General features: G+C 43.3%; 4 protein-coding genes, 1 long non-coding RNA gene and 1 other non-coding gene across 17 annotated transcripts in view; 4 read left to right on the forward strand and 2 right to left on the reverse strand.

The window, feature by feature from the left end:
- Positions 1-14,745: 14,745 nt before the first annotated feature.
- Positions 14,746-37,674, forward strand: ZHX1 (zinc fingers and homeoboxes 1). Of its 2 annotated transcripts, none has more exons than XM_061438679.1 (4): positions 14,746-14,854; positions 21,635-21,751; positions 30,695-33,546; positions 36,069-37,674. In XM_061438679.1, exon 3 carries the CDS (start codon positions 30,922-30,924, stop codon positions 33,541-33,543), a length of 2,622 nt encoding a protein of 873 aa, XP_061294663.1. In that variant the 5' UTR covers positions 14,746-14,854; positions 21,635-21,751; positions 30,695-30,921; the 3' UTR covers positions 33,544-33,546; positions 36,069-37,674. The 2 variants fall into 2 exon arrangements, with proteins under 2 accessions (XP_061294663.1, XP_061294662.1); XM_061438678.1 differs by having other exon boundaries at positions 14,768-14,941.
- An 8,447-nt stretch (positions 37,675-46,121) lies between these two features.
- Positions 46,122-78,423, forward strand: C14H8orf76 (chromosome 14 C8orf76 homolog). 5 transcript variants are annotated; one of them, XR_009740801.1, is made up of 7 exons: positions 46,122-46,949; positions 49,444-49,650; positions 49,995-50,090; positions 50,801-50,944; positions 54,990-55,438; positions 55,763-56,087; positions 57,371-57,448. XR_009740801.1 is itself a non-coding variant. In XM_061438681.1 (7 exons), the coding sequence occupies exons 1-7, from the start codon at positions 46,833-46,835 to the stop codon at positions 77,568-77,570; spliced, it is 1,254 nt and encodes a 417-aa protein (XP_061294665.1). In that variant the 5' UTR covers positions 46,124-46,832; the 3' UTR covers positions 77,571-78,423. The 5 variants fall into 5 exon arrangements, 4 of the variants coding, with proteins under 4 accessions (XP_061294668.1, XP_061294665.1, XP_061294664.1 ...); XM_061438681.1 differs by lacking the exon at positions 55,763-56,087 and adding an exon at positions 77,463-78,423 and having other exon boundaries at positions 46,124-46,949; positions 57,371-57,503; XM_061438680.1 differs by lacking the exon at positions 55,763-56,087 and adding an exon at positions 61,294-61,890 and having other exon boundaries at positions 46,128-46,949; positions 57,371-57,503.
- Positions 68,410-90,310, reverse strand: FAM83A (family with sequence similarity 83 member A). The gene is made up of 4 exons (XM_061438685.1): positions 89,186-90,310; positions 79,662-79,829; positions 78,737-78,861; positions 68,410-71,301 (listed from the first exon to the last, which is right to left on the reverse strand). Exons 1-4 carry the CDS (start codon positions 89,663-89,665, stop codon positions 70,767-70,769), a joined length of 1,308 nt encoding a protein of 435 aa, XP_061294669.1. The 5' UTR covers positions 89,666-90,310; the 3' UTR covers positions 68,410-70,766.
- A 10,508-nt stretch (positions 90,311-100,818) lies between these two features.
- LOC133260391 (uncharacterized) lies at positions 100,819-110,559 on the forward strand. Its single transcript, XR_009740802.1, has 2 exons — positions 100,819-103,299; positions 110,451-110,559. It is a non-coding gene; the product is annotated as an uncharacterized LOC133260391 (long non-coding RNA).
- TRNAM-CAU (transfer RNA methionine (anticodon CAU)) lies at positions 102,103-102,175 on the forward strand. Its single transcript has one exon. It is a non-coding gene; the product is annotated as a tRNA-Met (tRNA).
- Positions 110,560-110,800: 241 nt separating the features above from the next.
- TBC1D31 (TBC1 domain family member 31) overlaps positions 110,801-143,034 on the reverse strand; it is a 66,880-nt gene continuing 34,646 nt past the window's right edge. For 2 of the 7 annotated variants that reach the window (XM_061438687.1, XM_061438691.1), the window contains exons 8-22: positions 142,931-143,034; positions 137,969-138,048; positions 137,744-137,890; positions 137,272-137,405; positions 133,070-133,203; positions 132,573-132,752; positions 131,343-131,575; positions 130,941-131,093; positions 129,611-129,746; positions 125,628-125,720; positions 122,931-123,071; positions 121,688-121,882; positions 120,599-120,725; positions 113,126-113,221; positions 110,801-111,155 (exon numbers count right to left, since the gene is read on the reverse strand). The exon at positions 142,931-143,034 is cut by the window's right edge and continues 73 nt beyond it. In XM_061438687.1, the coding sequence (XP_061294671.1) occupies positions 111,022-111,155; positions 113,126-113,221; positions 120,599-120,725; positions 121,688-121,882; positions 122,931-123,071; positions 125,628-125,720; positions 129,611-129,746; positions 130,941-131,093; positions 131,343-131,575; positions 132,573-132,752; positions 133,070-133,203; positions 137,272-137,405; positions 137,744-137,890; positions 137,969-138,048; positions 142,931-143,034 (2,087 nt within the window). In that variant the 3' untranslated portion in view covers positions 110,801-111,021. Of the gene's footprint in view, positions 111,156-113,125; positions 113,222-120,598; positions 120,726-121,687; positions 121,883-122,930; positions 123,075-125,627; positions 125,721-129,610; positions 129,747-130,940; positions 131,094-131,342; positions 131,576-132,572; positions 132,753-133,069; positions 133,204-137,271; positions 137,406-137,743; positions 137,891-137,968; positions 138,049-142,930 lie in introns of those variants that run through there. The other 5 variants (XM_061438686.1, XM_061438690.1, XM_061438688.1 and 2 more) reach the window with 4 other exon arrangements.

The raw sequence follows: 143,034 nt of genomic DNA on the forward strand, positions 1-143,034 counted from the left end.
TCTATGTTACAATTATTACATAATTACGTAATTTAATATAATACTATTGTAAAACTTAACAAGAAAAAGACAATCCAGTAATGGCTGTTTATGATGACTTAACAGTTTTGAGGAGTACTGGTCAGATATTCTGGAAGATCCCCCTCTTTGGGAATTAGTCTGTTTTTCTCATGATTAGGTGGGGATTATGGGGGAGGAAGATCACAGAGGTAAAGTGATCATACGAAGGTTACTCTCGGTGTGAGTTATGACTTGATTGACCTTGACCACTTGGCAGAAGTAGTGTTTCTCTCCATTATGAAATTACTCTGGGTACTCTGTTCTGGAAGGTCACTGTGTAGCTCAGTCTTAGGAATGAGAAGTTATGTTCCATCCCCCCCCCACCCATTTTTTTTTAAACTTTCTATCAGCGATCCCTGTTAAGTGTGCACTGTGGAATCAACTGAGATTGTTTGTCTCATTATCTTCTCTTCAGTACCAACCCCCTGCCATGTAACACACAGAATACATTTTTACTCAAAATAATGCAATTGAGAGATTGCATAATTCTATAATATCTATAGAATCTTACTAAGATTCTATAATAAAAGGGCCTTTACTAGGACTTGAGCATACAGTAACTATTTACTGATGAATATTGTATGAGGGGTAAAAACTCCATTTTTAATTGACCTATAGTTGATTTGTAATGTTATGTTAATTTCATGTATACAGCAAGGTGATTCAGTTATATATGTTTATATATGTCTGTGCATCAGTGTTTTACTTTTTATCTGCTGCCTGGAAAATATATATGTATTTTTTTAAACATATATTTCTAGGGACTTCTCTGGTGGTCCAGTGGTTAAGATTCCTAGTGGTTAAGACTTCCAGTGCAGAGGGCATGGGTTCAGTCCCTGGTGGAGGAACTAACATCCCACATGCCACATGGCACAGCCAAAAAATATATTTATCAAATATATATATAAGCAGAGAAGGGCAGAAGTGCTTTCAGCCCTTCCCTTCCAAAGGCCTTTCCCAGAAACTGTGTACACTTCCTTTTTTTTATCTCATTGGCTAGAACTTAAGTCACATGGCCACATTTTGTTGCAATGAAATAGAGGAAATAGCTGGAATTCCAGAAACTATCTTGGGGTTGTGAGGTGACCTTAATGATGGGAAGATTCAGGGACAATAGTGTTTTTAATGCTTAGGGTCTTCTTTAGGACTTGTTGCTTGTTGCTTATAGGAAGTAAAAGCTGAAAAAGTAAGGAACCACTGAGTCCTTGAACACACAGGTGGCGTGGCCAAATGGACTTAAAAGCTTTTCTTAGATGGTCTAGAGAAATGGCCAGCTAGAGACAGAAAAGTCAAAAGAAAGACCTAGGAGGCATTTTTGTGAAGACTAAGACCTTGCTTAGTAATACCGTGCGTATTAAATAAGGTAATTCCACTGTGGCTTCCCCAGTGGCGCTGGTGGTAAGGAACCTGCCAGCCAATGCAGGAGGCATTAAGGGATGCGGGTTCAATCCCTAGGTTGGGGAGATCCTCTGGAGGAGGAATGCAGCAAGAGCTCCTGACTGGTTCGTTTTCTACTCCTCGCCCTCTGCCATCCATTCTCCACTTCAGTATTCTTTGAAGGAACTCAGGTCTGATAGCATCATTTTCTCATAATCACTGTTGCCCGTTACAGATCCTTTTTACGGCTCCCGCATCTCTCTCAGCTTTCTCTCCCCACTCTTCTAAGGTTCATGACACTCTAGCCACACTTAAGACTTTTTTCAGTTCTTTTTTTCTACCTCTGGGCTTTTTCATGTTACTGTTCCTTGTCTAGAATGCCCTTCCTCTCCGCAGTGCATATCGAACTCCTACTTCTATCCTTTATTTTCATCATAAAAGTAACCAATTAAGAGAAGTTACCCCCTCCCAATCTAAATCCAGTTTCTTATATTCATCTCATTTAGTCCCTAATAGTCTTACATGACACTGATCATAATTTTTTACTATGTATTCTCTAATGTTTATTTAATATTTACCTCACCACAAGATCATAGGCTTTTTAAAGTTAGGAGCTAAGTTTGTTTCATTTTTATGATTATAGATCTAGCACTTACATAATAGGTTCATGCTGCTGCTAAGTTGCTTTAGTTGTGTCCAAATCTGTGTGACCCCATGGACTGCAGCCTACCAGGCTTCTCCGTCCGTGGGATTCTCCGGGCAAGAACACTGGAGTGGGTTGCCATTTCCTTCTCCATAATAGGTTCATAGTTGACACTAAATAAATATCACTTGACTTAATGATTACATAGTGGATGAAGAGAGCAGAACAGAGTAAGGAGCAGGACAGGAAGATAGGAAGTTACTAGAAATAGAGACCTCTGGGAGTTATGTGAGTGAAAGCCTGTACTTCAGAAAAGTAGAGTGGAATCTAGCTAATAGCATCTAATTAAAAAAAAAAAAAGTCATAATTTTAGGAGCTGCTTCTGTTAGGTTTATCCCATTTCAAGGTTATAAAAAGTTTTTCACTGCAGTTTTGCTAATAGTTGTCCACATATTGGGCATCCTCATGAAATTGAAACCCATCCAGTTAATGATTGTACAGTCTTAGCTTTGCACAGTCAGAAAAAGAAATTGAGGCTTAGATTACTAATTTACTCAGCTTCACAGATAAGTGGCAGAAGCAGGACTCCACTAGGTCTGTGTGATTGAAATCCATGTTCTTAATCACCTCCCCTGAACACACACTGTAGGTGCTCTACTTGTAGGCTCTTGGCATTCAGCGTTCTGCTTTGTGCCATTGTTGGCAGTCTGCACATACCTGTAGCCCCACCTGAGGATGTTCTCATGATCCATGCTGGATGAGGACTGAAAACAATACGACATTAACACCCTGGGAATAGTTGCCAACCAGACAAAGGCAGGGGCTTCCCTGGTGGTTCAGATGGTAAAGAGTCTGCCGGCAATGCAGGAGACCTGGGTTCAATTCCTGGATCTGGAAGATCCCCTGGAGAAGGAAACGGCAACTCACTCCAGTATTCTTGCCTGGAGAATTCCATGGACAGAGGAGCCTGACAGGCTGCAGTCCATGTGGTCGCAAAGAGTGGACTGAGTGACTAACATTTGCAGACAAAGGTAGGCAGGAGTCAGTGAATAAAACCCCAGCACCCTCACGTATGGGACAACTCTGAGGTGTGTTCTACCCTTTTAGTTCTCCATGAGGGTTGAGCCGTAGGTCTCAGTGCAGTAACGTGCTTGAAACTGACAATGAACTCCCTTTCTTTCTCTGTTTCACTTTGCTCCCCTGCCTTTACTTCTTGGCATTACCTCCCAAATAATCACTTCCTCACATTCTTTATTCCACCTCTGCTTTAGGAAGAACACAACCTAAGACACTTGCTCCCTTTACAAAATAAAAGTAGAAAAATGCAAAATGCCCCAACAATAGCTATGAAATTTTTTTAGTTTTCCCAACAATTAGCAAACTCACAAGCCAACATTAATTTCCTCAATATTTTTGTGAAAGCCTAACCATTTCCTTTTCAGTTTTTTTCTCATTTTAAGGATTGTCTTAATTATCTTGTAGCAATGTTAAATTATGTTTTTACTCTGTTTTTAAGAGAAAAAATCTGGAAGCTTCGTGTTTAGGCTATGTAATTTTAGTATGCAAAGGTTGGAATTGAAATCACTATATTTGAGCAGTCAGCCCTGCCAACATCTGAGCTCTGGCTGGGAGTCAGAGAATAGCACTTAACATGCAGTGAGAGGGCTCTTGGAATACTACTACCTTCAGAGCACAGGCCAAATCAAAATGATTTAAACATCCAAAAGATACGGGACTAAAACATTTAATGGATCAAAGAGTGCCAAACACGGGTACCCTGGACATGTAGACATTGTGAGCTGTAAGCATTGGTTTCAAGGCCTATTGTGAAACTTCAGCTGGCTTAAAGATAGACTTGAGGAGAAGGGGAGGGGGTGTGCTCATTGCAATAGATAATGTATTCATGAAATAATTTGGAAACTGATTACGTGTGATGAATCCTAATTATAGCTATTTACTGTGGTGAATATTTAGGAAAATCAAGGTCTCAAAAAAAGACTCTAGCTCCTGCTTTAATTATTTAGGAAGAAAAATAAGTTACTCCAATCTTATATACTGTAATTATTTCTTACATTCAGTTTACGTATTTTATATTTAGGACCACAGCATATGTCTCTCTTCCGTTTCTTCCTTAAATTTTTCTTAAGAGTCCTTGCCCACCCCACCAAGGAGAAAATGTAAATTACCACCATCACTCAGATGAATTCCCTAGTTTCTTCTGAACCTTCACCTCACAGCTGTTGCATGAAATACAGTCACTAGAGTATTAGCTAAATGAAAATGTCTATCTAAAATGACAGTTTTCTAATATTCTTATAACAAATAACTTTGCAGAATAAACAGATAATTAAACACATTTTTTTTTCCATCTGCAAATAGCTCATCTGGAATTACACCAGATGCTAATAGTGGTTAGGAAAGCAGAAACATGAATGAATTCTTACCTCTATTTTTTTTTAAGTTTCTGTAAAATGATTATATTTCTTTGGCAGCAAAAATATTTATAAAAATGTAAAAGTTGCTTTTAAGCTATAATTCTTATTCTAGTTGTGAAAGTTAATATCTAATGAAAGGCAAAAAAGATCAGAAAACAAAACCTGTGTATCTTAAACTGAAAAATCACATATTTTATATATTGTTATATTGTCCCACTACTGTCTTTGGGCAAATATTTCTCAAAAAAGTTGTTAAAAGTCTGCAAATCCCATCTGTGCAATCAGAAAGAAAGCTCTTAACCTATTTAACCTTTGGGTACATGCATTATATAAGCCTAGCAGTTTATCACTTTGCTGGCTGCAAACTGTATACCTCATCCAGTTATGAAACAGGAGGCAAAGAAATATGTAAGCAGGAAGTAAGTTACAAAATATCTGAGCTAGCTACAAAATGACTGAAAAATTGACAATGTAAAGTCCAAGCTAATTGATCACATTTTCAATTTATATCATTCATCTTTTTTTTTTATATCATTCATTTTTAAGATGAGATAGTGATAGTTAATGGCACTCCACTCCAGTACTTTTGCCTGGAAAATCCTGTGGACGGAGGAGCCTTGGTGGGCTGCAGTCCATGGGGTCGATAGAGTCAGACACGACTGAGTGACTTCACTTTCACTTTTCACTTTCACGCATTGGAGAAGGAAATGGCAACCCACTCCAATGTTCTTGCCTGGAGAATCCCAGGGACAGGGAAGCCTGGTGGGCTGCCGTCCATTGGGTCGCACAGAGTCGGACACGACTGAAGCGACTTAGCAGCAGCAGTGATAGTTATAAACTACATTACAAATGACAAGACACAACTTGGAGATGTTATTAAGATTTTTAACATTGTAGTTATCTTTGGCTGCACTGGGTCTTTGTTGCTGCGTGTGGGCTTGCTCTAGTGCAGCGAGCAGAGGCTACTCCCTAGTTGCGATTCACAGGCTTCTCACTGCGGTGGCTTCTCTACTTACAGGGCACAGGTTCTAGGACATGAGGGCTTCAGTAGTTGTGGCACGTGGGCTCAGTGGTTGTGGTGCAAGGGCTTAGTTGCTCTGTGGCATGTGGGATCTTCCAGGATCAGGAATCGAACCCACCCCCCCTGCATTGGCAGGCGGATTCTTAACCACTTGACCACCAGGGAAGTCCTTATTAGGATATTTTAATCATAGTCATGAGGGCAGGGACTGTGTGTCTTGTCCAGTTAATATTTGCTGAATTTATATATTTATGTGTCCTAAAACCTATAAGGCACTAGGATAGATTAAAAACAAATAAACAAGAATGAGATATGTCCTGCTCCCTACAGGATGGGCAAAGTGGTGAAGTTACATGTTAACACACCTCAGTTACCTTATACATCAGTAAAGAATATGTGTTTGCCTTCATCATTCATTGTATAGGACAGACTATAGGCTTCACTGCAGTGGAGAAGCAGAGCCTATGGAGTGGAGTCAAACGTGAGCTTCAGTCCTCTTGAACATGTTCTCCAAACGTGATGCCTTTTGTTCCAGTAACATGGCAGGGAGTTTGCTGCTCACCAAAGTGTCCTTGTGCTCCCCTTTTCTTGTGCTAGGGCTGATAAAAGAACCATAAGCAGAAGGGCCATGTGTCGCTTCTAAACCAAATCTTTTAATAACTGGTGGGTATCTCTCTTCCTTCTGCCTCAGCACCTTAGAAGATGTATATTCCAAGTGATAAATGAGCCAAAGAGAGGAAGCAGCCTGGATCCCTGAGTCACCATTTGGTGGGAGTTGCCCCAGAGAGTCACTAAGAACTACCAGAAACCTTGAAGAATAATCAATGCCGTTACATATTAAATTTTTAAGTATTTATGTTTTTTTAGTTATTTGGCTGCGCCGGGTCTTGGATGTTCCATGCAGAATCTTTAGTTGTGGCATGTGGGATCTAGTTCCCCAACCAGAGATTGAACCCTAGCCCCCTGCTTGAACTCTTGGTCTCGATCCTTCAACTCTGAGCATTGGGAGCTCAGCGTCTTAGCCACTGGACCACCAGAGATGTCCCAGTCATTATATGTTAACAGAGGTATTTGGATTTGTTACAGCAGCAAAACTTAGTCTGTTCTGACAAATAGAGGTAAAAGATTCAGTTGATGGGTTCTTAAGCCCATGATGGAAGAATCAGTTTGAAGGCAAGACTATGAGATACACTTTTTAAAAGTAGCCCCAAATTGGGACTTCCCTGGCCATCTAGGGGTTAAGACTCCTCACTTCCAATTTGAGGAGCACAGTTCAATTACTGGTCAGGGAACTAGGATCTTGCATGCCTCATGGCGTGGCCAAAAGAAAGCCAAAATGGATGTGTCTTTCTGAAGTCTTTCACTTCACAGTGGGAAAGACCTGACCAACCTCCAGACCTAGCCTAGCCAGTCCTTGCTACCCAGGATTTATTTATTTATTTTTGGCTGTGCTGGGTCTTCATTACTGCACGTGGGGTTTCTCTAGTTACAGCAAGAGGCAGTGTGTTGCAGTGCACAGGTTCTCATTGCAGTGGAGTTTCATGTTTCAGAGCTCAGGTTCTGGAGCACGGGCTTTACTAGCTGCAGCTGGCAGGCTCTGTTGTGGCAAGTGGAATCTTCCTGGATCAGGGATCAAACCTGTGTTCACTGCATTGGCAGGCAGATTGCTAACCACTGGAATATCAGATAAGTCTTACCCAATATTTAAGCCAGAATAAACTTTTGTCTCTGCAACTTGTAGGATTTGATCAAAATGATCTTGAGCTTCAGTCTCCTTGTCTATAAAATGGGTCATATCGTACTGTACTCATAAGATTGTTCTGAAAGTAAATTGTATTGCGAAGCACTTAGCTCGGGGCCTGGCAGGTAGAGGTGCTTCACAAGATTTATTTCCCTCCCCTGTCCTTTATCTGAGGCCAGTACTTCTCCACACTGACTGCATTTTAAAATCATTTGGGAAGCTTTAAGGAAAAAACCAACCTGTATCCCACCCTAAACCAAATAATCAGAATCTGTAGAGGTGAGGCTGGGGCACAGACATTTTTAGAAAGCACCAGGTGAGGGATTTCTCTGGTGGTCCGTGGGCAAAGACAGCAGTCCCAAGGCGGGAGGCCTGAGTTCAATCCCTGCTCAGGGGACTAGATCTCACATGCCGAAACTGAAGATCCTGCATGCCACAGCTAAGACCCAGCGCAGCCAAATAAATGTTTAAAAAAGAAACACCAGGTGATTGTGGTGTTGAGCCAGAGTTGAGAATGATTGCCTTAGGCAATGTGTAAACCAACTATTTGGTTACACATAATTTAAAATAAAGCCTTAATAATTAAAAAAAAAAAAAACCTTCAAACAATACCAGAATGACCACTTCACAGACTTGGAGCTTTAAAAAGGCTTATTTATAAATGACAGACACAAAGAGTCAGTAAGTAGTTGCTAGATGCTCTCAGGGTCTGAAGGGCATTCTGATAAGCCCAGTGATGTTGCAATGGAAAGAATGGGCTCAGATACCATTTCTGTTGTTTATAGTGATGACTTTTTCTGTTGTTACGGGCTGAACTGTGTGTCTCTCTGAATTCATATGTTGAGGTCCTAACCCCAGTACCTCTGAATTTGTATCTGGAGTCTTTGAAGAGGGAATTAAAGTGAAGTTTTTAGAGTGGGCCCTAATCCTATATGATTGATATCCATATTAGAGAGGGTGCTTTTTTTTTTTTTTTTTTTTGGCTACATGGCACGGCATTCCAGATCTTAACTCCCTGACTAGGGATCAAATCTGTGCCCTGCTCAGTGGAAGCACAGAGTCTTAACCAGTGCCAGGGAAGTCCTATAAGAGGAATCTGAACACAGATATGTACAGATGGAAGATGACAGGAATTCACTGGGACAAGACACCCGTGATCTTGATCTTGAACTTACAGCCTCTGGAACGTGAGTAAAAGAAATCTCTTGTTTAAGCCACCCAGTCTGTCCTCCTTTATTGCAGCAGCCCTACCAAACTAGTGTACCTGTGTTACAGCTAAAGTGTGTTGTCGGTTTTTGGTGAGTGGGTGGGAGAAATAGCCACACTGTCTCTGTTTTAATAAGAGATGTTCAGAGAGAAGATGGGTTTTTGTAAGCCCTTGAACTTGAGTACTTCGACTATTTGATGTTATATTTATGTTAGTTGCGCCAGTCACATCTGACTCTTTGAGACCCCATGGACTGTAGCTTGTCAGGCTCCTCTGTCCATGGAATTCTCCAGGCAAGAAAACTGGAGTGGGTTGCCATTTCCTTCTCCAGGGGATCTTCCCAACCCAGGGATCAAACCCCTGTCTCCTGTGTCTCCTGCTTTGCAGGTGGATTCTTTACTTAGTCTGAGCCACCAGGGAGGCTAGGTAATGTAAAACAATAGAGCAGGCTGTCTGTGTCCAGGAAGTGCAGATCACTGTGTCTTCCGGCTCAGCCGCCTTCTGAAGGGGCTGCTCTTGCCCACAGCCTCTGTTAAACACAGACAGTTGCCTTTTCTCCCCCTACACTGCCCACCCCCTTTTTTTAATTAAATTTGTTTAATTAGAGGCTAATTACTTTACATTATTGTATTGGGTTTGCCATACATCAACATGAATCCGCCACGGGCTGCCCACCCTTTCTGCCATAGCAGACTGGGCTAAGCGGACCTTCAAGAAAAGATTTGCTGGGCCAGTCAGATTCTCTCTTGAGATTTTGGAATTGGGACACTGAGAACCAAACCATTTAGCTCTAATGAACAGAGCTGAACAGTCACATTGGACTCCTTGGCTCAGGCCACTTGGCTGGACCATGGTCTAGAGGAGTTTTAAAAAGTGAGTCAAGGGAGGAGAGGAAAAAGTAGACCCGCAGGGACTAACAGTAGGTTTGACTTCTTCACTGGAGCCAGCTTGAATGGGTTTCTGTACCACAACCAGAAGGGTTAAACTGGAACATCAAGAAATAAAAAGAGTGCGGACCTTGAGGCCAAAGTTCTGCCCTGAGAGGCCACCAAAAAATCAGTCTAACCTCTCTTCCATGAAGACCCAGAAGACTTCCAGGCAGGAAAACCCTAGAGGACAGCCTCAGCAGCAGCATAGCTAATATTTTCTAAGAAATTAAGCCAGGGGACTTTGCTGGTGTTCCAGTGGCTAAGACTCTACGCTCCCAATGCAGGGGACTATATCCCACACTCAGCAACTAAAGATCCCATGTGCTGCAAATAAGACCTAGTGTAACCAAGTAAATAAAAATAAATGTTTTTTAAAAGAGAAAAGATAAGCCAGGCCCTTTGCATGAACTATCAAGCTTTTGAGATAAGGCACAACAACAGATGAGTGAAAAGAAAGGTTAAGAAACCTGCCTTAATCATACAGTTATTGTGGTAAATTGATTACAAATATGCCACAATTGTTTGCCCTTCTTGTATCCTCCTCCTTTGCATTGTGACTTTATAGCTGCTCCCAACAAGAGGTGGAATCTGAGCTGGCCCTGCAACTTGTTTTGGCATTAATGTGGCATAAATGACATTGTCAGTTTGGAGGCTAGGCTTTAGAGGTCTTGAGTGGTGCTTCTTGATTTCTTAGAACTCTGAGCATGTGAAGGAGTCCAGGCTACTGTAATGAAAGCTGAGACACATGTGGTCCAGTAACCGCTGTGATCAACAGCCAACCACTGTGGTGTGACTGAGGCCATCTTAGGTGTTCCTCTGACACTCAGCCAACTGTCAGGTGTATGAATGAGCCCATTGTGGACTAGGCAGCACCCAGTCAACCTACCTGCTGACTACAGATGCATGAGTGAGTCCAGCCAAGATCAGCCAAACCACCCAGCCAACCCACAGAGTTATGAACTAATTACTTAGGCTTTTAAGCCTCTATGTTTCAGTGGATTTGTTATGCAGCAACAACCCTCCGCTGGTGCAGAGGGTCTGGGACTTGAACAGAAGAGCATCTGACTTCCACCCCAGTGAATTCTCTCATATCCTGAGCACACTGTAGCCTGCCCAATGCAATACCTTCCTGCTGAGAAGCCCCGTATGTAGCATCTTCATTAGATTGTGGGATTGGTCTGGGTTCAAAACCCACTTTCCTTTGCAGGTTACTGGGCATTATGTTAACTGCAAACAATACCAACTGCCTCACAGAGACACCAGGAAGGTAAAATGAAATAGTACATCTAAAGTGTCCACAGTTGGACTTCCCTGGTGGTCCAGTGGTTGAGAATCTGCCTGGCAGTGCAGGGCACACGGATTCAATCCCTGGTCCGGTAAGATTCTGCATGCCACAGGGCAGTTAAGCCTGTGTACCACAACTACTGAGTCTAGAGCCCTCAAGCCACCGTTACTGAGCCCACCACGTGCTGCAACTACTGAAGCCCATGAGCCTAGAGCCCAAGCTCTACAACAAGAAGCCCTTGCATCCCAAGTACAGAGTAGCCCCCACTCGCTACAACTAGAGAATGCCTATGGATAGCTACAAAGACCTAGTACAACCAAAATTAAATACATAAATAGAAAAGAGGAATAATAAAACAGTGTCTAGAGTCTAGCAGGCCCTAAAGTTTCCTGGAAGATGGAAGTTTACAATGGGTCCAAAATTTCTTGATAACTCAAATGGAGTTTTTGATGTTCAACCAACTGACATTTTTAGGAATGGTTATCTCTTCTTAGAGATACTGACTTTTTATATACTTGTAACTCTTAGTTCTCGGAGAAGGCAATGGCACCCCACTGCAGTACACTTGCCTGGAAAATCCCATGGATGGAGGAGCCTGGTGGGCTGCAGTCCATGGGGTCACTAAGAGTCCGACACGACTGAGCGACTTCACTTTCACTTTTCACTTTCATGCATTGGAGAAGGAAATGGCAACCCACTCCAGTATTCTTGCCTGGAGAATCCCAGGGACGGGAGAGCCTGGTGAGCTGCCATCTGTAGGGTCACACAGAGTCAGACACGACTGAAGCAACTTAGCAGCAGCAGCATTGGTTTCTGGGTGTTCCCCTAGGGTCATTTGTGTCCTAAGATTTTAGGTCAAAAAAGATAGACTAGCACATTTTTCAGAAGTAGTGTTGACATGAACACTAACTTTTTGGTGGAAATAGAGTACACACCAATGAATGAACCAACCCAGATGACACTATGATTTTTCTAAGTGTATCAACATTTTACTCTTTGAAAAAATACTGGGAAATCAGTTTTTCCTGTTTTTCATTTTGTTTTTTTGTTTTGCATTTATAATCTTTGTATATGGACTTACACCAGATACAGAAATAGGGGAGCAGAATAGTGGAGAGGGCATTTACAAATATACTAACTTGTTTTTACTGTTGTTATCAATAACATTATTATTTTCACAAAGCATTCTCTAATAGGAATAGGAGATGACCCTAAATGGACTTTGAAAGTTTGTTCAGTCTGAACTACCTTCAAGTAGAAATGTTTTTGTTCACCTTCCGAAGTAGCCCTTAGAGGGAATAGTGGGAGTATTTTACGAAGGCTGAACTAAATTCTCAGGTTCACCTAGCTCTAGTTAAAAGTTTGAAGTGTCTTGGTTTGATGTCTTTTTGGCTGATCTGTTTCATGGTATCATTTTTTAGAAGACTTTCTCGCCAAAAGTAGAAAAAGGAAAAATAGTAACAGAAGGAAACTACTTCAAAAAGTAGTGTTGGAAGCCTGTTCCTCTTCAGATGACACCAGTGCTTAGAACTTTTGACTCAAAGCTCTTCATTTCCTACAAATACTTTTTTTCCACTGTTCCAAAGGTGGAAGAAGCTCTGAATGGCAAAAATTCTGTGCTTTTTTAAAACCTGCTGGATAACTTCTCAACTCTAAGAGTACTGAAGTTTTGTCATACCAGACTGTATAACAAATCACAAAACATATGCATAAAGAAATCTAGACTCTTCTAATTGTGCCAATCCATGGGTAAAAAACTTACTTCTGGAGCCACACAGCTGTTGAAATCAGTCATATTTACAATTTTTACAAATGAGTTTATTTTAATAAAAACAAGTTACTCTGTGAACATGATCTCTAAACAGATTTATGTGGGTTGGCACAATCTGCTATGCTAAACATATATTCATATTGCTTAGGTCTGCAACCAGTTTTTTCTTTTTTGAGTGATGATAACAGTCTTGCTTTGTACAAGGGTACCAAATAATTGGCAGCAATTCAGCTAAGGACACTGTTCTCAGCATTGAGCTATTGAAATTGTTTTCCTGGACAGAACTGCCCTCTGGGCATGGCCCTAAATTGGGAGAACTCTGGGCTGCTGGCACTGGGCAGTGAACCAGGCAGACAGCTTATAGAGAGAAGAAAGCGACTATAAATTGATGCTAAAGAAGAGGGGGAGGGGGAGGAGGAGTGGGAGAAAAGAGAGAAGGCAGAAAAAGGGAGGAAGAGAGAGAGGGAAAGAGGGAGAGAAAGGTAAAATTTATATTCATAAATTCATACCCTTGAAGGGGTCTCTTGATGTATTTCTCCTTGATCTTTCTGACTGCTCACCGTGCTTGATGTTTTTATCCTCAGAGTTTTTTGCTTAGTTACTAAACTGTAATCTCCTTGAAGACAGAAACGTTGCCTGACTCAGCTTTTCAGCTTCCACAGTGCCTGGCATACACTGGTACTCAAAAACCTAGTTGTTAAATGCTCAACAAAAGATGAATTTCCCTATCTGAAGCATTTCATTTCCTCAGATAAATCCTAAGCGTGTCTCGGGGGGTCACAGTACTGCCCCCTAGGGGACGTATTGAAATTTTGTGGGGGCATGTTTTGTATTGTAGCTCTCATGCTGGTGCCAGGTTTTCCCACAGTGAAAAACATTTTCTGATTTTTATTGAAACTAGTATAATATTTAAAAATACATTCCTTTTGCTTATTTCATCTTTATATTATTAGACCATTACAGTGGTTTCTTGTACATAGTTTACTTGTCAATAAATTGAATTCCAGAAGAGTAATGTTAAATTTTTGTTTTGTTGCATACAGGGTGTGGACTATGGCTGATTGAATGCCTACTTTTACAAGATTAAGCTTTGCTTGCTTCTGCTTCCACAAGTTCTGGGGTTCTAAGACGAACCATATAAGTAAAAGGAAGCGGGTGTACATTGATTTCAACCATCAAGCTTTCGCTTTAAGCAGCTGCATGTTTTGGGATTAATGTGGCTCAGCGGAGCGCTGCTGTCAAAGCACAGAGGGTCTAGGACTGGGGTGGCGGCGGGGAATGAACACTAAGCCACCAGAGAGTTCTCACACGTCCTGGTCCGTGAATCTGAGCCGACTAGCTTGAGGGTGAGCCGTTTCTCTTTGCTTTGGTCTGTACTTTTCTCCATTTTAAAAATGATGTGGGGGGCGGAGGGAAGGAGGGAGGTGTGGAGGGGCCATTTTCCCCAAAGCCTGGGTCCCTCGCTGCGGGGCTGGTTCCCATTGAAGCTGTCGGGATTTGACGACCACAGCTTGAAAAGAAAGCCCTTCAGAAGAGTGACTCGTGAGAAGGCAAAGGAGGGCTTTCGAGAGCAGAGGGTGGCTTGGTCTTGAACGGCGGTTCCAAGTGAGGTTGAACCGAACTTTCGGTGTCCGACGTTGGAGGGGCGGCTTTTGGCCGAATATGAGGCAAGTGGAGGCGGGGCGGCAATTGACAGGAGGTGGGGCTTCGGGCTAGAAATCAAGAAGGGTCTCAGGAAGGCGGGGCTTCTATTGACAGTGGGTGGGGCTCCCGCCGAATGGGGTGGGGCTTGGGGTAATACTGCCACCAAATGGAGCTCATGATGACAAGGGGCGTTTCTCGCGATCCAGCGGTGACACTAGGAAGGCGGAGCGCCCAGAGGCGGGGCCACAACTGGCAGAAGGCGAGGCGCCTTCTGGATTGACCTGAATGAAGACCAGGCTTCTGCCAATAGCAGGCGGAGCTATCACCGGCAAGGGAGCGGGGCCGCTTCAAGACCTGGAGAAGGCGGGGCTTCTGTTGACAGAGGGTGGAGCTTCCGTAGACGGGGGCGGGGCTTCTGTTGACAGAGGGGCGGGGCGGCTCCCTACCTCCCGCCGTGCGCCAATCCCGGGGGCAGAGACCTGGGTCGAACCCCAGGGGAGCAGCAGGGTCCCAGGGTAGAGAGCCAGGCGCGGAGCGGGGTGGGGGCGCGCGGAAGGCGCGCGCGCGGGAGGGCCCCGCCTCGGCCGGCTCTTCCCCTCCCCCCTCCCGCCTCCGGTCGGCTGCTGGGGCGCGCGCCTCGCCTCGCACCCCCACCCCCGACTCTCTGCGCTCCGCCGGGTCCGCCGCGCTGCCGAAGCCGTGAGCCGGCCCACCGAGCGGTTCCGGGTATAGGGTTCACAGGTCAGAGTTGACTCCCTGAAAAGTGCAGCCGGTTTGAAATGCAAGATGGCGGCGGCGGGGCTCTGAGAGGCGCGGCGGCCCCTGCAGGTAGCGGCCCGAGCGGGCTCCGCGACGAGCGGCCCAGGGAGTCCGGGGCTACGGGTGGGAACCAACAGAGCAGAGCTCGCGGCCGGCGAGGCGGGCCGGGAAGGCGAGCGGCACGCGGGCAGGACGGAGGAGGGCGGCCCCGGGGCAGAGCCCCCAGGGGGCTGAGCGCGCTCATCGCGACTGGTGGCAGGACGGACCGGCGCGGGGCGTCCGAGGGGCAAGGACCGGGCCTGCCTGGGCCGGGATCGCCGTCGGGGGACAGACCCCGAGCTTCCTCTGCGCTCTTGGGGTCTCTGCGGCTGTGGAAGGAGCTGGGGGTGGGCTTTGTAAGGGAAAATCTCAGCCCGCTTCCCTACGAGAGGACTGAGCAACTTGGGATTGTTGATGGGAGTGAGAACGGGGTCTCCTTAGAAGGGGGGCAGGCGCCGCAGGGATGGACTACCCCAGCAGTGTTGAGGATCCTAGGGGAGGGAGATCGGGAGTCCTGACCTGCTGGGGCATGTGGCTTCGTGGGGACTCAGTCTCCCTGAGAGGAGAGATTCTCTTGCTGGAGCTGAGCGCACTGGCATTGGGGTTGGAGCCCCCAAAAACCCTTTGGGGAGAGGCTGTACCCCACTTCAGGGAAGGCTGGGCACCCATTTCAGAGCAAGACTCAGAGTTGAGTCCTTAGCTCTATTATGTTTTGAAGAAGCCCTGGGACTTGAGAAGTTGATGAAAGAGAATGGAAATGTTATCCGTCCCTTTCAGGAGGGAGACTGGGAAGCTGACCAGGGACTACTGCGAGCCTTAGGGCCTGAAGGGAACAAGCTCCTGACCTTTGCGGGGAATGAGAGTCTAGGAAGGAGCTCTGAGAGGAAGGGGGTCAAACGGCAGGAAAGAAGAGCCCTGGGGGATGCCCTTTCCCTGTGTATTTACACCAAAGTTCTAGAGAAAGGGACTTAAAATTCTTTGTTCCAATACATCCCTCCCCGCCTCTCTGTGGGTAACAGTAAGGGAAAAGCAGAACCCCGAGAAGAAAAAGGCTCCGTTGCATATCCTTAGCTTAGGTTAGGGAAGGATCAAACTCTCTGGCAGGGCTTCAGTGAGAGATTCGGGATAGGAGGATTAAGAAGCGGGAAAGGGGATGGATAGAGGAGGGATGTGGGGAAGAGATTGGGCAGAGCGGGAATGCCACAGCGCTTTTCTGTCATCTCACCCCAGCTGTAAAGAAAAACAAGAAAAGGGGCTCATCTTTGCTGGGAGAAAACATGTCTGGAACACTACTGATAGAGAATTTGTATGTAACGTGTTTAAGTTGGGATTCCACGTAACTTGAAGAAGCAGTTCTTTTGGAGAGTGAGAGTTTATCTGAAAAGGGAAAATCACAGAATTGAGAAATAGAGTGGTTCCCAGTGAGGGAGGGAGAAGCAGCTTTATCCCAGGAACAGTGACTATTTGTTGGGTTGGAGTGTTTGTGTGTGCCTGACCTACAGGCACGCACCTTAAGATTCGTTAGTATTGGTCACTGTTTCTCAGTCTTTGTCTGAAAGCTTTAACTTATATTATATGGTGCTGTGTGAACTATCCTTGCTTCTGAAAAATTATCCTGAAAAAGTCGTTTGTTTTTATGCCAGTTGGTGAGGGTGACGGAATTTGGTTTTAACAGGGATATTGACCCTAGCACGTTCTTAGATTAAAAAAAAAAATGTCTTGAGTAGCAGTTCTGACTCTTGATTTTAAGCAAAAGAAATAAGTGCTGCCAGAAACAGTAATGTAGTGCTGCTGTAACAGGATGTAAAAGAAAAAAGGGCTTTCATGAGTATTTTTTTCTCTTAGTTTTTCCCCCCTTCCTCTAAGCATTTTAGGGCTAAGCAGACTGATTTTGTGCAAAGTAAGTTGTAAAAAACCTTGGGTCCTTTCATTATAGAATTGATAGTGTTTCATTTATCAGTAACTCTCTTTGTAGAGGAATCTCTTCAGATGGTTTCTTTAGTGATCAGGATTAAAATTAAAAAAAAATTTAAGACTTGGGTAACTGATGACAGCAATGATTCATAAAGATTTCTTGAACCATTCTAGTATTTTTAAAAGAGCTTTAACATCTTCAGTAGAAATGTTTTTAAAAACACCTTTCAAGTATAAACTAGTTTAGAGCTGCACATTTAGAACATTATTATTCATGTGTGCTGTTCTTTGGTTTCCCCAAGGTGCACGTAGGTCTAGTTTTATATTCAGTTCTGAACAGATTAGACTGGGTGAACCAGAAAGGCATTGCTGCCAGATGGTTTCAAAATATGGTAAGGCTGAAAACATAAATGTTCCTGTGCTGGTGAGCTCTCCTTAGTAGACGTCACTCCAATCAAGTGAGTTGATTATTTCACTGGACTGGAGGACAGTTCATGAATGATGTCCAACTATTTCACCTTTAATGATACTTCTAAGTTCTTTTTTTCAATAAATGTGAATTAAGTTTTACAATTCTTTATGTTGTTTTGTTGTTATTGTTTTTTGGGGGGTTTACAATTCTTTTGTTAGTAGGTGAGGTGGCTCACTTTGAAGGTTTTTTTCCCTATTATATTTTACATTGAGAAAGGTGATATTATGACATACTATACATTTTCTTTCTTGTAATGTTAAATTGGCACAAAAATGTGATATTTGGGACCTAGTTTGCTTTCAGTTATTGCTTTATACTTAAACGGAAGTACTCCTAAAATTACTAAAATGATTCCAAGTGTGGCTTAGGAAATAACCTTTTTATGTACATTACAGCATTGTGGATTTGGATTCAAAAGACTTCTTATTTGAATATTAACAGTGTAGAAATTTCAGTGCCTAAGCTAGTTTTTAATCTAATCGTATTCAATGAATTCAGGGAGATGTCCAGAAATATCTATTGCACTGTTTGTAGTAATAGTCAGTATGGCACATTCATTTGTATGTTTAAATTTTTTCTGACTTAAAATCTCTTAAATCATTCTGTGTAATTTCAAAAGTAACTTGAATTACATTTATTTGAAGGGAAAAAACTATGGTACTAGCCTTTAATCCTTAATATTATTGTATCCTGTTGCTCAAATATAGTCATAGTGGTAAGTAACAAGATTTGTATGACTGAAGCTGCTGATTTAGATTACCAATCAGGATATATACATTTGCATTTATGTTTTGTAGATTTGTATTTTATACAGTTAATTTATTTTTAAAGCAAATACTTAGGTAAGTTTTTATGAGGTTGCCAGGTTTTGGTCTTAAAGGGTACTTGATCTTTGCAGTTTATATAATCAGTATCCTGTAATGTATTTAAAAGTTATAAACATGGTCTTATGTATGTTTGGTCTAAACAAATAAGTGATATACTTTGGAAAAAGAAGTATGTGTGAGCAAATTAAGAATGACATTTATTCAAGGGAATCAAAATTGAATAAATCATTTTTTATGCAGGATTTTTGTTTTCAGCTTTGAAATTTAGATTTAAAAATCATATTATCAAAGCTTATCTAAAAATTAAAACATTAAAGTAGACATATCATATACATATTTATCATTTAAAATAAAATAACTTTGTCATTAAATTTTAGTGATTTAATATTTCTCTTAGTATTTCTGGCTCCCTTTTTCCTCTTCCTAAAGGTCTTTTTTTTTGTTGTGAAGAATGAAAGGACATAGGAGTATTCTGATATTTCTAAGCACTTCACTAATAATTATGTTTTTCTCCTTTACTAAGTTTATTCCCTTTACCTTCAAATGTTGTAAAAAAAAAAAAAAAGTTTGTTAAAAATTGGCTGGACTTGTACTATACTTGGCGGGGGGTTGGTGAAAAAAGAACAGTTTCTCTTTATTACTATGATAAGATTATATCAAAAGCTGTTCGTTCTGTGAAACACCCCTTAAATGTGTCATATATTAATGATTCATCTTAAGGCTTAGATCAGAGAAAATATGTGTATGTTGGGGTTGGAGGCATAAATTATGATTGATCAATGTCTACCTGTTAAAGCCAGCTTATTCTAACACTGCTTAATATGCCCAAAGCTATGAAATGGAAAATAAAATTGTTTTGTGGACTTTGAAAGAGTTTATACTGTTTCAGCATTTAGCAAATTATGTGTATGTGTGATGAGAACTCTTAGGATTCAGTCTTTTGACAACTTTCATATACATACAACAGTGTTAATTATATCTATCATGTTGTACAGTATATCCTTAGTACTTACTTAATGGCTCAGCAGGTAAAGAATACGCCTGTAAGGCAAGAGCACAGAAGACAGGGGTTCGATCCCTGAGTCAGGAAGATCCCCTGGAGAAGGAAATGGCAACCCACTCCAGTATTCTTTGCTGGAGAATTCATGGACAGAGGAGCCTGACAGGCTACAGTCCGTGGAGTAGAAAAGAGTAAGACACGACTGAGTACATGGCACATTTTAAAACTGCAAGATTGTAGATTTTGACCACCTTCATCCAATTCCCCTCCCTGAGTTCCCTACCCTGCCTCAACAACCACAAATCTGATCTTTTTTCCTATGGGTTTGTTTGTTTTTTGAAGTATAACTGACCCAGAACACTATGCCAATCTTAAAATTTAGCAAAATTTAAACAAAGACTTTTTTTGTTGTATAACTTAAAAGTTATTACCCTAAATAAGAGTCAGAAAAAGTCTAATTTGTAGGTATACCATGTGCCAGCAAATTTTCTAAGCACTTTACATGTATTATTCCTTTCAGTGCCTACAGCACCCCTATTAAGTAGATAATATCATTAGTCCCATTTTACAGATAAGGGGGCTATGCCACAGAGAGGCTAAGTGGCTTATCCAAGATCACACAGCTGGTAAGTGACAGAACTGGGATTTGAACCCATGCACTCAGATTCCAAACCCCAAATCCTTCATCTTTATGTCCTGTCCATCCTCTCCTGCCAAAATAACCAATCTGTTTTATTACATAATGTATATGGTCAAGATGACTTCTTCAATTTTTGAAGTTTAATCCCAAATTTTAAAAAGATACTTTGAATTAGAGAGGTGTCCTAAAGTAATCCCAGTATCAGAAGCTGAAATAACATCAGGTAAGTATGCTTTTCATCCAGAAATACTGAGGAACTTGTTTGATTCTCTGCTTGCAGTGTGCATGTCTTGGCAGCTCTTCTCAATAGACTCTCGTTCAGTAAAACATCTTGCAATGACTGTGTGATTTAAGAATGGATTCAAATAAGTTATCAATTTCCTATAATATTATTAATAATTCATTTTGGACAATAACCTCCCTACTTTTGGCAGCTGTTTCCTATCCTTTCTTCTAGTTCACATCCTGTAGATGGCTGGCTAAGGAGTGTCCGAACAAGGAGACACCAGGAAATGAAATTGTTGATCCTAGGCTACCAACAGAACAGGATTGCTCCACTGGGCCCACCAAGAAAATGCTCTTTTGCTTTTCATGAAAACAGTGTAACTGTTCAGTCTAAGCTTCAACTTAAGGACTGGTGTGTTTACATAATTTCTTATCTTAAAAGGGCTCTTCATAAAGTTGTGAATCAAAAAGCAGGAATCAAAAAGAAAAGGTACTGAGGGAAATCATCCTACCTAATATTCATTCACTGTGGTTTACAGAACTTTGGGGCTTGAAGAACAATAACAAAAATCTTTCAACTCTTCAAAAGCATGATTTACTGTTGTTTAATATGACAAACAGTGATAGTTTTTATTTAATTCTCCTGATTGGTTTACCTACTCTGAGTAATATACCACAGCATTTTTAGACACAAATCTGAATTTTCAAAGAATGATTTTTAGTTTGTACCATCTAATGTTTCACAATGTGCTGATTGAAAAATCATTTAGCAGTAACTTTCTTGCAAAAACAAACACCAGTCATTGTATCGGATATACCATATGTTTAGGAGTGGGGTACCACTAGTTTATTTAAGTAGTATTGGCTTGTTCCCAGCATTAATGATCCATTCCACTTAATACGTAGTAAATTAGGATACAAATGTAAGCCTAGTGAGGCTTATACATAAACATATAAACACACAACTTCTCCTACCTCTTAGTTTAACTAAGTTGTCTTTCATAACTTGTGTGGTACTAATTTTTTACAATTCTCAATTTCTTCATCTCAGCTTTCATATTATATCCTGCATATAGTCACATTTTGAAATTTTTTTTCACATTTTGAAAATCTATATTGAAATTGTGACTTGGTTATTTTATAAACCAGTCCATTCTAAAGGAGATCAGTCCTGGGTGTTCTTTGGAAGGAATGATGCTAAAGCTGAAACTCCAGTACTTTGGCCACCTCATGCGAATAGTTGACTCATTGGAAAAGACTCTGATGCTAGGAGGGATTGGGGGCAGGAGGAGAAGGGGACGACAGAGGATGAGATGGCTGGATGGCATCACCGACTCGATGGACGTGAGTTTGAGTGAACTCCGGTAGTTGGTGATGGACAGGGAGGCCTGGCGTGCTGCAATTCATGGGGTCGCAAAGAGTCAGACAGAGCGACTGGACTGGACTGAACTGAAATATATTTTTAAGTTTTCAGTTTCGCATATTTTACTGAGTTTGGCATTTTGATGATTCTTTTAAAATTTCTATGAGGAAATTAATTTTTTAAAATTATATTTACTTTTAAAAAACCAAGGCATAGGCTTAAAGTTTCCTAGTAAGACTGAATCATATCTAGAATAGTAAAGCGATATTACTTTTTTTGTAGGTGATGGCAGATAGGTACTTTGGACCTGTTAGTAATGATGGCCTGAGCTAAACACCTCCTAATCTGAAGGGACACCCTTCCGTGTCAAAGAACAGAATGGGGAGGAGACTGTGGCAGGTATGTGTTGCATCCTTCTGTTGTGGTAAAACTTGGAGACAGAATGTGCTCAGTTAATATAGTGATACTATATTTGGCTAAAGTCTTAAAAGATTTCTTTTAAAAAGCAGCAGATATATTCTTAACTCTTTTTTAAGAAATGTACTTTCAAACTTTAAAAATGTAGGAGTATTGGCTGATTTAATTTGAAAGGAAACAGCATCACACTTCTTAATAAATCTTTGTGGTATATTTAGAAGTGATTTTTCAATTAACATTTGCTGAAATCCATTGTGTATCAGGCACTGGACCTGTGGTAATTACAGTGGTAAACCAGACAAATGAAGGTCAGGAGGGTAGAGACCTTTTGTATGGGGAAATTTATCTAGAAATTTTACTGTTCTTTTTCCATATCCAGGAAAATGCTTCAGGACTTCAAGAACAGTTCCTGAAAACACATTTTCAGTATACAGATCTCTAATAATAGTTAATTACAATGATGAAATTTAAGATATTAATAAATACTTTGATTTAGGTTAAGCATACCACTATTTAAGTATATTTGTACATAATTACTTTTACATTTTACTTACTTGATATAAATTGGCTTTTTGAGAAGCATTAGATTTCATACTGTGCTATTGAAATACTTATACTTTAGTCCAGTTGTTATTGCAGATGATTCCAGAAAGTACTAGGAAAGATTCCATAACTATTAATGTGGTGGTTCACTTTCATTTTTGTGTTTTTTTACGAGTTGATATTGCCAGTATGAATTACTATTATCCTTCAAATTGAATTATTGTATCCTGAGTAAAATAGGTAGCAGTTACTTTATTTTACAAATGGGAAAGATAATGGACAGATGAATGACTTTTCAGCCTTTCAGTGATAAAGTCACTTGGAATCAAGAATAGCATTCTTGTGTTAGACTTCTGTGAAAGATTTAATACACTACCTTGAGAAAAGTAGGGGGAAATTACTTTCAGCCTAAAATAACTTTTGGATCATATCCACAAACTTTAATAATAAAGATAAGATATTTCATTATACGACAGGTTTGTGTTTCACCGTCAAATTATGTTACATACTTACCTACATGCCAGCAGAAGGTACACCACCAGGATGTCAGTGGCCTAAAGATCTTTCAAAAAAACATTTTACTCCTCAAATCTGGGGTCAGAGCTTGCCTGGAGAAATCTGTCCAACTTAGAGGCTTTTAATCTTTAGCAGCATTAAAGTCAGCTTTCTCAGGTAGAAGAAACAGGTAGAGAGGATAGAGTTTCTAAGCCTCTAAGCTTCAATTAGCATTAGCAAAGGGATCTTCTGAAATTAGATTATCTTTGGCCACAGTTTCTTAGATGTTGTTACTTGGATCACATTTACTCCTGTCTGTATTCACCTCGATACTTGAATTTGTATTATCTTGAGACTATTTTGGCAATTTTATTGAAACTTGTCTCTCAGGTAATGATTCCAGCTTACAGTAATTTTTACAAACTCTTGTGGGTACAAATTTGGGTTGTCAGATTTCTCACTTAATTTTTTTTGAGAACTTGACTATTGTTTCTAAATATTTTAACATTAACGCTTTGAAAAATGCCTCTACTGTGTAAAGACCAAAAACAAATTGTAATTAAGAAAAGTATCCTCTTGGATACCTTTTAAAAATAAAGTGGTAGATATCCTTGTTTTCATTTGGATTCATTATTCTTTGTTCCTACTATTATTTCAGGCATTCTGTGATTTTGGTAGATTTGTAACTTTTAGTTTGAATACAAACACGTAAAAGTAAGTATTTTCAGCTGGTTAAACAGAACTCTGACTCACAGAGGGAGAAGTGAAACTAAATTGAATACAGAGTCCTGAGAGTTCTCAGTGTGTGTATGAACACAGATTTCAAAGGATTCTCAGGTTGTGTATTTTAGCAGCCTTAAAAACGGTTTATTTAGTTGGTAGTAGGTCAAAACTAACATGATACTTAAAAATTATAGTTATCTTCTAAAATCTTCTAAATATTCTTATTTGACCCAGAATTGGCATAAAAAACAAAGTCTGTTTTTCTAAACATAAAATCTTACCAAAATAACATGCTTTTGTGGCTAACTAGGCCAATAAACTGTTAATCATTTAATTTAAAGTACAAGACAGCCAAAAAATAGAGGCCTAGAAATTCAGTGTAGCTATGGCCCTGTATAATTATAAAATGTTTTATGACTTTTTTTTTTGTGCTAAGCATACAGTTCGAAACAATCCATTAACTTTTTAGAGTGTATTACATTGAGAACCTATTTTTAAGTCTCTTTTAAAATATAGAACATCATTATAATGTAGTTTTCTCTTATAGAGAAGTAATGGTTCTAAGTTCAGATTTGCACTTGTCTATCTTTATAAGAAGTATGCCATTTTCTCCTGAATTCCACCACAGAACTAATTATTTGAAATGAATTTATCACCCTTGTTTTGTTTCTAGATAGTCTACAAATTTAGATGTACACTATTCATACATAAAACTGATTTGTTACAATAGAAGTACAGATAAATTGGTAAATATTCATTAAACATCCATTGCTATATTTTAATAAACAGTGTTTTATATGAGAATGTTTTTGAGCATGTTTTAATATTTTAATGACTAAAGTAATTTTGTTTGTAAGGATTTTACCAGTGAAAACAAGCTCAGTTGTTTTGTGTAGCTCCTCAGTAAATGAGTGCTTAATGAAGGAAAATGTATGCTATAATACAAAATATAGATATATTTTAAAGCTTTTTTCCCCCAACAAATATTAATAGGCACTGTGTTTGGCCCTGGGGATATAGTGAAGAGCTAAAGAGACGTTCTTACCGATCACGTAAGAAGAACTACTTTTAGAACTGCCCCAAAGTTTTATACTGTGATGAAATAAATTTTGTTTCCATTAAATGCTTTTCTGCAGGGAAAATTTGATGTAATTCATGAATTAAGAATCATGAATTGATTAAGGAGCATCTGACCTTCAGGAGAAGAGCCAGTACACAGAACCATGGAAATTGGCTTGGCCTAAATCTATTCTCTGGAGACTAGGGGTGCTCTTGCGGACTCTTAGAACCAGTCTGAGTTCTCTACTGTGGGACAGCAGCCCTCCAAAATGTCTGGAATACATCTGAATGCTATACATACTCAGAGATTCCTCCTCCCTCTGAAAAAATGTTTAGGTAGCACGTGTTTTGGCTTTAAGTAAATTTTGTTTCCAGCTTGAGACAAATGACCACAAAAATAGTTTAGCCTATTTGCAATTTTAAGGCCTTGAAACTATTGTTTTGTTTTGTTTTTAGAATATTTACTCATTTATTTGGCTGCTCCCAGTCTAGCAGGATCTTTAGTTGTGGCGTGCGGGATCTATTTCCCTGACCAGGGATGGAACCCGGGCCCCCTGTGTTGGGAACATGGAGTCTTAGCCCCTGGAGCACCAGGGAAGTCCCTGCTTGTTGTATTTTGTAATCAAGCAATGTCATACCACTATTAAAGAAAACGTAACTACCACACACACCATGAAAATTTCATCCATAATCTCATGTGAAATTTTCATTTTTTAGTGTTTTCATCTAGTCTTTGTCCACCATGCATACATATTCTCCCATAGTTATTTTATGGTCAGTATGCAGAGTTTGTTCTGATTATTAAAAATTTAACAGTAAATGGATACTTTGCCATATGCTTTACTTTTTTGAATATCATTTTTAATGGCAGTATAATTGATTGATTATTTTTTAACATCTTTCTCTACTGAAAGGTTAACTGAAAATGGTGTTAAAACATAATTATATTTACAGTGCTATATGCATATAGTGCATAGTTTTTTTCTTTTATGGGCAGATTTCACTTTAATTATGTTTTAACTGCAGAGCCACCTAGCTCTTCAGTTGTGCAACTGGACTCTAACCCTCTTTTACAGGTAAATAGTGCAAGGTTTCCCAAATTGATTTTAAGCTGTTTTGAGTTGACCTTCAAAGAGAGGATGAGATGCCTATCAGCTAATAGTGATTTCTGTATGGCAGTTTTCCTGTCTCAGCCCCATTACACCGTAATGAGATGTATTGAAACCGCATCATGGCAGTTCTTACTCTGTATTTTTACCCCTTTTGCTTTTATATTCAATTTGTGTGCCTTGTCATCTGATTAAGCTGCATGAGAGACAGAAAGAAAGAGAATAATAGTATATAAAAGGTATTTATTCATTCCCCAAATAATTTTCAGGGACTGGAACATAGCATTAATTAGGCACCTACTGTATACTAGTGTGTGGGAAGCGTTTTTATTTGATCAGTATCTGAGGTGGGATACCTCTGTTTATTTTCTCCAGGGCAGCCTTCTCTGCTTCTTTTCTAGAAGTCTCCTGTAATGTGCTTATATAGTTCTCAGGACCTCTTCTCATTGCATTGATCATAGTCATTCTAATTGCTTAAGCCTGTTTTCCTTGTTAACAGCTAGAACCTGGCAGACCAGAGACTATCTGTCCTGTTGACTGCTGTAATCCGAGTGCCCAACACAGTGCCTGACACATAGTTGACCTTCAATACATAGTTGGTCAGTGGATTTGTTGAACTGAAGAATCTTGGTATTATAGATGAGAAAGCTGAGGTTGATACTGGGCAACTTTTCCAGTCACCTAACTACTGAGTACAGAGGAGACTCTAAAACCTGTGGTTTTAGCCTTTACCACAAAGCCTCTGTGAATTTATTCCCTTGGGTGGGTTTCTTCTTCCATGAAGAATGGGAAGATTGTACTGAGGTCCCTGCTTCCCCTCAAATTATGACTATAAAATAAGGACCACGAGGCTGCCTTTATTTGTGCTTTATTTTTAGGTTGTATACATAATAATAGAATTGAGCCATTGAACCAAATCTTGAGGCACTTTTGGAAGTTCTCAATCTCCCTTTAGAAATATGTTAAATAATGTACTGATTATGGTTTTGTTAGCAAAAGATGGGCAGTTTTAGGAGTAAAGAGGAGTAAAGAGGAAAGAGTATTTCCCAGGTCTATGTAGTTGCATATAGAAGTAACCCAGGTTGAGACAACTTAGGATACCCAAGATAATCGGATTTTTAGTCTTTTGCATTACTGAGGATTTTTAAAAAGCTTTTCTTTTAAGTAACTTATTTATAGTTTTAAAATTATACATTTAATGTAAAATTTTTAATTTAAATTAATTTAATTTATAATTTTAAATTTTCCAATTCCTCAAAAACCAATGCTTTCAAAGGGAAAAAGCACAGCTGTATGTATATATCATTAGGTTATAATATATGCATATTTTATTATTTTCATGACTTTAGCAAAAATACTCTGAAAATTGTATATCTGTTTCAGTTCTTACAAACTGACCATTCTGAGCTAGGGAGCTATAAGGAAAAGAAATAAAAGTAACAACTTGGTAGCATATTCCTATATTTATACTAGATAGGATGAAAAGTAAGTTTAACCCAGGAGCTACAGAACCAGAATAATAAAAGTATCTTAGCTCCTCCAGTTTCTCTTCTGTATCTCTTATTAGTAGGGGCTACTCTATTCTATCCCAGGGTGCTCCACGCCTGTCTTTTACAGTGAAACAGCCTAAAAGGACACATTAAATTCACTTTAGGTATCACATTTCATGGCTTAGCACTGCCAAGCTGAGGATTTATGATGAAACTACTTATGTTTTTAAGTCAAAGTCTTCAAACACATCTCAGAACCCATCAGAGGTGAAAGCAGGGATTGTGGGGTCCATGGGATGGGGTCAGGAGTTAGTTAAGCTTCTCCACTTCTCCAATCAGATAGCTATATTCTTTAATCAGTTTTATACTTGGGCTCCTCATAGAATTTTGTCTGAAGAAAGGGCTTTCTTATAACAAAAAGTTTGAAAACCACCACTTCAAGAAATACAGTCTCAAGAAAAACTCCTCTATTAAGACTTTCAGCTCTTAATATACCCCATCTAAATATCATCTAAGGTTCTAGGAGAATAGCTTACTCCCCTGCCTTTCAGTAGTTCTCCTTCACTGTCAGAAATGTGGGTGGTGCTCATTTGTTACTCTTCCACTTACTTATTTGAGGAAATCCTTGTTTCTAATGAGAAAAAAAATGATCAAAAATAGTAGTGTTCCCTATTAAATTGAATAGGAAAGATAGAATTATCTTAGTTTATAGCACTTACTTAAGAAATCATTTTAAATCTCAGTGATGGATTTATGTTCCCTTAGAAATCAAAGATTTTTTTATAGAAAAAACGACACTTTTAAAAATTAATTCTTTTTTGGAGTATAAGGCTTCTCTGGTGGCTCAGTGGTGAAGAATCCACCTGCAGTGCAGGAGACAGGAGTTCAGTCCCTGGGTTGGGAAGATCCCCTGGAGGAGGATATGGCAATCCACTGCAATATTCTTGCCTGGGAAATGCCATGGACAGAGGAGCCTGGCGGGCTACAGTCCATAGGGTTGTAGGAGAGTCGGATACCACTTAGCAACTAAACAACAATAGTTTCTTCACACTTTTGTGTTAGTTTCTACTGTACAGCAAAGTGTATCAGCCATACATATACGTGTATCCCTCTGTTTTGGATTTCTTTCCCATTTAGGTCACCACAGAGTACTGAGTGGAGTTCCCTGTGCTGTATAGTACCCTCTCATTAGCTACATATTTTATACATAACATCAATAGTGTATATGTGTCAATCCCAGTCTCCCCATCCATCCCACTCCTGCCAACAATGACAGTTTTGAGAGTGGGTTTTGGACTGTTGATATTACTATTATTACTAAACTGATGCTCTTTATTTTGTAATATGGGAAATCAGAGAATACGAGACAGTTAGTCCAACTTTTCGTCTGTTGCTTGGATACATCAAATGGAAATGTAGTATGATTTGAATAATCCTAGTAAGAAGGATCTTAGCACCTTCAAAGGTACAGGATATTCTCTCTTTGGACAGCTCTGTTTCCTTAAAATGTTTCTCCTTTTACTGAGTCATGGAGACCTAGTTTTGCTTTATAATCATTGACATAAACTTTTTCTCCTCAGTTCAGCTAGGACAAGGACTATGTTAGTAAATGAAAATAGTTCCTTTGTGGTAGAAAATAACTGATACCATTTATTGTAGTCATTTTCATTTGTTTTAGACTTTAGAAGCACACCAACTTTAACCGATTTAGCATCAAAATTTTATTTTAACTATTTTGGGTACAAAAGTATTAAAATGTATTCATATGAAAATATTTCACTTTTTCTTGATGATTCAAGGTTTTCCTTGTGAATTTTAGCTTTGTTCACTATAGTGATGCCTTTAGGGCATTTTGAGTTTTATAGGACTCTTTCTGTTCATTCTAGTTCAGGTTGGAGGTAGCATTTTTGGGGGGGTGGGGAGGGGGACAGGCCACTCGGCTTGCAGGATCTTAGTTCCCCAACCAGGGGTTGAACCTAAGCCATGACAGTGAAAGTACTGAATCCTAACCACTAGACCACTAGGGAACCCTATTTCAGGTTAATCAACTTTTAGTGAGTCCTTACTTCCAGGCTTCTTTTTTTTTTTTTTCCAAGTCAAAGATTTTTTATTTATTTATGGCTGCACTGAGTCTTTGTTTTTGCATGCAGGCTTTCTCCAGTTGCAGTGTATGGGCTTTTCATTGCAGTAGCTTCTCCTGCTGTGGAGCATGGGCTCTAGGCGCAAAGGCTTCAGTAGCTGTGGGTCCCGGGCTCTAGAGCACAGGTTCAGTAGTTGTGGTTCTCAGGCTTAGTTGTCCTGTGGTATGTGGGATCTTCCAGGACCAGGGATTGAACCTGTGTCCCCTGCATTGGTAGGCAGGTTCTTTACCACTGAACCACCAGGGAAACCCCCTTTCAGGCTTCTGTATACCAAAGATACAGAAATAAATGAGAAGTCAGTCAAGACAACTCAGCTGAGAGAGCTAGATTGAAGGTATAAAAGGAAACTGACTCCATCCAGAGTTTCAAGAGCTTTGTTATGTCTCAGTAAAGCTATTCCTTTAAAAAAGAAGAAAAAAAATAAAGAGACTGGAGGTTTCACGACAGAAATGCAACATTCCTCTGGTACAATATAGTAAGTGATGGACTAGAAAATAAGCCGGAAAGGAGGTTGGCCCAAGCTAAGGGTGATCTCTAGGACAGATCTGAGAGATCATCACACCCAGTGTGTGCACAAAGAAGCGTCCATACACAAGGATTGGCCTGCGTGGGAGTCCCTGGAACAGCGATCATTTGTGCTCTGTGCCTAAGACATAAGGAAATAGGAGTCAGGAGAGAGATGGTAGAAAATTCAGGTTGCAGTCAGGACGTGGAGGGAGCTACATGGGGCCTTAGAAGTTTGAACTTCATTCTTTCAGCATTAGGGACCCATTAGAAGCTTTGAGTCAGGAAACTGATATGATTAGACATGTTTTACAAATTCTGATAGCATTGTGGAGAATGATGAAGATAATATTTCTGAAACCTTGGTCATTAATATTCTACCTTTGCTGCTTTTGCCATACTTGGGCATGCTTTTAGAATGGTAAGACAGACCAGGAAGAACAGGGCATAACTGATGGATTGAATTTCTTATACACTTAGTGGTCATAGTTTTGAGTATCTGTGGCTACTTTTTATAATTTTAAAGTTCCTCCCCTGTTAACAGATTATCATTTCACATTGAGAGTGCCTGCCAAAGGAGACACTTTCTTCCTCTTCCCTTCTGATATATAGCCGGCTGGCTGAAAAATCCAAATACACACAAGCCTGCAGGCTGACCCATCAGGTATAGTACCTGACCATCAGTGAGCTGGCTTGGAGACATCTGTTTTGATCCTCAGAGAAATTTTTTTCTGGTTCTAGTTTTATTCTGCATCTTTACAGCTGAGCTCTCCAACTTCACGTAAGTGAAATAGAGCTGTAATTTGTTGAAAAGATCATAACCACTCATTTTAAAACATTTTTTAATTTATCTTAATATAGGTGATTGGAGTTGTGCTTCAAAAATTTCAGCAGTTCTGCAGTATTTTATTTGCCAACCATAAGCTCTTTACTTGATTGCACCATGAAAAAGCTGCTAATGAGACTTGCTGAGCACAAAGACAGACTTGAAGAACCAAAAGCCATTGTTTTCAAATGAAGGATACTGAACAGTTTTAAGCCCCAATGCTTTTTAATCACCACTGAGATTTTCCCCCCATAACATCAGAATGGCAAGCAGGCGAAAGTCTACAACACCCTGCATGGTCCTTGCCAGTGAACAGGATCCAGACCTCGAGTTGGTATCAGATTTGGACGAAGGTCCGCCTGTACTTACACCCATAGAAAACACCAGAACAGAGAGTGTCTCAAGTGATGAAGAAGTTCATGAGTCCGTGGATTCTGACAATCAGCAAAATAAAAAAGTTGAAGGTGGCTATGAATGTAAATACTGTACTTTCCAAACTCCAGATCTAAATATGTTTACTTTTCATGTGGATTCAGAACATCCCAATGTAGTGCTAAATTCATCCTATGTTTGTGTTGAATGCAATTTTCTTACCAAAAGGTATGATGCACTTTCTGAGCATAATCTGAAATATCACCCAGGAGAAGAGAATTTTAAGTTGACTATGGTAAAACGAAATAACCAGACAATCTTTGAACAAACAATAAATGATCTGACTTTTGATGGTAGTTTTGTTAAGGAGGAGAATTCAGAGCAAGCTGAATCTACAGAAGTTTCTTCTTCAGGAATATCTATCAGTAAAACTCCTATCATGAAAATGATGAAAAATAAAGTGGAGAACAAACGGATTACAGTTCATCGTAATTCAGCTGAGGACATTCCAGAAGAGAAAGAGAATGAAATCAAACCAGACCGTGAAGAAACTGTGGAAAATCCAAGCTCTTCGGCTTCTGAATCGAATACAAGTACTTCTGTTGTAAACAGAATCCACCCACATGCTGCCAGCACGGTTGTGGCCCCGGCAGCAGTTCTTCCTGGGTTAGCACAGGTGATCACGGCAGTATCAGCTCAGCAGAATTCCAGTTTGATTCCCAAAGTCCTAATCCCTGTTAATAGCATTCCTACCTACAATGCTGCATTGGATAACAACCCCCTTTTGCTTAACACCTACAACAAATTCCCTTATCCAACAATGTCAGAGATAACTGTTCTTTCTGCTCAAGCAAAATATACAGAGGAACAGATCAAGATATGGTTTTCAGCCCAACGTCTAAAACACGGTGTTAGCTGGACTCCCGAGGAAGTAGAGGAGGCAAGAAGGAAACAGTTCAACGGAACAGTACACACTGTACCTCAGACCATAACTGTCATTCCCACCCACATCTCCGCGGGGAGTAATGGTTTACCATCCATCTTACAGACATGCCAAATAGTTGGCCAGCCGGGTCTGGTCCTCACACAAGTAGGTGGCACGAACACCTTGCCAGTAACGGCACCTATAGCCTTGACAGTGGCAGGGGTTCCAAATCAAACAAATGTACAGAAAAGTCAGGTCCCCACTACTCAGCCGACCACAGAAACCAAGCCAGCAACAGCAGCAGTCCCATCCGCTCAGCTGGTCAAACACGAAGCCACGTTGGCAAACCCTGATTCGTTTGGCATTCGGGCTAAAAAGACTAAAGAGCAGCTGGCAGAATTAAAAGTCAGCTACCTGAAGAATCAGTTTCCCCATGATGCTGAAATTATCAGACTGATGAAAATCACAGGACTGACCAAAGGAGAGATTAAAAAATGGTTTAGTGACACAAGGTACAACCAGAGAAATTCAAAGAGTAATCAGTGCTTACATCTCAACAATGACTCCTCTGCCACTATCATCATAGACTCGAGCGATGAAACCACAGAATCCCCAGCTGTTGTGACTTCACAGCAGAAACAGTCCTGGAATCCTTTTCCCGACTTTACTCCCCAGAAGTTTAAAGAGAAGACAGCGGAGCAGCTTCGTGCCCTGCAGGCAAGTTTTCTCAACAGCTCTGTACTTACAGAAGAAGAACTAAATAGGTTAAGAGCGCAAACCAAACTCACCAGAAGGGAAATTGATGCTTGGTTTACAGAGAAGAAGAAATCAAAAGCTTTAAAGGAAGAGAAAGTGGAAGTAGAGGAAAGCAATGCAGGTAGTTCCAAAGAAGAAGCTGGAGAAACTTCTCCTGGAGATGAAACTAGTGCACCTAAGTCAGGGAGTACTGGCAAGATATGTAAAAAAACACCCGAGCAGCTGCACATGCTTAAAAGTGCATTTGTCCGAACACAGTGGCCGTCACCAGAAGAGTATGACAAGTTGGCTGAAGAAAGCGGGCTTGCTAGAACAGACATAGTTAGTTGGTTTGGGGACACCCGTTATGCTTGGAAAAATGGAAACTTAAAATGGTACTACTACTATCAAAGCGCCAATTCAAGTAGCATGAATGGTCTGTCTTCTCTTAGGAAAAGGGGGAGAGGGAGACCAAAAGGCAGGGGGAGAGGAAGACCTCGCGGGCGGCCCAGAGGAGGCAAGAGAATGAACAACTGGGACAGGGGGCCGTCCCTCATCAAATTTAAAACTGGAACTGCAATACTTAAGGATTATTACCTGAAGCACAAATTTCTTAATGAGCAAGACCTCGATGAACTTGTTAACAGATCACATATGGGTTACGAGCAGGTCAGAGAATGGTTTGCCGAAAGACAGAGAAGATCGGAGTTAGGTATAGAATTATTTGAGGAAAACGAGGAGGAAGATGAAGTTATTGATGATCAGGAAGAGGAGGAAGAAGAAACAGATGACAGTGACACTTGGGAACCCCCACGACATGTGAAGCGGAAGCTTTCTAAATCAGATGACTGAAATGTAAGTTTTTAATCTGAATGTATATTCACCGACCACATACGTTTAGAACAGCCACCTTATATCTGTCATCTTCACCTTTGACAGTGTTTTTTCTAAAATATTTTCTCTGATGCCCAATAAGAGGGCTAGGTGCCATGAGTGTAGCCCAAGAGATACATGATTATCATGTGTAGCCTGATTTTATGTTGATTTTTATATAGAGTTTAATGTTCCCTGAATTATTTATTTTTTATGTGAAATGGTTTTTTTTGCTTTGTTTTAAGGGAAAGTTACCCATTCTCCAAGAAGAAAGACTGGTGGCGGGTTGGAGATTAACACATACTAAAGATAACTAAAATGTATATTTTTCTTGCAAGCTTCCTTCACTTTTTGCTTATTTAAGAAAAGAATTAAAAAATGAAAACTAAAAAGAGGGGGGAAAGTATACTGAAGGAAGGACTTACCACAGGGGTGATAATTGCTTAGTTTTAGGGAACTAGGTGAAAATGGGTATCTTTTTTAATGTTTTATTGCCCCCAAACTATCAGATTTTTAACTAGAGTTTAAAATGCTTTATGCGTTAAAATTACTCAATATTTTTCTATTAAAAGCCAAAGATCTGTTTTAAGCAATATATAATTTCATATTCACTTAGGTGGCATCTGTCTTTGAAAACCGTGATATAAATTATTTCTGTTGTAGAGATCAGTGGTAAATAACAGATTTGATATTAACTCATTTGCATAAAATGTCTTTTCGTTACTTAATATAAAACAAACTTGCCACGAGCAAAAACACATCAGTAAGTTAAAAATATCTCTCTGTAGGCATAAAAGTGCAAGAAAATGTGCTTTATATTTGAAAGGTTTGGCACATTCCTTGAATCTTAATTCTATTACAGATTGGATTAATTAAAATTTCACTGTAGTTGCAAATCCGATACCTGATTTGGAATTAGAATTCCAATTCTGAATACTTTCAGAATTCAGTAGCATAGTTTGTTTCTTTTCTGCTCTCTGGTTTGGCATGTTCTAGGATAAGTCTATACTTCTTAAAAAATAGTGCAGTTGTCATGAAGTGTTTTGGTCTGTCCATCAGTAGTCCAAAAGCATCTTGTTGACAAAAATCATTGCAGTATTTTCAAATAGCAGGGGAGGGAAAAAAGACCCTCCTCATATGAACATATGTACTTATTTCCATAGCTTTTTGCATCTCTACCCCATCCTCTACTTTTATGCTCTATTCTGCACAGAATTTCCTTAATTTCCGCACACCTTCCTTCATGGTTTTATTTATTTTAACAGTTATTTATAGAGAGCTTAATAAGTACTAGGCACTATTCTTATTGCTTAGCAGTCTTTTTCCAGATTTTCTTTCATTAATAGTTTTTTTTTTTTTCAGACAGAAAAATGTACATATTTTAGAATGAATCTCATTCCAGGTTTTAGAGCATAAATGTATCCTCATGAGTCACAAGAAGTTAAGCAGTCTTGTATGGCTATATCCTGAAACACCGACATCCATTTCCTTACGTCAGAAACCTTCAGGACAGGCTTGCTTCTAACACAGATGCAGAAAATATTTTTAACAGGCTTTTTTTATTGCTAAACATAAGAATGTGCACTCAGCCAAGATTACATCAACAGATTTGTTGCTGCAGTGAATTGTTGTTGTTGTGTTGTAGTAACCTCTGCGGTGATTTTGGAAGGAGTTAGAATCTTATTCTAAAAATAATGTGAACTTTTTTCTATAGCATAGTTTGACCTTACTTTTAAGTTTGTGGATGGTTCTTAAGCTATATATGTATATGTTAATGAACACTATGATCAGAAGATTCACACAAAGCCATGGTTTTCAAAAAAGTTGCATAATGTACATTTACCTGACTTTAGTGGTACATACATTGGGATGCCCTGCTTTTAAAATATGCAGAAGTCTAAAACTATAAAACCCATTAATCAGCAAGTTATTGGCTTAACAAAATAATTTTTCATCTTATGAAATGATACACCATAAATTTCATTTAAATACTTCTTCGTTTAAGTATGGTTTATTTACAAATAAAGGTAACCAAAACCTTTCCAAAATAGTTACAGGAAAAAGTGGTAAATATATACCTCTTTTTTCACAAGTTAGCCCTGTATATAAATAAAAAAGGATATAAGAGTCTTTAGATTTCATAGTCTGTTTATTATAAATATAGTACTTATTTTACTAACCTTATAGTAAATAGGATTTACTATATTTTATATCACATATATTATAATCCTATGAATATCTTTTTTATAAATTATTACATGTAGGTGAAAAATGTCTATAAGCAAATCTGGTATATGCAAAACATATACACTGGAGTTGCACAGAAAATCTACTGCATTATATGTTAATAAGATACATGTGGCAAGTGATCTCAGGATTACTAAGCGAATACAGAGGATGCATTTTAATGGCTAATTTATATCATTTTTGTTCCTAAAAGTGGAAAATGTTAAAATATGGTTATCTTAAAAAGTTTAGTTTTTTATTATGTTTTTCTTTTATAGCTGCCTAATACGTTGGAGGAGAATCAATTCTTCAACTCCAGATGTCTGATTTACTGTGAATGGCCCAATCTTTGATGACATTGAAAACGTTTGGGGGCATATACAATCTCAAAAAATAGGATCCAATACCCAAAAGAAATGGAATTCAGTGTTGTGCCAAAGTTAAACTACTGCAAATGGCAGAAGTCCTACAATGTACATAGAACACTAATTAAAAAAACAACTTGTAAAAATTCAGATTTTAATACAGTACATTTTTATTCTGATATGATGGAGACATTCTGATTCTTAGACTTTCTGAGGGAGTTTAATGACCACTAGAGCTTGTCCTCATATTTTTTTCAGCTTAATACTGTATGTCTCGTAAGATGGGCCTTATTGCCTGTATTCTTTGATATGTGATTAAGCCTATAGCTTTCAGTGACCAAACATTTTACAGAGTAAAAATTGTTAGGAGCAGGAAAAAGAAAAATCTGATTTATTTCTATGTCTCATTTATCAGGCCCTGCACTAAGATTAAGAGTTGTGCATGGGTTTATATAATTTCAATGTATGTAAAAAACTATTGACACATGTTGGAGCAAAGAGGTTTTGTGGTATCATTGGCGCTTAATGATTGGACCTTTCATTGAACACATTCATGGATACCACTATTACTACTTGTAATACTCCATTACTGTTTTTCATTAGAAACTGAATTAGCTTTTTTTTTTAAACTGAACATAATCAGTACTGAAGAAGGGAAAGAAACTGGCATAGGAATTTCAAGAGGGTTAAACTCTGAAATAAACGTTGTACCAAAAATGTGAAAAGGAATCATGTAGTAAATATTAACTTACTCTTTTCTTACAACCATAGAGAAATCAGAAATGTTTGTACAGGTGTCAGATCAGAGCTTTCAAAAATTATCTTTCGGTGAAATTCTACTTTGTGTAACAGTTTCAGTGAATAAAGAAAAAGAATTCTGAACTGATCAGAATGAGTTAAAACTTAGCTCTTCACTTATGAATTATGGGAGTGTCAACTGTTAACTCTTGCCATTTCAGGAGACTGAAAGTTCCTCCTAACTCATAAACTTTGTAAAGACCGGTGCTGTTCATTCGTGTTGAGAAGGATCCTTTTCTTTGTGACTATAGGACCATTTTTCAAAATGTGCTTTCTTCATAGAAGAAATGTTCAGTTTCATTAGCTTTGGATTTTAAGATGTTTTTCTGAATGACCAGATGTAGTGGGCTTGGCCAGTTTATTTTATCTAATTTAATGAATAATAAATATTAAGCTCTTGTTTTTACCTTAATGTTTTGTCAGCTAATGAAAATGTTATGAAAAAGCCTTGACTATGCATGCTGCTTTCATTTTTATAAACTTTTCATTTTTAACTATAGCTTTATTAGTAATTCCAAAATGCTGCAATTTAGCTGATTTCTTCACTCAGACAGCTGGCTTTGTGGGTGGCTTTTTCATACTACTGTTAACTTTTTAAAGAGAAGCAATGTAAAGACTGTAACAATTTAATGCACTAAACTGTTCTTTCTTTTACACGTTTAAAAACTTCTTAAAGCACTCTGTATTATAAAGATTAAATTGCTCCCTTTTTTAAACCATTGCCAATGTGGTCTGAGTTTTGTTTGACAATAATTTTAATGTTTTCAAAATTTGAAATGTCAAGTATTGGAAATGAAACCTTTGAATATATTTATATTATGTCTCCCTTGCAATATGTTAATTTTGTATAGCTGTAAATAACTATTAGTAATTTTCCCCATCTCTTTTATAGACTTGGCACTTTGCTCTGATGTTTGCTAGCTTTTAAATATATTTATTTGACAGAGCAAAGAACTTTTCTCTCCTGGTTGACTGTGTCCTTGAATACAAAATAAAAAATTAGCAGTGATTAGTAGTTTTCAGTGATTTTTTTCATTTTTTAATGTGGTAAAATATAGTAAAATTTGCCATTATATCCATTTTTAAGTGTACAGTTCAGTGGCATCAATTATCTACACAATGTTGGACAACCATTGCTACTATTTCCAGAACTTTTCATCATCCCAAACAGAACTCTGTAACTGTTAAGGAATAACTTTCCATTGCCCCTCTTCCCATAACCCCTGATAACCTTTAATCTACTTTCTAGATTATTTATGAATTTGCCTATTCTTGATATTTCAAATAAGTGAAGTCATACAATCCTTGTCCTTTTGTGTCTGAATTATTTCATTTAGCATAATGTTTTCTAAGTTCATTTGTATTGTAGCATATATTGGAATTTTGTTCCTTTTTAATGGCTGAATATGCACGCAAGTGTGTGTGTGTGTGTGTGTGTGTATTCAACTTGGGTTGTTTCCATTTTTGGCTAGAAAATTGCTGCAGTGAAATCAGCGTACAACTCAGAAGACAAGTCCCTCTTTTTAGTTCTTTTGGGTACTTACCTAGGAGTGGAATTGCTGAATCATATAATAATTCATGTTTAACCTTTTGAGAAGCCATCAGAGTATTTTGTACAGTTGTTTGTGGCCATTTTACATCCCAGCAGCAGTGTACAGGGCTCTGATTTCTCAGTATCCTCACCAACACCTTTTATTTTCAGTGTTTATCGTTAGCACCATCTCAGTAGGTGTGAAGTGATACCTCACTGTGGTTTTGATATGCATCTCTCTAATGACTAATGATACTGAGCATCTTTTATGTGGTCATTGATCATTTGTATATCTTCTTTGGAAAAATGTCTATTTGAGTCCTTGGCTAAGTTTTTAATTGGGCTGCCTGTTGTTGAATTTTAGGAGCTTTTCATATATTCTGGATGTTATACTCTTATCAGATACACAATTCGTAAATACAGCCACTTTTCATTCACAGATTCTGTATGTGCAAATTTGACTACTCATTAAAATGTAATCGTAACCCCCGAATCTATTCATGGCAATTTTGTGCTCATTCATGTGCTTGTACATAGTAGCAAAAAATTTGATTTGTCCCATGTGTATGTTCTGAGCTGAGGTCAAAAAAGGGACTGCTTTGCCTCTTATTTTAGCTGTCAGACTGTAAAGAACCATCCTTTTTGTAATCTGTTTAGTGCCACTTTTAAAATATTTTGTGTTTCTTGTTTGGTAACTTCACCGTTTAAAATGACCCCCAAGTGTATTGCCAAAGTGTTTTCCAGCATTACCGAATGCAAGAAAAGTTGTGACATGCCTTGTGGAGAAAAATGTGTGTTAGATAAGCCTCATCCAGACACAAGGAATATGCTGTTGAACTTTAATAACCTATATATATATATATATATATATATATATATATATATATATATTAAATAAGGTGTCTTTAAGCACAAACAGGTTTCTCAGGTGGCACAAGTGGTAAAGGATCCGCTTGCCAATGCAAGAGACAGAAGAGGAGCGAGGTCAATCCCTGGGTTGGGAAGATCCCCTAGAGTAGGAAATGGCAGCCTACTCCAGTATTCTTGCCTGGAAAATTCCCCGGGCAGAGGAGCCTAGCGGCCTACAGTCCATGGGGCCACAGAGAGATGACACAACTGAGCGCACACGCATACACACACAAGCAAAAACACATAAAACAAGGCATATGTATTGATTGATTGATGAAACTTATGACCAGAAGATCCCAGGATCTTAACCCTAGAAGCAATGTTCAGTATCTGTGGTGACTTTATAAAACACAACTACTGTGAGTAATGAGAATTGACTGTATTCCCTTCTGTGGGTTGTCTTTTCACTTTATTTATGATGCACACAAAAAGATGCACACACAATTTTAATTTTGGTGAAGTCCAATTTATTTTTCTTTTTTTTTTTTTTTGCTCATTCCGAGCAATGTTTTGTAGTTTTTATTTTATAAAAGAGTAAAATACCTATAAATAAATGCAACCAAGTCTTACTTTCACCTCCTTGGTTGCTTTTATTTATAGGTATTTTATTCTTTCAAGATGTTACTGGACTTGCTTTCTTAATTTCTTTTTTAGATTGTTCATTGCTGCTGTATAGAAGCACACAAAATTTTTGTTCGTTGATCTTTTAATCTGCAGCTTTGCTAAATTTGTTTACTAGCCCTAGTAACTTTTCATGTGGATTCTTTAGAATTTTCTATATGTAGCATCATGTTATCCATAAATAGATGTAGCTCTACTCCTTTCCAGTTTGAATGCCTATTACTCTTTTTCTTGTCTAATGGTTCTGGTTAGAACTTCTAGTACTGGGTTGAATAGCAGTGGTGACAGAGGCTTGTCTTGTTGATCATAAGAGAAAGCTTTCAGTCTCACATCAAATATGATGTTTCTGTGGGCTTTTATTAAATGCCCTTTATCGTGTTAAGGAGGTTCTATTCCAAGTTTTCTAAGCAGTTTTATCATGAAAGAGTTTTGGCTTTTGCCAAATGCCTTCTCTGCATCAGTTGAAATGATCTTATTTTTACCCTTCATTCCATTAACGTGATGTATTACATTGTTTAATTTTCTTTTGTTGAGCCACTCTTACATTTCTAGGATAAATCCCACTTGGTTATGGTGTGTCATACTTTTAATATTCTGTTGTCTCCCATTTGCTAGTATTTTGTTGTGGGTTATTACATTTATATTCATAAAATATATTGGTCTTGATGTATCTCTTGTGATTTCTTTATGTCATATGATAAAAGTATGCTTAGTTCTGGAAGATACTGCCAAACTATCCTCCAAAGTGGTTATACCATTTTACATTCCTACCAGCAGTGAATGAGACTTCCAGTTGCTCCATATTCTCACAAGCATTTGCTATTGTCAGTATTCTAGATTTGGGCCATTCTAATAGGTGTGTAGTGGGATCTCACTGTTGTTTTAATTTACATTTCCTTGACTACATACTAGTGTTGAACATCTTTTCATATGCTTTTTTGCCATCTGTATATCTTTTCTGGAGAAGTTTCTGTTAAGGTCTTTTACCTATTTTTAAAATTTATTTATTTTTAATTAGAGGTTAATTGCTTTACAGTATTGCATTGGTTTCTACCAAACATCAAGTTGAATCAGCCAAGATTTACCCATGTCCGTTCCCACTTGAACATCCCTCCCACCTCCCTCCCCAGTCCACCTCTGTAGGTTGTTACCAAGGGCCTTTGACCTATTTTTAAAATCAGGTTGTTTGTTTTCTTACTGAGTTTTAAGGGTTATTTCTATATGTTAGATAACACTCCTTTATCAGATTTGCCTTTTGTAAATATTTTCAGCTGAGCCATGGCTTGTCTTCTCTTATCATCCTTTTGAAACTGTCTCTTGCAGAGCAGAAGTTTTTAAATTTGATGAAGTCTAGTTTACCCATTATTTCTTTCATGGATAGTGCCTTTGGTGTTTTATCTAAAAAGTCATTGTCATAATAAAGATCATCTCAGTTTTCCCGAGGTTATTTTCTAGGAGTTTTATAAAATGCATTTTACATTTTGCATTTATGGTCCACTTTGAGTTACTTTTTGTGAAGGGCATAAGGTCTGTATCTAGTTTCTTTTTTTTTTAACATGTGGATGTCCAGTTAATCCAGCACCATGAAAAGATGATCTTTAGATACAAAGTACCTTAATGGAATTAAGCTCTCTTTCGTTCAGACTTCCTTTGCACTTTATATTTCTCTTAAGGGGTTCATTACTTTCAATCTTATATTCAGTCTTTTGTTCATTAATTGCATTTTTTTACACAGTAGGTACACAGCTGCTTTGACTGAAATAATGTTATTTAGTCACTAAGTCGTGTACAACTCTTTGCGACCCCATGGACTGTAGCCCACCAGGCTCTTCTGTCCATGGGATTTCCCAGGCAAGAATACTGGAGTGGATTGCCGTTTCCTTCAAGGTATCTTCCTGACCCAGGGATTGAACTTGTATCTCCTGCATTGCCAGGCTTATATGAATGTTACTCCTTCTCTCTGATTTCTCCTTCTGATGTCACCACCACAGTTGTTGCCTCCCCTCAAAGGCCTCCTTCATTCCTTTCCTGCTCCAGTCAGTACTAACTGCTTCCCCTGTGTCCACCCAACAGGTCTTGGTTGACTCTGTATGTACATCTGTTTCATTAGCTTACAGCACTTTGAAGGCAGAAAACATTAAAAAAACTTTTTTTAAAGCTAACATTTGCTGAACACTATGTCAAGCACTAGAGTGAGAGAGTTACATGATGTATCTGAATCCCCATGGATGATGCATGAAGTTGTTCAGCAGCTAAGTCCTGTCTGACTCTTTGTAACCCCATGGACTGCCGCACACCAGGCTTCCCTGTCCTTTACTATCTCCTGGAGTTTGCTCAAACTCATGTTCATCGAGTCGGTGATGCCATCCCACCATCTCATCTTCTGATGCATGAAGGTGACACTATTATTACCCCCACAGTGCAGATGAGGAAAGTGAGCCTCACACAGGTTCAAATTCACACACCTAGTAAGTGTTAGAGATGCCAAACTGTCTCCAGAGCTCTCACCCTTAACCACTGCCTCTAGTGCCTAACCAGTGTCCTCACAAAATTGTTGTTCAGTAAATGTTCATCAAATTGAACTGAAAGTTGTGAGTCCGGGAGCCAGGAGAGAAAAAAGCAATGCCGGCTAGTTGTGCACATAGCTAGTGTTGGCAGGCAGTGTTTGTCTTTGGGACAACAGCCTGTGACACTGGAATGAAATGATCTCAGCAAGAGACAGTACACTTCACAAGCCCTGAGAAAATTTCAGTTGGCTCAAGAGTTGCTGACCTGAATAAAAGGGCATGAAATTGAGTTTTGTAGAGGAAAAGAGGAAAGAGGCCAAAATTCAGCTACAGAGTCAGACCATATGACAACCATGGGGGTGATGGGAAAATAATGTGACATCATGGGCACCAGACACAGCAAACAGAAGAAATACAGCCAAGAAGCTAGTAAGATACAGTACTTGAAATCTGGGGTCATTAGATCACTTGTTCATTCAGTAAATGTGTAAGGAGCACACGATTTGCTACCTGCTTCACTCTCCTGTCTCAGGCCACACACCAAGCTCTCTTGCGAGCCCACTTGGCCTCAGGACTGTGGCTCACTTTCCGCTCCTCATTCTTGCCTTGCAGTTTTTCAGATGCTCTTGCTCCAGATGTCCTCTTGGCCAACTCCTTCTCTTCATTCCTGGCTCAGCTCTTCAGAGGCACCTTCTTTGACTACCTGGCTACCTGAAGGAGTCCCTTATACATCATCCCCCAAATTTTCTTTGTAGCACTTACCATGGTCTAAAGCTACCTGTTTCATTTACTTACTTGTTCATTATCTATCTACTCACTAGAACTGAAGTTCCATGACAGCAAGAATTTCACCTGTCTTATCACTGTATCCTCCATTCAAAACAGTCCTTGCTTATAGTAGGTACTCAATAAATTTTAGTTGAATCAGTGACTGTACCTCCTATAAAAATTTTCAGAGACTTTCCTGACTGTCTAGTGGGTAAGACTCTGTGCTTCCACTATAGGGGGCATGGGTTCTATCCCTGGTTGGGGAACTAAGATCCTGAATGCCACTCGGCATGGCCGAAGAAAGAAAAAAGAAGACTAACTTTGGCAAAGGCTGTTACGAATATTATTTCCTGGGTGCTAGATAAGTGCAAACTAAAGTCACATTGTCCCCTTTCCTGCCATCAGAGTGTCTGTCATAGGCACTCCCTAACACCTGGCACTTCCTAGGTGTATGAGGTGTGTCTAACAGTTACAGAGCACTCTTTTACTGGTTTGCTTTCCTCTCTCTTTTTTAAAAAGATGTATTTTGAGATTTGTTTTTGACTGCACTGGGTCTTCGCTGCTACACTGGGCCTTTCCCTAGTTGTGGTGAGCCGAGGCTACTTTTTGTTGCAGGGCACGGGCTTCTCAATGTGGTGGCTTCTCTTCTTGTGGAGCACAAGCTCTAGAGCATGGGCTTCAGTAGTTGTGACGCACAGGCTTAGTTGCTCTGTGGCATGTGGGATCTTCCCAGACCAGGAATCGAACCTGTGTCCCCTGTATTGGCAGGCAAATTCTTAACCATTCGACCACCAGGAAAGCCTTACTCTGCTCTTTTAAAATATTATTCCAGGGTCTATCAATTGAGGTGGTGGTTTACAACTTGGGGTACCAGACCCTGGGTCCTCAATGATGATAGCAATCTTTGAGCTGTTTTCAATATTGTCAATGACTTAACATCAATCACGTTTAGTCTTTCCTCAAGCTTCCCAGGGTCCTTGGCAGTTACTTCTTTGCTTTCATAGAATCCTAACACGCAGTGAGGCAATGCTAATAGGCTCAGGCAGGGCAGAGCTTGAATTAGCTGTTACAGAGGACTTGGATTCAAATTTTTTTAAAGGAAAATGAAGCAATCGTTGGTTAGCATATGCAGTTTTACTGCATATGCAAATCCTGCACTACTTTGGAGGAAAATAACTAAGACGGTTCTTAGTGGTAAAAAGGCTGGAAACCCCTTAGCTCAGGGAGCCTGAGTTCAAAAGGCAAAGAACTCTCTTTTACCCATAAACTCCCCTTCCATGACTTCCTGATCATTTCAGCAAAATATCTACCTCAGTTAGTTGTAGGGCCAGGAAGAGGCTAGACTGGAGGCATCTCAGAACAGGGGAGAGTAGGAGTTCCAAAAACCAAGCACCTCTAAAAAAGGGAAAGGTGAAAAAAAAAAAAAAACTCCCTGCCTCCTTTGCTCTTTGCACCTGGGACAGGAATTTTAAATAAACATACATTACTCAGTTGCTATCAGACAGGCACCTTACATGCACTATTTTAATCAACGCCCACTTCACAGATCAGGTTACACAGCCAGCAAATAACTGAACCAGGATCATGAATCCAGACAAATCTGGTGCTTGAGGGCCTTTGACAATATGCTGTACTGTCTTTGTTAGGACAGAGCATTTTAGAATTAGGGCAACTAGCTCTTCCTTCTTTAGACTCCATTGCTTCTGGGTGATAATATTATGGATACCTTTTTCCCTTCCTTTTCTATAATTTCTAAAATTTTCCTAACTAGGACTTTTCCATAAGGGTCCTTACATGAATGAATTCATCAGTGGTTAATGTCTGTAGGCTATTCTGGTGGAGATACAGGAGCTGGTTCTAGATTTGGGGAATCATCAACAGAGAGATGGATTTTGAAAAACTGGGGAGTGGATTCGGTTCTCCTAGAGTTAATGTGTGGAGAAGAAATTTGGGTTGAGAAAAGAACCCTGGAAGAGAAAACCTCCATGTCTATGACCTGCTATATAATATGGTGCCATAATACCATGCTGTGAAATACTGGCCCCATATTTTGTCAACAATTTGTACGTTTTTGTCTCAAGGAACATCTTGAAAGAGTAAGAATTCTAGTAAATGTTGTGTTTAGAGTTCTGGGATCTAGTGTTTTTCTGGGAAGAATTAATGCTCCCTGATTGAGTCCCCAGAATAAATCTCCATGTCCCCTGTTTTACAAGCCCTTCAATTACTGTATTACTGTTCAGTCGCTCAGTCATATCTGACTCTTTGCGATCCTCATGGACTGCAACACACAGGCGTCTCTGTCCGTCACCATCTCCTGAAGCTTGCTCAAACTCAGGTCCATTTGAGTAGATGACACCATCTAACCATCTCATCCTCTGTCGTCCCCTTCTCCTCCTGCATTCAATTTTACCCAGCATCAGGGTCTTTTCTAATGAGTCAGCTCTTCACATCAGGTGACCAAAGTATTGGAGTTTCAGCTTCAGCATCAGTCCTTCCAGTGAATATTTAGGATTGATTTTTAGGATTGACTGGTTTGATCTCCTTGCAGTCCAAGGGACTCTCAAGAGTCTTCTCCAATTCAAAAGCATCAGTTCTTTGATGCTCAGCCTTCTTTATGGTCCAACTCTCACATTCATACACGACTACTGGAAACATCATAGCTTTGACTATACAGACCTTTCTTGGCAATGTCTCTGCTTTTTAATACACTGTCTAGGTTTGTCATAGCTTTTCTGAATTACTATACCCCAATCTTTATAATTGGTGTGGCTCTTCCATGAAGACACACAGACATTATTGACTCAATTCTTTATCTCCCAGCTTTTAGCCACATAATTGGAGAAGGCAATGGCACCCCACTCCAGTACTCTTGCCTGGAAAATCCCATGGATGGAGGAGCCTGGTAGGCTGCAGTCCATGGGGTCGGTGAGAGTCGGACACGACTGAGCGACTTCACTTTCACTTTCATGCATTGGAGAAGGAAATGGCAACCCACTCCAGTGTTCTTGCCTGGAGAATCCCAGGGATGGGGGAGCCTGATGGGAGGCCGTCTATGGGGTCGCACAGAGTTGGACACTACTGAAACGACTTAGCAGCAGCAGCAGCCACATAATAGTTGATCCTGAGCAAATTACTTAACCTTTCTAAGGCCCCAATTTTTCATTTGAAAAATGAGATTCATTGTGTCTTTGAAAAGTTGTTAGAAAAGTTACAGTAAAATGAAAAAAAAAAAGTCTTAGAACAGTGCCAGGAATACTGTCAACAGTGAAAAACTGGTTTTGAACAGCTACCCTGAGGCCAGTGCTTTTTGATGAGTGCACGTAAGGATCGCTCTGTCCATCTCCAGAAACGAAGAAGTCAAGTTCTGTCCTCGCCTTGTGAATTAATTAAAATCTCAGCTCAACAACTTGAAACTTACCATGGGGCAAGTCCCGGTCTGGCCTCTGCCCTAAGACTACAAGTCCCAGCATGCCGCGCGCCGGATCTTGCCGGCCCCTTCCGCTCTAGGTACCGCCTCCTCGATGCGCCGGTGTGGGGCGCGCAATGGAAACGGGATGCTGGCTGCTCGGCGGCGAGTTTGAGGACTCGGTGTTCGAGGAGAGGCGGGAGCGGCGGCCTGGACCACCCGAGTCGTACCGCGCCAAACGCTGCGAGCCTCAGGTGAGAGAGCGGGGCCTGTCGGCCTCACCGCAGCCTCCGGGCCTGGTAGTCCCGGCCCGACAGCGCTTCAGACGTCCTACGCCCGCGTAGCCTGTCCCCCGAACCCAGACCCTCTGGCCGCCCTAAGCTCACTTGGGCCTCCCTGCCATCCCTCCACCTACGAGCCGCACCTGCTGAGTCCGACATCCTCTGCCCCGGAGGGAATCCCCGCGCAGTCGGCCATCACGTCACACCTGGCGTTCGGCCGGTCTCACCGTGCCTCGCTGGCCTCACGCCCCTACTCAGTAATCTGTATTAGCTACCATGGACCTTCGCTGCTTCTGCAGCCGTATAGTCAGGGCCCGCAGAAATTCAGCCACCGCCCACTTTTCAGACCTCAGTGTTGTCTGCTCTCCGAACCGGGCCTGTTCTTGTTCACTGAGTTTCCCTTGCCCACGTTAACCCCGCTCAGGTGGTCAAAATCGTTCAATTATCTCCATTTCTCAAGGTCCACCTTAAATGCCGCCTCCTCCATAAAGTCTTTTCTCACTCCCGCTTCGAACCACATTATTTTTGTCTATTAACGAAGTTGTCAGTATCTCGTAAAGCTCTTAGACCCAGAATGCTGAATGATCACAGGATGGTGCGTGCCTCACCTTATGTCCTCCACACTGCCTACCAGTTTTTGTTCATAGTAGGAACTCTGAATACTTTGCGTAAGTAGAGTATTACCTTGGATTTTTTCTAGTCTGTAAATCTCATCTCACCAAAAATAGTTCCTTTTTATCAAATAGTATTCCAGGCACTGGGCATATATTGTCTCATTTTTCCTTAAAACCCCTGTACGTACAGATGTCAGGCACTCTGAAATACCTGGATTGGATTGTATTTTTGTTTTATTTCATTTACATTTTCTCCTTGCCACGTGCAGTCTTTCAGAGTGACCTACTTGATCTGTAGACTAAAACTGGGAAATGGACTTTTGAAGTCCTGTGGTACCACATTAAAAAGCCACAGTTGTGAGATAGGACACTTGGATTCCAGCATTGACTTTAAGAGTCAGTAAATTGACTTTCAGAGTGTCAGTTCCTTACTCATCATTTGAGAAAAAAATAAAATAATGTTTGTTGGCTCACAGGGTTATTGTGAGAGTGGAATGAGATAATACTTTGCCAGGTGTGATGTGCTTTTACTTATAAAGTAAAATCCCGCAAATCACTTGTCCTTAGAATTTATTTATTTGGCAAATGGTAACTCTCATAAATTCAGAGAGTTACCATTCAGGCCTCATTCAAGAAATGAATTCAGGCTTCATTCAAGTCCTCTTGGTTTTCCCAAGTGTAAAACTAGGAGTGTGAGATAGATTTGTTTTCCCTTACTGCTTGGTGTGGAACCACGTATTTGTCTTATCAGCACTTCACGTCTTAGTTTTCACCCTTGTTCACAGCTTTTCCCTCCTTTTCTTATCAGAATGGAGTATTTGAAGCCTTTCTCTTCTGAGTTCTTGCATTTGAAAGCCAATTTTGCCTGATCATTTCCCCGTAGAATTTCGACTATTGGATGGAGGTTTGCAGTAATGCAGCTGTTGTTCAAGAAGTTGGGAACTGGGGAGTAGTAAAGTGCAAAACAAAATTATGAGTTCAGTATATAGACTGTTATTAGGTTACACACTGCTTCAGGGAGGACAGAAAAGCAGTGGTTGCTAGCTTTCTCCACTGTGGGGGATCAGGCTAAGGAGGGAACTATATTACTAAGATAACAGGATGGCCGTGATACCCAGGCATCTCTCTTAGAAATAGAACCGAGAAAGTTTGACACCATGGTGGAACTATCACAAATGCAGTTACTTTTGAATTAATAACAACATTTAACTGGGGACAGACTTCATTTGACTACATTGTGTTTTACTGTGAGTAAAAGAGAGGATGAGATACTTCTTTGGAGCTGGAAAACTGGCACACGGTATGCTTTTCATCATCCCTGTTTTCTCATCTTAACATTCGTAATGCAATAATAAAAAAAAAAATCTGTTTCACTTTTCTTTTTATCCGTAGGGTTTAAAGCAGTAGAAAAGTGAATAAAATATTCCAGATGGACTTTTCCTGAAACTTTTCTCCTACAATACATTGGCATTTGATTGCATGGAAGCCTCCTTTCAGCCTTAATTTCTTTTCTTGTCTTTGCTTAGATTCTACTTTTTGCTTTTACACTTTCCTAATAGCACTGTAATAGCAGTTCTTTCCTATGTTATCTCTGTAAAGAGTTGTTCCATCCACCCTAAGAAATTCTCTGCGGGAAAACATATCTCAGTCTAAAGAACCACTGTAAACTGTGCTAGTTAAATGTAAGTTCGCAGGCCCTAAACCCCAAATTGGAAATGCTATGGAAACTAAATACTTTAACACTTGTTTAGTTGAGGTATCATATTATTGGTATATTTATTACTGGTGATAATTTTCATAAAAACTGAGTCACCATTAAAATTGTCATTCTTGGGACTTCTCTGGTGATCCAGTGGTTAAGAATCTGCCTTGCAATGCAAAGGACGCGAGTTCGAGCCCTGGTCTGGAAACTAAGATCCCACATGCTGCAGGGCAACCAAGCCTGCCGGCTGCAACTGCTGAGCCTGCCTGCTGCGATGAAGACCCAGCACAGCAAAAACAAAACAAAACAGTTGTCATTCTTCTTTGTCAGATGTTTTCCTGAGTCTTATCCTGGAGAAGTATGTCTTTTCTGAGGTTTAATCAGTTATATGTGGGAAATTGCTCTTGAGTCTGGGATGGAAAGGACTTCCCAGGTGGTGTTAATGGTAAAGAACCCAACTCCCAATACAGGAGACACGAGATGTGGGTTCAATCCTTAGGTTGGGACGATCCCCTGGAGGAGGGCATGGCAACCCACTCCCATATTCTTGCCTGGAGAATCCCATGGACAGAGGAGCCTGGAGGACTGTAGTCCATGGGGTTGCACAAAGTTGGACACGACTGAAGTGACTTAGCACTCCTGCACATGGGGTGGAAAAGCATAACCTCCTTCTCTATAATATGCTGTTTTCACAATTTCTAGTGGTTTTATGAAGAAACAGGGAGCAGCGATGATGTTGAAGCTCTGACTGTCCAGAAATTCAAAGGGGACCTGGCCTACAGACGGCAAGAGTATCAGGTAGAATTTAACATATAGAAGATTGTGCTGCTTGAAATGTTCTCTTGTTCTGTCCACTGCAGCATATTTAAATAACAGTGTACTATAATAAGTGTTGCTCTTGAAGATGAATTTGATCCTTTGTGAGATGTGTTTGTACTCTTAGAATCCTAAGCTTCTGGCCTTCTCCACACGGCTCTGTATGCTTTGTTTCCTGTCACTCCAGTATAGCGAGCTTGTTTGGATCCTTGTAGATTACTTATCTCCTCAGTATGCAGAAGCCTCTAGCTTGGATACCTCGTGGGGCCACAGGAGTAAGGCACCCCAAAATGTGTTTTAAAAAAGAAGTGGGGGAAAGAACTAACAACTAGCTATCAGCTTGCTTTTTATATTGACTTCATGTCATCTTCACAAGGATCCTGTTGTTGTTTTGCTCATGTGAAAAGATTCTACAGCAAGTTAGTGGCAGAACCGGGAGTCACATCCTGGTCTTTTGGGCTCCAGAATGTTTTAATTATATTCTCCAGACATTTCTTCTCTACCTCTTAGAAAACTAGTACCGACTGAAATGCTCAAGTCTTCCTTTAGTTCATTGCAGGGTCAGTTATAACATTATCTACTGCCTAGGAAACATATCACCCCCATGACTGAATTCTTTTTTCATATTGTGTTTTCTGCCTTTCTCTTCATCCCCTCCCTTCATTTGCCTTTATTTAACAATTATTTGCCAGAAAGCACTGCAGGAGTATTCCAGTATCTCAGAAAAACTGCCAACTACAAATTTTGCCATGAAAAGGGATGTCCAGGAAGGCCAGGCTCGATGCCTTGTTCACCTGGGAAGGCACAAGGAAGCCCTGGAGATTGCCACAAACTTGGTGAGTGGTTTCTGTGCCCGTTTCCATTTGCTTTCCTAGGATGACTGAATAGTTTATTAAAAAAAAAAAAAAAAGACAAAACAAAAAACAACTTCTTGCTGGCAGCAAAATCTGTGGGTTTGGATAAGCAGAAGGAAATTGTCAGTGGTAGAAGAACTTTATTATGATGAACAGTTTGGAGCTCTAGACATAATCATTTCCTTGTAATATTTTTTCCTATGTTATGCTCAAAATTTTTCATTGCCTGAAAACCTCACTTGCAAAGGTTTTACTCTTATTAGGAGTAAATAAATACTCAGTAAATTACCAGTGATCTTTTTTCTTCTTTAGGTGTTTCGTTGTTGTTTAGATTTTTATTTTCCGAAGTTTCTACAATGAATATATATTACTTTTATAAACAGGAAAAAAGACTGCCAAAAATTGAATAAATATCATACTAAGCCAGGCTTAATCCTTTTTATTCTTGATGGAGTCTGCAGAATTTTTTTAAGCAATAAAAAAGAGCACTGCTAGATTCTGCTTGTTTTTGTTTTCAGATTAAAGCACCTGTAGGTTTTTTGTGTGGAGAAGGCAATGGCACCCCACTCCAGTACTCTTGCCTGGAAAATCCCAGGGTTTTTTGTGTAAATTTTATATGGGAGTGAGTTTGAGTCCACCAATCCTAGTTTATAGATGACCAGTTTTCTTCCTTAGAGGGATGTAATGAAGCACCAAGGCACTGATCTTGAATCCTTCAAATCTTCTTGGCCAGAGGTCAGCCTAAAGTATGCATGCAATTGAATTGTCCTCCTCTATCTCATTAACTAAGAGAAATCCTTAAATTTACTTGCCTGGGCTTCATTGCATAGGACCTCAGCCTCTTGCCGTGAGAGGAAACCTTGGTGGTAATGTTCTTCAGAACATGGAAAACAGCTGTGTTTTGTTCTTTCCTTTTCTCCCCTCTACTAATTATGGGTTAATTCTTAAAACCGGAAGATAAGATTACCCTGTTAAGGAAGCACATGGCATGAACACAGTGAACTTGGTGGGTTTTAATAGTGTTCAGCCTCCCTGGTATGCAAATTAGCAGCAACTTGGGTTCTTTTGGTTGATTTTTCTAGATATCCGTCACCTGTCCTTCATTACGGCTCGGCTCTACCATTACCTATCTCTCCCTCGCATCTCCTGATGTCACTGTTGTGCTTTGTCTTCCCCTGAGTACCCCTGAAGGCAGCTAGAGTAATGTCAAGGCTGGACTGTCTCTGGTTCCTTCTAGTTTAGTGACTGTTTCTGTGGCTCAGAAAAATGTGTTGCCAATCAGCAGATGCCATCCGGAGTGTGAGATCCAGGCAGAAGGAGGGACCAGTCAGAAGCCCTTCAGCTCCTCTGTCAGGCCTTGGAGGACTGCTCCTTGGGCTCCTGGGCGCCCTGACAGGCAGGAGGATTAGGGAGGAAATGGCACCAGAGGGTCGTGGGTCTCACCCCTTGCTTTGGGGTGAGATCTCTTCACATGATCTCAGTGAACCCTGCCTATTTGCCTGGTTTTCTCATTTCCTGATACCCTGTGTTTTGTTTTCATTTTAAAAGTTTCTCCCTTCTTATAGACCTTCTTTTTTTTATTTGCTCTGTCTTGTTTCTGGGGTTTGTTCCAGCGGTTACTGTCCCCTCATACTCTGTAGGGAATAGGTCAGCATTGAACAAAACAGACAGCAAGTCCTAGAGCTCCCAGCATGACATGAACATTTTATGCTCACAACTTCTCCTGAAGTTTATTCGTCTCTCTTCTTAATGATTTTTGAATAAAATTTGTAACAGAACTTATTTCTTAATTTAAATATCTTATAGTCGCTGGTAGGCTCATGTGATAAACTGTGGTAAGGAAACTGCTTTTTGACAGTTAATGACTTTTTTCCCCCCATTTGTCACTTCACAAACATTTCAGTCCTACCATGTGCCCGGTTCTGGGTTCGATGCCAAGGAGAGAGAACCCTGTCCATACCCTGTGTTTACATCACTCACCTAGTAACTAATGGGAGACTCCTAAGCCCACTAACACACATCAACTCTTCTGAAGTTCCTTTATTCTGTGACTTCTAGCAGGATCTGCTGTAGCTCTGCTGCTTGCTAGCTGTGTGACGGCAGGCAGCTTACCTAACTTCTCTGTTGTGACTTGGTTGCCTCGTCTCTAAAATGGGAATAGCGATAGTCTATTTTAAAGGATTGTCATGGGGATTACATGAGTAAAGCAGGTGGAGTAGTGTCTGGCATACGGTGAGCATTCTGTAAATGTTAGCAATCATCACTGTCATTGCATTACAGGACTTGGAATATTCTGGGAAAAAGCACACAACTCATTTAAATGGAATTTAATTTCCAAAGACTTCTTTATTAGTTGTGCTCAGTCATGCCTACTCTTTGTGACCCTGTGGATTGTAGCCCACCAGGCTCCTCTGTTCATGGGATTTTCCAGGCAAAAAGACTGGAGTGGGTTGCCATTTCCTTCTCTTCACTAGTTAGGCCATCCAAAATCGGTGCATCAGAATCATGGTTTGTATGCTGCAGACCCCAACACACACTTGCTTTCTCAATGTGAACATGTTTTTATTTGTATTTATTTATTTAAAAGTCTTTATTGAATTTGTTACAGTATTACTTCTGTTTTCTGTTTTGGTTTTTTTGGCCACAAGGGATGTATGATCTTAGCTCCCTGACCAGGGATTGAACCTCTACCTCCTGCATTGGAAGGTGAAGTCTTATCCACTAGAGCACCAGAGAAGTCCCTGGAAATGTTTTTAAACAGTATAGAGCACTATGGACTGATTGTAGAGGAAAGATTGCATTTCCTGTAGACAGTCTATACATGTTGCTTTTCTTACTATAAGAAACATGAAGATGTATTTCTCAACAGTTATTAGACATCTGCTATGGCTGAGGTGCTGTGCTCTGTACTGGGAATTCAGCATTGAACAAAAACTCTTTTGGAACTTAATAGTCTGTGGGGAAAGAATACTGAGATAGTAATAGGAAGATACAGTATGACCTAATAGGTTACATGGGGCTTGATTTCCTTTCTTTTCAATCAACATATGGATATTTAGAGTCCTCCCCAAGGTTTCACTCACCTACGTGCCAGTATCTTCTGGCTGCATGCTGGGTAGTTTTATTCTTATTTCTCACTCAGTTCTGTGCAGGAGCTTGATCCAGATACTAGTAGGCCAGATTTTCCTTAGACTTAAAATCAACTGAATCTCTGCAGACTTTGACGTAGAAAAAGAAGCCCTCACCCACAGGGCTTTTGCCATATGGCAAGTTAGGCAAGAGGCGGTGCCTCTGGTTAAGTAGACTTGAAAAGGATTTTCTGATCAGAAGGAAACCAAGCAACCCCCTCTAGCCAAGAATAACTGGTCTTGGTAATGGTTACCAGAGAAGGCATTTGGATTCAATTACGATGCATCAAGAAACACTGAGAGCTTCAGGGCCATCCTGTTTAAGATGTCTAAGCCAAGTAGAATTTGGAAATAGAGTCCATTTGAATCCTCAAGGAAATTGCCATTTAGATTTTTAGAAAGCCTGGAATATTAAAATGGAACCATTAGCCCAGAGTATAAAAAAGTTGGCTTGGTTCTTTCAGATGTCTGGCTGAAGACAGTTAAGATTTTTTTTTTTTTGACATTTAAGATTATAATGCACAATTGAAAAAAAACTGACACAGAGGTTTTTGGTACTGAGCTTTGCCAAGCCACTATCATCTGGATTATGTTACTGCTGTGACATTAGGGTGTTTGGGAATGATTGGTAATATTTTGTTGGGTAGTGTATATTGAGGAGCCTGACGGGATCGGGGGTCACAGAGGGTCGGAGGCGACTGAACACACACACATATTTCTCTAGGTTTATGGTTTCAAAATGAGATCTATTGAGAAACATTTAGTTTGCTCTACTTGTGTGGCTAATGAAAGATACTTGTGATTTAGGACATGCACAACTTAGATTTTTAGGCACCTTCATTTTTATATGGGAAACATCCTGTAGTTTAAACATTTTAACCTTTGTTTTTTCTCTTTAGGAAAATAAAGCAACTAACACAGACCATTTAACCACTGTACTCTACCTCCAGTTTACTATTTGTTCCAGTTTGCAGAACTTGGAGAAAACCATTTTCTGCCTACAGAAACTGATTTCTTTGCATCCCTTTAATCCTTGGAACTGGGGCAGATTGGGAGAGGCTTACCTGAACCTGGGGCCGGTGCTGTCAGCATCGCTTGCGTCATCTCAGAAAGAGAACAGTTTCACCTCAAGTGACACGGCTATCAAATCCTCCTTTCCCCACTCAGGAAAAGACTGTCTTTTGTGTTTCCCTGAAACTTTGCCTGAGGGCTCTGTGGAAGTAAGCAGTGGTAACAAGCAAAGGAATGAGAAAGCTCTTAAAAATATTCAAAACCATATGACAGAAGAGAGAGCAGCAGTGTTGCTAGAAACTCAGATGAAAGCCTGTGCCTCTTTTATACGAACCAGGTAAGCTCAGAGTGGATGGAACACACATGGTGCTAAGGTCGAAATAAAGGTTTTATTTTTTCTGATTTTAAGCTTGTGAAAATTCTAGGCTAGACACCTGATATATGTTTTTGAGATTCTTCCCATGGTCTTGACGGGATCCTTTGAATGTGCCCTTTTAGTATGTAAAATTTAAAAACAACTGTGCTTGCTCAGGAATACAGCTCATATCATCAGTCAAGATATTACGGTTGGCAGATGTTAAAATTGAGGGGGGCAGAATTAAATATATAAAACATTGACGAAGGAGGAAATGATATTTTAAACAAGAGATTTTTCACTCAGGTTCCACAGAAAGCTACCAAAGAAGAAAATCAGACAACCCTGAAGAATCTGCCTTGTGGGTGAGGGTGGATGGTGGTGCCTCCCCTGAGACAGGACAGCAGCGGGAGAGCAGAACCAATCGAGTCCAGCTGGAGCCTTCCGTGAGGAAGTGGGAGGTAGAGCTAGAGGAGCTCCAGGAAGGATCAGCGATTATATGGAGTGAGAAAAGGCTTTGAAGGCAAGAGCTCATGTGTGGCCTCTTGAGAAAGCAGTTTCAGTCACGGTGGTGACAGGCAGATGGCAGAGGATAGAGGGGTAAATGGACATGAAATGGAGGGAGCCAAGGGTAAGCAGTATTGTCCAGTAATTTCAAGAGCACGAGAAAGAAAGCAAGGACCCAAAGGGGTCATGTGTGTGAATGTCTCCGAGGCCAGTAGATGCTGTGAACAGTCAGAGTGAAGGCCAGTCAGGTCGCGTGTTCTTCTCTAAAACTCCAGCAGCTTCCCGTTGCACTGACATAAATTCCGTGCTTCCTTCCATGCTCCGCGAGGACTTAACATGAGTTGGCCCTGCCCTTCTCTTTCACTCTGGTTTGTTTTCTTCCTGGCTGTGTTTCGATCACAGAGATCCTCCTGATTTTCAAACACTTGAAGCTAGTTCTTGTAGCCGGGCCCCCTTCCCTTGGCTAAGCCCCTTCTCCCAAATGTTCCTGTGGCTGCTTCCTCACCATCTGAACCTTAGCGTGAATGGTGGCTCAGAAAATCCTTCCGTCACAGCCCTGTCTGAGGTAGACGCTTCCTCCATCCTGTGTCAAGTGTTTGTTTCATGGCCTTCATCACTGCCTGAGACTAGCTTATTACCTGTGATCATCCTCCTTCCGCTCCTTGAGGCAGAAACCTGTCTGTTTTGCTCACCAGTATCCCTCAGTACCTGGAGTAGTATGTGCATTTCTGAAGGCAGGAAATGAGTGAACAGGAGAGCGCTGCTTCTGGGTATAGCAGTGAGGCCAGAGGGAAATTGGAACAATCTGCACACTCAGTGTTCTAGAAAACAGTGAAGAGAAAGAGCTGTGAGAGGAGAGCAGGAAGAAGAAGAGAGGGGACCAGGGTACGGCCATGATGGGGAGGTCAGGGGTGAGCTGATTGTAAAGTGGTTATCAGAGGGTCACTGAAGGTTTGGTCCTGCTTCAAGTAATTGAAGCATGCTGGAGAACCTCCTTAGTCCTTGAGATCGGGTTGCTGTGGCTTCAGGAAGACCTAAGGGTCACAGAGCACCAACTTCAAAGGAACTCCTCCTGGCACTTCTGGGGAGGAGCCTCTGATGGGGAGCCTTGTTCTCTTCACTTGAAATCGTTTGTGCTTTCAGTCGCCTGACTTCTACAGGAAGCCCTTTCGAGGTCTTGCTCTCTGAAGGTTCCTTTGGAAACTTGGTCTATGAATTTTAGAAAAGATGGTTCTCCAGTGTAATGATGTGCAATTCGTTGAGAGTAAAGAGCTTTAGGGATTCAGATGAAGGTGAGGACCTTCTCCTTAGCCTAGAGGACTCGCTTCCAGCCCATTGCCAGTGCTGTGTATGAACGGGTCTTTGTCCTTCTCGGGTGCCTCCAGACTGGGACCTGCTGTTTTTCAGGCTTTTGCTTCAGCTTGCCCAATCTCAGCAAACATCGTTTGCTTTGGAGAGGAACTTAAAGACTCAGCAGGAAATTGAAGATAAAATGAAAAGGTTCAGCTTCAAAGAAGACACTTTGCTGTTGATAGCAGAGGTGAGTGTGTCCCCCAGGGTTTATGTGAAATGAAGCATCACAGATATTTTTCCTGGCTCCGAGACCATTAAGAAAAAACCAAAAAAACACAGGGCTAAATTGCATCTTCTAGAGGACTTCTGTCTCCCTTCTTCCCGTACCTTTTGATCACTTAACTGCCGAAAGTGGCCTCTTCCTCCTCTCTGTCCTGCAGCAAGTTCATTTACTTGTCGGTGCTTGTTAGCACCTGCCTACTTGAACATCAGAAAGGCCCCATAATTGTTTCGTGAGTGCTGAATGAATGAATGTTGACATCTGGGCAGCTCTTTTGTCTGTCTTTCCCCCCATTTGTCCTCATAACAGCCTGTGGGAGGGACAGAGCTGGGGTGAGGCTCACAAAGGCTGTGACTTGCCTAAGGTCAGATTTTAAGTGGCAGAAGTAAATGGGAACCCCTCCAGCTTCAAGTCCATTTTCTTTCTGCTCCACCCTGTTATTACTTTGACAGTTGCTTAGAAACTCAAATGTCAATTTTGTTTAACTGGTATTAGCTTTTTAAAAAATATGCTAATTGATAAGGCTTTCTGTGATGGTCCAGTGGTTAAGACTCCAGGCTTCCACACTGCAGGGGACCTGGATTTGATCCCTGCTGGGGAAACTTAAGATCCTGTATGTCTTGCTTTGTGGTCAAAAATGTAAAAAAAAAAAAAAAAGGTCTTGAAATTTCTTAACATGGCGTTTGGAGATTATCTATAAGTTTATGTTATTCATGCTAATTCCTTTTAATATGTAATTGAAACTTGACAGCTCAAGCACTTTTCCCAGGAGAATAGCTCTTTATACATATACCTTCTAACATCGTTCTTTCAAGAACTGCTGATGGTCTATCTATCCTGTCTTCTTCCTGCAGACTAAGCTGTCACCTGGACCCCTTTTCCCTCTTCTGGGGTCATCACTCCCGTCTGTTCTCTTTGAGCCTTTTTTCTGCCTTCCCCTTCCGTGGGCTCATTCCCTTGAACCCTCAGACATACAGATAGACCATCTCTCCCGAGTTCACAGCTGCTTTCCCTTCCTCTCTGCTTCCCATCTTTCATAGCATTCAGCGCCATTGACCACTCACGTTTAGTTCCCTCTTCCTTGCTTCTGAGCAGCTGAACTGCTAAAAATACTCATCTCTTTTCTCCTTTATTTCTTCCTCTGCTGTTTGGAACTCTACTGGTTTCCCATGTCTTAAGTAGTGACATTCCCTGAGCTTTCACTCAGCTCTCTGTTCTGTGTCTTTCTCCCACACAAATCATAACCATGCTTGTAGTTCCTGTTGTCACCCCTGGGGTAATGGACCCTCCAGTCTGTGTCTCTGGTCCCATCTTTGGAACACTTGTCTCCCATCTCAGATCAGTGACTTAGGAGTCATTAATCCAAGTTGATTATTGATCTGCTGTGACTTCGAGTACAAATGTAAAATGAGGCTACTTGGCAAAACTACCTTTAGTCAGTCTCTGGTCAGCGCCCAGCGTAGACTTGGCCATCAGTAAGTACCTGCTGAGGGGAAGCAGAGGGGAGCTAGAGAGAGCCGTGTCTTTGTTCTAGACTTAGTTTGTTTCATCGATCCTACCTGTCTTTCTCCTTTGACCCAGACCTGACCGTCCCTCGCTGTGGCCTCTCCTCTCCAGTCTCACCTCCTGCAGGGCCCACGGCCAACACCCTAGTTCCGTTGCCTCACATCTGACTCTCATAGTGACCTCCTGCCTTGGCTCCTCTCTCTCTCCCTGCAGATCTGTCTTCACCTGTGCTGCTGGGCTCATCTTAAAACATGGCTTTGACCATGTTACCTGCTTGTTTTAAAAACTAAAATTCAATGTGTCACCATTACCTTCGAGGTCAGGTCTAGTTCTGGTGCCTTGATATGGTGTCTGAGGCCTTCCTGAGAGTAATCTCAGACTTAGGGCCTGGTCATTCCTTCCACAAACCTTTTGCTTCCACTGGACTAATCTCCCAGGTCTAACATACCTGTCATCGGTTTTCCCATCTCCATCTACTTACTATTCTCACCCTCAGAGACCCAGCCTGGGTCACACATCCTCCAGGAACCTTTTACTGAACGTCCTGATCTGTGGCATTTTCTCCCTCTGAGCTTAATAGAGTGATTGCTGAATTAGGTAGCTCTTTGGGCCCCTGAAAATATAAGAGTGTCTTATCTTTTCAGCTAGATTTTGAGTTCCTTGTAAGACAGCCTTTGTTGTTGTTATCCACCGCTTGCGATCCCATGGACTGTAGCCCGCCAGGCTCTTTGGTCCATGGGATTTCCCAGGCAAGAATACTGGAGTGGGTTGCCATTTCCTTCTCCAGGGCATCTTCCCAACCCGGGAATCAAACCCGTGTCTCCTGCTTGGCAGGCAGATTCTTTACCACTGAGCCACCTAGGAAGCCCGGTAAGGCATCCTTAGGAGATGTCTTAAACATCTTCATGTTCTTCACCATGTGTGATGGATAATAGTTCTCTGTCTGTGAATTATGCACCTGCTGAGCTCTCTTTTTGAAATATTGCATTGTTTGAATACTGTTACATTACATTCTCTATTTTTTAATTAAAAAAATACACTTTTGGTGTTATATCTCAGATTTTAAAATTCTACATTTCATTGAGCCCAAGCAGTCGTCAGTTGTTAAGACACATCATTAATTGATGTGCCACTAAAAGAAAAGTAAGATGCTTTTTATACTATGACACAGCAGTGGTTATAAGATACAACTTGGTTTTTAGAAATGTCAGGATAGAAAAACAGAAATTGTCTTCCAATTGATGAAATTACCATGCTTTAATAAATCCTGACGGTTGCTACTCATGCTGTCAGCCTTTGCCTCAAACAGTAAGTAGTCTTTGAAGATTTAAAGCCAGTGGAACCTGTTCTTTGAGTGGGTTTCTAATCCACTATGATTTGAGTATTCACGAACACAGAGGACCTCAGGGTTTGTAGGAAACCTAGAGATCATCTAGTCCAAATCCAAGTGACCAGTTCCCTCTACCACATCCCTGCCAGCTGGCTCCCTGACTTTTCATGATGATTGGTGGGAAATGTTTGGGGTGGGAAATGTTCACTGTCCTTACCAAAAGTGGTCCCATCACATAGTAGGTTCAGATCCAAGCTTCCTGCAAACGCAGCTGTGTGGGTGTCTTGTCGAAGAGAAGCTCACACAGAATCTGGACCTGGTTCTCACCAGTAGGGGGCAGTGTTGCGCCTTCAGAGAGCTGGCGCGCTCACAGGTCTCTGGGGTTGCTGTGGTGACCATCCTGGAGGGTTGGAGTCTCTCTGGGTCAGGAAAGAGCAGACTCACCTGCTCGATGCTCAGCTGTTTGCTGCCTTTGGCGTCTCTGGAGAACTTCATAAGAAGGTCTGTGCTCTCTGCACAGTAGCAGTTATGTTCCTCCCAAGCTTGCTCTTCTGTCCTTTACAAGGAGGAGAACCCCTCACGGTTGCGTTCTTGCCCTCCAAAGATGCTCTGTGATATACGAAGGTCGACTCGGCACTCTCTGTGGCCTGAGTGGTAGTCCTGCCACGTTTGTGCCTCCCTGACATGTTCACTCAGGGAAATAGAGTAGCAGTAGGATATTCACGCAGGTGGTCTTGGATCACTACTTCATAAACATCTTTTCAGTATGTTGAATTGTCAGAGTTGTCCCCTGGCTGCTGAAGAAGTTCTGCTTTTGTGTGAAATCCTTTGCATTTGACGACTAGCATGGTCTTCCATTCCGTGTCTGCTGCACCTGTTATTGGGAAAGAGTTTTATCTTTCTTCCCCCCTCCTATTGCAGGTTATGGGCGAAGATATCGTCCCAGAAAAAATCAGAGATGAGGTTCACACAGAGGTCAAGTGTGTTGGCCCCGCGGCCCTGACTGCCTTGGTGATCGGGTCTTCGAAAGAGTTTGAAGACAAGTGGTTCAGAAAGATCAAAGACCACTTCTGTCCCTTTGAAAATCAGTTCCACACAGAGATACAGATCTTGCCTTAGTGGTCCCTATAAAAACAAAACAAAAACATCTTGTACTGTATTAAGTGTTCTGGTTTACTTCAGACAGAATCCTCTGCTAATGGAATATACTGAATTAAAAAGTCATCTATGTTTTATAAAAATGGCTTCTCTCCCAGATAATTTCTACTGTATTCAGTTTCTTGATTTTTTGTTTTCTTTTTAGATTTCTGTCATTCACTTGTGTGAGGCCTACTGCCCCTTTAGAAGATATCTGTTGGAAAAGTGTTTAAAGGGACTCTTAGGAACTTGCCTGGCAGTCCGGTGTTAAGACTCTGCCTTCCAATGCAGGGGTTCAGGTTCAGTCCCTGATGGGGCACCTAGGGTCCCACATGTCATAGGTGTGGCCAAAATTAAAAATAAATACAACGTTATAAATCAGCTATGCTTCAATTTAAATGAATTTTTTAAAATAAAAGATACTTTTAGATTTTATAATCTTTTAAAAACAGTTACTGTATTAGCAGTGTAAGTATCCATGTTGTTTTGGTAAATTCATCGTGAGTGACCAAGAATGCTGAAATGTGGTAGGAAACCATTTCTAGGAAGGGTGTATCGAAGGCTGAGATTTACCACAGCTCTGAGCCTGCGCATAAACCTGCCAATGTCATGGAGGCTGCAGAAGACTTGATTACTCATGGCCCAGGGAACAGGATTGATTGCTGTTGTTCGTTGCTCAGTTGTGTCCGACTCTGCGACCCCATGGATTGCAGCACACCATGCTTCCCAGTCCATCACCATCCCCCAGAGTTTGCTCAAACTCATGTCCATTGAGTCGATGATATCATCCAGCCATCTCGTCCTCTGTCGTCCCCTTCTCCTCCTGCCTTCATTCTTCCCCAGCATCAGGGTCTTTCCAATGAGTCGGTTCTTCGCATCAGGTGGCCAAAGTATTGGAGCTTCAGCATCAGTCCTTCCAATGAATATTCAGGGTTGATTTCCTTGCAGTCCGAGGGACTCAGGATAAGCTTCAGCCTATTTGTGTCCATTCCTTTGCCTCCAAGTCCCAAGGCAGGTGACAAATACGGGCCCAGACGAATGAGTATATAAGCAGTGAGGTGTATTAGCGGAACCCTGAGCTCAAGAGAATCAGCTCCTTTATAACAAGCAGTAAGCAGGCCTTCCCTGTGCTCCAAGGTAGGACAAGTCTTTTTTAAGGTGGTTTGCTTTTTATGCATCTCTGAGAAGATAGTCTGGAATGAAGTGCCTTGCTCACAAGCTGTATTGAAACATGAGACCCGTGTGGCTCTGTTCAGCCACACACATTATACTTGGTCCATAACATCACCTTCAAATAGAAAAGGCTTGCTTGAATTCTCTGGGATGGAAGAGCTCCCTTATGAGAAATAAATTTTAATAATAGACCAAAACTTCATCAGATATTGCTCCCCACAGCTTTTGATTTTATTTTTCTCAGCAGAAGGAAGAGAATTCCAGCCCTGGGCAAAACGGTAAAGTCATCAGTATCTCCCATCCACTTCACTGTTCATTTCTTTCCCAGGCCCCTTCCCAAAACAGACAAAGGTCTGGTTTTGTGAAACTCTTACTATGAGTGACTGAGAACATGACTAGCAACTGCAGGTTTAGTCATTTAATCTCTAATGTGAAACAAAAGACTTTGTATAATTAACAGACATTTCAACTTTTAGAAACCATTAAAAAGAATGACCTCCCCCCCACCCCCGCCACCAAAACTCCTCCCCAGTATCCCTCTACCCCTCCCTTGAGTCATCAACAACCACTTACTGAGGTCCTGTATCGCACAGCCACTATGTAGTTGCCATGGAGACACTGGTTACTGTGGAGTTTATGGCCTAGTTGTGGGTGGCCTGCAGGATAGAACCCAAAGGGAAAGTAGTTGCCAAGCCCTTCATGACACAGCTCCCAGGGGCTTCTCATGTGTCCCCACTGTCCAACTTCGAATGTGCCCTGTTTGTCACTGTTGAGTCTTACAAGCTGGCGACTCGGCCCGGAACCCCCCGCCCCTTCGTGTGGCTAGTTTGTGTTGGGCTCACAGGTCTCCACCTCGTTTCAGCTTCCAGAAGTCTTGATTCCCAGGTGGTCAGTTTCACACTATGCTCCTTCCCTGCTCTTTTGCCCCTGTTTTGGCCCTTATGATGCTATCTTGTCATTGCCTGTTTTCCATGAGACACTTAAGCTTTGTAAAATTGTGGACTCAGACTGTCTTGTTCATATTTGTATCCCCAGGGCAGAACACCTGGCCTCTCGCCAAATGTTTGTGGAAGAGAATCACTGAATTAATTGGCCAGCATCTTGCTTTGTTTGCACAAAAGGTTAATACTCCAAAGTTCTGACAGTGTTGAGGCAATCTGCTTGGAAACGCAGTCCATTTCTGTCTCTGTAGCTAAAACTCCTTCCTCCTGCTCATATGGGGCCTGGAAATGCCCTTTTCTGCCCTCGCTTCTCTGGGCTTCCTGTCTCATCCTGGTCCCCTTCTGACTTTGCCCAGACTGTAGCTTGCAGCCCTCTGGCTGTCCTCCCAGGCCCACTGTTGACACAGTCCCGGACAGCTGAGTGGTCTGCCCACACCCTCACTCCCGCCCCACCTCCCTTCCCTGGCAGCGGCGTGTCCATACACGTGAGAATCCAGGCTCCTGTACCCCGATGCCCCAGCTGTAATGCAGGGCAGGAAAGGGCACCCAGGAAGACTGGGTGTCATCACACACAAGTCATCTTGATTATTTCCAGCACAAATGGTGAAGGTAATTAATTGAGCAATGATTATGCTAAAGAGAAATCTCAGGCCTGTGTTCTACCCCCACCCTCTTGTTAGTGAGTGAGTCACTCAGAAGGTGAGCAGACGCGAAGCACTGAGGTGTCTGTGTGCACCCCTGGCTGGGTTGGGGACCCAGGGAAGTTCTTCCTCTCATGACTCTCAAAAGGCCTATCTTCAGTGTTTGCTCCCAAGGTGGGCGGGGTGGGGGGGGGGGCACATGCCCAAAACTTGAGCTGGTGAGAGTCCTTTGTCTTTTATACTCCAACACCCCTGCAATCTTATACTGTAGCCAAAGGGATCTAGTAAAAATACTGCTCTCAGAATCCTTCAGTCATTTCCCAAATCCAGAGGCCCTATGTGGTCTGGCCCCGGCCCACATCACCCCAGCTCACTCTGATTTTTTCTCGTGTCTATGAAATCCACAAGTGGCCTCCCACCCAAGCCCTAAGCCCATCCAGTTCCCCCTAGTCGGGACACTCCATCTGCAAGCCTCCAACCCTGCCATACACTTGCCTTTCCTACAGATCCCAGCTCAAAGGTCACTCTCAGACAAGATGGTTCTGAGTCCACTTGCTTAGGTTCCCCCTTTAAATGTCAGAGTGACCACTTTTTCTTTATTCCCCAAAGGTACTTGTTGTTCAGTCACCGAGTCATGTCCAACTCTTTGTGACCCCATAGACGACAGCATGCCAGGCTTCCCTGTCCTTCACTGTCTCTCAGAGTTTGCTCAAGTTCATGTCCACTGAGTTGGTAATGCTATCTAACCATCTAATGGAATTGACACTGAATAGTCATTGTGTGAATCCTCCTTGCAAAGCATAGGCTCCGGGACTGTCTCTGGTTTGCTGCTTCATGGTGGAGCTCAGCTTCCCGGACACGCCTTGACTTTCTGCCCAGTGCTGCCTTCCTGCGCCCCAGGCCCTGGCAGAGACAGCCTGAAGCCTGGGGAGCCAACAGCCCATTCCCCCAGAGCTCCACTGCCAGCATTGCAGGTGCCCCGCCTACCTGTGGGGTACCACATTCCCACAAAGACGTCTTTCATTTTAGAAAGAGCTGGGGTAGAAATCTATGGAACAAATCCAAGGCCACTATTTACAAAAGCAATCATTTTAAATAGCAGCTCTTTAGTGCTTTTGAAATTGTCTATAAAAGTAGTTTATACACTACTTTCCAAGGTCTTCATATAAAAACAAACAAACAAAAACCAGAGAGGATTATACGAAAGAATCCAAAGCTCCAGAAACAAGGGTTCTGAAAAGGGACAGCCTGGGGCTGCTCCAGACCTGTTGTCCTGATCAAAGTGCGTCTACCAGGCGACTTTGCTAACGAGGTCAGACAAGCAGGACAGGCCCTTGTCTGCTTGGGGCTCACTGTCTTTTGCATCCTTTCTCCTTGGCACAGGGTGACTTGGTCACTGAAAGCTTTGATGAGACATGAGTTCGATCCCTGGGTTGGGAAGATCCCCCGGAGAAGGAAACGGCAACCCGCTCCAGTTTTCTTGCCTGAAGAATCCCGTAGATAGAGGTGCTTGGCGGGCCCAAGTCCATGGGGGTCACTGAGAGTCTGACACAACGGAGCACGCAGGCAACCAACAAATCCTGGTATGGACCACTCGGGTCCTTTCAATCTTGGCTTTAGAATAAGACGTTGTATCTCAGAATGCTATTTCTAAGTGACACTCCTTTATAAAACCTTGATAGAGCATCATTGTTAGAGATATCAAAGATAAGATGCTTCCGTCTCTTTCAAAGAGCTTCCATTTCCAGTAGACATAACAGGACATCCACATAAGTTACAAATAAGGGTCTGGAAGGAGCAGTGGACGGTGCAGAGGGCAGGGTATCAAGTTTCATGAAGGAGGTCATATCTGAGTTGGGCCTGGTGAGGGGGTGGTTTGTACCAGGCCTGCATGGTTTCTCAGTAGAGGGATGAGAGAACGTGAAGCCTGGTCGTCCAGGTTAGTGGGTGCGTTGGGATGTGGAAGAGATGAGGCTGGGTGGGTTAATCGGTGTCTGATTATGGATAATCATAAGGTCCTGATAGGGAGCTTGACTTGTTGTGGGGATTACTGAGCTACGGAAGATCTCTGAGCCAGAGAATGGCTGGTTTAGGGTTGTGCTTAAAATGGACAGATCTGGCCTTACTTTCCACATGTTAAACAATCTTTGTGATTCGTGCAGTATGTGTTTTCTGGGTCTAGGAGATATGAGCACTGATGTGGAGGGTGGAGGTGCTCAAGACACTGAGATGTCCCAGTGCCCTGTGGAGTCCACACTGTTGCAGAGTTGGTTACCCTGAAAGGCTTCCCATTACATGTAGAAAAAACCAGATGCTCGCACCAGCCCACCAGCCTAGAAAGTGTCTGTGTGAATTTGCCTGGCACGGGGAGTGGGCCGTGGAAGAAGGCGGGCTTGGCAAACATGCTGAGAGCACTGAATTCCAGGCTGCGCTCACCCCTGGCCTTGTGCATACACTGAAGCCTCACACTGCAGCCGCCCCCTCTGGGGCTTCTCTGTGCACTCAGCTTGGAGCACTCTTGTGAGGACACCCTAGCTCACCGCACCCTGCAGAGGCGTGAAAGATGGCGCGTCTGGGTGTGATCTAATTGTGCCTGGGGAGGCAGCTTGTGTGTCTCAGTGGGAAGACAGTGAACAACCAGGAAAAGGAGGCCATTTATACCAGTGCACATGCCTGCAATATTTACATTCTCCGATAACAGTTTTTCTGACACACACACGCTCTTCAGGAGGAAGCTGAGAAAGTGAGTGACAGTCTCTCCGTGTCCAACAGCTTCTTGGACTTAGTGCAGAAAATACAGCACGGGAAGATGTGACTCTGGCATTTCTGGGCCAGGCCAGCAGGGCCAGCAGAGTGGACGCAGGGAGCCGGGGTCAAAGTGAGGGGCAGTGACAGTTGTCCTAGGGTGTCTGAACGTTCAGCCCTCTCAGGATCACCGAATTTCCTTGACCAGTCAGCATCCGTTGCGTCCGGGACCATCCCAGGGAGGCTTGTAAAGATACCCTGACCTCTAACAGGATAAATAGGGAGGTAAAAGATCAGTATATAGTGAGAACCAAATGAACACCACAGATCATTTCCAGAAGGAGGAGGCCTGAGGGGCAGGGGTGATCATTCCAATCAACACCCCAGTCAGTCCTGGATAATAACCCTACAGGTGGGTAATATGATCCCTGGTTTGGGGACCGTGTTTCCACTCTGTCCCCCAACATGAACATGACCATCATACAGTTTCTTTCATTCCCTCGTGTTCTTCCGTAAATTTATTTTTGGCTGCACTTGGTCTTTGTTGCTGCGCGCAGGTTTCTCACTGCGGTGGTTACTCTTGTTGCGGAGCCCGGCTCCACGGCATACAGGCTCAGTAGTTGTTGCCTTGCGGCATATGGAATCTTCCTAGACCAGGGATCAAACCTGTGTCCCGTGCATTGCATCGGCAGACAGCTTCTTCACCCCTGGAACACCAAGGAAGGCTGCGTGTTCTTTTTTTTTCAATTTATTTTTATTGGTTTATTTTTCTGGTTGTGTCATACAGCTTGTGGGATTTTAGTTCCTCAACCAGAGATCACCCCCATGCCCTTGGCAGTGAGAACGCAGAGTCCTAACCCCCAGACCACCAGGGAATTCCCATTCTCTCAGGTTCCTCACCATGGGGGTTCACGCGGGTGCTGCTCTCAGCTGACTCTGGCGCTCTCCAGGACCGATGTGAGTCTGGGACTCTGTGCCTGTTGCTGTAAGGTGTCTGACACATGGTGGGTGTGCCACTGCTGTCACTGAATTCCACATGGTAGGAGAGACTCCACACATCTCAGGATGGCCCCCAGCAAGACGGCCTGCCAAGGCAGGTATAGGTGTGAGTCCTGCCAGGAGCAGAATTAAAGGTGGGGCAAGCCTGAGTTTAGGAGGGTTGGAAACTTAGATAAGGACTTGCTTTGGCTTTCAGCCATTCCCTTGCCAGGTGTGTAAAGCCCACCTAGCCCCCTAGTGGAAATGGCATCTTGGAATAAGAATCCAAGGCTAGGAGTCCTGGGGGGGTCCAGTCCTGCAAAAAGGGATGGCCCAGCCTCACATCAGCAGGTCCCGAGATTGCATCAGTCAGGCTAGAGTGGATCATGGTACAATAAGAAACCACCCCAAGTCTCAGAGGCTTAAATAGCAAAGGTTTATTTCTTGCTCATAACTACTTATCCATTGCAGGTCAGTGGGGAAAGCAAATCTTGATCTTTGTAGACACTTAGGAACCTGGACTGGCTGAAGGGGGCTCCATCCTGAGATAAGAAAATCTGCGCCTAGGAGCTTAGAAACCTGGATGTGCTCCTCAACACTTCCACTCACATCCCAGTGGCCAAAGGAAACCACACCTGATTTCCCAGCAGGTGGAGATCACGGGGAAATGACAAGGTGCCCAGAGGGAGAAAAACAATACTCAAGAACCCCTAAGATAACCACAGGGGAAACTGGCTGGTGGAAAGGAAATGGGAGGAGGAGGGCTTGTTCCGGCTGCAGGCCCCCTCTCCACCCAGACGGAGCCAGATGTGGGGACAGAGCCCACCTCTGGACTCTTGGCACCCCAGCAAGCTTTCCCTTCCCGAAGCTTTCTCATCAGGCTGTCAGATTCAGCTTAGGACTCTGCACAGCCCTGGTCATTCTAACCTCATCACGGCAGTCAGCAGGAAAAAGGCAGCATCAGGACCGGGGCTTAAAGAACCTTCAGGAACCAAAGGGCTTTGTTGTTGTTGAGTTTTCAGGAACTAGGGAGGAAAAGGTGAAGTGAGGACAGAAACACTTTTAAGACGAAGCAGACGCCTCTGCCTCTGTCAGGAGCGTTGTGTTGCTTTTGTTGTTTAGTCGTTCAGTGGTGTCTGACTCTTTTGCAACCCCATGGACTGTAGCCTGCCCGGCTCCCCTGTCCATGGGATTTCCCAGGCAAGAATACTGGAGTGGGCTGCCATTTCTTCCTCTGGGGCTGCTTCCCGAACCATGAACTGAACCTACGTCTCCTGCATAAGCAGGCAGATTCTTTACCATCTGAGCCACCAGGGAAGCCTGTCGGAAGTGTCTTTGGAGAAATATAAACAGGGCTAGGCTGCAGGGAGATGCCCCCTGCAGAGTGCAACTCAGGAGGCCAGGTGCATGAGGATCCAGAGGCCACCAGGAGGAAGGACTCTGTACCGCACCCCCCCACCTCACCCCCGGGCTCTGCAGCAAAGGCAGAGCCTCTGAGCCGGGCAGCAGGAAGGCATTTGCTGAGATGAGCTGGTGGTAGGGGGGCATGGAAACCAGAAGATTCTGGTGGGGCTTCTACACCTGCTTCTCCTGGACCAAAACAGCTCATCACACCCCGCCCCCCAGCCATAACAGCCTTGTTCCTTAGGTCTCAGGCTAACTGTCATGTCTCTGGGAAGTGTCCCCCAACACCCCCTCCCCCACCAAATGGCTGGCTGGCCCTCCTCTGTGCTCCCTAAACATCCTGTGTTCTTATTTCTACCCAAGCAGGCCTAAATTTAGGAGGATCTGTTACCCTCAGGATCTATTAGCACCACAGGAACAAACTGGATGAAAGAGCGATGGGGCTGGTGAGGGCACGGCGTTCCTGCTTCAGGATGTCAGCAAGCCAGGTGGAGGGGCCAGAACTGGAGGTAGCTGATGCACCTGGTGGCTGCAAGGTCAATGTGGGGTCCTCCCTGCTTGCTCAAGGCTGCCTGAACCACAACTGCAGGGCTATTCTCAGATCTGACAACTCAAGCCTCCCAGGATCCAGCCCAGACTCCAGGAACCTCCAGGTCAGCCCAAGGCTCTTCAAAGCAAAAAGCTGAGCTGCCACAGGGCCTTGTCCAGCTCCATCCCCTAGAAGCCTTGGTTTGCCCCACCCCAGGTGGCCACACTTTGAACCACCTCACATAATTTCCAGTGGTAGGTTCTGGGCCCCATCCCTACTCACCACCCCAGGGACTCTCTAGTGTTAGGCTCTTCCAGGGAAGAGGCATTTCCGTCCCCTCCCAGAAACATCCAGTATGTCCCCAGACTGTCTCCTGAATCTCTCCCTCCTGAATCCCTGGGGAGTGGGCCATTCCTGGGCACTGGGACAGAGGAGGACCTTGGTCACACCCACCCTCTGCCTCAGTGCCTCAGTTTACCCATATGTAAAACCTGGGTTGCATCAGCCCCTTGTTGCATTACAGGTTCAGGAAATGTTGATATTAAAGCCCTGGTGGATCTTTGGAAGAAAGATGCTCTATTTTCATGATTTTGTCCTCTAGCTCCCTGCCCACCACCTCCCTGGAACCTTCTGGAATGTGCTACCTGGGCCATACCAGGGGGTCAGGAAGCAAATCATCTCAGGCCTGGGAACATTCAAACATGGGCAATGGTTTCGTCCAAGTGCCTTTAGTTCAAAGGGAAGCAGGTCCAAAGCCACTCAGTGTTGAAGTGGGGTCCTTGAGCCAGAAAAATCCAAGAATGCCCAGCCTTGTCCCCGGGGAGGTCAGCTGGCAGAAGGGACTCTTCAGAAATGTGGAGAGGCCTGTAGAAAGGGCCTCCAGGTGTGGGCCACCCTGGGCACCAGGCCCAGGTGCTCAAGTTGCAGCCGAGTGGGCCTGTAGGCGTTGAGGTTGCTGTAGAGGGCCGGCAGGCCGTCATGGGGCCTTGGGGAGAAGTGGGCCTGTGGGGTCAGGGCCCCACAAGGGCTGTGGTGGGGCTGGAACCTGGAGGCAAGCAGTGGGTTTGGGGCCAGGGGGCTGCCAGGCCCTGAGGACGTGGACAGACTCCGGGTCTGGGGGTTGCTGCCCGTCGATGGGCTGTTGAAGGGGTTTGAGGATGTACGGTCACTGGCTGAGCCACTGCTGTCACTGAGGCGGCCAGGCGGGGGCCCAGGGGCTGCTCCGAGCTGCAGGGGTGTGGCCAGCCTGGGCGACTTGAGGCCCATGACGGGCTTGGAGGAGGCGTAGAGGTGGCGGAACTCCTCATCGAACAGCTCCACTGGCTGGCCTGTGAACTTGGAGAGGATGTTCCGGTGCACGTGCCCACAGAGCCAGGTGAAGCTGGAGGGAGAGGAGAGAGAGTGAGGGGCGGGGGTGGGGAGGCCGCCGGCACCCTGCACCGGAGGAGGACCTGGTCCAGCAGGGCCAGGAGGACGGAAGGTATGCCCACTGCACCTCCACGCCGGCTCCTTCCACCCTGATTGAACCCCCAGTTACTCCTCCTATGGGTAACCAAGCTGAAGCTCCGAGACAGTGAGTGTGTGTGTGTGTGTGTGTGTGTGTGTGTGTGAAGTCACTTCAGTTGTGTCATAGGTCTTTGCAACCCTATGGACTGTAGTCTGTCAGGTTCCTCTGTCCATGGAATTCTCCAGGCAAGAACACTGGAGTGGGTTCCCATTCCCTCCTCCAGGGGAGCTTCCCGACCCAGCGATCAAACCTGCATCTCCTGCATTGGCAGGTAGCTTCTTCACCACTAGCGCCACCTGGGAAGCCCCAGCGAATGTTTGCACGGAAGTAATTAAGATGCAGAGGAAATCCTTGCCTCGGGTCAGGGCTCCTCCCGGTGCTCAGATGAGAGCCCCTCAGAAGTCCCCGTGGAGGCACAGAGGGGCCACGTGCTGGCCGAGCGCCAGTGTCCCCCACTGTGCTGCTGGGGGTCACCAGCCGCTGGGGCTACAGCAGCCCCACCTGTGACATGCACGACATCTGCCTCTTCCAAACAAATGAGGGTCTGGGCTGCTCCTCGGACAGCAGGGCTATGGGCTCATGAAACTCTAAAGGGTGTAGCCAGGTTTTCACGGGTGGGACGGGGAGGGAGAGTCCTGTGCTTTGGGGGAATGGGAAGGAGAATACTGTGGGGGTGGGGGGTGGGGACAGGACAGGGGAGATGCTGCATGGAGGGTCTGCCTGGACACTGCGGGAGGACACCCTCAAACAGAGGCCCTGACCTTCCCCCTCATTTACACATTTTATTGAACAAAATGCTTAAGGCATTTACGCGTTATTTTTATGATTCCCTAATTTAAACAGATTCCTTTCTATCTCTGATTGAAAACTCTCATCACCCAGTCACCCCTAAAGAGCCAGATGATACCACAAAAGACTATCAGGTTAGTCTTGACAGTCTAACTATCAAGAGAATCAATAATGTGGGCCCAGGCCTGGAGCAATGGACACAGAATGGTCAGAAGGAGACAGGGTCACTGCGTGGGATGGAAACAGCCTCACCAAGGGTCTCAGCCTCCAGGCCCCAGCTTGTCTTTCCGCCAAAAGGCAGGTCCAGCTTCAGGAGTCCCCTGCTCTGTGAGGCAGGGCGGGGCCCATGCAAAGCTGGGGAAATCCTGGGAAGAACAATGAGGCTTTGTCCAAACCTCACCTGCCGCCCGGGAGCCACCCACACAACCCAGAGAGGTGGGCAGCTAATCTGGGACAGCAGCACTCTTGGCTACGCTAGGAATCAACTGTAGAACTTCCCTGGAGGTCCAGTGGTTAAGACTGTGCTTCTACTGCGGGGTTCATTTCCTGGTCTGGGAATTAGGATCCTGCAAGCTGCACAGAGCGGCCAAAAAAAAAAAAAAAAAAAAAGAAATCGCCCTGTGTTTTTTGGAATCAGGCTAGATTAGACCAAGCAACTGTGTGCTTTCTCAACAAAGAAGGTCCAAAGGTGCCCAGGCAACTTCTCAGGCCCCACGCACCCTGTGTGCCCTGTGCCCCCGCCCCCAGCGCCCCCATGTCCTTACAGCACCTGAGTGCTACCTCCTTGCCATACTCACTGTGTGAGGGTGCTCCTCCCTTACACCCCAAAAGTCCATTCATCCTGTACTCTAGCTTTTACGCTTTCTTTTATCACCACCCATAGTAAGAATTTTATTTTGATTGGGTTTTTCTTTTCTGACCCTTCAGTACATAGGGGCTTTCTTGATAGCTCAATTGGTAAAGAATCTGCCTGCAATGCAGGAGACCTCGGTTCAATTCCTGGGTTGGGAAGATCTCCTGGAGAAGAGATAGGCTACCCACTCAAGTATTCTTGGGCTTCCCTGGTGGCTCAACTGATAAAGAATCCACCTGCAATTTGGGAAACCTGGGTTTGATCCCTGGGTTGGGAAGGTTCCCCTGGAGAGGGAAACAGCTACCCATTTCAGTATTCTGGCCTGGAGGATTCAGGCCATGGACTATAACAGTCCATGGACTAGCAAAGAGTTGAACACGACTGAGCGACTTTCACTTTCACAAGTACATAGAATTGATTTGATCATAATCTTTGGCTCAAGACCCATGCCAAAGATCTATTAATGGCCCATTTACAGTTACGTAGCTTTATTTGGTTATTTTAAATAACCTAAGCACCTATAAACACGGGAACGTGGAAGCCTATGAACAGGGAAGCCTGCCATGGTGCAGTCCACGGGGTCACAAAGAGCCAGACACAACCTAGCAACTGAACAACAAGCATCTATGAACCTACCACCCAAAATAAAAGGCTAGCATCTTGACAATGACCTGCATTTAACCACATGGTTAAATTCAGGAACACATTTTTCCAGTTTCTCCAAAATAGAAGAAATCATCACCCAGAATCCTGTGTCATAGTTCCCATACTTTCCTTTTTCTATAATAAGAAAAAGTTTTATATATTCTCAAAAGTACTGTCAGCCTTCCATATACTCAAGGATGAAAAATATTCAGAAAAAAAAAAGTCTTCCAGAAAGTTTCAGAAACCAAGACTTGAATTTGCCAGTTGGCAACCATTTACATACAGTTTACACTGTATTGGGTATTTTAAGTAGTCAAGACGTGAAGTATGCAGGAGGATGTGTGTAAGTTATATGCAAATTGTACACCACTTGGCTGGATGGCATCACCGACTCGATGGACGTGAGTTTGAGTGAACTCCGGGAGTTGGTGATGGACAGGGAGGCCTGGAGTGCTGCGATTCATGGGGTCGCAAAGAGTCGGACACTACTGAGCGGCGGAACTGAACTGAACTGATATGAGGCACTTGGGTATCCTTGAATTTTGGTATCTGTGGGGATGCTAGAACCAGTCCTCTACAGATGATGAGGAACAATGGTAAATATTTTACTTGTTTTTAACATACATGTCATCTCTGGGGACTTTTTTTCTCTTGCATATTGCTGGTTATCCGTGTTATTTCTTACTGCTGTACTTCACTTGTCTTTGTTGTATGAAGTCCCACCGGGGGCTTTGTCATCCATCCTTTCATTGATAGGCATCTGAGTTGCTTCGATGGTTTTCCTGCTGACCGAGGGAGGAGCACCCTCTCGCACCAGTGCTTCTCCTTGTCTCCTAATGTCTCACAGACCAGTCTTTCTATCTAGGAGTGGAACTGCTGGGTAAAACCAGGTGAATATTCAGCTTTAGAGGAAATGCCTAACTCTTTCCAAAGTCACTGTGCTGATTTGAAAACCCACCAGCGATGGAGAAATTCATTAAATCCACTATTTGTATGGTCAGTCTTTTTTTTTTTTGATGAATAGCCATAAAATGGTAACTCATTCTATCCTTGATTTGCATTTTCCTGATCACTGATGATGCTGAACATCTTTTCGGGTGGTTCCTCCTGCATGAAACTCCTGCTCTCACCTCTCGCCCACACTTCCATTGTGCTGTTTCTCGTGTGTGGTTTGTGGGAGTTCACTGTGATTCTCAGCGCTAATCTTGTCAGGGCATCATGAAAACCTGCTCCCAGTTTGTAATCTGACATTTCACTTACTTTAAGCCGTCTCTCAGTGAACCAAAGTTCTTCACTGTAGTATAGTCAGATTTAGCAATCTTTTTTGGTCAGTGCTTTTTTGTGTTCTGTTTAACACAGAGGAGAGTCTGGGTTAAGATGTCTAATCCTTATCCTAAGGTCTAAAAGACATCCATCTCTATATTTTACTAAAAGTATTAAAGTTGTTTTTGACATTTAATTTCTTTTAATCTATTGGAGGTGATTGTGTGTGTGCACGCATGTGGGTGTACGTGTGAAGTAGAATCCGGTTTTTCATATGGAGAATTTTTCCCCCGGTTTCCCCTTTCCCCACGCCTCTGACATGCCCTGTCAAGCACGGGTCTGGGTCTAGGCCTTCTGTCTGTCCCTCTGTCACTTTGTCTGTCTCTCCCCCAATGCCACGTTGTCTACAGCACCACAACAAGTCCTGATCTCTGGACAGGCAAGTCCTCCCCACCTGTTCTTCTTCAGACCTATCTTGGCTATTGTTGGAGAAACATATTTTACATCCTAAACTGTTTCCATATGAAAATACGTGCATAACCCCACAACAATTTCCTGAACACCCTTTACCTCAGTGTGCTCTGATTAGTTTTATTCCATCTTATTTCATTTTTTAAGATTTCTGGGCATCATCCACTAACTCAGTTTCATAGATGGTGATGTACCAGGTTGAAAAATGGTGTTCCTCTAGCCACACTGGGGGCTTCCCTGGTGGCTCAGCTGGTAAAGAATCTGCCTGCAATGTGGAGACCTGGGTTGGGAAGATCCCCTGGAGGAGGCCATGGCAACCCACTCCAGTATTCTTGCCTGGAGAATCCCATGGACAGATGAGCCTGGTGGGCTTCAGTCCATGGGGTCACAAAGAGCTGGACATGACTGAAGCAACTTAGCACACATGTACGTAGCCACATTGGATGGCCAGGACCTAACATGAACATTCATTCATTCCTCAGATATTTATGGTCATAGACAAACATGCAGGCACTGTATTGTCTGTACTTCCTTCCAGGAAGCAATAGAAAAGAAAACAGACCCAGTCTAGGTCCTGACACCATGTTTTTTACGATCTTGGCTAGCCAAGTTCTTAGATAAGCTCTCTAGGGAATCATGTGGAAGCTGCCACCAGCAAGATGAGTTAGCAGGACAAAGACAGCAGGAATGAGCTCTCCAGCAAAGGGAATACACGGCAAGTGCAAAGACTCGGAGGCAGGAAGGGCCTGGGAGGAGGCCCATGTGGCTGCAGCAGCGTGGACGGGAAGAGCCCTGCTGAGACAGAGGCCATGGCAAGAAGGTGGGTTTTTTTCCCCCTAGGACAGTGACACGCATTGAAGGATTTTAAGGATGCAAGTGATTTGATCTGGTTAGCATTTAAAAATCTTTCTGTTCCTGGTAGAGAAAGCCCAGGGGTGGCTGTGAGGGTCAGGTTAAGGTTGCCCCGCCCTCCTCCAGGGATCTTCCCAACCCAGGCATCAAACCCAGGTCTCCCCCATTGCAGGCAGATTCTTTACCAGCTGAGCTACCAGGGAAGCCCCCAGTGTGGCTAGAGGAACACAATTTTTCAACCTGGTGCATCACCATCTGTGAAACTGATTTAGTGGGTGATGCCCAGAATTTTTCAAAAATGACTTAAGATGGAATAAAAATAATCAGAGCACACCGAGGTAAAGGGTCAGGGAAGGAGTGGGAATCAGGGGCCGGTTAGAAGGCCATGCTCTTATCATGTTATTCCTCGAGCTGTTTCAGCTCCCTGCTCTTGCAACCCGTCCCCCTGTTCCAATCTTTTTCATCCTCCAAGCATCAATCCAACCTCCAGGACCTGCCAGCCAAGACCCCACGAGGGGTCATTTCTTAGCGCATACTGACCTTAGAGCACATACCACACTACACTCTGGCCATCCATCTATGTTTCTTGATGAGAGGGAGATGTTCCTAGCACGTGGCACATCACCTGGGCTGAATGAGACCCTCAACAAGAGCTTAGCTGTTGGGACGCAGACCCTCCCCAGCCCCACCCTCAAGGCTCAGCTAGAGAGAGAGCTCTCTGGTTAGCCCTTTGTGTGCATCCAAAGGGAAGGGCCAAAATACCTGAAGCCCAGAGACAGCCAGACTGGAAGGGTGGGGTGAAGGCTTTTCTGGGGGTTTTTTGTTTGTTTTTATTGGTGACACCTATAAGGGTTCCAGGGAAAAGGATCCTCTGAAAAGCTGGCAAACAGATCAGTTGTTCAGTCCTCCCCCTGGGAGCTGGGTTCCCTACAGTTCTCAGGATGAATGGCCTGGTGGTCCTCAAGCCCACTGCCACCCTCCTTCTGAAAGTGAAAGTTGCTCAGTCATGTCCCACTCTTTGAAGTCCCATGGACTGTAGCTCTCCAGGCTCCTCTGTCCATGGAATTCTCCAGGCAAGAATACTGAAGTGAGTAGCCATTCCTTCTCCAGCAGATCTTCCCGACCCAGGAATCTAACCAGAGTCTCCTGGTTCACATTGCAGGTGGATTCTTTACCAGCTGAGCTACCTGGGAAGCCCTGGAGTCCCCCATATCAAGCCCAGCCTGAGATCCTGGTCAAGGAAGCTGGTGACCCTGGCCCAGTCACCTAACCTGCTATGTGCCTTAGTCCCCCCATCTGTCAATCAGAAGAATGATGCCTCCCTCTACATGTGATGAAGATTAAATCCTTACTAAAGGTCTGATGGCACCTGGCCCAGGACCTGGCTCAACAAAGTGGTTCCTGCTTCCTTCTGCCCCTTCCAAGGTCAAAGCCGCCCCTGCATGCTCTAAGGGCAAATACACATGAACAGAGAGAGGCCTGATTGTCCTTATGGAAAATAAGAGAAGGCCTCCCTCCTCCTTCATCTTCTCTTTCAGAATTTCTTTCTCTGTCCTTTTCAAACATACAGGAATCTTTTTAATGGCTAAACAAGGGCTTCCCTGGTGGCTCAGAGGATAAACAATCAGCCTGCAATGCAGGAGACCTGGGTTTGATCCCTGGATTGGAAAGCTCCTCTGGAGAAGGGAAAGGCTACCCACTCCAGTATTCTAGCCTGGAGAATTCCATGGACAGAGGAGCCTGGTGGGCTACAGTCCATGGGGCTGCAAAGAGCTGGACACAACTGAGCGACTTCACTTTCACTTTCAAGGCACTTGCCAGTCGCACCACCAGCTCCCCAGAGATGGGGACAGGGTCTCCGAGATGACTGCTCAGTGGCGGAGGGGCCGTGGACATGCTCTCACCACATCCACGGATGCCACTGTGACAGAAGATGGATGTGCTTTAGGCCAAAGGAATTTGAGAAGCAGGTGCAGGAAGGACTTTCTGACCTCCCCCTTGTCCCTGAAGCTGGTCACACTTTAAATGGATGCATTATCTGGCATATGCATTAATGTCTCTGTACACTGTCTATATTAAAATAATGAAACATTTTGGAAGTAAAATAGGGCCCCCAAAGACAACAAAGCAAATTGCACGGCTTTAGAATCACACCTGAGAGCTCTGAGAAAGGAAACGAGGAAACATCCTATTGCAACACAAAGGGAAACCAAGGCACTTGTAAGTGTCTCCCTACCCAGAATTCCTCCCAGGAAGGACCCAGATTTCCCCCTTTCTCCCAGGCAGGTTCTGTCTCCAGCCTGTGTAGGTGATGAGTCCCCAGTTCCCCCAGGAGCTGCTTGTGGGTGTGTGGGCCTGAGCGGTTGGGGCTGGTCTGCACCGAGCTCAGCCTTGGCCTCCTCGAAGCCCCAACAGAAGGTGGAACCCAGCACTCACCTATACGATCCACACAGGACATATCTCCAGTCTGAGATGATGAACTTCTCCCGGATTTGGCCGGAGAACTTCCTGCCTGACTTGGCACAGTACACCTCTCCTTCCACGCTCCGGATGGAGATGTTCTGTTGGAAGGGAAGTCAAGGTGTCCTCACTATGTATTTATGGTCACACACCTATCTAGAAATGTCTGGAAGGATGCTCAGCAAGAGCAAAAGGGTTATCGCTAGTTGGTGGGATTATGCGCCATTTTTATGCTCTCCTTGGCTGAATCTTCTAAATTTTCTTCCATATCCTGACATTATTTGAGTAATGAAGAAGAAAAGAAAAGGGAGATGGTAGAATTCAAACAAAGCAGAAAACAGGAGTGACAGGATGCTCTTCCAGTTCAGGCTCTAAGCACATCCCTCGGAATCCTGCCCTCTCTCCCCTGTCACTGTTTCTTGGGGCCGTATGTTCCTTGTGGCACAGCTACACAGCTTTCGGGCAGGATGGGGTTGAGGTCCTCTGAATCCAAGTCCAGGGGTGTGAGTTCAGCTACTTCTGATGGGGAAAGCAATCATATCACGGGTTTATGGTACCCTTCATTAGTGTCTAGGGCTTCCCTGATAGCTCAGGTGATAAAGAATCTGCCTGCAAAGCAGGAGGCCCCAGTTCAATTCCTGGGTTGGGAAGATCCCCGGAGAAGGGACAGGCTACCCACTCCAGAGTTCTGGCCTAGAGAATTCCATGGACTATATAGCCCATGGAGTCACAAAGAGTCAGACACAACTGGACCTCACTTTCACACCGTGAGGAAGGGCCATCTGACCTGGACTTTGAGCAAGAAGTAAATGTTTATTATAGTGAGAGGGGGCATGTGTCCCACGGCGTAGCCTATCCTATGCTCACACAAAGTACTTTTCGCACCATCACGGGGCCCTACCTTGAGGTGAGTGTCAGAGATCTGGGCTTTGTCACACATCTCCTGGAAGAGCTTCACGCCTCCCTGGTCCAGGAGCACACAGACGAACACCCCGCGCTTGTTGGCCGCCTCTAGGATGTCACAGAAGATCTCCACATCCGTGAACACATCCATCAGGATCGCCAGGACCTGGGCCAGGGCAGAGGGGTCAGGGCCAGGTGCTAACTGGTTTCAGCCTAACTCCTCAGTCCCAGCGGGCCTGGGAGATCTGGTCCCATGAGTGCTGAGCTGGGGGTGGTGGGGGATGACGGCAGGACTATGGAAGCATGCAGAGCTGCAGCAGGGCCCTACCCCTCATCTCCAGCCCCTCCTCATATCCTCTGGCCTCTCCTCCCACTGTTGGAGTGGAAAATGCAGAGGAGAATGGAGAGAAAAGCAAAAAAGAGGAGGCAGAGAGGCGGAGATGAGACCAGGGGAGGTGGTTGGGCAGAATCACAGGAGAGGGACAGATTTACAGTTATGGGTTCTTAGCTGTTTGGAGCTCGAAGGCACTCTATGGCCCCTGGCTTTCAAATGTTTTTAAGTCTCAAACCAGACCCTTGTGGAGACCCCAGGAAGTATAAACTAGACTAGATACTGAGCTGCCCCAGTGGGTGGAGGAGGGAGTCCTGCTTAAGCAGCAGGAATTGCGTCGTCCGGCAGAGCAGAAACTTGGGGGGTGAGGGGTCTAGATATCCAGTCACGGCGAGAGAAGTACGTGTTCCTGCCAGGCACCTATTCATCCTTCTTGTGCCAACAGCACCCCAAGCTCATTTTATCTTATTTTTGACCACACCACATGGCTTATGAGATTTTAGTTCCCCAACGAGGCATTGACAGGTAGATTATTCAGCAGCCATTAAAATGATCATTATAAGGGTTACATAGAAACTATAAGGAACAGTGAAATATTTAAGCAAATCTTGCTGTTTAGTATAATGCTCACCAAGTGTGTATTAACAATTAACTAAGTGAAAAAAGAAAACAAAGGACTAAATGATAGCACGTCTACTACAATTGCCAGTGAGGGAAGCCGGTATATAGGTAGACAAGTACAAAGCCAGCACTGGCGGTCATATTTGGCTGGGGCACTGGGGTGAGTTTTTTCTTCAATGTCACCTGTAATAATAATGTTCTGCCACTTTCCTAATAGTTACAATACATATTTTTGGACCATAAACATCTGGAAGTAGCAAGAACAAGAAGAGTGTCACAGAGAGAGGTGAAGGAGTTGGCTGGCACCTACATGGAGCTGACTTGCTGCTCAGTTGCTCTGGGTATCTGGACAGTGGAGGGGACCACAGAGAAATTGCTCACCCAGGGCTACAGGTCACTAGAGATGTTTAGAAACATGACTCTGTTAACACACAGTTAAGTACATGTGTGTGTGTTAGTAGCTCCGTCATGTCTGACTCTTTTGTGACCCCATGGATCGTAGCCCACCAGGCTCCTCTGTCCATGGGATTCTCTAGGCAAGAATACTGGTGTGGGTTGCCATGCCCTTCTCCAGGTGATCTTCCCAAGCCAGGGATCAAATCTGGGTGTCCCCGCATTGCAGGCAGATTCTCTACCGTCTGAGCCACCAGGGAAACCCACGGTTAAGTACATGTACACATTAAAACTTATGGCGCCAATAACTCTGAGGACCTCTCTCCTGAAAGACAAATGCCTCCTCCTCTAAGGTATTGGCAAAAGAGACAGTTCTCTCCCCTTAGGAGGTCAGTAAATCCTCCCAGTTGTGTCCCAGTGAGTCCCTGTTTCCCAGAGCCAGGGCTGGTAAGCGGGTGACTAATGGACAGAGTGTTTTGGCTGGGTTTACAAAAAGCCCAGCACCCTAATGTAAGGGATGCTTGGAAGACAGGCTCATGGCATCCAGGTTCATCTTGTTTGCCTCCTGTTGGCATTGTCTCCCAGCTGGATCAATTCAAGGTCAGTAACTTCTTCCCGGGGCTCCCCAGGTGACACTAGTGGTAAAGAGCCTACCTGCCAATGTGGGAGACACAAGAGACTCGGGTTAGATCTCTGGTTCAGGAAGGTCCTCTGGAAGGGCGTGGCAATCCACTCCAGTATTCTTGCCTGGAGAATCCTCAGGGACAGAGGAGCCTGATGGGCTACAGGCCATGGGGTGGCAAAGAGCAGGACACAACTGAAGTGACTGAGCACACATGTATACGACTTCTTCCTTCCCCTGTGTGGGAGTCCCACCTCACAGGGCCTTGTGAGCTGAATGATGAAATCCCAAAAGATACGTCTACGTTTTAACCGCCAAAACTGTTGCTGTGACCTCATTTGGAAAAAAAAAAAAAAGAATCTTTGCAGATGCAATTAAGACTCTCAAGCTGAGATCATCCTGGACATTTTGTGCACATGTGCTAAGTTGCTTCAGTCATGTCTGACTCTTTGAGACCCTATGGACTGTGGCCCGCCAGGCTCTTCTATCCATGGGATTCTCCGGGCAAGAATATTGGAATGGTTACCATTTCCTTCTCCAGGGGATCTTACTGACCCAGGGATCGAACCTGCATCTCTTACATCTTCTGCATTGGCAGGTGTGTTCTTCACCACTGTACCATCTGGGAATCTTCTTAGGGCCAATCAGATGGGCCAGCATGGAGGCATGGGGCTGGCTGAGAAGGAGAAGGAGGTACTTCCCGTGCTAAGGAAGGAAGTCGGCCTGGGAGCACAGCCTGGCAGGGCAGCTTTGGGGATCTGGAGTCTCAGAGAGATGGAGGGACCCAGTCAGGGGCCTGCAGGTCTGCTGGGGCGGTGCCCACAAGCAGCATTCATCCTGCGGAGACCTCAAATCGTGGCTGAGAACCCTCCACTACCAGCCAGGCAGACGTGAGTTTCTCATGGGCTGGAAATCTTGCTACTTTGGGGGAGGCAGGAGGCGGGAGGGGAGAGGTGATTTGGATCCTGGTGGGGCCACCAACCATGTTGGGGCCAGTTGTTGGAGGCACTTAGCACCCCACGCCCCACTTTGTCCTTTGATTGCTACTCTTCCCTCTTTCTTTCATATGTGCTGATGCTCCCTTAAAAAAAGCAAAACGTAATTTTCACTCTTTATTTATTTATGCCTCACAGCATGCGGGATCTTAGTTCCCCGACCAGGGCTTGAACTCGCGCCCCCGCAGTGGAAGCGTGGAGTCCTGGAGTCCCTGATGCTCCCTTTATGAGTTTGGTTGATGTGTAATAACCGCAGCACCTGAGCACCTGATTTCCTGAGCAACTACTCAGCCGCACGTTTATTTTCTGTGACCTTCACAACACCATGACCCGGACTTCCCTGGTGAAGAACAGGGGTGCAGAGATGTTAAGTAACTTGCCAAAAGCCGCAGGGCTGGAAGGCTGGAGATGCCCTAGATCCCAATCCAGAGCCACGCTCCCAACCAGTCTACCGTGAGCTAAGAGAAGAACTCATCTCTGTTTACATCAGATGTAGTCTGTCCCTTCTCTGCTTGTGGCTTAGGGATGGGTAGGGAAGGAGAGTCAAGCCTGGGAGGGTTGGGGGACCCCAGAGAGCAGAGCTCAAAGAGAACATGAGCAGAAAGGGCCCAGGTGGACCCTCCACCATCACCTATCTGCTGACCACAGGGTGAGGGGGCCACGACCCCTTAGAAAGGCAGCTGTGAGAGGCCTATCCCCTCCAATCATATGCTCCCCCCTTTAGCGTCACCTCTGTCCGTGCCTGGTGCTTCTTGCCATCAGTGCCCACCTGGAGCAGTGACAATACAGCACTGAGCCCCAGCACTCAGGGGAGGAGGGACTTACTCTAGGGAACCCCCATGGGAAGGGAGACAGGCCAATCACAGATCCCAGGAGGATGGTGGGTGTTGGGGGTGGGGAAGGAGCACTTCCACTGGTCTTTGGAGGCTCCCCACCCCATCCTGGTGGGACTGGGCTCTGGCCCGCAGTGGAGGCGCCCTGTTGCCTGTCAACTCCACAGGCCTAGGGGGTGGGGGGCACTGGAGCCCTCTCTCCCAGGTCTGCCCTCCCTCAGCAGCCCATGTCAGAGGAACAGCCAGAGAGCTCGCCATGGGGCCCCTGGTGGTGCTCAAGGCCCTGGAGTCCCAGTTACCAGGTGCGGGGCGGGGACGCGCTCATCAGCTTCCTCAGCGCTTGGTGCGGTGGGGGCAGGTTTCCTGCTGTGTCCCACCCCTGAGCCTTGTTCTCCCTTCAGCTGCTCCCAGGGCAGGGGCTCGGCCTGAAAAGGTGGTTCTTGACACCTAGGGGTGGGGGCATGGAGCTTCTTGGGAACCGGATTACAGCTGCCCCTTTGCTCCTCTGCATTGCCCCACTCCCCCACCCCCCACCTCCCCAGGGAGCTGGGTAGAGTTTTCTTTCTGCACTGAAAGGGAGAGGAAGAGGAATCCAGCAGGGCTGGGGGCTTGTCTGCTCAGGGTATCCAACATTTTGGCCTCAGGACCCCTTTACACTCTTAAAAATTACTGAGGCTTCCAAAGAGCTTTGTTTATGTGGATTATAACTATTGATATTTGTCATATTAAAAACAAACTGAGAAAACATTTAATGTTTATTAAGCATTATTTTAAAACAACTAATATTTGTTACTTAAACTCATCACATACTAATATGAATAACAATTTTAGGGCAAAAATAACTGTACTTTCCAAAGCAACAATGGAGTGAGCAGAATGGCATTATTTTTCAGTTTTGCAAATCTCTGTGGTGTCTGGCTTAACAGGAGACAGCTGGTTCTCATATGGCTCCTGTAGCAATCTGCTGTGATGTGTTGTTTACGGGGAAGTATATAAAGATAGTCCAATCTCACACAAATGAGTGGTTAGAAAGGGCAGTACCTCACAGACTCACTGGAGGGGTCTTGGAACCTTCGGGGATCCTGGACCACACTTGGAGGATGGGTTATTCATGTTTTGTTTTCTGTATTTTGTGATGCTTTGACATCCCAGGGTTAGTTTATTATTAGAGGTGGCAAACACCTTGCCTAGGAGCAGCCTCTGAGATGCTAACCAAGCAGTCCAGACCCATGTCCCAAGCCTCCGTTATCTAACCCTCCAGCATCCTGACAATATTTCCCTTCCCACCCTAAATCACCCCAGTGCCAAGTATGGGACAGCCAGGGACCACCTGTGGCTCCGAGCCTTCGGAATTATTCAAACGAACCAATTCTCAACAGTTTACCTCACCCTGCCTTGCCTTGCCTTGCCTGCAAAATCACAATAAAGACTTATGCCCGTGCATTCCTTGGCTCCTCCCGCCCCCCAACCCCGCGGTGGACCCTGGTGCTCCCCACGTGGCCCTGCATCGTGGGCGGCGCCTCCTGCTTCTTGGCGAAAGTGAAGTTGCTCTTTGCGACCCCATGGACTATAGACTGCCAGGCTCCTCCGTTCATGGGGTTTTCCAGGCAAGAGTATTGGAGTGGGTTGCCATTTCCTTCTCCAGGGGATTTTCCGGACTCAGGGATTGAACCCAGTTCTCCTGAATTGCAGGCAGACGCTTTACGGTCTGAACCACCAGGGAAGAACTTGGTACTTGACCCAAAAGCCAGCTATCTTTAGACCAGCCATAAAGGTTTGCAGAGATCAGAGTTGACTTGGCCCAAGGGTCCAACCAGCTCCTCTTTGGAAATTTTAAATTAAAAGACAAAATTTAAAACAAGGAGACAAGGAGAAAAGCCACTCTAAGTTGCTTTGAAATCACTAGCACTTACATACTATCATGAATAAAGACTAACCTATATAAACATCTTCTACTGCTGAAATAGGTTCTGGTACTTATTTCCTGATCTGCTGCTGCTGCTAAGTCTCTTCAGTCATGTCCGACTCTGTGTGACCCCATAGACGGCAGCCCACCCGGCTCCCCTGTCCCTGGGATTTTCCAGGCAAGAACACTGGAGTGGGTTGCCATTTCCTTCTCCAATGCATGCAAGTGAAAAGTGAAAGTGAAGTCGCTCAGTCGTGTCCAACTCCCAGCGACCCCATGGACTGCAGCCTACCAGGCTCCTCCATCCATGGGACTTTCCAGGCAAGAGTACTGGAGTAGGTTGCCATTTCCTCATCTATCCTATGTATAAATCTATAAGGAACCATGGCTATTATCTGTTTTCTTGTATCCTTAAAGTGTGAATGAGTACTCTAGGGAACTGCAAGTGAAAACCTCTTCTTTCCTGATAGTCCTTTCCAGGTCTCCCTGCCTCCAGGGCATCCAGCCCTCTCCCTCCTCCTGACCTCTGCTCTTGACCCGCCCTGGGCCTGGAGTTCCTTTCCCTCCTTTCTGTGCTCAGCAAACTCTTACTCATCCTCTGAGACTCAACTCACAGGTCAACTTTTCCGTGAAGCCTGCCTTAGTCACGCTCCCCTCTGCTCCCAGGCACAGAGGGTTGTTCAAGTCCAGTGTCCCCTCCACTCCCCTAAGGGCAGGTGGCTGGGAGGAGGGATGCCTCTTGTTCTGCTCTGCCATCCTGGGTGCAGGGCCTGGCCAGTGTAGGCTTTGTGGAATAAAGGGATGAGAGCATAACAGGAAACAGGGTGAACTCCTGCTCCATAGGGAATGTAAACTGCTGGCTCTGTTCGTCCCTCTCTGTTCTTTCCTGCGGGGGCTGAAGCCATAGGAGAGGGAGAGCACAAACCTGCTCCCGCCCTCCCCCTCTGTGTGGACGCTGCTTCCCAAGGACCGCCTGTGACTGGGGATCCAGCCTCCCTGGCATCTCTGTCACTCCTGAGCCCTGTGTGTGTGTGTGTGTGGTATATGGGAGTGATATCACAAACTGCCTGCAGGAGCCTGACAGCTAACAAAATGAAGGTCATCAGGGCCTTGACATTGTTGTAGTTTAGTTGCTAAGTTGTGTCTGACTTTTGTGACCCCATGGTCTGTATAGCCTGCCAGGCTTCTCTGTCCATGGGACACGCTTTTGAGCAAAGTCTGGGAGATAGTGGAGGACAGAGGAGCCTGGCGTGCTGCAGTCCGTGGGGTCACAGAGAGTCAGACACGACTGAGCGACTAAACAACATCAGGGCCCGGGATGAGAGGGACTGATGAAGAGAGCAGTGACAGTGACCCACACAAAGGGGTGGCCTCGACTCAGCACCCACAGAGCCAGTCTTCCGACTCGCTGAGAGGAGCTAGAAATTCTTACTATTGAGTGGAATCTTCTGATTTTTAAGTGTTGCCCTAAGTTTGTAACATGCTGTGTGGATAGAGCAAAAGTCAGCAGCAGGCCTCGAGTTCACAGAGGTGAAGAGAGAGCCGCCTCCCTGGGTGGGGTCGGGGCAGGAGAAGGATTTGGCGGCCGGGGGGGGGGGGGGGGAGACGGTGTTTCACAAGCCCTCACCTGGCTGCTTTCCAGGAGCCTCACTCCCCCTTTAAGCTGCAGCTGTGGTTGAGAATTTCACCACCACCCCTGGTCCCCGCCCCTCGGGAGAGCACTGAACTTCAGCACAGAGAGGCCAGAGGTAGCACACTTAGGAACAGGCCCTGACAGCTGGAAAGGACCTTAGTCCAGTGTGGAATCTGGGGCCTGGGGAGGCCCAGGGACTTGCCCTGGGTCGTGCAGCCCAGCCCAGGCAGTGTGGGCACTCCTGACTGCCCGCCTGAGCCCATCAGCAAAACGTGAAATATTGCTCTGAAGTAGTCTAGCAATGTGAAAGTCGATGCTCTACCCCCTGTTATCTTCTATTTTGTTCTTCAGAATTCTACTCCCTCTCTTCTTTTAAGTACAGCTTCCCCACTGCTGGTGGCTTCTTCTGGAGCCATGAGATTTCACACAGGGACTTTGGTCCAGTGGCTAAGACCCTGCATGCCCAGTGCAGGGACCTCAGTTTCGATCCCTGGTTGGGGAACTAGATCCCACATGCTGCAACTAAGATCAAAGATCCCATGTGATACAACTAAGACCCGGCACAGCCAAATACATAAATATTAAAAAAAAAAAAAGGATTTCACACAGTATTGGACTTGGGAGGGGAGTCCATCATGAGAGTGGATCTTAGCAGAAAAGGAGCTTAAATATCAATGTGTTCTTTTTCAAGTTCTTTTAGATGTAACAGAATTAATGCTTTGGTGGCTCAGATGGTAAAAAATCCGCCTGCAAGGCAGGAGACCCAGGGTCGATCCCTCGGTTGGGAAGATCCCCTGGAGAAGGAAATGGCTACCCACTCCAGTATTCTTGCCTGGAGAATCCCCATGGACAGAGGAGCCTGGCAGGTCACAGTCCATGGGGTCACAAAGAATTGGACATGACTGAGCTACTAACACGCACACACATAAATGTAAAATAAATAATTTGAGTGATGAGACAGGGAGACCCTTTACGGATAACAAAGTATTCTCCTGGGAGGCCATTCTCACCTCTGGCTCTCTGCAGTTTTAGGAGAAGAGGTGGCACCCATACCCCTATGCTAAGGAGTCATTTTATGCATGTGGGTAGAAAGATCCCCTCTCCTGGGCCGACAGTGTGCAGCCCCTGTGGATCCACAGTTCCAGGAGCAGCAGGAGAACTCCTGACCAAGTGCCAGTCTCGGCGCCTTAAATTCTGCCAGCTAAGCTCTGGTCCTGAAGGATTTTTCTTCCTCTAAAGTCACCTATTCAAAGGTAAACACTCTGGGGAGGGAGAAATCTTTTCTGCTGCTTCCTCTGTCCTCTGCCGACCACCGGCTGGATTCAAGCGCTGTGCTGAATTTGTGGGCAGACAGGGCCAGACGAGTCTGAGAGGAAACAGGACAGGTTTGCATCCCAGTGGAGCAGCCCCTTCATTCAGAAGCACAGACACGAGGCGCCTTGCCTGGCCTGGGGAACTCAGGAAAGCCTGCCTGAGAAGGGGACTTCAGTCCCCTTTGGTCTTGAGAAGGAGTAGGTGTTAGAGGAGACGCCAGGAAGGTGAGGAGGCTCCAGGCAGAAGGAACAGCATGTGCAGAGGCCTCAAGACAGAGCCTGGTGGGTTTGAAAACCTCCAGGTCACTCAGGATTGAGTGGCAAAACAGGGGAGAGGAACTGGAAGGGCTGTGAGCTGTGCTGTGGAGTCAGCTCTTCCCAGTGAGGGCAAGTGGGAGCCACTAAAGACTTTAAGCAGTAAAGGGGACAAGTTCAATTTGAAGTATAGAAAAATTGTCTACAGGGATTTCCCTGGCTGTCCAATGGTTAAGACTGCGCTTCCACCACAGGCAGCACGGGTTCAAGCCCTGGTTGGAGAACTAAGATCCCACAGGCCGTGTGGCAAGGTCAAAATGTAAAAAGTGTTTACAGCAGCTTGGAGACTAGGTGGTCAGGGATCAAAATGGGAGAGGAGGGTCAGAAGGGAAGCTGTTGTAGGAGTTTCAGTGATGGGTGGCCAGGAAACCCGGATGGTGACAAGGGGGAATCCAGAAGTCAGTGATCCAGGGCCAGGCAGAGAGAAACATCCCTGGTTCCACCCTACGCTCCAGTCATCTGGACTGCATGCCTTAGAGCAGGAGGCATCCCTTTCTGCTTTCCTGAAACCCCCACCCCCACCCCTGTGGCCAAGGAGGCGCGGGCTCCGCCATCGCTACCTGGCTGGTCCGGGTGATACAGCGGCGGATGAGGTCCCTGATGTTGCTGTGCTTGTCCGTCTGGAAGTACACAGTGGCGCTGGACTTCTCCTTCATGTAGGGCTTCTCGGCAGAGGCCCAGGTGTGCAGTAGGGCCGGCTCGCTGCCCTCTGAGGCTACGGGGAAGTAGGTACCTGACTGCAGGGAGCAGGTGTCGAGCCCCTTGGGGCCTGCCTCAGCCACCCCTGGGGGCTCCAGGGCACAGGGGGGCTCCTTGGCCTGGGCCTGGATGTACTGGGCCTCCACTGAGGACAGGAAGTCCACCTCGCCTTCCTGGCTGAGCGCCTGCCAGTAGGCCTCGGGACCCCCATCCAAGAGGGCATCTGTGGCCAGCCGGGCACTCTCATTGTCGCTGAAGTCAGCCCTGGCTGGCTGGACCCACTGGCTCTTGACATCTTCCAGGCGTTTCTGGATCTTGCCCACGTGTCTTGCCCGGCTCATGCTGCCCTGATCCTGAGTCGGGGGGTGGGGGAGCAGGGAGCAGCTGGCACCTGAGCCCTTCCTGATGTCAGGGCCACACTGCCCAGGAGGAGTGGGACTCCTGGCACCTCTGGAAAGCACCCTTTCCTGGCACTGCTGTGCGGCCCACAGCCAGGACTAGCTGCTCCTAGGAGGTGGTTTACTGCTGTCCGGAGCAATGCTTCACAGGGCTCATCACCCACTGCCAGGGGTTGGCTTATCTCTGAGCAACGCCCGCCCTGCCCGCCGGCCAGGAGGGCCGGCTCCTTCATGCCTGGGCACACTCAGCCCTGGGAGACTTCCTCTTCTCCCAGCAGCCTCGCTGAGCCGGCTTTCCAGCTTGTTGTGCAATTCTCCCCGAACTCCTCAGGCCCCACTTAGGAAGCCAGCAGGCTCTCCCAGCTCCGGCGTCACCCGGTGCCTGGGGTCCCCCTCCTGAGCTCTTCAGTGCAGACGCTGATTGGTTCAAAGACAACAGTTTTCCTGCCAAGTCCCTGAGATCCTGTTTCCATCTGGTCCCCGTGTGAGGAGGGAAACTGGGTGCCTGCCAGGCAGAGCTGTCTACCTGGCTTTCCCCCTTTCTCTCAGTGACTCCTCAAGTTCCCCGACCTCCCCATCCCCTGGAAAAGCCTTCTCTCCCATCGTTCTTCCCTTCTTGTGTTTGCCATGGTGGTGCTTGAGCAGAACCGCCAGAGAGATACCAGTCCTAGGGCCAGCACTGGGCTGTTGGAAGTGTCTGCTTGGAATACTATCTTGAGAATCTTCAGTCATGTCAGACCCATGGAGCAATGGGATTGGTCGTTCTCAGTGCTGGAGGGGCAGGTGGCCACAGGTATGTTTAAAGTAGATGAACCGCTACTTTAAAGGGGGAAGCCACATTTTCTTTTCAGATCAGGGCATCATCAATTCCATGTCAATGGACTGCAAAACCTAGAGTCCTGGTGTTACCGAATCAGGTCTCGCTGCTCGACACTCAAAAGTCAGTACTCCAGATAGAGACAAATGTTGGTAAAAAGGAAAAGTTGCCTTTAATCAGAATTCTGGCAATTTCGGGAGATGGTGGATGCAGTATCCCCCTAAAACCTCCTGAGAGTCTGCTCAGCCATGAGATTTTTAAAAAGAAAAAGGGAAGTAGCCTCAGTTACTCTTTGAGGTAAGGACTCAGGGTCATCACTGTCCCCCACTGCATACAGGCTTGTTGACCTCTTGTGATCCTTCTTAAGATGCAATCATATTCACACAGCTTGTTCATGAGATGACTGAAGGGGAAGTTAGGGAAGAAATCTGATTATCTGTTAATTACTTATTCTTATTTAATTTCTACTTCTTTGATCTATGGAAAGAACCAACAGATTAGGCAAGGTATTCTGTGATCAAAAGATCTGAAAGGTGCGCTAGGGCCAGAAGATGAGTAGAGCACAGAGGTGCCTCTTTAAGATTAATGACAAGACAAAGGGGTACCTCCTGCAGAGAGCTCTTTCCTGCCAAAAGCTATTTATGCGACTGTCTTTGAATGGGTTCTTTCAGAAACAGACTCTGAGGCTAGGATTCCAGTACAAGTGATCCCAAGAAGCAGAGGGGGCAGAGGAGTGAGACAGAAAGGGGAGGGGAGCTGCTGCAGGTCACCATCATGGCCATCTTCCCAGGTGGCCCTGGTGACAAAGAACCCACCTGTCAGTGCTGGGATCGTAGGAGACGTGGTTTGATCCCCAGGTTGGGGAGATGCCCTGGAGGAGGGCGTGGAAACGTGCTGCAGTACTCTTGCCTGGAGAATCCTCATGGACAAAGGAGCCTGGCGGGCTACAGTCCATGGGGTCACAAAGAGTCGACTGAGCACACACGTGGGAACAACTGGACTCCACACCCTCGCCCTTCCTTCAGATCCTGCTCGTGCAGGTGGACTTCACCTTTTGCCCACGTTCTCCTCGAACCTCCCCTCCTCCCCCATCTCCTCTGGGTCCTCAGCCTGTTCTCCAGTCTGTGTCACCAAGTCCAGTCCCCAGGCCGATGAGGGGATGATAACCCATGGGATCTGAGCTGATTGACTGCGAGGCTCAGAAGCTCTCAATTACCTGGTCCCTTGAGTACCAAGTACTGAGTCCTGAGCCTGGTGTTGGAGACCCTGCATGTCTGTGATGTGTGCGGACAATCTTCCACTTGGCTGTTGTCGAGTCCTCCCTGCACACTGGCTGTCTGTGCTAAGGGACACTCAGAGGATCAGGCCTCACTTCACAGATGTGAAACGCAAGGTTCAGAGAAGTGGAGTAACTTGCCCAGCTAGTGAGTCCCTGGCATGGTCCCTCCAAAGCCCATGTGCTTTCTGCCAAGCTTCACCCTCCCTTCTCTTCCTCTGCCCTTTTCCACTGCTTCTGCGGCTAAGTCACTTCAGTTTTGCCCAACTCTGTGCGACCCCATGGACTGCAGCCCACCAGGCTCCCCCGTCCCTGGGATTCTCCAGGCAAGAGTACTGGAGTGGGGTGCCATTGCCTTCTCCACCCTTTTCCACTAGAACAATCCAAATCTTCTTTTCAGTTCCAGAAAGTGTGTAAGGGAGAAAGCCAGGGACTTCCCTACCGGTCCAGTGATTAAGACTTCGCCTTCCAATCCAGGGGGTGTGGGTTCGATCCCTGGTCTGGGCGCTAAGATCCCACCTGCCTCATAGCCAAAAAAACAAAACATAAAACCGAAGCAATATTGTGACAAATTCAATAAAGACTTTAAAAATGATCCACCTAAAAGAAGTCTTAAAAAAAAATAGCACTAAGGCTGAGGAACCCTGGTCTAGGTCCCTCACCCATGTGGGAGATCCAGTCCCCGGCCTTTGCTCAGCCCGCCCCCTCAGCGGGAAGTCCTTGCTTCCACCATCATGGTTGATTCAAATCCTTCTCAGAGTTCAAGGTCTTCCTGAGTCCCATCCATGGGAGGGAGCCTTTGCTGACAGTTCTTAACTGCTTCTCCTCTGAGCCGGCAGGGTGCTTCTAGAACTTGCCTCAGTCAGTCTTGTCTAATGATAGGTACACTGCTTCATCTTCCCGTGACGCTTAATTCCTTGAGTGGTGCAAAAGCAAAAAGCTTCCATGCCTTGGGAATCAGGCCCAGCTGGGTTCAGACTGTGCCTGTGACCGTATGTGAGCCTGGGGAGGTAACTTAGAGGGCCCCCTGGACTTGACTTTTCTGTCCATATAGTCACAGAACACTCAGGGAACGTGGCCTAAGTACTAGGTGCTGTTCTACGTGCTCTGCGTGTGTTAACTCATTTGGTCGTCACAGCAGCCCTGTGAGTAAGTGCTGTGACCATTTCTGTTTCATGGATGAAGGGAACTGAAGCACAGAAGTTACCTGACTAACAGGGTCATCTGACTGGGAGGCGGCAGTGCCAGGAGCCACAGGTGGGTGGTCCGGTCCCCGTGGCAAGCACAGCACCCTCTGAAGCACAGCACCCTCTGCCTCTTTCACGGGATGAACCTCAAAAGGTGTGAGATCTAAGAGAGAAGGCCTGTGTGATATGAGTGGTCCAGCCTTGCCCAGTTTCTGCTCCATTCTCCAGCCTAAGACAGCGCCCGTCTATTCTCTAGGATGTGGTTGATATTATATGACATACTGCATCCTGCCGCAGCCCTGCAATGTGTTTGTAAAACTGAGGCGTTGGGTGGTTGTTCGTCACTCAGTCGTGTCCAACTCTTCGCAACCCCGTGGACAGTAGCCCGCCAGGTTCCTCTGTCCGTGGGATTTTCCAGGCAAGGATATCGGAGTGGGTTACTATTTCCTCTTAGGAAGGTCAAGGAAATTCCTCAAGTGCCCAAAGGCAAAGCCTGGATTGGGTTTATCTCCGAAGACCTTACTTCTACCGGCACCCGAATTCTGGTAACTGTGGGTGTAAATGAAAATTTCCTCCTTCCTACTGTGAGCAATTTGAGGAGGGGGATGGGGGACAGGCAAGACATGACTTAGCTTCCTGGCTCCCCAGTACCTCTCCCATTTTGGGGCTGGCACAGAGTAGGCATTTAATCAATGCTTGTTGGGTGAATAAATGGCTCAGGGCTCCCGGGGCAGAGGCCAGCTAACACAGGCAGAAGCTACTCAAGCAGGAATCCAGAGCTTTCTGTGGGGTGGCCCAGGGGCTGAGGGCCTGCGCTCTGGGCCCAGGAACCTGGAGGGACAGGGTGTCTGTTTGACTCGAGGGGCAGCCGCCACCCTCCCTCTGCCACCTCCCTGTCAAGGCCTGCATCAGCATGAAATTTGTACAGTCTCATTACCCAGTGACCCAAGAAGTGCAATTAAGTTGAAAATTGGTTGGCATAATTAATTAGACGGGTAAATAGCTCCCTGTCAACACCAATCAATCCATGCTGCATATCATCAGCTCAGCCCAGGCAAGCAAGGGGCTCGAGCAGCTGCTGCTTCTGTGGCAGGCCAGGGCCTAGGGTGGGAGTGGAAATGGGACACGGTGTCCAGACAGTTCCCCTAAACCCCACCCCTCTCCAGGTCCTTCCACCACTGCCTTTCACGGGATCAGCCTCCCAACAGCCTCCTGTCAGTCTCCCATCCTTGGTGCCCAGCAAAGCCACGACTTAATTCCCAGGGGCCCACAGTTCATGGGGTCACAAGGAGTTGGACACGAGTTAGAGACTGAACAGCAGCAACACGGCAGCAAAGCCCTTCATTCCCTCCCATTTCCTACTTTTGAGTTCCCGATCCCTTGCCCAAGAATTTGGACATGCATAAGAACCACAAGAGCTCCCATTGTTTTTTGGCTAATAAATTTGCAGAAGCTTTTTAAAAAATTAAGGTATACCTTAGATGCAATAAAATGTACCCTTGTTCCTACACAGCTTTATGAGTTTTGAGGAATGTGTAGAGTGGTTTGGACTTCCCTGGTGGCTCAGTGGTAAAGAATCTGCCTGCCAATGCAGGAGACCTCGGAGAAGGCAATGGCACCCCCCTCCAGTACTCTTGCCTGGAAAATCCCAGGGACGGGGGAGCCTGGTGGGCTGCTGTCTATGGGGTCGCACAGAGTTGGACACGACTGAAGTGACTTAGCAGCAGCAGCAGCAGCAGGAGACCTGGGTTCGATCCCTGGTCAAAGGAAATGGTTGGGAAGATCCCCTGGAGAATAAAATGGTAACCTACTCCAGTATTCTCGCTGAGAGACTCTCGTGGACAGAGAAGCCTGGTGGACCACAGTCCTTGGAGTTGCAGAGGAATGAGACACAACTTGGCAACTAAACAACAACATACAGTTGTGTAAGTGTAACCAAGCAGGACCCTATGTGGCCTTCCTGAGACAGACCTCCCCATGTCCTCCACCCGCCTCTTGTTTACAGAAAATCTGTAGCTTCCTAGGCCTTCCTCAAGTTCCAGAGAATAAATTTAACCTGAAAAGTGATAAAAGGCAAAGCAAAGGAAAACAGTGAAGCAAGACAAAATCATAGTTTAGCCATTGAACAAAGTCAAGGACATTTAATGCCTCCTCAAGGGCTATAGATAATATTATGAGCCATGTCCTTGGAGCCATTTAGCAGATACTGAAACCCCCATCAGGTAGAAGAGTTAATTGTATGATGCCCACACGCACGTAGACCCCAGACCAGCTGGAACCAGAAAGTTGATGATGTTGACTCCAGATTACCTCACCACCAACCAATCAGAAAAATGTCCACAAGCTGATCACCCACCCCACAACCCCTCTCCCCTATTCTATTTTTTTAAAACCTTTTCCTGAAAGTCACCGGGGAGTTTGGCTCTTACAACCACTAGCTGCCTGGGCTCCTTACTTGGGGCCCTGCAATAAAAGCTGCACTCTCAGAAAATGCCCCCTTGTAACCAGACTTTCACCCTTTGGCCATCAGATTGTCACCTAAATTAGTCGAAGTCTCTAAGCTTTAAATTATGAGCCAGATACCATAATTTTGCCACAATGTGGTTTACAATTTCAGGCACAAATACTACGTTTGAAATACAGGTGCAGGAAGAGATGTTAGAGATATGATTTGAAAGGGTTAAAGTGTAAGAACCCTGGATGCCTGACTACTTTGGGTCAGACTCATGACACCCATTAGCACTGTGATGAAGTGGCCCCAGGCTCTGCACCCCGACATAGCTGGGGGTGCCAAGCCATACACCATGACCTCTGCCATTGCCATCCATTACACCTGTTGGAACTGTGGGCAAAACCACTGCCCTGTTCCAGGGCTGAACCTGGAAGGGGTAGGCTTAGCTCCTTGTGGCCCCAGGGCTGCTGGGACCACGTCTGCCACCACACCTCACCTGTCAGAATGCGGAGTGGAGGGCCCTGTGAGGTGAATGCTGTAACCCTCTCCTCTGGCTAGGGGACCTTGCTGGCCTCCCCACCCTGGATGTGCAGCATGGGAGATGGCTCTGAGTGCGTTTCCAGCCAGGTCATGGAAAGGCCTGCTCGGTTCCTGAAATCAGAACCTGCACATCTTTGGAACTAGGTCTTTGATCGGACTAAAATTTGGAGATCTAGAAATGAATCCACTGCGGCGTCTGCCCTCAAGGAAAGAGAAGCCAGTACAGTAGAATGTGAGAAGCCTTTTATGTCATCATCAAATGCTCAAGGGCCCATTCTGGGCTCAGCACAGCTTAGAGCATGACCTGCTCTATGGCCTTGACTACAGTCCAGTGGGAAAAACAGCAAAGGAGAGTCATGACATTGAACTGGGATGAATGTTAAGGTCTTGGGAGCAACAGAATACAGAGCAGGGAGGCTGACCTAGCCTGAGGTCAGGAAGCCTTTCTGAGGTCACCACAGGTTGGTGGAATTAGCTGGGGGAGGTGGGAGGGAATGGGGGTACAGAGCTGAGTGTGTGCTGGGGGTGGGGGGTGGTGGTGGGAAGACTTGAGCTCCAAAGGTCAGACCTGTGAGGGGTGGGGTGGGAGGGATGGGGGAAGGGACAAGAGGACTTCTGTCTTCATCTCTCGGACAGTGGGATCCACAGAAGCTGTTAAGCGGGATACAGAGAAAACTGCTGCCACTGGCCTCAGTGTGGAGAGAACAGAGGCCCTCAGGGAACACCCAGCTGTCAGGGGTGAGGCCACCCTCCTCCTGGCTGCTGTGTCAGCGTGGCTCAGAGCAACGACTCTCAGACGCTTCCAGCAACAAGCTGACTCACACAGCGCTGTCCACTCGTCCAGTTAAAGCTGGAGCTGGAAGGGCCATGGCCCTGTGCTGCCCGGACCAGATGACAGAGACGAGCTGGCTGCTCCCTGCAGGGCGTGTCTGAGGAAAACTTCCTCCTCCGGCCCTGCACTCAGCCTCTCTCAGCCTCCCTGGACTTGCCCAGCTAGCTGCGCCCTGGCTTCTAGCTTATCACAGCCAGAATAACCAGATGAGACCCGTGGGCCTGCAGCCAGGTCCTGCCACGTCACGGAGCCCTGGCTGGGAAGGGGCCAGGCCTGGGAAATCTCTGCCTCCTCCCAGAGCACCTCCACCCCAAACCGGTCCCTTCTCTCCAGCCTCCTTCCCTCCCCAATAATCCTTCTCCTCACTCAGCCTCTTGTTGTGCAGTCATTCAGTCGAGTCTGACTCTTTGCAACCCTTTGGACTGTAACCCACCAGGCTCCTCTGTCCATGGAATTCTCCAGGCAAGAATACTGGAGTGGTCTGCCAGTTCCTCCTCCAGGGGATTTTCCTCACCCAGGGATCAATCCCACATCTCTTATGTCTCCCGCACTGGCAGGGGGGTTCTTTACAACTAGCTCCATGTGGGAAGTCCCAAATTGTATGGTAGATGAATTATATTTCATTAAAGCTATTTAAAAAGGAAACTACATCATTTAAGTCCTTAAGTTTTGGAGAGTTTGTTAAGCAGCACTAGCGCAGCAATAGCTGACTGATACACTATGTATGAGTGTGATTTATAATGAGCATGGGGTATTTATGTAATGAAAATTATGCAAAATCAGAATTTACTGGGTTCCCCACAAACAGGCCCCTCTTTCCTGTTTTCCTGCCCAGTGGTGGCAGCAGGACATTTCTGGGCATGGCTTCTCTGAATCTGGAGTGACACTTCACTTCTCTGTTCTTGGAAGTAAACCAGAGACAAGTCCTGGAAGATCCTGCGGGCTGTGTCTCCACTCGGCTCCCTCCCTGAGGTCTCTGCAGCCGTTTCCTGGATGTGTTTTTATTTCCCCAGGCCTGGATTGTCTCCTGGCTTTCCAGGTGGTTTCCCTGCCCGGGTCTATCCAGGTCATAGGGAAAGAATAATTTGCAACATGTTTCCAGTCAGTTATTCTGCTTAGCCAGACCTGAACCTGCCTCTCAGCACACACATACACATACCTGTAAAATAGGTTTAAACAGCCTCTGCTGCCTGTCAGATCAAATCTAAGCCTCATCAACTGTCACCTGGACGCGTACCCCAGGAGTACGACGTGATGATGTTCAAAAATTGATCATCTGGGGAAAGAGTTGCTGTCAATGGTCAGGCTAAGGCTTCCTTCCTGCCTCTCCTCCACATCTGGTCTTCTCCACCTCCAGGATTTTATTGGACATGAAAAAACTCCAGGGCTGCAAATAAAGGGAATGTTTGATTCAAAACATGGGTTTAGAAGTGGAATACGTGGACTCTAGTGACTAATTACTTCAGCTTCTAAATCAAAACTTGAGAGGACATACATAACCAAGACAATAGATAGAGGAGAGGTGATTTTTCAGAATATAACTCGAAACTGTTTAAGGAATTGAATTTTAGTGTTAACACAAAAGTCTTCCCATCGTTTTTCATGTCTTCACATTAACAGTGTCTCAACATTTATACCCGTAAATATAAAAAATAGGAACAGAATTAATGCTCATTTTCTCATTCTAGAAAAAGGAAACAGCCATCCACACAAACATGAATTAAATGGGATTTAAAAGCTGTACCCATCTCATGGATATTTGTTTCAGATTTTCCATTTTTCCATTTAATACTTATTCTTTAAATCCATAATATATTTATGATTTTTGATTGTGTAGTAATAATGATGATGTCAATTAAGAAAAAAATATGACACAGAGACTTATATCCATAAAGGAAACAAAATTTTCAATGTATGTACTTATTTTTGTTAAGAGGCATGTTAGGGTTCTCAGTAACAGACATTCTAACATAAACTGTGTATTATATGAAAATACCATTCCAGGGGTAGGAGTAGAATGGAAATATGAGTTCTGGGGTGAAAATAAATCTAAGTTCAGTTCAGTCGTGTCCGACTCTTTGCGACCCCATGGACTGCAGCATGCCAGGCTTCTCTGTCTGTCACCAACTCCTAGAGCTTGCTCAAACTCATGTCCATCAAGTTGGAGATGCCACTTAACCATCTTATCTTGTGTCATCCCCCTCTCCTCCTGCCTTCAATCTTTCCCAGCATCAGGGGCTTTTCCAGTGAATCAGTTCTTCACATAGGTGGCCAAAGTATTGGAGCTTTAGCTTCAGCATCAGTCCAATATTCCAATGAATATTCAGGATTATTTCCTTTAGGATTGACTGGTTTGATCTTGAAGTCCAAGGGACTCTCAAGAATATTCTCCAACACCACAGTTCAAAAACATCAATTCTTTGGTGCTTAGCTTTCTTTATAGTCCAACTCTCACATCCATAAAAGACTACTGGAAAAACCACAGTTTTGACTACTGGAATAAATGTAAACAACAAATATTAAAGAAGAGCTTATTCACATGTATTTAAAATAGATTGTGGTTTGTATGGGATCCCTAAGGTATTTCAATTTCATTGGACCCCTGTTTAAAAAAAAAAAATCTGACAAGCAGTAACATTTTTAGAAAATCAGCATATACCATTTAGTGGAAGTTACACCCTTTGAAACTGAATTTACAACGACAAAGTTTAGATATCAATTTAGCATTAATGGAGGAAGTATGTGGATGCTTTTCAAGATTATTTTAGGAGGTGCACGTGAGAGCTGTGAGGTAGAATTCTGCCTCCCTTAGCTACAAGCTGCAGGTCCGAGTGACCTCTTTGTGAGTTTGCGCATCAGTACGCGTAGGGCAACAACTATACGGAGCCCTCCAGGTTGTTCCCAGAGTTAAAGAGCCGCCCACGGGAAAGCGTCTAGCCGAGAGGAGGGAACCTCAACTCCGCCGAGTTTAGTTGGGGGAGAAAGAAGCGATCCTTGGAGGAAATGGGGATCAGGTTGCTCAGAGTAGGTGACCATTGACCTGGCTGAAGAAGGGCGAGGAGGAGATGTCTGCACAGAAAAAGGGCCTGGTGAGGGGAAAACCGTGTCAGGCGGAGGGAACAGTCCTAGTAAAGGCCTCGAGGTGGGAAGGGCTTGCTTCGAGAGCCCCGGACCCCAACCCCGGGTCCCTGCCTCCCCAAGCCTGGGGGTCGCCGCCTGCTGGCGACCCTGACGGGCATGTTAATACCGAACTTTGAGTCCTTTCTGTCGGACTCAGTCAGGGCGCAGCAAGTCGTCGGGTCCCCCCCACCGCCTGCAGTGGGTTCTTGTCTGCAGAAGTTTGGGCAGATAGCAAGCGTCCTTGAGGCAGTAAGGGGGTCAGTCCGCACTCTTCGGGTCTGGAGATCTGGGTGAAACCGCCGTGACACCTCCAGTGTGCAGTTCTCGGGAGGTCCCTGGATTCCTAGGGGTGTGTGTGTGTGTGTGTGTGTGTGTGTGTGTGTGTGTGTGTTGGGGGCGGGGTCTCTCGTTTGGCCTTCTGCCTGGATTCCTAGGGGGTGTGTGTGTGTGTGTGTGTGTGTGTGTGTGTGTGTGTGTTGGGGGCGGGGTCTCTCGTTTGGCCTTCTGCCTGGCCCTCTGTTCTCCTCCAAAACCAGGGCGAGCACCCTCCGCTCTGTCGGGTTCTGGCGGGGGGCGGGGGGGGGGGCGAGGAGAGCTTCCCCCAGGATTGGGAGATTGTGGGTTTCCCACTGGGGACCGTGATGTGGGGAAAGCATCCCCAGGACTGGGTATCCAAGTTACAAGGTATCCAAGTTACATCCAGCCCACGAGGTCTGGGATCCAGACAACCTACTCCATGTACGACTTCCCCTGTGGAGACAAGATAAGGCTCTAAGAAGCCCACCCTTCGTGGCGCTGACCACACTCCCAGGGGTGGCTTCTTCAAACGTAGCGAGATCCATCCCCCGCCCCGCACCCCTTACGCCCACCCCCCACCCCTGCCCAGCCCTCCGCCACCAGTGTTCTCTTCCCCAACTCCCGGGAATTCTGATGCCTACTCTTAATATTATTTTTTGCCACCTCCTTACACTCATGTTACCAGTTTCCCCCTTAACATTCCCCAGTTCTGGGCGATTTAAAAATTCCTCTCCAACACTTCATAATGAAAACATTTCAGATAAACAGAAGCATTGAAAGAATTTTTATCCAGTGAATATTCATATACCCATCACCCAGATCTAGGTTAACAGCTTACGACTCTTGCAGCCTCTCGCTTTCTCCACCTCTGTCCTTAGGCTCGTCGGTCCATCAGATGGTCTTATCTTTTGAAACACTTCAAACTTGGAATCTTCAGTAATCACTCCTGCAAAGCCCTTCTGTTAGCCTGTCGTTGGCTGCAGTTCAGTCTTAGAATACATTTTTAAATGTAAAATTTACACACAGGGAAATATACAGATCTGAAGTGTGCTTCCCTCTGCATGATTTTGGACACTACATGGAAGAGTTTTTTATTTTAATATTTATTTTAATGTGTATTAGGAGAAAAATAAGCCCCCGTTTTCCGTTTATAACAGGGACAGAAAGCGGCCTTTAACAATGAATGTATTTAAATAAGCTGATAATTAACATAAAGGGCTCGGGGTAAAGGAGAGGAGAGGGCTTCCAAGATGCCGAGGCTGCGGCTCGAGGTGTCGTTTCCAGTGCTGTGGGCGCTTCTAAGAAGGGTGGTTTCAGCCGCCGAGCTCCGAGCAGCGGCGGAAACTTGGGGCGTCAAAAGGGGCTGGGCACCAGGCTAGATCGAGGGTTTGTGGTGAGGCCGGAATAGTGTACGTGTGTTGTATGTTTTCAAATCATTATGCTTGTGGGCCCCCACTCCAACTGATTGAGGCTGGGGATATCTCTGTGATCATAGCACGCAGCACCGGGCCAGGAACACCAAGAAGTGTTTCGCGAGATTACGACTGTGCAAACGCTTTGTAAGCACTCTACAAAAATAAGACTTTACAAGAGTAGGAAGAATCTCGCGGCCCAGGGTCTCCCCTACTCAGCGCCGGGGGTCCAATAAGCCGCAGTGTTTGTTGATTGATAACCAGACCATCAGGCGGAAGAAGACCAGAGAGGCGTGGATGGTTCAAGTAAGGCAAGCGCCCCGGCGGGAACTTCGGTGTCCTGGGTCAGAAACTCTGCGGAGAAAAGTGAAGCTGTGATTTTCTGAGCATGCGCACTGGGCCGCCGCAACAGCCTCATTATCCTGCTCCCGGAAGCCACTCGTAGGTGCCTCGTTAGCGCAGTAGGTAGCGCGTCAGTCTCATAATCTGAAGGTCGTGAGTTCGATCCTCACACGGGGCACAATACTTTTGCTCGCTCCGGCTTTTTTCACTCCTGCTAGAAAGATGGGTTTTCCTTTAGTAGACCCGCAAGCCCCGGACGTCCGTGCCACCGGCGTGCTGGCTCCGCCTCCCCGAAGTACCGAGTGCTGCGCTGCGGACTCCAGCGTCCTGGGCCCGGGTGGAGGACTGGAAGGGAGGCCAGGGCATGAAGATAAAAGGTTGGGGGGCGGGTGTCCACGTGAGGCAGACTAGCGCACCGTGGGCTGGGTACCGGATGAGCCCCTCGGATAGACACCCACTCTCACCTCTAGCGCTACGAGTCCGGTTACCCAGGAGGTGCAGTCACCCCGCCATCCCGCCCTCCACCAGGGATCCTGCCCTGGCCCCTGAGCCCTGTTGGCGGCGGGGATGTGTACAGCCCAGGGTGAGGGAGCCCTGGGGTGCTCGCTATCCCGGAGGGCGCTGCGGACGCCGCTGGGTGCAAAGCTCCCTAATGGAGGCCTCTGGGGGAGTAGCTGGAACCCAAGGTTTCCCGGCGAGGATCCTGGTTATTGACACTTGGCCTCGAGGAAGGGTGGGTCTAGGAGGCTGTGGGGAAGGGGGTGGCACTGTGTTGAGAGACCAGGCCGCGCACGGGCGCTGAGCACCATGTGAGCAGGTCGGGCTGCAGAGCTAAGTGGCCGGCTGTGATGGGGTCTGGGAGAGGGCGGTGTTAGGGACTGGGCATAACCTGACAGGGACTGCTGACGCTGCGTTTCCAACAGCTGCTGCGTCCTAATGTTCATCCATGAAGTTTCTGATAATTCAGTCATTCTGAACAGGTCAAATAGCAAATTAAATTAAGATCTGATGTAATAGGGCAGAACCTGTGTACCCTATTGCAAGTTAATCACCTCAAGGATGTTGCCTATAAGCTTAAATTATACACAATGGCCCATCTCTGGGAACCCTGCCTCCCAGGTAATGAGCATTAAGCTGAAATACTTTGGTTAGCTCACAAGAAGTCTCCTGACCAGGCCCACATGTGCAGGAGTGTAGGCAGAAGAAATTAGCACAGCCCCTTCTGAAGGCTAACCGGAACCGGAAATGTTTAGCTACACGCCCTCCCCTTTTAGTATAAAAGAAGCCTGAATTCTAGCGCAGGTAAGGTGGATCTTTGGAGTCCACCATCATCTTGGTTTGGTGGTTTTTCTGAATGAAGTCGCTGTTCCTTGTCCTAGCAACTCCTCTCTCCATTTATTGGCCTGCCTTACCTTGCCACTCATGGCGAGCTGGCGGTTGGGGGATTTGGGGGTAAGGCCCTAGCAGCTGGCAAGACCACTTGTCCTGAGGCTCTTCCTTCAAAACTCCCCAAAGCCGCACTGGTTGTTCCAGCGCTGGGCAGTTGGAGCAAGGAATCAATATTTGGGAGCAGACAGGCTCCAAACAGTAACCGTAAGTCTCTGAGGGCGCGTACAGTTGGGAACTCTATTTCTTCTCCTTTTGGGGCTTTTTCTCTGGAATAAGCCAATTTGTTTTGTCTTTGAGTGGGATACCCTGTTGGAGAGAGGAAAGAGTTGGACTTCTGCCTAATTTGTGAACCAGTTCATTTGTTTCTTTGGATGCTAGCCTTTATGTATGCAGTTTGTGTTTTGCTTGTCTTTAATTCTTTTTTTTTTTTTTAATTTTGCTGAGTTGGGGTCTTAGTTGGGACACTCGAGATCTGTAGTAGCTGACCAGGGATCGAACCCCAGGCCCCTGCATTGGGAGCTCAGAGTCTTAGCCATTGGATCACCAGGGCAAGTACCTCTCTTGAATTCTTGAATGTGTTTGTTTGGCAGGGCCAGGTTACAACACTCAGGATCTTTGATCTTGCAGCACGTAGGATCCTTAGTTGTAGCATTTTAATTCTTAGTTGCAACAAGGGGTATCTAGTTCCCTGACCAGGTATTGAACCCAGGCCCCATGCATTGGGAGCATGGAATGTTTTTGATATTTGGACAGACTTTCCAAAGATAACAATTCTAAATGAAGTTCATTTAGCCACTATCTGACTTTGAGGTTTTCCAAAGGATCCCTGGAACTCCTAAAATTATGTGTCTCTCCATCTCAGAGAGAGGAATATTAAACTAGGCTTATTTGGTGTGTTAAATCACATGGGAAGCATTGTTAGATAAGTGGTGGTAAAACTTCTTACTTTGTATTGTATGGGTAAACAATTATTATTTAATAGTATACACATCTTAGAAATTATATGGAACTCCTATAGTTCTGGTGTATACTAGTAAATGATATCAGGCATAATCTTAGTAATTATCTTGCACAGTATGTCACAGCAGTAACCATGTTTCTTTTCAATTGCATTGTAATTTGGTTGATGCCAAAGCAAAACAGCATCCCTTAGGTGAGCAATTGCTATTTATGGGTCTATGGTGGCTTTTGAAGGACTCTATAGCTATTTTGTGAAGAAGCAGGGAAGAATGATGAAATCTTTTATGTGCAAGCATTTGTGCTATTACATCAGGGGAAGTAAGATAAAGGAAGGGAATGAAAAAGAGAGTGAGGATACGTTGCTTCAGACTTTAACTTCTCCGGGTGAGCTAGCTGTCCCAGCCACTCTGGCCATTATGCCAATATATCTACCCCTTCTGGTGGCTCAGCGGTAAAGAACCCACCTGCTAGTGCAGGAGCCACGGGTTTGGTCCCTGAGTCAGGAAGATACCCTGGAGAAGAAAGTGGCAACCCACTCTAGTATTCTTGCCTGGAAAATCCCATGGACAGAGGAGCCTGGTGGGCTACAGTCTCTGGGATCACAAAGAGTCGGATATGATTTAATGACTAAGCAACAGCAATCCAACCCTTCCATCACCTTCCATGCCTGTCCAGACTCAATTCCTGACCCTAGGGCTCTGGGGCTCAGGACTTCCCCCTTTTCTAGGGATCAATTAGAAAAGCCTGTGTTAGTGTCTGGGGCAGGAACTTGGTCTGGTGTCATCATCTAAGACCCAACAGGGCATCCAATTTGGGCCAAGAGCCGTTCCCTGGGCAGGGCAGTTTCCATTGCCGTTATCTCATATAGGGAGCTAAATACAGATGACTCACCAGCTGTGTTAGTCAGATTTGTTTAGTTGGAAAGATCACGATCCTTCTTTATAGAGAGGATTCTCTATACTTGAAGCTACAGTATGCTTGAAACTAACATGATATTGTAAATCAACTATACTTCACTTTAAAAAACAGAAAAACAAAGAGACTTTGAATCTAGGGATAAGTCTGTGTGTGTTAGTCACTCAGTCATATCTGACTTTGTGCGACCCTGTGGACTGTAGCCCACCAGGCTCCTCTGTCAATGGATAAAAATTGACAGGCAAAAATATTGGAGTAGGTTACCATTCCCTTCCCCAGGGGATCTTCCCAACCCAGGTATTGAACCTACATTGCAGGCAGATTCTTTATCATCTGAGCCACTGGGGAAGTCCAGCAATGAGTTCAGATTTGGAAAATGGGTGACAGGCAAGGCTCTCCATTGTGGTGATGTAATCTAGCAGGACTCCATGGGGCCTTCCTGGGATAGACCTTTCCATGTCCTCTGCTTGCTGCTTTTTTTTTTTTTTTCATTTTGAAAGAATCATTTTCTCTGCTTTTTTCTTATTTGTAGAAAAACTTTAGCTTCCTAGACCTCCCCCAGTTCCAAAGAGTAAATTTAATTGGAGAAGTGAGAAAACGAAGAATTAAAGGAAAACAATCAAGCGAGACAAATCATGGGTCCATTAAACAAATGCACGACCTTTAGCTCCCCATCAGAGGCCATAGATAACAATGAGTCAAAGTTTTTGAGCAGTTTAGCAGATACTGAAAGCCCCAGCAAGTGGAAGAGTTAACTGTATGCTGCCCACAAGCATGTAAACCCCAGACAAGTTGGAACTAGAAGGATGACGTTACTCCTGATTACCTCACCACCAACCAATCAGAAGAATGTCCTGATTGGTAAGAGGGCTGTGGGGTAAGCTGATCATATATCCCACAACTCTCTCCCTCACCCTGTCTTTAAAAACCGTTCCCTGAAAGCTACTGGGGGAGTTTAGGCCTTTAGAACATTAGCTGCCTAGACTCCTTGCCTGGTGCCTTGCAATAAACACTGTACTTTGCTTCGCCACAACCCAGTGTGGATAGATTGACTTTACTGCATGCAGGCGAGTGGTGGACTCAATTTTGGTTCAGTAACAATGACTCAAATCTGGTTTTGGGCCACTGGATGTTAAGATTTCCTGTTAGATATATCAAGCAATATTTAGTAGGCTGCTTATCTATTTCATTCTTGGGGAAAACAATCTTTGATAGCCAAGAATCACTTAATACTTCTCTGCTGCCTGCAGCTATAAATGGTGATCTTGGTGGCTCCGATAGCAAAAAATCTGTCTGCCATGTGGGACACCCGGGTTTGATCCTTGGGTTGGGAAGATGCCCTGGAAAAGGGAATGGCTCCCCACTCCACTATTCTGGCCTGGAGAATTCTATGGACAGAGGAGCCTGGTGGGCTCTAGTCCATGGGGTCCCAAAGAGTTAGACACCACTGAGCGACTAGCACTTGGCAGTTAAGCCACTACCACTTGGCCTCTGCTCCATGAATCCATCTCATCATGCCCACTGAAATTAGGAAGCATATCAATAGGCATCTTTTTAAAAAAATTAATGTTATTTTTGACTCGCTGGGTCTTCGTTGCTGTTCATGGGCGTTTTCTAGTTGCAGCTAGTGGGGGCTACTCTTTGTTGCTGTGGGTTCTGGCTTCTTACTGCGGTGGCTTCAATAGTTGTGGTATAGGGCTTAGTTGCCCTGAGGTGTGGTCCAGGGACCTTCCTGGACCAGGGATCAAACCTGTGTCCCTTGCAGTTGGCAGGTGGATTCTTAACCACGGGACCACTAGCAAAGTCCAACAGGCATCTCTTGTCACAGAGTTTTCCAAATTTGCAGATACTCCCTTCACTCAGTGTCTTAAGAAGGGAGTGTCTTTAGGGCTGAGCATGAAGCTGGGAACAGAGTGAAGTTCGTATGTGATAGATCCATTCCTTTGTTGGTGTGCCTTTCTATGGCTTCATCTACATCACACAAGGGAAATTCTGGCATCTTCGAGTGGTTAAGGAGGCCAACACTGAAGCCATTATTCTGTCAAGCAACCAAGTAAACTGTAAGAGATACTTTCAATTGCATGAGCGTGCCCGTGATCCGTTCATGGTCTCTGAGCTCCAAATGCACTCTTCAGTGCCCACCCTGCAGCCGTGGATGGGACCCTTTATGCGTCTCTTCAGTGTGCACGGTGGTAGGCCGCCAGTAGAGGGCGCTAGAGGACACCGCAGAAGGAGTGGGGTTTCTCTTTCTAGCCCAAGAGGTGCTGCGTTCTTTATTCCGGTTTACTGCTTTGTGGTCCGTCGGAGGCTGGAGTATGTGGGGACACCCAGTGGTGCCCTGTCCAGCCGTGTGCCCGGAGCCCACAGTCTCCTAGTGACTTCACAGCCCAGCCTGATGACTGCTTTGCTGTAGTCTTCCTTGGCATGTTCCGTTCTGGTGCCAGAAGCAGCACCCTGGCCTGCCCTTAGCGCCTGGTCTCTAGCCTTGGTTTGTGGGTGCCCCGGGGGGTGGGTCCCCATTGTGCCCAACAGGGGCCCTTGGCCTTCCTTTGTCAATAGAAATTGATGAGGACAGACAACTTCCGGCCAGGTTTTACTGGGGCCCCTGCTGCAGCAGGAGGGAGTGAAAACAGGGTCCCTTGCGTGCTCCCTGAGGTGGGTGGCGAGCTCGTCCCTCTCACGGGGTGAGGGTACGGGCGGGTCCGGGGTCAGGCTGGCTGGAAGGGCGTGTTAGGTGGTTTCCCTGCCCCTCTGGTGGTGCGGTGCTCAGGGGACATGTGCAGTACCCTGCTTTTTCTCCTGACACCCAGTTTTTGCTCTCAGGTCTCAGAAGTGGCAGTTGGGTTTTTCCGGTCTTTTTGTATCTTGTCCATAATTTGTCCCAGCTGTGCATGCGTGCTAAGTTGCTTCAGTCATGTCTGGCTCTTTGCTTTCCTTCCCATACAGTCTGAAAATCTGAATAAATGTCAAAAAGAATTCACTGAGTCAACAGTATTAAAACTCTTAGGCGTGAACCATTTCCTACATTACCAGAAGTGTAAAGGGATGTTGTGCTGTCACTTCAGTTGTGTCTGACTCTGTGCAACCCTATGGACTGTAGCCCCCCCAGGCTCCTCTGTCCATGGAATTCTCCAGGCAAGAATACTGGTGTGGGTTGGCATGCCCTTCTCCAAGGGATCTTCCCAACCCAGGGATCGAACCCACATTTCTCAGTCTCCAGCATTGGCAGGCGGGTTCTTTACCACTAGCCCCACCTGGGAAACCCCCAAATGTGCTTACACACAGTTATTTTGAGTCCCTTACAGTTTCTTTGTATTCTGTTGATGGAAACGTTTGTCCAGGTGCAAGCAATGCAGCACAGGGCCCGGGTCCCAGCCTGTCTTAGTGGACTCTCCCCTTTACAACATGACCGTTGCTGGCCAGGCCACACACCAGGCCACACCAGTGCTCTGACAGCACTCAGGGTCCTGACTCCCCATGAGCTTTCATTCAGCAGCCTCGGAGTGCCTGCACCCCAGAGACTTACCTTCTGCTGCCTGGGTGGGCACGTGGGCCAGCTCTGGCCTGGGCAGCCCACCAGCCCCTTTGCTGTCCAGTGTGTCTGAACCTGAGCCTTGGGGAGGGAGGCTCTTTCTGAGCTTGTCCTTCTTTGGGTACTTTCTCAGCCCTAGGTACCCTTAAATATTTGGCTGCGCTGGCTCTTATTAATAGTTGCCATACTCAGGATCTTCATTACCACGTGTGCTATCTTTTAGTTGGGGCATGCAAACTCTTAGTTGTGGCACATGGAATCTAATTCCCCAACCAGGGATCGAACCAGGGCCCCTTGTGTTAGACGCTCAGTCTTAGCCGCTGGACTACAGGGAAGTCCCTCCTTTAGCATTTATATAGTATCATAGTTTAATAACTCTAGACTTCTGTTCAAATGATCTGGTTTATCTCCTGATTGAACTTAGCACTGATCTGAGATGAATCATTAAGAATGTTAAGTGCACCCACATTAGTAAGTTAAGCCTTTGCCAGTCCTTGTAGTCATTACCACTGTAACGGTCAAAGTGGAGGCACTGTGGAAAGGCCTTGGCAAATGCTCAAATCTTGCTCAACATCAGAGAATTCAGACCAGAGAGTAGCCATGTGAATGCAATAGATGTGAAAAGGTATTTAACCAAGTCAGTAACGTATTCGTCACTGCTGAACCCATACTGGACTCTTTAAGTGGAGTTGATGTGGAGAGGAATTTAGCTGAAGGACTGCATTTCTCCAACCAGAGAGATATCCTGTGAATGTGATATGAAAAGGCCTTTAGGAACTGCTCTTCTCCAGCTAACTCAGAGGAGTACTGGAGAAAAGCTCTGTGAATGTAGCCAGTGTGGGAAGAATTTTAGCCAAGCTTAATCTTCATTCAATTCCCCAAGAATTTATATTATGAAGGAACTGGGGTCAGGTTGAGGATAGACTGTCAAGAGGCAGGAAGAGATAATCAAAAATTTACTTCATTAAGTGTGATAACCTTTGAAATAACAACCAAACCCACGTGACTGAAGAGACTCAGCCAAGTATCTGAACTCTGCTAAGCCAGTGACTTTATCAAGATTATTATTGGGAGAAACGTAGGCTTAGAGAAAACCGGAAGGAGGAATATAATAAAGAACTTTATGTGACTGAATGTATAACTCACTTTCACTGGATGAACAGAAACTTTTTGAAGAAGGTTAAAATATTATAAAAGAGGACTGTGTAGTTTGCAAAATCAATATGAGTGGATATAAATTCTAGTAAAAGAGGACTTGAAGTAGAGGTCAGAAACTCAATAACCAGCTAATTCTATTTGGCACAATCACAGTATTTTCGAAGTCGAATGCTGTTGGCGAGCTAGAGATTACTCACCTAAAGTTCCCATCACACCCAAAATATTTTATATCTTGTGATTTTGTTGTGGCCCACACCTGGACCATGAAGGCATGTTTGCACCTAACTGCAAACAGACAGAAGGACAATGAGGCTGACAAGGTGCTCCTGGGAATCCAATGCCTTGCACAGTGATGGGCTATTATCTGAGGACTTTGGACAGAAGAGAGCATTTGGTTTACCATAAGGTTATACTCTGTGCCAAAAAAAACACAAAAAACTCAGTGTGTTAAGCACTATACCAGGAACCTGACCATGTGCTATTTCTATGCTCCTTTTAGAAATGGGTTCGGGGAAGTGACCTGCCAGCCAAGATGATGAAGCCGGGAGCAGCTGTGCTGTGGAGCTGTCGGTGCCTTGCGGAGAAGCAAAGCTGGCGGCTGCGTGCGGTGAGTGCAGTGGGGTCGCTGGTGAGGGGAGGCCCGGCTTCTGGGGGACGGAGGGGCCCTGGGGCGGGCCTCTCCTCACCGCTCGTGGTCTGCGGCTGCTGCTGAGTTCAGGTCCTGGATGCACAGCTGTTGAGATGCTGTCCTGTTCTTTAGTTCTCCATTTATCCTTAAAATAAAACCTCATCAACAAGTCCCTGAGGTTCATGCTGGTCCCTGCAACCTGAAAGGGCCTCATACAAAGCTTTAAAAGCTTCAAATATTTTTTTATTGTTAAAAGTATAATAATAATAAGCCATTTACAAGTCCCAAACCACCAGAATTAAGAACACATAATTTTTATACACACATTTTCCATACAAAAGGTTGATCTTTATAGGCATTTGAAATAAATAATCTGAAAATCAGCAGCACTGATTGCAAAATAAGTATCTTGTTCTCTGACTGTCTCAAGGTGACCAGCCTCCTATGTAGCCAAAAGGTGAGGCGTTTGACATCTGTTCTGAGCCTGGGTGACGAGTCTCTGGCGGAGGTTTCTCACTCTCTCCATGAGATCCTGTTCCATGGCGTCCCAATGCATTTTTCTCTGGTTTAATGAAACTTGGAAACAAAATTTTAAATTAACAGTAGTTAGTTTGAGCAATGGTATAGCGTTTAAAGATAAATATGTTGCAAAGACCAATAATGAAATGAATATTCTAAACCAAATTTCTTACACGGAAAAGCCTAACGTATTACCTGGTCCTGTGAGGTTCCATTTACAAGTCAAATATTTGGTGGATTGAACAAATGCTATTAGAGAACTTATTTGCTTTTGGTTATCTTTTTTTTTTTTTTTGATTTGGGAATATAGATTAACTTTTAAATCAGGAAGAAAGCTTGTCTAAGAGAGAATCTGAGTTTTTTACAATAGTAAGTTTTTCCACCATGATATTTATTGTAATGAGAAAATTCCAAGGTGCCAAAATTAATAGTGAAATATACACCATGACCACTTTCTAATGACTCAATACATAAATCAAGTACTTGTTACAATGACCAACACAAGGAAAGTCCAGAATCAAGCTTAGAACATTACAATGTGTAACATTACTAAGTGTAACAGCCATTTCATATTGATTTAGAGGGGTAGTAAATACTGGAATTCAATAAAGAAGCATCTTAAAAACATACTTCTCTGAAACTTATATACCCAAAGAGCTTCAATTTATGAAAACTATTTTCCCCCAAGGAATAAAACATTTATGCTTTTTCATTTTGTTGCCAAGTAAGAAACTTGCCAAATGTCAACTCGATTTTGAAGTTTAGAATATCTAGTTAAAAATTCTGATGTGTTGGAGTAGAGAACAGTTGAGAATCTTCTGTACTTTCGTCTGACTTATGCATGACTTTTGGTTAATTTCATATCGTGACACAGTGTTTAGAGATGCACATAAGAGTATGTATGTTAGTGAATGTATTTTATACCATACTGGAACTCATGACTTGTTGTTAGGTATATTTTTTATAAAGCTGGTCTTTTGGGGACATTCTGTAAAAATCTGTTCTTGTAAAAGAACTCAAAGGACCTTGTGAAGTTCTGCTTCATTTTTATGACAGTTTTATTGAAGAAGTTGGTTGAAGAGTCTGAGTTTCCTGTCCTCTCCCCTCCTTTTAAAAACAAACCAAGGAAAAAAAAACAAACAAACAAAACCAAGGCCTTTACAGGGGAAACTGTTAGCTCCTTTATGGGGTAACTCTGTGACTGCATTTCTGTAAGATGTTTCCATTCCATCCCATCCCTTCCAGAAATGAACAAAAACCTCCAGTGAATCAAGTCAAGGGATCAAAAGGCAATTGATCAGCACAGAGCCCTTTGCCCTCAGCAATTCTGAGCAAGCTGGCCCCGCAGTGTATCTTGGAGTCCAGAGCAGACTCGTTTCCAATGGTTGCTGGAGGCAGCTCAGCCCAAAAGAGTCGAGAAAACTCAAATATGGAATAGCTTTGAAAAATAATCCTGAGATTTTCTTTTCACAAGGATGTAAAAAAGTAGTTACGAGTATCATTCGTTTAGTCAGGGACAGACTTCCGTCGGTGCCTCCAGCTGCGCTTCGGGCAGCAATGCTGTGCTGAGGAAACAGTTGCATTAATGACGCCTGGCAGACCTTCCTTCCTTGGGGTTTGGTCTGACCCAGTTTTCCCCAGCTGGAAACTTGAGAATCTTGCTGCTTCCACTTTAGGATTTCCATGGCCAGTGCCCTGGGAAAATGGTCTCAATGTGCTGTAAATATAATTTAAGCCACAATCTTGCCTTGTTATTGTTTAGTTGCTGAGTTGTGTCTGACTCTTTGCGCCCCCAATGGACTGCAACCTGTCAGGCTCCTCTGTCCATGGGATTCTCCAGGCAGCAATACTGGAGTGGGTTGCCATTTCCTTCTCCAGGGGATGTTCCTGACCCAGGGACTGAACCCATGTCTCCTGGGTTGGCAGGAGGATTCTTTACCACTGAGCCACCTGGGACACCCCCACTCTTGCTTAAACATTGCTAAATCTAACATGATAGGAGACATCTTTCTTGTTCATCGACTTACTCTGTGTCAAGGACTCCATTTCAGAAATGTCATTTAATTGTGAGGCTCTAGGCAGACAGCCTGAGGCGAACTCTTCATCTCGGCCCTTGGGCACTACTGTTATAAAAGTGGGAAAAAAAAATGAAAGAGTGGAGTGTATAGAAAGCCTTGCTTAATTCCAAATGGTCCCTAGTAAATTAAAATTGCCAAGGATAAAAAGCCCCTTACTTTTCTACCCTGGGAAGAATGCTGTCACAATTCAAAAGGCAAGCAAATTGCAGTTACTGAGAATTAAAAGCTAAGCTGAAAGTAAAGTACTTTAAAAACACCTTTAGCAAAAACAAAAAACCAACAGACCACTGAAAAATACAGCTGCTAGGACAGAGATCCCAAACAACTGCTGGGAGAGACTATGAAACATGGTTAGCAAGCCTTTCTTGAGAACTGGGAGCTGATCTCTATTGGCTTTACCCAAGCAGGGCCTGATCACAGGACACAGCACACCAGACGCAGTGATGGGCGAGGCTCACCCGGGCTTCTTAAGACTGGGAAGCATGGCAGTGTCCACACCTAACCAGTGCCTCCTGGTTTTTGAATCCCATCCTTTAGCTTTGTTTTTGCTGTCTCCTAACCCTACAGCTTTACATCCAATAAGATATCAGAGTCTTTATTTCTTGGCTTAGGATGCCCCTTCCTTTCCACTCCCGTCACTAGGGCCCAAGCCTCCACGAGTCGGACCCAGACTGCTTGGGTCACACAGACTCAGCAAGGTGACAGTTGCCTTTACCTGGGCTCAAGAACTTCAGCTAATGGTTTCAACTCACAGTTTTAGCTCAATCAGTCTTTGCGATAATGTGTGTGCGTGCTAAGTCATGTCGACTCTTTGCAACCCCAAGTGGAGCAGGTTGCCATTCCCTTCTCTAGGGGAACTTCCTGACCCAGGGATCAAACTCCTTTCTCCTGCATTGCAGGTGAATTCTTCACAACTGAGCCACCTGGGAAGCCCAAGACAAGGGATTACCAAATGACTAATTTGAACTGGTGTCAGGGAATAGAATATGAGTCATCTTCAAGTAACTGAAGGGCTATCATATGGCAGAGGTAGTAAGTGCATAACTGTAGTTTATTTACAATGTTGTATTAGTCTCAAGTGTACAGCAAAGTGATTCAGTTATGTATTCTTTTTCATATTCTTCTATATTCTGGGTTATTACAAGATACTGAATATAGTTCCCTGTGTCATACAGTAGGTCTTTATTTTATATACAGTAGTGTATGTATCTGTTAATCCCATACTAATTTATCCTTCTCTCCCTGCTTCCCCCTTTGGTAACTATAAGTTTGTTTTCTGTCTGTGAGTCTGTTTGTAAATAAGTTCATTTGTATCATTTCTTTATAGATTCCACATGTAAGTGATACGATATTTGACTTTCTCTGGCATACTTCACATGGTATGGTAATCTGTGTCCATCCATATTGCAGCAAATGGTGTTATTCTTTTTCAAGGCTGAGTAGTATTCCATTGTATACATGTACCACATCTTCTTTATCCACTATCCACCAATGAACATCTAAGTTTGCTTCTGTGTCTTGGCTATCGTGAATAGTGCTGCAATGAACAACGGGGCACATGTATCTTCTTGAATTTGAATTTCTGTCTTTTTTGGATACATGCCCACGAGTGGAACTACTAGACCATATGGTAATTCTATATTTAGTTTTTAAAGGTACCTCCACACTGTTCTCCACAGTGGCTGCACCAATTTACCTCGCCATCAGTTGTGTAAGAAGCTTCCCTTTTCTCCACACCCTCTCTAGTATATTTTTAGAAACTTTTCTGATGGCCATTCTGACCAGAGAATGGGCTTCCCTTGTGGTTCAGCTGGTAAAGAATCCACCTGCAATGCAGGAGACCTGGGTTCGATCCCTGGGTTGGGAAGATCCCCTGGAGAAGGGAAAGGCTACCCACTCCAGTATTCTGGCCTGGAGAATTCCATCAACTCTATAGTCCATGGGGTCAAAAAGAATCGGACACAACTGAGCAACTTTCATTTCACTGACCAGAGAACAGTTTTTAATCAGAAGATTTACAAAAAGAAGAGCAGATTCAACTATATATAAGGAAGGAACAACTTTTAAATAAAATAGTGGTAGAAATGGAATAAGGTAATATGCTGACAGCTCTGTTAGTGCTCTGGCATAGGCTGGGCAACCACCACTGCAGAGATGATTCACATATCAGATCCTGCCAAATCTGAGTTCGCATAGTTCCTTGTCTCTCATTTGTCCTCCCAAATCCATCCTGCCCACAGCTGCTTAATTCATCCTTCCAAAGGGCTGGGTTATAAACACGGAGGGGCCAATGGTTCCCTCCTTTGCTTATAGCAACGCTTCAAACACTGCTGAGCAGATTCACCTGAAAAACTTTAAAACAAAAATCTAGCTTTCCAGTTTCTATCTTAGATCTACGAAATTAAATCACCATTGGTCAGGTCCTGAATATGTATTTAAAAAAAAATAATTTTGTTTTTGGCTGTGCTGGGTTTTAGTTGCTGCCTGGGCTCTTCCCTAGTTGCAGCGCCCAGTGCTCGGCCTCTCTTGTTGCCGAGCACGGGCTCTTAGGGCGTTTGGGCTTCAGTAGTTGGGGCAGGATGGCTCAGAAGTTGGGGGTCCTGGGCTCTAGAGCAGACTCGGTAGTAGTGGCACACGGGCTTAGTTGCTCTGTGGCAGGTGGGATCTTTCTGGACCAGGGATCAAACCTGCATCTCCTGCATTGGCAGGCGGATTCTTTACCACTGAGCCACCAGGGAAGTCCCCAAATATGTATTTTAAAAAAAAAACAATTTGTAATGCACCTAAAAAATTGCCAGTCACTTGCTAATTATAACATAAAGGTAAAAGGTGAAAGTTCTTTTTTCTGTACTTCTTGTACTGGAGCTTGCTTATTTCCTTCATTTAATTAAGGTATTTATTTTAAAGCCCCAAAGGTGATTCTTATTATTTAAAATTATCTTTTTCTGAAGTGGTACTACATGTACCACACAAAATTCAAAAGGAGCAAAAAGGAACAAACTAAATTTCCTTCCTTTCCTTAACTGCATTCCTTGGCTGGGAGGGAAGCCCTGTTCTCAGTCTTCCACAGGTCACTCTGCTGTCTGCCAGGCTGGTAAACAGGATGAAGCCCAACTGCTCAGCCTGGCACTGAAGGTCCCTGTCACTCTCTTGAACCATCCTTGTACTGAAGCCCTCTATACCAGTTAGCCTAACCTGAATCACCATGACAGGCAAGTTTCTGCCACTGATTAATTATTTTTAATAAGTTCTGTCTCAGACAAGGTGGTACTAGTGATAAAGAATCTGTCTACCAATGCAGGAGACACAAGAGATGTGGGTTCGATCCCTGGGTCGAGAAGATCCCCTGGAGGAGGGCGTGGTGACCCTCTCCAGTATTCTTGCCTGGAGAATCTCATGGACAAAGGAGCCTGGTGGGCTACCATCCATGGGGTTGCAAAGAGTCGGACATGACTGAAGCAACTCTTATACGAGGGTAGTCATGGAGGCTTTAATTGGTCAATGCACAAAAATGGTAAGGGAAAACGGTGTGTATGTATGTGTTCCTGAGAGAGATCCTTGGGAAGCCTGCAAACCATGAGGGGTTAGAAAATGGTGTAATACAATGCTAGAACTGTAACAAAACTACAGATCACCTAGTCCATCCTCTTCTCATTTTACAAAAGAGGAAACAACACCAGGAAACACTTCCTAATAAACACAGGTTAAACACGAGTACATAAACTAACCAGAAGGACACAACTTGGTGACTCTGGCTAAGTCTATTTGAGCCTTGTCTTCCTTTGCCGTGAAGCTGGGACTAGGTCTTCCTGTCGCCTCACCATGAGATCCTGCCTCCCTGAACGGTCCTCCCGCTGCTCCAGGCTCCTCCCTTTCTTCAAGGCCCAGTCATTTTAAAAACCTGGTCCAATGGCTCCGCTTGGCCACCAGCATTTACTAATGTCATTAAAACAATAAATTTTGTTAAGATAATTCACTTACCACAAAATTCACCCCTTTGAAGGGTACAATTCAGTGTTTTTAGTACACTGAGGGTTGTGTAATCATCACCACTAATTCTAGAACATTTTCACCATCCCCAAAATAAACCCCGTATGCACTGGTAGCCCACTCCCCTACCGCTCCCACCTGCAAACCACTAACCCACTTCTGCCTCTAGAGATTTGCCTATTCCAGACATTTCATGAAGAGAAGCATATAACATGCGGCCTTCTGGTCTAGCTTCTTTAACTTAGCCTAAGATTCTCAAGGTCCATCCATTTTGTAGCATGAATCAGTTAATTCCTTTTTATCGCTAAGTAAAATTCCATTGTATGGGTATACCAATTTATTTTATCCATTCCTCATTTGATGGGTATTTGGGTTGTTTCTCCTTTTTTTGGCTATTATAAATATTGATGCTGTGGGCAATTCAGTATACAAGTTTTTGCAGGGATATATTTTCAATTCTCTGGGTGTGTATATGGGAGTAGAACTTCTGGGTCATACAGTCTCTCTGGGTTTAACCTTCTGAGGAACTGCCGGATTGTTTCCCGCAGCGGCTGTGCCACGCCACACTCCCACCAACACTGCTCTGGTTTGGCTGGTCCTTGCCCACACCTGTTAATGGATTACATTGATGCTAACTGATCGTGAAGCTGCATCTGATTTTTAATTTTTTTTCCCATGTGGTTTTGATTTGTATTTCTTTAATGACTAACTTAGGAAGATCCCCTGGAAGAGGGCATGGCAACCCACTCCAGTATTCTTGCCTGGAGAATCCCCATGGACGGAGGAGCCTGGCGGGCTACAGTCCATGATGTCGCAAAGAGTCGGATATGACTGAAGCAACTTAGCACGCAAGCACAATGACTAATTTAAGCTGAACAGCTCTTCATATGTGTGTTGGCCATTTGAGTATCTTCTTTGGAGAACTGTTCAAATCTTTTGCCCATTACAAATCTGGACTAATTTTATAAGACATTGCTATTCAGCTTCAATTTAAGTTTACGGGCCTGGGATTTTAGGGTCAGTGAGGGCCACTCATACTGTCCAGAAGGTTCTGTTTTCTGGGAAACGGTAAGAATATCCTCCCTATTGCTAAGAGAGACCGGCACTAGGCAACATTTAAATAACCGGTCTGTTGTTGGCACACTTGCCTGTTTCCACTTCCTCTGCCTCCCTTCCAGCTCTGAGTGACAAACCAAGGCAAGCACCTGTGATCAAAATGCCATTTTCCTAATTATAGCCGATTATCCCCTGGTTTTAGGATTAAATGACATGGATTTAATTTCTATACCCTGATTAAGGCAATGATCAAATCCTTATACATATGCCTTTTGAAGAGAGATGATTATCAACCACACACTCTGTGATTGGTGAAACTCAGGGATGTCGCCAAAACGTAGGGGACAGAACAGGAAGACACCATGGAGGTGGGAGACCCGGACGCAGGCAGACTACGGAGCAGGCGGGCTTTTGCACTTTCTTCCCTTTTACTATCTCTAAATTCAGAGGTTCTTGAAAAGGGTCTATTGTTTTCTTCTAATGTAGAGGTCAGTGTGACAGGGTTAGGGAGTAAGGCGGCTCCAGTGGTTGGGGTCTTCTACAAGCAGGTTTTAAACATAGCTTGCCTAAGGGCTCTGAGTACTATTTGAGACCTAAACGCAAAAGCATGAGAGGTAATGAGGGGTTTCAAAAGTAGCCTAGTTAAATGAGCATGATAGCATCTAATTTCTATTTTTACTTTTCAAATTTGTGCCCTACAAAAGTAATTAAGGTAATACACTGCATTAGTCATAAAAGCCCCAAACTAGACATGTTCACCAGTTAATGAATGGATAAATAAAACATGGAATACACATACAGTGGACTATTACTCAGCATTAAAAAGGAATGAAGTACTGATACCTGCTACAACATGGTTGAACCTCAAAACATTATCTAGGTGAAAGAAGTCAGATACAAAGGACTACATATTATATGATTCTATTTACATGAAATTTCCTGAACAGGCAAGTCTACAGAGGCAAGAGTAGATTAGTGGTTGCCAGGGGCTGGGGGAGTGACAGGAAATGAGGTATGACTGCAAATGGGCATGGGGTTATCGGGGGTGCTGAAAATGTTCTAGAGTGGATTGTGGTGATGGCTGTACCACTCTGAATATATTTAATATATGGTAATACAATACCATTGAATTATAAACTTTGTATAGGTGAATGGTATGGCATGTGAATTATATAGCAATAAGGCTGTTATTTTAAAAAGTAATACATACACATTTTATAAAAGACTGAAACAATATAAAGTATAGTAAAATACAAGTTCCCTGTGTCTGTATTGGGCTTCCCTTGTGGCTCAGCTGGTAAAGAATCCGCCTGCAATGCAGGAGACCTGGGTTCGATCCCCTGGGTTGGGAAGATCCCCTGGAGAAGGGAAAGGCTACCCACTCTAGTATTCTGGCCTAGAGAATTCCATGGACTGTATAGTCTGTGGAGTATCTGTACTGTTTTAGAATTTTAAGTTACAATTTTGATTTTTCATTGAATGCCACTGTAAGTGAAAAGTGAAAGTCACTCAGTCGTGTCTGACTCTTTGCAACCCCATAGACTATACAGTTCATGGAATTCTCCAGGCCAGAATACTGGAGTGGGTAGCCTTTCCCTTCTCCAGGGGATCTTCCCAACCCAGGGATCAAACCCAGGTCTCCTGCATTGCAGGTGGATTCTTTATCAGCTGAGCCACCAGGGAAGCCTTGCACCATAAACTAATGTTTGATTAGATCCTATAAGAAGTTTCCTCGTGCTACTTTCATGTACTGCTGTTCTGAGGACCAGTTATGGACAAAGCACACTTTTTTTTTTTTTTTTTTTACTAAAATTAACTAGATATAGCACTTTGGGAACAAATTATATTCTAGTATATTAAGGGGATGCCCAGCAATGGCAACCCACTCCAGTACTCTTGCATGGAAAATCCCATGGACGGAGGAGCCTGGTAGGCTGTGTCCATGCGGTCACGAAGAGTCAGACACGACTGAGCGACCTCACTTTCACTTTTCACTTTCATGCATTGGAGAAGGAAATGGCAACCCACTCCAGTGTTCTTGCCTGGAGAATCCCAAGGACGGTGGAGCCTGGTGGGCTGCTGTCCACCAGGATCGCACAGAGTCGGACACGACTGAAGCGACACAGCAGCAGGACCATGGAACCATGGAATAAAACCAAATTCTATAGGATGGTTGAGAAATTTTTCTTGGAGCTTTTTTTTTTAAACAGCCCCACCTCCTCAGCCCAGTCTTCCCAACCAAAAAGTAGTAACTAGTGATTATCTTTCAGCTGAGCAATAATTTGACTAGAAGTGCCAAAACACATGTAAGGATTTATCCATGATAAGAGACCATACGAAATGAACGAATGTATAACACTGTGAAGGAATGCTCACCTTTATCACACGGATGCTGAGCATCATGTATCTCTTTCTCTAGGAACCATCTTCTAGAAGCATCTGAAAGAGCAGCAGTTTTCTTTTCTGATTTCAAATGAAAGTCTTTTTCTTCAGCTTCCTCCCACTAGATACAATAAAAAAAAAATGACATAATGATTGCGCTAAATGCAAGTTCCTACAGTGAAATAAGCCTGTTTGTTTCCTCTCCTTGGTATTAGGTAATCTGGGTCCCTATGCTGGCTCAAGGCTGTTGAAGAGCCTTGAAAGCAGAGGCACTTCTGACGTCCCTACCACTCAAAGCCTCAGTGCCATGTAAACATGTAGGTCACAGCTGTCACTGAAATAATTCATTTCAGTACATTTCAGATCTCAAATATTAAGGGACTGAGGTGTTTTGGGTTTGTTTTTTTTTTTTTTTGAGTTTTTAAAATTAATGGGTGGAAAGGTGTCCTTGCGAATGAAAAACATACTCCAGGAAGTCGTGCAGAAAAGTTCAAGGATGCAGTTTTCCTGATGATCTTGGAGACAGGATACCAACCCTGGACTGCCTACTCCAGACTTCTTCATGTGAAAAAGAAAAATATTTCTATCTTGCTTGTAGTTACAGTTATTTTGGGTTTTGTTACTAGTAGCTCTCTATATATTTCCTAACTGTTCAAAGTCTTTTATGTTATTAGTATAAAAAATTCAGTGAATTAAAGTGCTAGTATACAATGAGCCAGAACAAATACAGGAAGCTGGCAAGTTGAGACACTGATGTAACTGAGAAAGACACTCATTCTTGTCATGTCCTTCTTGCCTGTGTGCATGCCAAGTTGCTGCAGTCCTGTCTGATTCTTTGCGATCCTACGGATGGCAGCCTGCCAGGCTCCTCTGTCCATGGGATTCTCTGAGCAAGAACACTGCAGTGGGTTAGTCATTCTTAGGTGGCATCAATATTGGACTTTCTGAGCAATACCTATTAAAATTAGATCATCTTTAAGGTGTTTTCCAACAAAAATTATTTGGTTTGATGCTTTTGCCACTTGATTACATACTATTTCAAGATTTAAATAATTAACAAGAAGTTTATAACATCATTCTTACCTTTTTAGCTTCCCCTTCCATCATGGCGTTTAATACTTCTATTTCTTTCTTCCTGTTTTTCCGAAGGAGTTTAGCTATTTCCTGGTAGCATTCATTTCGGTGTAGATCACTGCACCTTTGTTTATGTAAAGCTTGAATTCGCCAGTCAGTATTTAGACATGCTTGTTCCGCTTTCGCCAAATTTTCTTCAATTAACTAAGAATTTGTAAATTTCAGAAACAAGATCAGACTTGACTACATAAAATATGGTACATCCATTCAGTGTCTCCAAGTGTCCAGTACAGATGTTCACAATCCTGTCTGCATATTAGCATCACCTCAGTGTTTAAACCAATATCCAGGCTCCAGCACAAACCAACTAAATTGATGTCTGGAGCAGCTGGATACTGGTACTTCCAGAGCACTCTCCAGGTGGTTCTAATGTACAGCCAAGGTTGAGAACTTCTACGCTAAGGGGTGGGGAGAATTAAATACTTTCCATGTTTTAATCCTTTGAAAAGGAGTCAGAAGAACGTATCTTACAGACTGGACAAAAGCCTGTAAGGAAAAAAGGCAGGGGGCGTTATTCTTGGGGAAACAGTCAAGGCACAGAACAGAGGCAGGGAAATCTTACATTTATTCCTGGCTTTTGGGACAAGGCCCGGCCCCGCCATAGACCCGTTTAACATTTTGCTAAAGGGATAACAAAGTTCTTCCCTGAAGGCCTCGAATTCCATTTCAATTCATTTAAGTCAGCATTTCTGAAAGGATACTCCCCCCAAAATTCTATAAGTTTAAGAAAATTTCTCAAAGATTCACAATGTGCCATATATCTTCAAATCTGGCATGAAAAAGCCTAACTTTTAAGACAGCTTTTTCAATACTTGTCATCTCCATTTTATTTAACACTAAGTTACTGATATTCTACAGAATATACCTGGAAAATGCTGGCTTATATACCAGGCAGAGACCTGATGTTTTGCAACTAATCTACTCAGGTATAATTTCTAAGACTTAATGTAGGACAGTATCATTCACCAAGTTATTTCCTTGTATTTTCTTACAAGTCCTGAAATTCTCAAGGAGTATAAAAGACACATGGATATGCTGTCAGTGAAACCTGCAAATAAAATAATGAGTTTCTAGGAATTGTGATGACTGAAGCAAAGAAACTAACTTTATAGGGTTCAATATTGAATTCCTTCTTTAAAAAGAACAGTAGATGGAAATTCTCCCCTCTAGACACTAAATTTACCATATTTACCTTATGAATTTTTTGGTTCTGAATTTGATCGGTTCCTATCAGTCTATGAAACATGTGTTCTTCAACATCTACTTTCTGTCTATAGGCATCTGCATTTTCCTTCATTTCTTTTGCAACAGCTTCTTGATTTCTAGAGAGATTCTGCTAAAAAAAAAAAAAAATCACCAATCGATATAGTAATAATGCTCTACACAATAATGTTCTACACAAAAATGATTTTTCTGTTTTTTAGAATACCTAAACTATAATCATCTAATTTTCAAAGTAAAGAGCAAACAGTGGTGAGTGACATCAGTGGAAATAAGAGTAACGACGTCTGAAAATTCTCATCTCTAAAGGCGCCGAGATCACTGGCAAAACAAGCTTTTTCAGAACTCTGGAAACTAACTGAAGGCTTGCAGCAATCTGGGGAGCATTTATTCATAGAAAATGGCTGAATCTTAGATGCACTTTATGGCATTTTAAACTTGTGTTATTCCCATTCCATGCCACACCTAAGTTCTGCCGCTGGCCTTGAAAACTGGTAGCCTGGCAGTCAATGGAGGGGGCAAAATGGAGGTCCTTCAAACTCCCATTCCCAGAGAACTGTCATCACTTGACCTGGAAGACCCTCCTCCCAAAGCTGTTTTTACTTGACCTGACTCAGAACTCATGTACAGCCTTTCCCTGGGGATGTTTGCTGAAGACCAACAGGGGAAACTGTTGAACATCGTGGCTGTCTGAGGCAGTGGGTCACAGAGCAAACAACAGGCTAATCAAAAAGCTCGGTAGGAAAAGCTGGGGAACTGGAAGTCTACACGGGGCTCTGAAATGCTCCAGTGGATTTCTGGGGCTTTAGAAGGCACATGCGTGTGTCAAAATGTGCACATGCCAAGGGCTGTGTGAATGCTCAGACCTGAGAAGGTCCTAAGGTTTCAACTCTGGTGAACTGAGGTTTTGTAAAATCAGGAAATGAAAAGAGCTGTTAACTGCCTAACTGAGTGTGGAAGGTGTGTCACAATGTGATCCACACACAGCCCCTTAGCAAAGGCTGGAGGCTTACTGGTTCAAGGGACCTAAGGAAATCTTTGTCCAGTCACCAGGTTACCTGAGTAGAGATTTCAGTGACTATGCATGACAGAAAATACTTTATAGAATTTAGAAAAGTCACTAAGCAAAGAAACAACAAGAAACCCTAGGGAAAGAAGAGAATCTGATTTCCAGATTTGTCCTATTATTTAAAATATCTTGTTTTCAAGAAAAAATGACATGATATAATAAAAACTGAGAAGGTATGGTCCTACATGTTCTGAATAGACATTAATCTCATGACCTCCAAAGAAGACAGAAAAATGGACAATTAACACATGAGAAGATGCTTGACATCATTAGTCATCAGGTAAACAACAAATCTAATTGAGAAACATTCTACAATATATCTGGCCAGTATGCTTCAAAAATATAAATGTCATAAAATATAAAGACTCAAGAATGGTTCCAACTTAGAATAAAGAGACATACAACTGAAAAAATACATTATCTTAGATTTCGTTTTGCTCTAAAGGACATTTTTAGGACAACTGATAAAATGTGAATAAGGTTTTTTATAATAAATAATGTTAATTTCCTGATTTTGATCATTGTACTATGATTGTGTAATAATCCTTGGTTTTAAAAAATATAAACTGAATTTTTTAGGGCAAAAAAGCATTAAGTCTGCAACTTTTACACAGTTCAGAAAAAAAAAATGCGTATATATAGATTGAAAGAGAACAATAATGCAAATTTAGCAAAATGTTAATATCTGAGAATCTAAGAGAAAAAATTTTGAAATTCTTTGTATTTTTCTTGCAAATGTTCTGTTAATTCTGAAATCATGCTTCTGATGCCACCACCCCACCTCCCCCAAACGATAGTTAAAAAAAATAAGCTTAGTTCAAGTGAATTAATTCTAATTCAAAATCATAAGAAACTCAGTGAAAGTGTCAATCTCTGGGGCTCAGATTTAGAAAAAGTTCAGTGCAGAAACTTAAGTGATTTAGTGAAGAATGGATGCTATGTTTTAAATCTTATTTAATGTGAGCAACAAAGAGTCACATGCATGTTTGCATATCATATGCAAATACCTGTTACATATTTGTAGTTATCACTGATTTCAAACTCAGTCTGACTTTTAAGAGGGTTGACAGAAGTGAAAACTTATGGTTTCAACATCAAGTAAGTGAGCAACGTAATGCTTTTCCTCAGTAATAAATATTTATATCAGTACCAAAGTTTTCTTTTCCAGTGTCATGGAAACTGAATTATATGTGCTAAGGTAGGTACCTGATGATTTGATTCCAGAAGGTTCAAATTTAAAGTGTGCTTTACAGCTCTTGTCTGATTTACCTTATAGGATCCTTGTGAAGTACTGGGTTAATTTTGCAGTCACTATCACACAGATATAAGAAAACCTAGTAAGTTAGTAAAAGATCGTGAGGCAAAATCTGGGGCTTACATCTGGTGCTTCAGACACTAGGGTAAGTTGTTAAGAGAAACATGAATTAAAGAATTACAACAAACTCTGTGCATTCTGGCTACCTTACAATCCTGGATGACACTATACTCTTCTTGAAAAAACACAAACAAAATGAACATTAAAAAACCTCGAATAAATACAGCCTAAAAAGAGTCTGTACAAGCTCTGCTTTTCTTACACTGGAAACTGTTGATTTATACCTTCTCATAAAGTCTTTTTTGTGATTCGAGTTCCAGATGTCTCATTTCCAGGTCTTTGGCTGTGGCAGCAATTTCTCGATCTCTCATGTGTACCTATGGCCAAATAACAAACTGTGAATATCAAAAATAAATAACAAAAATAATTTTTGTTTAACAGATTTAGTAATCTTGTAATATGAACAAACCACTAAAAGCATTTAAAAATAATAGATACTGGGTTTTTGAAGCCAGAGTAATTCACAATATATTAACATTCAGGGTGGAATCCAGAAATAATGTCTTGAGTTAAAGTTAAGTGTAATTTTCTAAAAAAGAAAGCACAATTACCATATGCTCATTTGCCCAGGCTGGGAGAACAGATGGCAGTTCTTTCCATATTACATTAGCCATATTATGAGTTAGAAAAACTTGAGCAATTTAAATTCACAGTGGATGAAAATATAAAATGTTTAATCTTATTTGATATAACATTTATTTAATGTTCTTTTTGATTAAACTGTACTTTTCTAAATTCAGTTTGGCAACGAGTAACTCCAAGTCAAAGTGTACTGTGGTCTAGTCAACCTGTGTGTGCCCTGCTTGGATTCAGCCAATTTAAAGTTCACCTTTCTTCAATATCTGATTACTTGGAAGCATTTCACGCCTATACACTAGAGGGTTTGGATAAAGGACTCTTTACATAGAGAATCTTGGGAAGTGTCTTAAATACTTGGCTGCCTAAAGTCCTCATTTTTGGGGGGGTGAGAATAACACAATATGTGTTTCCGAACAAAAAGTAAAACCCATTAGCATCTAATCTAAACATATCATCTAACCAATAAGCAGTTAATGACTGCATTACTATTTCTGTGCACAAGGCAAAGTGTTAGATATTGTAGGCACACTATCAAATATAATCAGAGAAACAGTAAAAATGAGACTATAGTGGGATGTGCAAGGACATACATCCAAGGAGTAAAAAAAAAAAAAACCACAGACTGAAAACCAGTTCAACTTAAAGAGGTTCCTGAGATAGCAGTTAGCTCAAAGGTAGGGACACTTGAGTTGATGGACCAAGAGCAGTTACAATGCTAAAAGGCAGAGGAGAAGTTTGGCAAAGCAAAGAATGCTTTTTAGGAATTTCAATTACAGAAACTCTTTAGCTTATGAATTTTCAGAGGTACAAAGAGCCATGTACCACAGCAGAACAGATCAACTCTGCTTGTTACTAACAGATGTGTCACTCTGGACTCAAGAAGTCTCTCCTGCTGGCCCCTGAATTGTGAGTAGAGAAGGTCCTGCAGTTTAGCAGGCTCAGAGCTCACTGTCAGGACAGGGAGTTGGAAGGGCAAGAGGCTGGAAGGGGAGGCAAAGGCTGATCACGCCACTGAAAGGACTTGACAGGATGCTTTCACCAAAACACTGCCTTCACTATCTCAAAGGAATAAAGAGATCACAGAGTTCTAAGCCTGAAATTACTTTTGGGGAAGAAGAGACTTTTCTAGAATAATGAATTATCAACCTCATTTACTAGATGAGATTATTAAAAGGAATCATTAGATTTTAAAGAATTTAAAATTAGTTGGCTTTAAACAAAGCATTATCTCATGTTATAAAAAAATTATTAATATATAAAAAAATTTCATATGTGATCAAAACCAAGTTTTAAACTCTAAATTAGTTTATAAATTCAATGCAATCCTAATAAAAATTCCAATAGGATGGGAGGATTCAGGGAGAGAAGGAGGGAGAGAGAAAATTTTCAGTCTATTTGAAACGATAAACACTTGAGAATACTGAGGAAAACTGAAAAGTAATGAGGCCTGCTAATTAGCAAAACATTACACAGGTGTTATTCCAACAGTGGGACTGGCTTAGGAGGAGATCAAATTTATAAGGGAACTGAACATTTAATAACTGTTAATTATTATTAACAGCTGACTAATGACTTTTGCTCATATTCAACAAAAGCTGTTGGGAAAATTGACGTGCCTTTGGGAAGAAGTAAGCTTGGTCCCTAACTCATTTCTTACATTTATCAATAATTTTCAGACATCAGGGGCTGGCAAACTTCTTCTGGAAAGGGTCACAGAGTTAAACACTTGAGGCTTTGTGGGATGTAGTCTGTTTCAGCTGTTCGCCTCTGCCACTGTAGTACGAAAGAAGCTAAAGGAATATGTAAACAGGTGTTGGCTGTGGCCCAGTAAAACTGTGTTTATGGTCACTGATGTTTGAATTCCATGTTTTAAAAAATCTAGTATGATTTTCATGACATGGAATATTCTTTGGTTTTCTTAACCACTGAAAAATGTTAAAACAATTCCAACTTATGATGAGCCTTACAAAACAGGTGGTCTTATAAGAGTCAAATGTGCTGGTGCACAATAATCTACTGATCCTTAAGACAGAGATTAAAAAAAACAACAGAAAAACACAGAACTAGAAAAAAACTGCATAAGTGGTAATAGTAATGTGCTAAGTCACTTCAGGTGGGCCCAACTCTTTGTTACCCTATGGACTGCAGCCCACCAGGCTCCTTTGTCCATGGACCTTCCCAGACAAAAAATACTGGAGTGGGTGGCAATTTCCTTCTCCAGCAGATCTTCCTGATCCAGGGATTGAACCTGCGTCTCTAATGTCTCCTGCATTGGCAGGCAGGCTCTTTACCACTACAGCCATGGTAATACAACCTTAAATGGGAAGGTTAATGAACAGGACACAAAACCTAGACATCATAAAAAATTAATGAAGTTGGTTATCCAAAAATTAACATATTTTACATGATGAAGAAAAGACACTGTAAACATTCTTAGAGACATGCAACACAGAGAACACAACACAAGGAGAACATTCACAACAGACGGAAGGATGAATGCCCCAACCGTCTGCTGGGTAGCTGCCCAACACCTAAAATGTGACCAGTCCTAACTGAGGTTTGCAGCGAGTATTAACTGACTGCTAGATTTCAAAGACTTAGTACAAACAAAAGGTAAAATAGTTCAAAGATGTCTGTATACTAATTACATATTGCAATGATAATTTCAAATATACTGCGTTAAATGTTATTAAAATTAATTTCATCTATTACTTCTTACTTTTTAATGTGGCCATTAGAAAAGTTAAAATTACCCACATGGCTTACATATTTCTGTTGGACACTGCTGCCCCAAATGATAAAAGAGCCTGTGTAAACTGATAGGAAAAGGAGTAACTTGGTAGAAAGATGGACAAATGATTTAGTTATGCAATTTACATATCTACAAATGGTAAATGAAAAGATAGTTAACATCATTAGCAAAAAAAACCTACCCCAAAACCAAAAACCATTTTTCACCTATCAGACTGGCAAATACTAAGACTGATACACTCCAAATTGACTAGGGCATGAGTAGTCTTATACTCTTAAAACAGCTTAAGTGGTTTCATCTTTGGAGGACAATTTGACATTCCTTGGAATTTACTCAACAAAACTGTGTGGAAGTACTCAAAGATTTGTACTGAGAATGTACAGTCTGGCACTGTTTTATACAGCAAAATACTGCAAACAACCTAAATATCCAACAGCAGAGGATTAAATAACCAATGACATGGCCATAAAATGGAATATTATGCAACCATAAAAAATAATTTATCTCTGGGGATGAAATAAGAGTGGAGGAGGTCCATTTTTAACTCTAGGCTATGTGTAAATTTTTATATTAAAAAATATATTTCCCTTACTTCACAATTAACTTCATGGTTAATTGATATTTCCATTTTTAGAGAACCAGTCATCAAAGACCCTTGTCAACTTGACTCATTTTCCTGAAATTCCTAAAATATTTAACCATTAATAAAATACAAAAGAGAGTAAGAATAGCTGGGGGATGGGGGAAACTATATAAAACTAAAGGGGCTATTTAGTATACATTGTGAATTCTAGGAACAATATTTAACTTGAAGGTATTTGTTACATTTAAATGAGAGTAAGTGGAGATAATGTATGAGAGTTAAGAATAATAAACCTTTCTCTCAATTTCATCATCCAGTCTTCTTAGCTCCATTTCACGCTGATCTTGTTGAAGCTGCAGGAGACGTCTTCTTGCAGCATCTTGTAAGTGCATTTCCTTTACTTTCAACTCTCTTCTCACAGCAGCTAGTCTTAAACACACAATACATCAAGAGGAATAAATAAAATCATTTCCGAATATGTATTTAAATGGAAAAATACTGTGTTCCACAACAACGAAAGGCCTGAAACCTATTTTAGCCTGCTTTCCCAATTTAACTGGTGCCATCATAACATGGTTATTTTTATAATACAATGAAAAGTGCTCAGTTAGAAAACAAGTCTGCATTCATGAAAATGACAAGTGTACGTGACTGTAGCCAAATTACAGGTAACCTGGCTATTTCTTCATACTTAAACGTTCTCTTTAACAGGTCTACTACTCAGATCACTTCAATACAACTGATATCTTTTACCTGAGAAAAGAATGCCAAAAAAATACTTCGATGTTACCAAAGATTATGTATGATTATTCTTTTAGAATTTTTGCAGAAGGCTAACGGCTCAGTTCAGTAATTTTTTTTAACCCACACCATAAATCTGTTTCATAAAGTCCTATCCAAAAATAATCAATAAACACTTACAAAAGTGATTTTCCCAACAATTAGGGTTAGTGTTAATACTTATCCTATAATCTTAATCAACTTAAACATTTTGCCTTATGTTTAAGGCAATACTTACTTTTGAGTAGCATACTTTTGAATAAGCATTTAGTACTTCTTTCCCCATCCTCCAAAGTATGAAATGCACAATGAGAACAGCATTCTATGTTTCAATTCTTAACTCAAAGGTATGTTTAAAACACAATTTTTAAAAATTATGGAAAAAATCATGCTCCTCTTTTAATTTTAAAATTTTCCATAATTTTTAAAAACTGTGTTTTAAACATACCTGTGAGACTTAAAAATTGTCTCTTAATCTGTGTGACTTGAAACATATTTACCCAGCACTGTGGTACAAGGCATTTGTGTCCACTGTAAAATAACATTTCTAAGTAACAATATCCTTCCAGGTACCTTAGATCATGTATTACTTCTGAATAATCAGAGCAAGTTATATCATACTCAGTAGAGTTTTAGAATTACATTTTACTATAGGCCAATTTTTTGAAAAGTGTATTACAGTTTCTTTTTATTAACTTAAATATATGCTTAATGGAAATAGCAGAATTGGGTAATGACATATATAGTGAGGCTATATATAATTTCACAGTACTGAAAAATGAAAGTAATACAAATTATTAAAATAACTCAGATGTCCAGCTTTTTTCAAAGTGCTAAACACACCTCTGTCTTTGCTGTATCATCTTTTCTTCCTCTTGTAAGAGTATTTCTCTCCTTGCTTCCTCAGCTCTACGAAGCAGTTCCTGTTTTTGGTACCAAGCTTCATCTTCAACTCTTTGCTGGTCTACTTCAGCTTGCATTTCTTCAACTGCCTGCCTAAGTTGATAATGTTTATTATTGTAACAAAAAGCAAACAAGGAAACAGTAATTTAAAAGTCCAAGAACAACCACAATACAAAATGCACACCTGATTAACATGTAATTGTTCTACTTCTAGATGCAAAAGTATCTTTAAAGATATTTCCTTCAAACTCTGATTTTATGCAACTACTTAATAATTTACATGTATTTTTCATAAAGCCTTTATAACAGATTTTGTTTTTATCAAAGAACAACCAGAATTACCTCTCTCTTAAGTAATCCAATTCATCATTCCGTATTCTTTCTCGTTCTTGTGTCTGATAGTCCACAATGAACTTGGGATATTGATTAAACACCGGATATTGCCCTTTTGTCAGTGCAACAAAAGCATCAAGCATGCTGTCTGGATGGATATCAGTGGGTGTGGTATCCAGGAGACGATACGCCTCTCTAATTACAGCACTTATATCCAGGTTATTCCGATGGTGAAAAAAATACTGTAAGAAAACTTTGTGATTAAACTGAGATTTACAGAGTAATGCAATTATAGTCATGTGTTACATAAAAAATTATATAACAATTTATTCATTGAATAAAACAAACTTAAACATGTAAATGTGAATTTAGCTGTAAGAGGATTTTTTTTTTTTTTTTTGCAAATTCACCGAAGCTTTTCTTAACCCAAGTTTTAAAATGAAGGTCAAGTTTCATATTCTCAAAAATGTAATAAAATCATACAACCATATTATGAAATTGTGAAATAACACTTCTCAAAAATGAAGCCTTCCTTTAAAGTAACAGACTGTTTCAACAAGACAAATTCTTCTACTAGAATTTATTTCTCTTCAAAATCCAAAATACAGAAACTCAAACCTAAATTAGCCTTTGAAAACAAGTTTGATTTTCAAAAACTATCTGATAGTTTCCACATTATCTCGTTCCACTGGCAGATCCAAGTTCTAATATACATACACACATACATATATGTTCTTGTGAAGTGAAAATAAAATTTGATAGGAACCACAAAATAAGTAACAAAGAAGCAAAACCAACTTACTTCATCCTGTCTACCAAAAGAACCTCTCCATTTAAAAACTTCCTCCAATGCTTTCTTTCATTGTCCCACTAAGCCTCAAAATTCTCATAGTTACCATCCTGCATATGTAATAAGCAACCAGATTATCACAGACCAGTTGGGTTACCGATAAGATCATGTACAGAATGAACAACTACTCAACTGTTAAACGTCCTTTAAATAGGCAAAAAGCATGCAACTCCAATATTATCATGAAGCTATGATTTTAGGTGAGCAGTCAAGCTATAACTGACTATAGCTACGAAAGGGCAAGGATGCAGTGGTATAACTTGTTCTCCACTATATTCCTACCATCTGGCACCAGGACTTGACATACAGTAGGCACTCAATAAATAAAACGGGTTTTTTTAGTTGAAACAAATGAAACTTGAGAACTATGACTTAACAAGGATATGTACCTCAAAATCATCCTTACGCTTACAGTTGAGCAAAGGTGCCCGAGAACATATGTTGTAGGCCACAACAGTCATCAGGAGGAACGAAGGATGGTTGGAAAAGACATTATCGAATAATTTGAGCCACTCCTCTCTTGTCAGTACTTCTGAGAACACAGTTTCAAGAAGAGGCCATGCATACAGCTAAAATAAATAAGAAAAAAAATGTAATAGTTCTTGAGGAAAAAGTCATAACAGTCATTGCTAATGTGCTCATGTTTGGTTTAGATACTAAAATCATTATATTAAGAACATAATTATGAAAAGAGCTACCCTAATTTGGGTTCTTCTTTATAGATTTTCAGGAAAGCAGTTTAAGGAAGAAAAATAATGGAATATTGTTAAAAATATAACTAGTATTTTTTTATTATAGACTTTCAAGAAAATAGTTTTATTTATACCAGAACCAATGTTAACTTCCAAAGTAAGCTATGTTATTCTAAAAACCTTACACTTCTTACCTGTGAAGTTACATCATGATTTATGAAGTGTTGCAGGAGTTCCTTGTCATGAAATGCCAAAACATTTTCTATCATACTAAGAATATTGATAGGAGGATTAGGAAAATATTCAAACCAGTGTTGACACCAATTGACTATGAAGAAAAAAATTGAAAATTTATCTTTACCTTTCTGTATCATTACAGGGCTTTGCAGTTCTTAACTGTATCCACTTTTATGTCCTCATATGCCCATTAATAAAGAAAACACGACTAAGTTCTAGAACAATACTTTACACCTACATCAGAGCCAGTCGATGAGAAAGTGTCAATTAAACAAACAAACCTTCCCAAAGTATTCTTGACGGTAGCTACAAGGCTCTGGTTCCTGCTCACCTGCGTGTGACCTGTATTTAGATTTCCCCTGGTTAACAAAATGACCCTCCTAAAAGAGGTCCCTATTTAAGCCTTTGATACACGTGATCAATGTTAAATGGCAATCTCAAATGGACTAAAATTCATACCTAATTAAGAGTCCCATTTCTAGAAGACTGTTCTGTAGCCATGGTAATAGGTAACCACCACGGTCTGGTTTTAAATCTAACTGATCAACAACTTATTTCAGTAAATGTGACTTTGAAAACCAACCGATCAGTGACAGCAGCAGCAGTAAGTATCTTCTGAAAGTCAGCCAGGAGAAAGCAGAATTGACTCTGCTGAAGAGGCTTCTAAGGCTGACTTTATAACTCACTCTCACTTAATAACCAGCACAACCCCCAAAACAGTCTTTTCCCAAAAAAGTTCAGTAAGATGATCATTTTTGCTCAGTGAACCTATGTCTAACCACCTCAGCTCTATGTGATTATTAAATTCTTCTTTTTTATTTTAAATACTGAGCTGTGGCTTCATGTTTTGCTAAGATCTTTCTCAAATTAGCAAGTGAATACCAGATTAATAGTTTATAAGGTCCTTCCAATTCTAGAATTCCATTATTTCATTTATTAAGGACTTAGATTTGAGTTAATAATTCAGTCATAAATAAAATCTTGCAAAGACTAAGCTTTAAAAGAAGCATTTCAGCTTCTTTAACTGCTGCTTTTTTGGGGGGCAGGGGGATTTTTCTTGTATTTTAACTACTGCTCTTAGTAAGTTAACTTTTAAAAGAAAAACCCCAGTTCAGCAACAGCTCCTTAGGTAAACACCTACAGTGTCCCAGACAGTGCTTGTTCCGGGAATTTTAAAACACCACGCACATACCCAAAGCCCTCTTATATCTAAGCTTCATCAATAGGACGGCTGTTTTCAATTAAGCAAGAGGGCATCCTGTTTTATATAGTGACTGTCTCTTCTCTTCTGCCGGGTGCCACCACACAGAAGCAGACCTAGAGACAGCACTGACCGAGAGCAGAAAAGAGACATGATCACTGCATGGAGGTCCTTCACTAAACCTGAAGCTTTTCCTCCTGGTTATAAGAGGAACCCTAAAGAGTGATCAAAACTGACCTTTATCAACATACTCCAAATTATACACAGAAGTAACTATATCCTTCACAAGTTCTTGGCCCCAACTAGACCGTAACCTGAAAGCCAAAGCTATGGCTTATCCCCAAACAGGGCTAACATTTAGTTGAAGCTCAGTTTACTGAATAAAACTAGTTTGAGACCCTTGATGAAAATCCCTAGCTACTCATGCTGTCGTGGATCTCCTAGATTTAGATTTCATGTTTAGAAGAGAAAAATCAATTTCCTTAGTATATAGTCATGTGTTAGCTACATAACAAGATTTTACTGGAAGTAAAAAAAACACATAGTTGTGCATGCCTACATAAATTAGATATGATCTATCTTTCTTATGGTAAAATATAATTTGCCATTTTAACTATTTTAAGCGCACTGTTCAGTGATGTTAATTTTATTCACAATATTGTGCAACCATCACTATTTCCAAAATCCTTTCCTAAGAGCAATTCTGTACCTACTCAGTACTGACTTCTCATTTCCACTCCCCCGCCAGCCCCTGGTAACTTCTAATCTACTTTCTGTGCCTTTTTGAGAAATTCCACATATCTATCCTGTGTCTAGCTTATTTCACTAAGCATGCTTTCAAGGTCATCCATGTTGTATAGCATGTGTCAGAATGTCACTGTTTTTTAATAATATCCCGCTGTCTTTGAGACCCCATGGACTATTCAGTCCATTGAATTCTCCAGGCCAGAATACTGGAGTGGGTAGCCATTCCCTTCTCCAGGAGAATCTTCCCAACCCAGGGATCAAACTCAGGTTTCCTGCATTGCAGGAGGATTCTTTACCAGCTAAGCTACCAGGGAAGCTCGCATATATACACATATGGTTTTTCCATTCATCCATTAATAGACACTTGGGTTGTACCTATCTTTTGGCTATTTAAGACTAATGCTGCCAAACATTCATATACAAGTATATATTTGAGTCTCTGTCTTCAGTTCTTGGGGGGATATCCCTAGGAGTACTATTGCGGGGTTATACAGAAATTGTATATGTAACTTTCTGAGGAACCGCCAAACTGTTTTCCAGTGACTGCATCATTTTACATTTCTATCAGCAAAGTATGAAGGGTTACAATTTTTCCATATCCATGCCAACACTTGTTATTTTCTTTTTCAAGACTACAGCCATCCTAGGAGGTGTGAAGTGGTGTCTTGCGTGGTTTTGATTTGCATTTTTCTAATGACTAATGATCCTGAGCATCTTTTCATGGGCTCACTAGCCACTGTACATCTTCTATGGAGAAATGTCTGTTCAAGTCCTTGTCCATTTTCAAACTGGATTGTCTGTCTTTTGTTACTGTTTGTTTTCCATTTAAAACTCTGTGTTATTCTCAGGGCAAACTAGTACAACCTCTTTGCAGAATCAATTAGAATATTCATATTTTATAATACCATCCTGGGGATCCACCCAAAAGAAATTAGTATAAATTTATGAGCTTGAAGCTAGTCACAAAATTGTTATTTTTAATACATAAACATTAGAAACAACCTGAATGTCCAACAATAAAAGATTAAACTAGAACATGTACATTATGGAATATTACAATACAGGATAAAATGTCTAGAAAGTTTACACAAATACGAGAAGTGTATATAATGCATTAAATAGAAGTAGTATAATTGTAAAAATAACCCCCCTAAAAGTCTAACAGTTGGGGGATACATTTTATGGTATACCTATAAGAGGAAATACTATATATAGGCAAAAAATTATATTTTAGAAGATATTTAATGATTTGGGGGAAATGCTCTTATAAGAAATTCACAAATATATTATCAAGACTCTCTAAGGAAGAGGAATATTCATAACTTTTCTTTTGTAAATTTTCCTATATTTTCTCCAATGATTGGTAAAAATTTATTAAAGCAAATACAACATAATAAATGAAAAACTGTCAAGAGAAATACACTCAAATACTCACAAGATGTATGCTGGGATCTTTTAATTTCTACTTTTCAGAATTTTATTGTTATAGTTGAGTGCTTATCTCCTTTGTACAACAAAAATACATATAAAATTGGTTATTTTAAACCAGGCTTGGATTAACTTGGATCCAGTTTATTAACCATTCAGTTGACCTGATCTTATTTATATAAAAAAAATGACTCACTTTTTAGTGTATTAGTAGGTAATGGGGAAGCAGTAAACATATGGGAGTGCAAGCTATAGGTTCTGACTGCCTGGGTTCAAATTCTTATTCTATCATTAACCTAATCATGGAGCTCACGCTCTCTTCATCTACAAAAAGGAGATAATAATGAACAACACCTACCTCACAGGAGTCCTGTAAGAGTTGAGTGAGTTAATAAAGGCAACACTGAGAATGGTACCGGGTACACACAAAGTTCTCAGTGAAGGTACCAACCAAAGGATGAGGAGAACAGGGTAACGGTCACCAGCTGCCACATGGGGCATCGTGTGCTGACTGCTTCTCAACCCTACTGCACTCTTCTGAACAATAACTGACTTTCAGTTAGTGAAGCACCTGCTTCCTTCTTACTAACGAAATCTAGCCTGTAACAATATCATCTAAAATGCAACCATCTAAACTTTAAGTAAAAAGGTTTATTATTGTGTTAATGTCCAAACTGTCCATGCTCTAGGTCTATCTCACACTAGAATTATTAAACATTGCAAAGATGAAAAGATATCAGGACAAGGTACAAGTATCTACGCTTGGTTTCATTTTTTACTTACTTATAAGCGTAGCGACAACTTCAAAACAGATGAGCTGGTTGTTCTGGAACAGTTTTACAAATGGAAATGCCAGAAGTGGAAGATATGGTGTGTCACTAAAAATGGCAGACCAGTGAGCTAATGCAGAGAGGGTTCTGTGAATAAAATAAGGAAATAAAGACCAGAAAAGCTTGATAAATTTGACTAAATAATATATTCAGATTATAAAAAACGATACAGAAGATAAATTTGGTGAAACTTGGATTTGCTTGTTTTCCCACAATGAGACAGAGGATATAAACCTTTGGCAAGAATACCACAAAAGTGCTGTGCAGTGATACAGAGGGAAGCTTTTATTACTGGTAATTGTAAATTTGATTACTTGCTGAAGAAGGTGTCTGCTAAGTTTCTCTACTATAAATCACTGTTTTCCCCATTTGTAAGTAATAAGTACCTTGGGGGAGATACACACCGCTGCAAATACTGAACATACCTCTGTAATACTCTGAGTAGCTTCCTGCTTTTGATGGGGTATTTCTTCTGAAGGTTGAGAAATGCCACATGAATGCCTTTATCTATAAGGTTACTAAATGCTATTTGATTTTCAGGCAGCTGTAGCAGTGAGCGCCAAATGAACATTCTGAAATTAAAACATAGTTTTAACCAAGAAAAACTGGAAGGATAAGACTGATTTAACATGTAAGAATTTAAATTTTACCTGTATTTCGTTGGAAATTCACCATAGCCTTTTAATAAGATTTGTAAACGCTTTTTGTTTAATCCATCTGACAACTCATTCTATAAAGAGAAAAAAATAGTATCAGTAAGTCCATTGTGGCTTTCTAACTTCAGAACACAATACACAGTAAAAAATATTTTGTATCATGGGACTCTCTCCATACACACAAAATCTTTCTCTCTCCTGAGTGTGTATATACACAGCACATAAAGTTTATGACCTATTATTTACCCTATTATAGGGTCTGACCAACTTTTTCTGTCAACAATCAGAGAGTAAATATTTTAGGTTTCAGGTCAAAAGGCAAGATCAAGGATATTACACAGACACTTATATAGATGCCTATATAATCATTTTAAATGCAACCATTTAATAATGTAAAAATCATTCTTGGCTGGACTTCCCTGATAGCTCAGCTGGTAAAGAATCCACCTGCAATGCAGGAGACTCCGGTTCGATTCCTAGATTGAGAAGATCTGCTGGAGAAGGGATAGGCTACCCACTCCAGTATTCTTGGGCTTCGCTTGTGGCTCAGCTGGTGAAGAATCTGTCTGTAATGCGGGAGACCTGGGCTCGAATCTCCTGGAGAAGGGAAAAGCTACCCACTCCAGTATTCTAGCCTAGAGAATTTCATAGACTGTGTAGTCCATGGGGTTGCAGAGAGTCGGACACGACTGAGAAACTTCCACTTCATCCTTAGCTTGAGCAGCCAGGGGTCCCAGCACTCAAGCTAAGGACCCCTTAGCTTGGGTCCATGGGCTGCCATTTGTTAATCCCTGTAGCATGGACAATCCATTCTAATATCTTCCTCCTTCTCTTGCTCTCTTTTTTTTCACTTTTATTTTTAATTCAATTTTTATCTTAATGGGAAAATACTTTGTAGATTTAAGAATCATAAACCCATATGTATAGAGTATCTCGTTTAAGCTTAACCATACAAAGCACAAGAGACCATCTGGCTTCCTTTCTTTGAGGAAATGGAAAGGTCAGTAGAAGCTCCCCAACTTGCTCAAGGTCACAGATCTGTTAAGTGTTGGTTCAAGACTCAAAGCCAGATTTTCTGACTTAGTTCAGTGCATTTTTTACCGTAAGAAACAGGTAATCCAGTGTAAGAGGGAGGTGAGGGACAGCCTGAGATAACAGTGAATGAAGAGTCCCCATTTGAGAGCCATGGACCAGACGTCGAGGGCAAGTAGCCCAGACTGGAGCAACATGGTCCATGAAAGAGACATGTTCACTGCTGTCATCACCAAGAGACCTGCTGCCATTGAAGCCTCTTTAAACAAAGGACAGATGCCCAGATGAACTGGCCTGAGTTTCATCCTCTCGTCTCAACCATGAGCGGATGAAGTCCCTACTTCCTTTCTGTGTCCTGAAGCCATGATTAGCTGAGCACATGCATTTCACCCATAGAAAGGACCTACTTTGACCCATCATTTAGAGCTGGCTAAGGGTTTCCAAGGTGGTGCTAGTGGTAAAGAACCTGCCTGTTAATGCAGGAGACGTTAATGCAGGGTTCGGTCTCTGGGTCAGGAAGATCCCCTGGAGGAGAAGATAGCAACTCACTTCAGCATTCTTGTCTGGAGAATCCCATGGACAGAGAAGCCTGGCGGGCTACAGTCCAGAGGCGGACACGACTGAAGTGACTTAGCGCACACACACGGGATTTTAGAAGCCACCTGTTCTCTGACACATTTCTGTGGGCCTTCCACCTGTAATCCAGACCGAGTGCGGCCAGATGCCCTGATTGTGCGTCACTTTTATTTCCCAGAAGTCAGTCATGACCAGGCCCACTCATTTTCCCAGGAAATGCTCCTGTAAACTTCCAGGAAAGCTCAAGCCAGACTATGTCTCAGGTATACCATTCAGCTCCTTTTCTCACTAGCGCATTCAACTCATAGGGTCAATATTCCCCATTCTTTACACAGCTAGCTTTGTGCCTGCTACTTAAACTAGGCAATATTTTGTTTAGGGCTACATTGTAGAAGTGATAAAACTATAAAGAAAACCAAGGATATAATTAATGCAGAAGTGGGGACAATGGTTACATCTGTGGGACAGGGAGAAAAATGTGATTGGGGACAAGCACACAGGGGACTCCAAAGCTATTGATAACACTCTATCTCTTAATGTGGATATGACTAGGTCCAGAAGAGATTTCATGTGGCAGGTCTGAGACTGCTACCCTTAAAAAGGCCTACAGGTTGGCCCTTGTCTGGTGTCCACATACCTGGGTTTTCAGGAAGTTTCCACCCTCCTCAGAGCCAGTGGGAGCAGCTCACTGTGCCTAACCCGTACAGCGTGGTTTAAGCTTTCTATGCGGGTCCTCGTGTGGAGTTTTGCAATGTACCACACAGGGGGTGCCTATAACCAGCTTCCAGTAAAAACCCTGAGCACTGAGTTTCTACTGGATTTCCCTGGTAGACAACACTTTACACATTCCTCTTTTGATGCAAGCTTCACTTTTTAAAACTGCTTATAGCAGAAAAGAGGCTGTCAAAATTAACGTGAAAAACACCAACAGTTGGTAAGAACATGAAGTGACTAGAAACCTCAAATACCTCATGGTGAGAATATGGATTGTTTAAATCAACCACCTGGGAAACTCTGACAGTATTTACTAAAGCTGAACATATGCAGAGCCCATAAGCCAGGAATTCCATCCCTAGGTTTATACCCAACAAGAGACACATCCTTATGTTCACCAAAGATGCACTAGAATGTTCACAGTAACACTGTTTCTAATAGCAAAAAAACACCTAGAAAACTACTCAGATGCCTACCAACAGCAGAATGGATAAAGCATGGCTTATTCATACCAGGGAATGCTATACAGGTATAGAATGGTTTATGACCACATGGATCTTTCAGATAAAAAGAAGCCAGACACAAAAGGGTACCAATTAAATGATCCAAAGACCATAAGCACAAAAGGGGGAGAACTAATCTAAGGCGTTAAAAGTCAAGAGACAGTTATCCTTGGGGTAAAGGGCGGCGTGCCTGGAGGGGAGAAGTGCAGGGCCTTCGGGGCTGCTAGGAAAGGTCCCTTTCAATCTGGGTGCTGACAGCGCAGGTGTATTCAGTCTGTAAAAATGTACTGAGCTCTCCATCTATATGTATGTGACTGACTGATTTACTGTTAATAAAAAGTTTTAAAAGTTCCTGAAAATGCTAGCAGTTTCTCTATTGTTGATATTTTCTTTCAATTCCAGGAAAAAAAAAAAAAACCCTTATAAAGAAGATAATAAAACTGACTGAAATAGGTAATTCTATTAGTAACTCAGTCTTTCCTATAGAGTTTTAAAAATAATACATAAGTACCCCTATCTTTTAAAAAGTGGCTCAGATGGTAAAGAATTGGCCTGCAATGTGGGAGAACTGGGTTCAATCCCTGGATTGGGAAGATTCCCCTGGAGGAGGGCATGGCAACCCACTCCAGTATTCTGGCCTCGAGAATCCCCATGGACAGAGGAGCCTGGCAGGTTACAGTCCATGGGGTCGCAGAGTTGGACATGACTGAGTGACTAAGCACACAGATAACCAAATATATAGTTCTTGTAGCTTGCTTTTTATATTTAACATACTACAATCATTTCCCTTTCCTCTTAAATATTCTTAGATTTCTACTATAAAGCTCTACCATAATTTATATTGATTAGTTACCTAAAGGCAGACATTTTGGTTGCTTCTAAGTTTTTCTTGAATAAATCACACACACACAAATTCTGAAGAACAATTTGGCTACTATGAAAATTTTTATGCACATGCTCTTACTTAAAAATTCTTCTACAGACATGTTTGTGCAAATGTTCAAAGAATACCCACTGCATCACAGAATGTATTAACAGAAGACTAATATTACAACCTAAATGCCAGTGAGCAGAGTTCTAGTGAGATAAATTAATGTATCTCCATCAATGCAATACTATGCAAATATTTTTAACTGCTGTAGCACTACCTGCACTAACAGTCAATCTGTTAAATGATAAGAGCAAGTTATAAAACAGTAATATAGTGTGACTCCATTTATTAAAAAAAATTAAAGGTAACAGACACAGATATATATGTATATATTTATACACAGAAAATTTCTGAGAGATGAACAATTATTAACGATGATCACCTCTGGGGAGTGCAATGAACAGTGGGCTAGGGCACAGGGAGAAAGAAAAGTGTACTTTTGGGTTTTGTCCCTTTACAGCCTTCAGTGACAGGTAACTGTTAATCCAAGAGACAAATGTAGTTTTAATTTTTCTAGGAACCATGTTAAAAAAGTCACAAGCAGCAGGTAAAAATTAAATTTAATCATTTAACCCAATGTAATAAAAATATTATCATTTGAAAATACAATCAGCATAGTATTATTAATTAATATGATGCTTTTCCTTCTTTAGGGGTAGGAAATTAAGTACAAACTACTATATATAATAAGCTTGTTACATATATAATAGTATAGATATATAACAAGATATACAGCACAGAGAATATAGCTAATATTTTACAATAGCTTTAAATGGAGTATAATCTATAAAAATACTGAATCACTATTTTGTACTAATATAAAACTGTAAATGAGCTACACTTCAATTTTTAAAATATTTTACTTGTGCTCATAATAAAATTTCAGTGTCTGATGTGTACTTCACACATACACCACATTTCACATCAGTCCAGCCACTTGTGACTAGTGGCTACCATATTGGACAGTGAAATTCTATACTGTTTGACTTAAAAAAACAGTATGCATTAATTTTATATTAAAAAGGCTTTTAAATTTTATATTAAGTTTTAAAAAGCATGTTATAATTTCAGTTACAACTTGCTGCTTTTCTAAAATTTTCCTTTTAATTCTTGAGAGAAGGAAGAACAATAATGGACTAGGAATCATGAGACCTGTTTACAGCAGAGTCGTGACAAATGAAAAGTTTAATACAGTCTTACCTCTTTCTTTTCAAAACCACCAGTCAGGTCTTGTTTCAATATTCTGGTCTGTATTTTGCTTTCCCTTGACCTCGCTGGCCGCCGTACTCCTCCTGATGTCACTT

Source organism: Bos javanicus, chromosome 14 (genome assembly GCF_032452875.1).
Source record: "Bos javanicus breed banteng chromosome 14, ARS-OSU_banteng_1.0, whole genome shotgun sequence".
In the NCBI taxonomy this organism is placed as follows: domain Eukaryota; kingdom Metazoa; phylum Chordata; class Mammalia; order Artiodactyla; family Bovidae; genus Bos; species Bos javanicus.

Bases quoted from the DNA above. Each gene is read 5' to 3' on its own strand.
- FAM83A (XM_061438685.1), bottom strand. From the start codon at position 89,665: ATGAGCCGGGCAAGACACGTGGGCAAGATCCAGAAACGCCTGGAAGAT. The intron at 78,862-79,661 runs GTAGGGCCCCGT...CCCTTCCAACAG, and splicing joins TCTCTGACACTCACCTCAAG to AACATCTCCATCCGGAGCGT. The intron at 71,302-78,736 runs GTGAGTGCTGGG...CTCTCCCTCCAG, and splicing joins GTCCTGTGTGGATCGTATAG to CTTCACCTGGCTCTGTGGGC.
- ZHX1 (XM_061438679.1), top strand. From the start codon at position 30,922: ATGGCAAGCAGGCGAAAGTCTACAACACCCTGCATGGTCCTTGCCAGT.
- C14H8orf76 (XM_061438680.1), top strand. From the start codon at position 46,833: ATGGAAACGGGATGCTGGCTGCTCGGCGGCGAGTTTGAGGACTCGGTG. The intron at 50,945-54,989 runs GTGAGTGGTTTC...TTTTCTCTTTAG, and splicing joins TGGAGATTGCCACAAACTTG to GAAAATAAAGCAACTAACAC. The intron at 55,439-57,370 runs GTAAGCTCAGAG...GCTGTTTTTCAG, and splicing joins GCCTCTTTTATACGAACCAG to GCTTTTGCTTCAGCTTGCCC.